Raw genomic sequence first — 144179 nt, forward strand, 5'->3', positions numbered from 1 at the left:
GGTGGATTACTCCTATTGCCTTTCTTGAATACTGGTGTGAGCGTCGTCGAGCGAGCGGTTGTATATGAATGTTAATTATGGAGCTAATGCATCAGCAAACACTGAAAGGAACCTCTCAGTAGAGATGGGCAAACTCGTTCATCCTTGAGAACTAGTTCACTGGTGATCGCTCTTTTTTGGGAACCGTTCATTTTTACTCGTTCACCGTTCATTTGTGCATGCATGGTATATGGTTCTTATGAAAAATTAAAAATTAGTAGCATAGGTGACTGAAGATGGAAGGCGCCAAGAGGGGGCCCCCGCCTCACCTCTGGAGTACAGAGTTTTTATTCATTACGGATTTCTCACACACTTGTAGAAGTAATTTTCGTGATTCTGCAAAACCTCTCCTCTAGCCAATTGTAGCGTTATGTGGCTGATCGCAGTGAAGTAATATAAGGTGGCGCACGAAAAACCGGCCCCGAGTACAGACTGCTTGCCATATACGCACGATTTGTTGCCCGCTACGAGCAGAATAGATAAACAAATAATAATTAGGCAGTTAAGAAATAACAACTAAGTTAATGCAAATAACAACTTCCAAAGATTCAAAATGGTTCAAATGGCTCTAAGCACTATGGGACTTAACATCTGAGGTCATCAGCCCCCTAGACTTAGAACTACTTAAACCTAACTAACCTAGGGACATCACACACATCCATGCCCGAGGCAGGATTCGAACCTGTGACCGTAGCAGCAGCACGGTTCCGGACTGAAGCGCCTAGAACCGCTCGCTCATATCAGCCGGCAACTTCGAAAGAATAGGTGACGATTGGTGGGCGACAATGAGCAGTCTAGTACTCGGGGCTGATTTTTCGTGCGCCACCTTGTACCACTGAAATAATATTGTAGAAGTTATCATATTCTCTTACAAAATGTGGTTCGAGACACTTGACTATGGAGCGCGGGCTTCATTCTGTTGTAAGTCGGTCTGCCTTCCATAACAATGAACATGCTGTTTTACTTTGGATCAAAAAAGACGGAAAAAGACCACCCGTGTGTGCCGTGCCGACTTCCTTTGCATGTGTGTAAAAAACAAAAAAACAAAAAAAAACTTGTCTTGTTATGTCTTCTGCTGTTTATCGAAACAGTGAAGTGAGCTGATGATATGCCCTTTTGTTACCCGAAAAGATGTATGTAATTTACATAATTATAAAATACATTTTAGTTACCGTTCTTGGACCCTGAATAGAATACTAAAAGAACAGAAGTGCAGAGTTCAAGAAAGGTTGAAACAGATCTAGAATTGGCGTGCGCAACGAACGAAACGAACAACTCGATACTGAACTAACTAGGAGCAGTCGGCAATGGAACTGCGACGAGTGGCCACGCGAAGAAGGACGAGTCCAGCCGAGAGAGATTTAGATCGAGACCGAGACAGACGGGAACGGGACCGAGGCTGGAACGAGACCGAGGCTGGAACGAGACCGGCCGACATGCCGTTGCGGGAACGAGACCGACCTTTTCCCGTTCCCAGGAACTATAAGTAGAGAGCCGCGACCGAAGTGAACTATGAAAGACCGTTCCTCGGAATTCGTTCCTCGCTCCTTCCGTCTGTCTTGGTGAACCGTGCCTTTGGATCCGTTAGTTTGCGCACGACCAATCTCTACCTCACAGGTGTATAATCTGGACCGGAATATTTGCTTTTACTATGTGATTTAAGTTGTTTTACTACTCTGGGGATATCTATTTCTAAGTTATGATGGCGGCTGTTCGTGATTAGAATTTTGCAATATTTTCTTCGTCTTCTTTGGCGAAGGAGTTTAAGAAGGTTGTGTTTAGTAACTGGTTTAGCAGCATTGTCATCGACAGTATTTCCCCGCAGAAAAGGCATTGTTTGTGCCTTGCAGGTAGCATACTTTACATACGACCGATCTCTTTGGACTTCCTGCCAGGTTTCAAACAATGTTTCGCTGTGGAAATTGTAATAAGTATCTCGCTTTGAAGTCCGTGCCAGTTTTCGAGTTTCTCTAAAAGATATTCCTTGTAGACATGCCGGACAGTTCGCATTGATACATCAAGAAATCGGGCAACTCCATTCAAGGTTTAGTCATGGACTCGTCGAAACACGACAGCTCCTTTCTGCCATTCTGTCACGTCTCTTCATCGGGCCATCTTGCTGCGCTGTTTCAATACAAGCGTCTGGTTCGCACAAGTCACATCACCACAACGACCTACGTCAGCATCAGAGAGTGACGTCACCATAGGTTACCGGTTGCACACCATGTACAGCGCTCCAAAGCTACAAGGGTGCTGACTGGTATACAGGGTGGTCCATTGAACGTGACCGGGCCAAATATCTCACGAAATAAGCGCCAAACGAAAAAACTACAAAGAACGAAACTTGTCTAGCTTGAAGGGGGAAATCAGATGGCGCTGTGGTTGGCCCGCTAGATGGCGCTGCCATAGGTCAAACGGATATCAACTGCGTTTTTTTAAACAGGAACCCCAATTTTTTATTACATATTCGTGTAGTACGTAAAGAAAAGGTACGTCTGAACATTTTATTTCGATTGTTCCAATGTGATACATGTACCTTTGTGAACTTACCATTTCTGAGAACGCGTGCTGTTACAGCGTGATTACCTGTAAATACCACATTAATGCAAGAAATGCTCAAAATGATGTCCGTCAACCTCAATGCATTTGGCAATACGTGTAACGACATTCCTCTTACATTCCTCTTAACAGCGAGTAGTTCGCCTTCCCTAATTTTCGCACATGCGTTGACAATGCGCTGACGCATGTCGTTAGACGTTGTCGGTGGATCACGATATCCTTCAACTTTCCCCACAGAAAGAAATACGGGGACGTCAGATCCGGTGAACGTGCGGGCCATGGTATGGTGCTTCGATGACCAATCCACCTGTCATGAAATAAGCTATTCAACAGCGCTTCAACCGCACACGCACATCCATTATGTTGGAAGTAAATCATGTGTGTACATCATCCCGTGAAACATCTTGTAGTAGCATCGGTAGAACATTACGTAAGAAATCAGCATACATTACACCATTTAGATTGCCATCGATAAAATGGGGGCCAATTATTCTTCCTCCCATAATGCCGCACCACACAATAAGCCGCCAAGGTCGCTGATGTTCCATTTGTCGCAGCCATCGTGGATTTTTCGTTGCCCAATAGTGCATATTATGCCGATTTACGTTACCGCTATTGGTGAATGACGCTTCGTCGCTAAGTAGAACGCGTGCAAAAAATCTGTCATCGTCCCGTAATTTCTCTTGTGCCCAGTGGCAGAGCTGTACATGACGTTCAAACTCGTCGCCATGCGATTCCTGGTGCACAGAAATATGGTACGGGTGCAATCGATGTTGATGTAGCATTCTCAACACCGACGTTTTTGACATTCCCGATTTTCGCGCAATTTGTCTGCTACTGATTTGCGGATTAGCCGCGACAACAGCTAAAACACCTACTTGGGCATCATTACTTGTTGCAGGTCGTGGTTGACGTTTCACATGTGGCTGAACACTTCCTGTTCCCTTAAATAGCGTAACCATCCAGCGAACGGTCCCGACACTTGGATGATGTCGTCCAGGATACCGAGCAGCATACATTGCACACGCCCGTTGGGCATTTTGATCACAATAGCCATACATCAACACGATATCGACCATTTCAGCAATTGCTAAACGGTCCATTTTAACACGGGTAATGTATCATGAAGCAAATACCGCTCGCACTGGCGGAATGTTACGTGATACCACGTACTTATACGTTTGTGACTATTACAACGCCATCTATGACAAAGCGAAAAAAGTGGTCCAACTAAAACATTCATATTTCTTTACGTACTACACGAATATGTAATAAAAAATGGAGGTTCCTATTTAAAAAAAACGCTGTTGATATCCGTTTGACCTATGGCAGCGCCATCTAGCGGGCCAACCATAGCGCCATCTGGTTTCCCCCTTCAAGCTAGACGAGTTTCGTTCTTTGTAGTTTTTTTCGTTTGACACTTATTTCGTGAGATATTTGGCCCGGTCACTATCAATGGACCACTCTGTATAACCTGGTAGTCGTTTTGTATTTCGAATATTTGCGCTAAGGTGGTTATATTTCTGATTTTCTTATTCACATCATGTTATTGATCACAGAATTGCACCCACATCGATAACCATGCGCCAGCCACCTTACGCTGTGTGGTGGAGAGTACTCCATGTGCTACTGTCGATTCTTTCCTTGCATGTTCCAGTAGCGAATAGTGCGCTGGACGAACAACTGTTGGTAAACCTCTGAACGAACAAGAATCTCTGATTCGAACTGAATTTTATTTCCGTGAGGAATATGTAGGGAAAAGTAAAGGTGTTGATTGACTATTCTAGGAACGTAGTATGATCCCAGAGCTTTAACATTAAACCACTTGCGACGCATAACGCCCCATTTTAGTGTGCTCTTCTTTGTATTTTCCTTATTTCGTCTATCAATCCCACTTCGTAAGCCTTCCGTAGGCTACTGATGATCAACCCTCAGGTATCAGTCGAATGGGCGTTTAGTAAGCCATCTCCTCAGTTCGCTGATTTCACTCTCTGAGGATTGTTCCAACGAATGACTGGAAAAGAAGGAGCAATAAGATGAAACCTAGAATGTTATCTGACATTGTACCTAGCGTAATCTATAGCTAAAACCTTCACTAGTTCTGAAGTCATCTCTAGAAAAACGCGACTCCGACCCTTGTTCTGTGCCAGTTTCGCTAAAAGTGAGTCATGGCACACCTTTTGGAGAACTTGCGTACTTGCTTTAAGCGTTTTCTCCTGTCTGTACGAATCCTAGTGCTTTCTGGAACTAAAATCGCTACATGTCAACTTCGGTTACCACTTTTAATCTTCCTGATACACAATATGAATGGGCATTATGAACTAGTCTATATAATCTGTTTCGAAATGTTTGTAATTATGAAAAATAAAGCAGCAATGTCATGAAGAGATACTAATTAATCTTCATTTAAGCACGCTACGCTAGTGTTAAATAATATGGCAATTCAGATTACGAACACCAATAAAAGAAAATGGAGAAATCACACAACTATAAAATATGCGTACCGTTAATACCATGTTATAAGCACACTCCGAGACAAAAAAAAAAAAAAAAAAGACCCACCACGAAGCAATTATCCGAATGGGACAGGAATCGGTAGATGTGATGTACATGTATAGACAAACAAATGACTACAATTTCACAAAAATTGGGTAATATATTAAAGAGTAAAAGCTTCACAAATTGAGCTCTTCCCATAATGCTCCAAACGTTCTCATTCGGGGAGAGGTTCGGCGATCTTGCTGGCCGAGGTAGGGTTTGGCTAACACTAAGGCCCGTTTCACACTGGGACACTGGTGACGGTCGCCAGTGATGGTCACCGGTGACTGGTGAACACTCTCAGATCACGTGTCCGACAACGCAGGTATTGCCAACTGATCAATTAGTGAAATGGACTCGCACATATTTCGCTGGCTTTTTATGGTCCGAAAAATAAGGTATTAAATTTGAAAAAAAGAACATCCAACTTAACAATTTTGTTTTTCTTATCCATGCTCTTCTCATTGAAATCAGGCACAAACTTCGATGCAATTTCTTGCCACGCATTCGTTTTTACCACTTTGTTGCTACAATCACCGCTTTTCACATCCCAAATAGCAGGACGGCTTTCTACATCACTTACAAAATCTTCCGTGTTAGTCAAATCTAAACTCACGGCTACAGTGTGTACAGTATAATGTACAATGAATATTTTGAGTCACTGTCTCAGAAATTACTGCCTTTCACTTGGCAAATCTGCAGCGCTGTGTCTGTGATCAGTGTCCCAGTGGGAACACTCCAATTCAAACTAATGCATGTTCGGCGGTGACTGCTGTGAACGCAGTACTTCATGAACAACTGCTGTACCCATACCATCTACAGCGCGTTGAGGCCCTAAGGCCACAGGATCATCATGGCAGACGGCGGCTCTGTCAATGGTTCCTGCAGAAGAGTGCCGCTTGTTCACATCCCAGATTTTATTTACTGATGAGGCAGGGTTCAAAAGAGATGGTGTTGTGAATTTCCATAACCAGGATGTATGGTCAGATGTAAATACCCATGCTATTGAGGAAAGAGGGCATCAACACCGATTCTCAATCGACGTGTGGGCCGGCATACTTGGCTATAGATTAATACGGCCATAAGTGATACCACAATGGTTAACTAACTAGGACGCTTTATGCAGACTTTCTCGCTGATGTATTGGCAACCTTGCTGGAGGCTATGCTATTGCAGCAACGAATACCAATGCTGTTCATGTATGATGGCGAACCAGCACACTTTCGTCAAGATGTGCGCGAATATCTCACGCAGACATTTTAGAATCGCTGGATTGGTAGGATGGAGGGGGGGGGGGGAGGGAGGAGGAGGGGGCGGCACAGCTTGGCCTGCCCGTTCCCCAGACCTTAGACCCCTAGACTTTTGGTTATGTTGACGCATTAAGGAATTGATCTACGCCACGCCAGTCAAGACGCCGGAGGGCAGAGAGCTGTACTGTAATGAAGACGCCTCGATGAACACCTCCAGTTAAAACGTTATTATTGCAGAAAGTATGCATTTACGGACCCATGCTTATTGGACTTATCTCAGAAAGAAAGTATGTATTTCCAGACCCACGTTTGCTGAACTTATTTTGCTTGTTTCGGTGAGTACTGCCACCTCTCAAAGTATTCGACACACTCCGCTGCAGAGTGAAAATCTCATTCTGGAAACATCCCCCAGGCTGTGGCTAAGCCATGTCTCCGCAATATCCTTTCTTTCAGGAGTGCTAGTTCTGCAAGGTTCGCACGAGAGCTTCTGTAAAGTTTGGAAGGTAGGAGACGAGGTACTGGCAGAAGTAAAGCTGTGAGGAGGGGCCGTGAGTCGTGCTTCGGTAGCTCAGTTGGTAGAGCACTTGCCCGCGAAAGGCAAAGGTCCCGAGTCAGAGTCTCGGTCCGGCACACAGTTTTAATCTGCCAGGAAGTTTCATATCAGCGCACACTCCGCTGCAGAGTGAAAATCTGATATTCGACACTTGTTTTTGAACATCCTGTAAGATGGTAGAACAGAGATTAGAAACCCCGTCTTAAGGGGCCCCGGAAAGGCTCAAAATCATGAAAAGTTCAATTTTTACTTTTTTGCGTTTTCTGAATCTGCAGACTATTACCTTTCAATAGATATATAATTTATTCAATTCCGAAGACTACAACTATTTTTAAATTTTTTTTGAAATGTGTTCTAAATGGGCGTGACCCACTGTGGCGCTGTTAAACTGCTGTCAAATGGTGTTATTATTAACGTCCGTGTTCATCAGGTACATTTTAGTGATGTGAGATAAAGTATGTGTTGTGGCTAACCTGTGATGGTTCAATATATATCGCTGGTGTGATTGTCGATTGTTTCATGTTTATTTACTCTGTCGTTATCTCGAAAATATTCGTAATTAATTTTGTTTCTTGAGTCTCTGTTTTGTTGAAGTATAATAATGAGTAAAAGTAAAGTTATTAGAAATCCTCTGAAGGCTTTAAGAAAAGGAGAAATGCTGGAAAGTCAAAGGTATGTGTTATTACTGTAAACAATAAAGACGATACCCAAGTGAGTGAACCTAACCTCTCAAGTACACCTGCCCATAGCAGTCAAAGTGGGAAAGAAAATACTTCACAGAAGAAGCTTGGTTCAATGAGTGAAAACTATGAATGTTTTATGGGCGAATCGGATGTGAATGAAATATTTGATATGTCGGTTCTCAAAGGAATTTTTTCAAACTGTGTAAGATGTATTCATTGTAGTGAAGTTGGTCTGCAACTCTCCATAATAAACCACGTAGGACTTACTAGTGAAATACAACTGAAATGTGATAAGTGTTCATACATGACCACCTTTTGGAACAGTGTTGCAGTAACTGCAACTGAAGAAAATGGTAGCAAAATCTACGAACACAACATTAGATTTGTTTATTCCTTGCGTTCAGTTGGTAAGGGTGCTGCTGCAGGTGCAATTTTCTGTGGCATCATTAATCTTCCAAATCCCCCAACCAAGTTTACGACCTATAATAAATTAATAGGGTCTAAAGTAGAAGATGTCTGTATAGAATCTATGAAGAACGCTGTGGAAGAGGCAGTAATGGAAAATAATGGTAACAGAGATTTGACTGCAGCGTTCGATGGTACCTGGCATAAACGGGGACACACATCTCTTCATGGTGTAGTATCTGCCACCAGTATGTATACATGGAAAGTTTTAGATGTAGCAGTAATATCAAAGTATTGTAGATGTCCACAAAAATATGAAGGTACACATGAAAATAATTGCAAAGCTAACTGTAGTGGCAGTTGTGGAGGAATGGAAGTGGCTGGTGTTGCCAGTATATTCCAGCGTTCTGAGGCGTGTGATAAAGTGCGATATGTTAATTACCTTGGTGACGGTGATTCTAAAAGTTTCAAACATGTTCAAGGACTGAAGCCCTATGGTGATGATGTTGTAGTGCAGAAATTTGAGTGTATTGGACACGTACAGAAGCGAATGGGAACAAGACTTCGGCGACTGAAAGCTTCGTACAAAAAACAAAAACTCAGTGATGGAAAACGGTTGGATTGGAAGGGATGGTTAACTGACAGTGTAATTGACAAAATACAGAACTATTATGGAATGGCTATTAGGCAAAATACACAAAGTGTCGACGAAATGAAGAGGGCTGTTTGGGCTCTTTTTTTTCATACTTCTTCAACCGATGAAAATCCCCAACATAGCTCCCAAAGAAGAAGACAGTTGGTGTAAATATAACAAAGGATTGCTAACTGGTGAAGTGTACACTCATAAGCATAGTCTGCCTCATGCAATAATGGAGGTGATAAAACCTATTTTCAGAGACTTAGCAGCACCTGAACTGTTGAAAAAGTGTATTCACAGAAAAACTCAAAACCCCAATGAAAGTGTAAATAGTGTTATATGGTCGAGAATCCCCAAGACTGTATTTGTTGGAATAGAAACACTTCACTTTGGTGTGTATGATGCTGTTGCGACTTTCAATGATGGCAACATTGTAAGGTGCAAGGTATTTAGAAATATGGGAATGAAGATAGGTTCTAACATGGTACGAGCGATGCTTGCTTTAGACAAGGAACGCCTTCGGGCTGCAGACAGGGCTGTAAAGAGTCTAGAAATACAAGCAAGAGTAAACAGGAGGAGGAACAAGAGGAAGCTGGAGGAGGAGTTTGCAGAGGATGAAGATAATCCATCCTATGGACCTGGAATGCACTAAAAAGTTAATCCAATCTTTGTCGCTCGATTCCCAAAACTTTTATTTTCTCATACTAATTACATGTTTTCTAAGGATCTTCCAAACATATTTGTTTCAAACTTTCAGTAAATGTTACACAGTACCTTCTGCATAATTTAACACAGCCTTTTTCCAAAAAACTGTATATTTTTGAATATATAAATAAAAAATTGCAAAAAAATGTTGTGAATTTTCATTATAATTGAAAAAAAAAATCATCTTTAATAACTGAACTAAAATTTTGTAAAATCCCTGTGTTAAGTTGTAGCCCATATTGCAATAAATAATCTGTAAAAAGTTCAACTTCCTACCTCAAATACTTTGTGAGGAAAGATGTAATTTATAAGTGTTATTTTAACATTGCAAGTATAGGGCGTTCCGGAGCCCCTTAAACTGCTAAACGTTTTCAGGAACAGGCGTGGACTGTGACTATAATGTATTAGTTATCAACTGGCAGAAAGGTAGAAACTGAGGAGATGGGACCTGGATAAATTGAAAAAAGCCAGAGGTTATTGAGAGTTGAATGTGAGCGTTAGGGAACGATTGATTGAAACAGGTTAAATGAATACTACAGAACGCGAATGGTTAGCTTTGAGAGATGAAATAGTTAAAGCAGCAATCGATGAAATATGTGAAACGGCAAAGATCAGTAGAATACTTGGGTAACATCCGACATATTGAATTTGATTGACAAAAGGATAAAATAGAAAAATGAAGCATGCAGAAAGGAATACAGATGTTTAACAAATGAGACTGAAAGGAAGTGTAAAATGGCAAAGCATGAATGGCTAGAAGAGAAATGTAAAACTATAAAAAACGTGACTATGGGAGAAGTAGATGCCGCATACAGGAAAATTAAACTCGTGGAGAAAAGAAAAGTAGCAGTAAGAAAAGTCAGTACTAAGCAAAGAAGAGAAGGTTGAAGGGTCGAAGGAATACACATCAGGGCTACGTAAAGAAGACGTACTTGAAGATAAAGTTATGAAAAGTAGGAAATAGATGAAGATGAGATGCAAATATGATACTGTGAGTAGCACTTGACAGAGCTCTAAAGACCTACATTGAAACGCTCCTACAGTAGACGATACTGCCTCAGGATCATTACGTTCGTTGGGAAAATCAACCATGAAAAAACAATTCTATCTGGTATGCAAGATATGTGAGATAGGTGAAATTCCATCAGAGTTCAACAAAAATATAATAATCCCTATATCAAAGGAGGCTGGTGATGTCATTTGTGAATATTACCAAAGCGTCAGTTCAATAAGCCATGGATGTATAATTCTGACACCGATTATTTACAAAAGAATGGAAAGTAGAAGACGGCCGTGGGCAAAATCGTTTTGGGTTTCGGAAAAGCAATGTTGACTTACGACTTGCCTTAGATGATACACTGAAGAAAGGCAAACCAATGTTCAAATAGTTCAAATGGCTCTGAGCACTATGCGACTTAACTTCTGTGGTCATCAGTCGCCTAGAACCTAGAACTAATTAAACCTAACTAACCTAAGGACATCACACACATCCATACCCGAGGCAGGATTCGAACCTGCGACCGTAGCCAAACCAATGTTGATATCATTTGGAGATATATAGAAAGTTTTTGAAAATGGTGACTGTAACACACATTTGAAACTCTGAAGGTAAAATGGATGAAATCAGGGAGCGAAATGTTATGTACAACTCCTACAAATACCAGACTCCAGTTATAAAATTAGAAGAACATCAAAGGAAAGCTATAAGTGGAAGTGAGACAGGAATGTAGCCTATTCCCGATTTTACCAAATATGTACATTGAGTAAGAATTAAAGAAATATGCGTTAACTGGGCATTGGGCATAGACTGGTTCAAGATTATGTGTATTATGCTAGTAGAGATTGGTTGGTTGGTTGATTTGGGGGGGGGGGGGGGAGGAGGCCAAATTGCGAGGTCATTGGTCTCATCGGATTAGGGAAAGATGGGGAAGGAAGTCGGCCGTGCCCTTTCAAAGGAACCATCCCGGCATTTGCCTGAAGCGATTTAGGGAAATCACGGAAAACCTAAATCAGGATGGCCGGACGCGGGATTGAACCGTCTCCTCCCGAATGCGAGTCCAGTGTGCTAGTAGAGATATAAGAAAAAGAGAGTGTACTGTGTAGGCTTATGGGTACGAAACAATCAAATTTTGCTTGGTGAGAACAAAGACGGAAAAACTGTAACTTTAAAGTTGTTTGAGAGTATCTGTAATTTAATGGATATCGAGGTCTTAACAAGAGGTCTAAATGTGTCTTAGCACCTAAACTGCAAATTAATATAATAAAAAATCTCGTAGCTAATACGATTCTGGATTTGGGCATAGCAAGGTTACCAAAAGTCGAACGAAACAAGATCACGAAGGGAGAAAGAAAAAAAAACACTTTCTTTGTAGAAAAAGCAATGTAGGGCCCGGTAGAAACAAAAAGAGTAGCATTGTACGAAACACATAATGCCTTAACTGTCAAAGCTGTTCGAAGTCATTGTGGGCATAGATGGCTACGAAAGAGAGTACGAGAATTCTTTAGCAATAACAACTTTGTGAAACTGAAGTACCCTACAAACAGATTTATCGCACTGACTTGAAAGACCTTAAAACTTCGGAGAAGCAAGAAATTTAAGCAGAGCAAGCCGGTCACTGTAACATCGTCTTCATAGAAGAAGAGGTGGTAAATAACTTTGAGGCTCGAAGGACTATCACTAACAATCCAATATTATATATTACAGATTTTTCGTGTATACGAAAAATCATAAGCCTGACCGTCTGGAGTGTGCACCGCTGTGCGTAAATTAGCTGAGATACGCACTCCAGAGCGAACTCACTACTGTTGTGCCTCTTGTGCGACGCCAGTAAATTTCCATCGTAATTATTATTCTTAAAAATATTAATTAACCAGTAGAACTACCGACCGTTCCCTGGACGGTACCAGATAGATTAAACAGGTGCAATAATTAAATATAACTCCACTGTACTAATTTTTTTTACTTATTTTGTTTCATGATAGGAATAACATTGCAGAGAGAAAAACCAAGGTATGTATAAATTACAAATAGTTAACCGGAGGAATTGTACCAGCAACATTTAAGAATATCGTCTATAAGGTAGGAAAGAACTCCACCTTATAGCTCGCATGTGTATATCCAAAGCATGGGCAAATGGGAAATGAAGGTTGAGCATTTTTCGCAGTAGACAAGAAACTCAAATCCACCGAGATAGGAGTTGAAGCTGCATGTGAGACGGTTTGGGCAAGACTCAGTATCAGGGGTGGGCATAAAATACACTCCTGGAAATGGAAAAAAGAACACATTGACACCGGTGTGTCAGACCCACCATACTTGCTCCGGACACTGCGAGAGGGCTGTACAAGCAATGATCACACGCACGGCACAGCGGACACACCAGGAACCGCGGTGTTGGCCGTCGAATGGCGCTAGCTGCGCAGCATTTGTGCACCGCCGCCGTCAGTGTCAGCCAGTTTGCCGCGGCATACGGAGCTCCATCGCAGTCTTTAACACTGGTAGCATGCCGCGACAGCGTGGACGTGAACCGTATGTGCAGTTGACGGACTTTGAGCGAGGGCGTATAGTGGGCATGCGGGAGGCCGGGTGGACGTACCGCCGAATTGCTCAACACGTGGGGCGTGAGGTCTCCACAGTACATCGATGTTGTCGCCAGTGGTCGGCGGAAGGTGCACGTGCCCGTCGACCTGGGACCGGACCGCAGCGACGCACGGATGCACGCCAAGACCGTAGGATCCTACGCAGTGCCGTAGGGGACCGCACCGCCACTTCCCAGCAAATTAGGGACACTGTTGCTCCTGGGGTATCGGCGAGGACCATTCGCAACCGTCTCCATGAAGCTGGGCTACGGTCCCGCACACCGTTAGGCCGTCTTCCGCTCACGCCCCAACATCGTGCAGCCCGCCTCCAGTGGTGTCGCGACAGGCGTGAATGGAGGGACGAATGGAGACGTGTCGTCTTCAGCGATGAGAGTCGCTTCTGCCTTGGTGCCAATGGTGGTCGTATGCGTGTTTGGCGCCGTGCAGGTGAGCGCCACAATCAGGACTGCATACGACCGAGGCACACAGGGCCAACACCCGGCATCATGGTGTGGGGAGCGATCTCCTACACTGGCCGTACACCACTGGTGATCGTCGAGGGGACACTGAATAGTGCACGGTACATCCAAACCGTCATCGAACCCATCGTTCTACCATTCCTAGACCGGCAAGGGAACTTGCTGTTCCAACAGGACAATGCACGTCCGCATGTATCCCGTGCCACCCAACGTGCTCTAGAAGGTGTAAGTCAACTACCCTGGCCAGCAAGATCTCCGGATCTGTCCCCCATTGAGCATGTTTGGGACTGGATGAAGCGTCGTCTCACGCGGTCTGCACGTCCAGCACGAACGCTGGTCCAACTGAGGCGCCAGGTGGAAATGGCATGGCAAGCCGTTCCACAGGACTACATCCAGCATCTCTACGATCGTCTCCATGGGAGAATAGCAGCCTGCATTGCAGCGAAAGGTGGATATACACTGTACTAGTGCCGACATTGTGCATGCTCTGTTGCCTGTGTCTATGTGCCTGTGGTTCTGTCAGTGTGATCATGTGATGTATCTGACCGCAGGAATGTGTCAATAAAGTTTCCCCTTCCTGGGACAATGAATTCACGGTGTTCTTATTTCAATTTCCAGGAGTGTAATTCGATCTTTCGGTCGCCCACCAGACTAATCTCCTGATGTAACCGAAAACTTTAGAGAAACCTCAGTTCACTTGTACGTTATTTCCCCAATCACATTGTAATGATCGGTGGAGACTTTAATCATCCAACAGTTAAATGAGAAAACTACTTAACAGAACCTTAAGAAACTCTGGTCGTATAAAAAGGCTGTTAGTGGCATCAAAGTTAGTGTCTAGTCCCAAGTGAATGTGACAGGAACTGAAATTGAGGGCGGCAAAGCAAAAGCTGAAATGCTTAACTCTGTTTTCAAATGTTTCTTTACAAAGGAAAACCCTGAAGAATTGCCCCAATTTAATTCTCGTACCACTGAAAAGATGAATGAAATAAGTATAAGGGTCAGTGCTGTTGAGAAGCAGCTGAAATCGTTAAAATTAAACAAAGGTCCAGGATCCGATGGAATCCCTATCAGATACTATAATGAATTTGCAGCTGAGTCAGCCCCTCTTGTAACTAAATGTAATCTATAGTAAATCCCTCGACCAAGAAAACGTGCCCAGTTCTTAGAAGAAGGTACAGGTCACACCTGTCTAGAAGAAGGGTAATAGAAGTGATGAACAATTTTAAGTACCGTCCAATACCCTTGACATCGATTTGTTGTAGAATCTTAGAACATATTCTGAGCACAAACATAATAAAAAACGTAGTATCCTGTCATTATAATACAAATGAATCGCTTTTGGAATCGGCCAACTCACTTGAATACCTGGGTGTAACACTTCGTAGTGACATGAAATAGAATGATCTCATAGGTTCGTTCGATCGTGGGTGAAGCAGGCGGCAAACTTGCGTTTATTGGTAGAATAAAGGGGAAGTGCAATCAATCTACAAAGGGTGTCCAAATCTTTCCATTTCCGGTCTCGTCACTTCCCCAATGATGACGACAACACAAACACCCAGTTCCCGGACGGAGAAAATCCCCGACCCGGCCGGGAATCGAACCCGGGACCCCGGGATCCAGAGGCAGCAACGCTAGCCACTAGGCGACGAGCTGCGGACGTACCAGATAGGATTAACAGGGGACAGTGAACGTTTGCAGAGAAGGACAGCACGAATGGTACGGGTTTGTTTGGTACTAGGGAGGGTGTCAGAGAGATGCTGAAGAAACTGAACTGAAAGACTCTCGAAGATAGTTGAGAAAGTCTGTTAACAAAGTTAAATGATTACTCTAGGAATATACTACAAACCCCTACCTATCGCTCACATAGGGATCGTGAGGATAAGATTTAATTACTGGACAATCGTTCTTCTCGCGCTCCATACGTGAATGGAGCGGGGAAGAAGCCATAATAACTTGTATAATGGGACGTACACTCTGTCATGCACCTCATAGCGGTTTGCAGAGTATAGATGTGGATGTAGACGCATGACTGCGCTAGGTAACGCCTCGATCGGAAGTAGCATCCGTACCTTACCATACCCAGTCACAAACTTGAAACATTTTTTTAAGCAATAGAGATTTGGATTTACAATGTTTAGACATTTGAAATGTGGATACGAATATTGTAAACGGCACAATAAGTTGTAATGCTAGCGTAGAATACATCGTGTACTGATAGGGAAAAGTTCTCGCAATTAATTGTGAGATTAAAATCCAATTTTATTTCACATTTATAAGTTTAAAAACGATTTATAAAATGGAACCAGTTATGAAGGTTGTGCCGACTAATGAAAATAGTGTAGATACAAAATGTCGCCGCAGTGGGTGCGACGACAAATGATAGTGACACCGAAAATGTCTATCTCATCGGCGACAGACGGGAATATTAACAAATTCAATTTATGCTGATGACAATAACGTCTTTCCTAATGACGCTACCACGCTCTCGGTAGAAGAGACTAATTCCCAAATCTCACCGAGAAGCATTTTCTTGCTTGAAGCTAGTGGAAACGCGCTACAGCGAAATCAGTAAACTTCAGTTCCTCCTTGTTACGAGAACTTGTTTCAAATGTGACGGAACAAGATACGGTAGGTACACAAGAGGCTAATGCGTCATCATTGCATTCAATGTCCGCCCCGATAGCTGAATAGCGCCGGCACGATAGCTCAGCGTGTTCGGTCAGAGAGCTGGTTGGCCTCTGTAATAAAACAAACTGGGTGGAAGGATCAACAAACGAACTTTAGCGGAAGTCATGTGAAAAAGAAGGGTCAGCGTGACGGACTGCCGTCCTAAGGGACCCTGGTTCGATTCCCGGCTGGGTCGGGTATTTTCTCCGCTCAGGGTCTGGGTATTGTGTTGTCTTCATCATCATTTCTTATCCATCCGGCGAGCAGGTCGCCCAATGTGACGTCGAATGTAATAAGACCTGTACCAAGGCGGCCGGACCTGGCCCATAAGGGGCCTCCTGGCCAATGACGCCAAACGCTCATTTCATTTCCATTGCATTCAATATAGGACAAGTGTAAAGACCTCACTGACATAATGAAGTATTTATTTAGTAATTTTTCTACACAGCAAATCGAAAAACGTGATGAAAAATTTCGTGATTTTAAAAATGAACAAAAGCAAATATTTGATGGTTTTAAGAATGACCTATCACAGAGGTTAGAAAATTTAAATCAAAATATTCGCACTGACCTTTCTAATGATTTGTGGGGTACACACACATCGATGTTTTATTGTGGGCAACAGGTGCAGCTGAGATGCCATGTGAGCAACTTGAACGGGCTTCCATGGACAAATATTGGTCCACAGGCGTCCACGACAGACTACGCCGAGAGGTAACCCATCATCATCCAGCAGTAAATATGGATGACTGAGAGAGTGTTTCGAAAATTACTTAAACAAAAACAGGTATTAGGCAAACACAGTTTCCCAAGTGGAAGGATTTAAATTACTGAAAAGTCGCCTTCCCGCCCATATCAGGGAAAAGCTGATCACTACACATGAAAATAATATAGAGTATTTCTCAGCCGAACTCGACTCGATTGACCTAACATATGAAGAGGGGCCATCGCAACCACAGAACATTAATACACAGTGTGCACCTCCGCCAAATAGTCTATAGCAGAATGGCAACGGTGGCAATAACCAACACGGTTGGCATCCGTATGCCCCTTGCAGCAACAATGATACAAGAAATAATCGTGGTAACGGGGGGAAACCAAAATACAAACGAGATTTCAAAGGAAATCACAAACAGAATTACAACTGACCGGCTTATAGCGAACTGTGGGGCTTTGGCCACCAAGTTCACAGCGTACCTCCAGCAGGTGGCAATAACCAATATAGTAGTTGGCAAATACACCATCCGGCAGTCCTCCACTCAGCAATTACAATCAACAGAATAACAAAAAAGTATCGAGTGGGAGTCAAGCTCAAGGAGAATTTAATTCCAGGGCAATACAGGACACGAATTGGCGAGGTCAAATCCACAAAGTGTGGATAGCTGAAGTTACTCACAATTAAGAAGCTAACTCCCCGGCCAATCAGGAAAACTAGAATAGGTCGCGCGCCATAAGCCCCCATTCGCAGACCAATAAAAGGGGTGGAGGCATGCAATTTATTCCAAATTACTTTCTTAGTCATGACTAAGGGGTAGATATGGAAGAAGAACCGTGTCGGAGAAGTATAAACAACTTAACATCGATAACGAGGAGTCAGTGAAAGCAGTAATTAATCCACAGATTATAAGTACCTATGGTACCTGAAGCGAGTGCGTCGACAAATGTAATATCACAAGGTCTGTTTAACGAGCTGCAAAGACGATGTTACATACCAATTTTTCCGGGGCAGAATTGTCGTATTCTGATGGCAGAGGGAAGCAAGTGAAAAGGAGTTAAACTTTAGGCATTAATACCTATTACCATCAACAATTTTTCTCTAAAGTGTATTTTTCTGGTAGTGGAAAAACTTGTAGTAAACTGTCTTATTAGAATGGATACCTTTAGACAATACGAAGTACAGATCGACATAGGGATTTCTTTACAATCAACGAACAGAGGTTATCTCTAAATTTAATTAAAATAGGCACAGCTGAAAATACATCCAAAGCGAGGACTGATATAAGAGAGCAATTGTCATATCCAAAACTGCTTATTCTTGACATGCAAATGGGGGAGCAGCTGTCTGGAGGAGACATGAATCCAGACTGTCCAAACGAGGATAAGTGCATGTGCTTGTTTGTCAGAAGATCAATAGGAGGAGTTACAAGAAGTAAAGTATTTAGAAAGCGCCATGGGGTAATAAAGGGTTATGGGTGTAAAATGGACGTTTACTTCACACAAGACATTCTGTTTTTCTTCATATCCAATGTAGGGTGGCTATAATTTCGCGACTTACAAGAACTCATCTACATACTTTGCCGTGAGGTACAAACACAATTAGGTATCATGTGATAGGTTGTACATCGTATATATGAATATATAAAGGAGACTGACATTCTCACGTACGTCTTGTAAATAACTGTTAACGCTTATTGCGTGAAAGGTGACGGAGTGTCTTTATTATAAAAACGGCGTAATGAATGATTGACTATACTCGTAGAGGTTGGAATGCCAGTGGGGATGAAACGGCAGGCAGAACTCAAACTCTGGCTGGAAGGCCCGCAAAAGGTGTTGGTCCTGCTTAAACATAGGAAGTAGCTAGACGGACGTCATGGCACCTGAGCTCTGGAGCACAATAGGATGACGGCCGCCTGCTATTGTAGTAGGGGCCGGAAGGATAAGCGGATAATACTTCCGAAGGCGGAAAATCTTGGACGCAGGTGAGAGGAACGAAGAAGCGGCACCTCGAAAACCACGCAGGCTGGGTTATTTCCAAGGATTTTTACTCAGAAGCTTACCATTGTACGAGTCGCAAACTTTCCGCGTTGGACGACAAAAGACTAAAATATGGTTGGTCGGCATTCGGAAGAATCTGTAGAGAGGGAGAATATTCTTTGGTTCCTGGAATATGATTCATTCTCGGAATTACGAGGGTGGGGAGCCAAGCCTTGCTGGGAAGCCAGCGCTGGAGAGACGTGGTCTTCCGTTGTGAGCGCCCGTGTGTGACGGTCGCTCGATATCAGCTTTTTTGGTACAGATGGACTTGCAGTCTTTGCTCTCTGGAGAGTTTATAGTTAGAACAGTTAGGCACTGTACTGTTGCGAACCTACACGATTCTGGACTTCACCTCCGGGCTGGAAGTCGTCGTTGAGTACGCAGCGTTCAGTAACTGAGAGCACTTTTTCTGCCTATACTTAAACGTTGAGACGTTATCTGAACTCCGTCCATGTAGCTGGGAGTTCGCCTTTCTCGTCTATAGAACACAGAGGGGAGTAGACAGTATTAGAGTATATTAGTCAGAGGACCGCCTTGTGCCGTCCTAGTGTTTGAAAGGGTTTTTATTTTTGTGGCTAGAGTTCTTCCATCGACGCAGACGTGTACAAGAACCATTACTTCGACACACCGGACGCAGTGCATACGGTGATATCGCAAATTGCTTCGGCCTATTAGGGTTATAAAAGCTAAAAAGCTGTGATCACGTTAGTTTATTTCCACTGAGGTTCCACACCACCGTAGATCATCTTTGAAAGTAGTATCTTCTAGTGTTTGGTAAGTAGCTGATGTCAGTCATTTTGCGTTACTGATATTAGATAGCGCAGTCATAATAAGGGGCAGAGTTGGGCAATTGATTAGTAATTTTACTTAGGAAACGTAAACTTTGTAATACCAAGGTTTTGTTTTTAATTTACAATAAATATATAAGCAGGAACAACGTTTATCATTTAGCAGAATTAGTTGCCTTCATCGTGCATTTATGCTTAGATTGGAATTTAAAGAATTAAGAGATCCTAAGGTCTGCTTCAGGAGGTAGTCAGACAGGGCAAAATCTTCATTTTAGCGTTTATTATTCTCTGATGCGCACGTTCATTTTAAACCCGCCTGGAGGAGCATCTTGGACCAATTCCATAGGCAAAAGGGAAGCCGTGAGGAAAGAAACTGAAAGGATGATAAAGTGGATGATCGTACAACTCTCCTGTTACCCACAATGTAGCCCTATTTTAGCTTTCGCCAAGCCCGAAGTATAAACAAAACCGTTGTTCCTGTCAGGACACGCCCTGACAACCTTAAAGCACAGTTACTGAAATATCACAACGTTAAACACCTCACTATAATTGATTTAAAAGCGCCATATTGCCAAATAGCATTACATGAAGGTACTAGGAAATGTGTGGGGGCAGGAGCCATGAATTTTGTGTTTTGCCGTTTGATTCTAACGTGAGTGCAGGTGTTTTTATTTCTGCTTTGGGCAAAGTTTTGGGACCAGAACTTCTCAATAGTCACTCCCACATGGGAAGAACATGTGAGGCTTTTGGCACAGGTGTTACACCGATTTGCAGGATATGAGATCACAGCTAATTTAACAAAGTCGGAGTTTGGAAAAGAAAAGGTCAAATTCCTGGGTAACATTATCTTGCCACAGGGTATACAACCCGATCCAGGAAAGCTTCATGTGATTTAACATTTCCCACCGCCAAAGACTAAAAAACAACTGAAGGCGTACTTGGGTTTGGTTTCATTTTTTAGGAAAGTCATTCTGGATCAGTTACTGAAGAGTGATGCATTGCTGAATCTGTTGAAAAAAACAATCGATTGATATGGACCGATCAATTTCACGCAGACTTCGACAAAATAAAGGAAGCTTTACTACGTGCAGACATATTACAACACCCTGATACGTCACAGGATTTTTGCTTGAGTACTGATGCATCTTCACAGAGACTAGGAGCGTGCTTATTTCAGATCACTGAAGATGACAGGGAACTAACAGCTAAGATTATCAGTTTTGCTAGTCGAACACTTTCAGAATCTGAGCGGTTATATTCCGTGACAGAGCTCGAGGCTCTCGGGGCTATATGGGCATTTAAGAAATTTGATTGCTACTTATGGGGCAAGCACACCATAGTCCACTGCAGCCATCAAGCACTTTCTTTTCTGTTGACATGCAAATTATTACATCGAAGGTTAGCCAGTTGCATGTAGTCGCAGGAATTCAGTTTTGAAATCGTATACATCAAGGTTAAACAAGACATAAACACAGGCGTCTTGCCAAGGTTACCTCAAGGGCTCGATGAATTCTGAGAATTCACGGAACATAATTTTGAAATTAGGGTTCTACTTACGCAGAAGAACCATATTATGTAAAGATGTGTAAGATTTGGAGCAACTAAAAGAGGAAGACCCGCGACGGAGAAAAGTAACGTCGAAACCGTCAGAAAACAAATTTTAGAATTTGAAGAAATTTTGTTCTATATACAAGGAAGCCCTGTCTCATCGGAGTACACCGAATCAAGAAGAGTGGTGTGCGTATGTTTACCGGAAAGTTGCGTAGATGATTTCATTTTGTACACCCACAATGTGCGGGGTCACTATGAAGTTTCCAAATGCTTCAACGACAAAAATACGTACTGATATTTTCCCAACTTGCAGAGAAGATTTCTTCACGTAATTCGGAAGTGTATTACTAGCCAAAAGACAAAGAACTCAAACAAGCCCAAGTTGATTGAACTACATCCTACAGTGCCCACAAGATCTTTAGAATTAGTGTCCTTGGATGTTGCTGGGCACTATCCGCAAGGGACAGGAGTGTCAAATATGTTATTGCCTTTATGATGTTTTCACTAAATTTGTTAAGTCGTATGCAGTGCAGTCTGTGACCGCAGGTTCTATTATTAGAAGGACTACGGAAGATTATCTTCCAGGAGTGTGGAAGCCGCAGATATTGTTAATTGGCAATACGTCGTACTTTTTGGGAAATAGATGGAAGGTATTTACTAACATAAACAAGATAAAATGTGTATTAGTAACGAGATTTCACATCGAGGCCTGCCCAATAGGAAGGATATTCAAAGAATTTAACAGGTTTATATGCACCTATACACCCCAGACGCACACGAAATGGTTTGAGTTTGTCTCGCCACTACAACAAATCGTTATCAACTTACCACACACTTCAACTGGCTTTACACCTATCGAATTGATGTTTAAAAACAGAGAAGTCGACGACCGGGTAAAGCCATTGCTTAGATACCCAAGGGAGAGATGTCATTTGAAGAAAAAGTACACCAGGCTTTGATTAATCTGGAGGAAAAGACAACACTGGAAAAAGTCGTACGACAAAAGATTAGGGTGCACTGTACAATTTCATCTACAACAACTTAAAGTAGGACATGAGGTATTACGAATGCGCTGTAACTCTACTAAATATAGGAAGAACAATCGTAAATGGCAGCTTTTGTGCACTGGGCCATTTGTAGTTACTAAAATCCCACATCCAGGTGCGTATAAATTAGCCTTCCTTAATGGTGGAAAGGGCACGTACATCTCCCAAATGCAATGTGGTAATGCACTTCAGATGTAAACACATGAAGTAGCATTACGAGAGGAAGTGGACGCGCAGGCGCAGTAGAAGCTAAACAAATGGCTCAGCAACCTCAGCGCATACGCAGAAACAGTTCAGTCTGGCACGTCGTTCAGCACGCCGGCTGCAACGTAAACATGGCATCTAGAAGCCAAATAAGCTATATTCTGGAGGTCTTAATATAAGTTAATTACTATTAAAATGAAGGAATCTACACTATAAGGATAAAACTAGTACAGTAAGAAGGTTTAAAATAAAATAAAATTTGCAGAGCAAGACAATGACTAACTACAGAAATGCCGGCCGCGGTGGCCGTGCGGTTCTAGGCGCTACAGTCCGGAACCGTGGGACTGCTACGGTCGCAGGTTCGAATCCTGCTTCGGGCATGGATGTGTGTGATGTCCTTAGGTTAGTTAGGTTTAAGTAGTTCTAAGTTCTAGGGGACTGATGACCTAAGATGTTAAGTCCCATAGTGCTCAGAGCCATTTGAACTACCGAAATATCTACACACTAGACTACTATTTACAGCATATACAGGTTTACACGGTAGTTATACACAAAATGAATAAAACACTATAAGGAAAGAATCTATACACAACTGAACAAAGAATTATTGTAGGAGTTTGGTCACATTCAGAACAAACTACGAAAGGTAATGAGGTTGTGCCCATCTACAACAACACTTATTAATTGCTGGTGAAATCGCAGTATGAATATGGAAGGACTGAAAAAGGTAAGTCGAAACGACGGACATGCTCTGAATGTCTGCTCTCTTATAACAAAGGATTGGTTTTAAGAATTAAAAAGGAGTTGATGAATTTACACATCCACGTACTTAAAGTAAAAAGATTTGTGTGTGAGGAGAAAAACGATACGTTAGTTATCCACGGAGTGACTACGTTCTAGTTTATAAGTTATTACTAAGTTTCTTTTCCAGAGAACGATGCGAGGACACGCCCTTGTAAGGGTAGGAAGGAGAATTTAGGTAGTTGGTACAAAGAAAACGGGCCACGCCGCAATATGAGTAATTATATGTATATAAGCATGTGTATGAATGTGACAGTGTGAATGAGTGTGTGTATATGAAGAGATTACAGTATACTGAATACTGTTAAATGAAGTTTACGTTTAGTACTACCAAGGTAATAATGAGCGTATGGCATTGGTGGCCGCCGCTCCACAAGTTCTTTAACACCACTACGGCGACTTGCGAGTGAATGAGGACGAAATGATGATGAAAGACACACAACAAGTCATCTCGAGGCAGAGAAAATCCCTGACCCCGCCGGGAATCGAACCCGGGACCTCGTGCGCGGGTAGCGAGAACGCTACCGCAAGACCACGAGCCGCGGACACAACCAAGGTAAAAAAGGGGTTAGACCACACATTAAAAAGAGCAAGCCACTGATACGAGCGCTTGATATGAGTATTCACGATGCATTTACACGGAATCACGACTTTTCTGAACATTCTTCTACAATATTTTCTCGGCACAGTCTTCGTAGTGACATATTGAAGTATATTATATACACAAGAGTGTTATCCTGAAGATATGGATATAAGTTAGGTACACTGAATTACATTCACTACAGGTACTTTCAAAAAAGTGTGATTGATAACTTATAAGACACTGCACTGTCAGAATTCTGTAATTAGGTCAGCATACACTAAGTAAGTAGTTTCACGAAGATATAAAGTGTACGCAAAGAGTTTACTCAATTATTTTATGGTGTGTAGACGATGAATTTCAGCAGCATATAAAAAATGCTTCTTTCCATTCCCTGTCATCATTCCTCGTCGACCAGTAGACACATTTCTGGTAGAATGAAGAGAGGCTGGGTCAAACGTAGCTACGTTTGCTTGTGTTGGTTAACGGGCAATGAAAATTTCTTCTCTTTCACTATCAATCTGGATTTACAGAAGTGTGAGTCAGACAAAATGTGAGGACAGTGGTTTATTCATAGCATTACACTGTGTATATGTATATTGACCTTTCAACCGTGAAATTGAAGAAAACAAGATTTTAATTGTTATACTATGTACGGTAATACTATGACATGATCTCAAGGATTAAGAGAGTTACCTGCTCATGAGAAATCTGTACGACACAAGCAGCCATTGAATGCTCATGTCAAGTACTGCGTATTTAAAATGTCATAAGATGCTGTTATGTGCATCCTAAGAGAGAAAATGAAATCTTAAAGGGCATACAGTGGTACGAAATGTTTTTTTTTCTGCACAAGTTATAAATTTTATAATGATTTTAGATATGAATACGTATAAATTGTATCATATGTGTACCTTGCGTGTCAGCGAAATGCAGATGTAGGCTTATGTATCTTTAGGTTAAATCAAATGGTATTGAACTGTTATGCTTATTTTGTGTATGTTACGTGAAACCATATAAGTATTGACAAATCAGACGTCAAGAGGAGTTATTCAATTATCAAACGCTTGGCGTGTGCTGTAAAAAAGTTATACTTGCGTGTGTTATAGTGAGCGAAAGTACGGGTGCTTACAATGAGCCACGTTTTCGATTTGCTTGTAGCGGCGAGGGACGATAGACTTCGCTACAAAGGACCATATAAACTGAGAACGTTTACGGACTTACGTGAAATTTGGTGAGATCTCGACGTGATGCTGAATGTACGGGCTGGCCTTGGACCCTGAAGCATGTGACGCACGACGCGGTTCCAGATCCACAGGTCGGAAATGACGGGCCTTTCCGTTGCAGCATCGGAAACTCTCAATCACGCAGTCGCCTACACAAACAATCCTACGGAACAGGTATGTGGATATTTTGACGACATGAAATTCGTCGTTATGTGAACTGTGAAAACAAATCGTACCGTCCTGCCATGTTGCACCAACTTACTTACGAGATGCGCGCGCAACAAACATTGCTTAACGTGTGTGAGTGTGACCCTGCAAGGGGCTTGTTGCGGTTACTCCGCAATAATAGAGTCGCGGACTCTTAACTTTGAACGTGCCCTTTGTCGCTGTGTGGACCTGGAAAATTAAACTTTCAGAATATGTAAATAAAAATGTAAAAGAGAGAGCTGGCACGTCTAGAGTACACATTAACATAAGATTGGCCATCAATAAAGGTATTTTAAACCCCAGTCAGGCCAAAGATACTGGAAATAAATTTTGATGTGTTATGATCGTATGTAGAAAGAGCACCGCTACTGTATACTGTCGTCCAGTAATCGTGTACCCCGCCAGTATAAAGTAGGGGGCAGTTGTATTGGAACTTACGTTGATTTACCTGTATGGGTATACATTTTACTTTTTCTATTTTTATCCATTAATTCGTCCAAGTTGTTTGCGGCAAAGATTAAAACGCGGTATGCTCACAGCAATCAATCCTGTGGACTTGCGAGAAAAGATGAACAACATCAATTTTATTATGTTTGTAAAAAATACTATCAGATGTTTCATCGATCTTGTACTGATTTCCCTTTCCCGTCGATGATAGCGAGAGGACGTAGATTTCTGTTTAGTTCACTAATAATGTGAAATACATTAATTCTTACAGTACGAAGTCAACTTCACTTACTAGTTTCCTATTTCACCTGATCCATTTATCTGTGTTACCGTTGACTGTAATACTTCGGAGAAGCAAGGAATTTAAGCAGAGCAAACTGGAAGCTATAACATTGTCTTCAAAGAAGAAAAAGAGGTAAATAACTTTAAGGCTTGAAGAACTAACAACTAATAATCCAATATTACATTTTATAGATTTTTCGTGTATACGGAAAGTCACAAGCCTGACTAGAGTGTGCATCACTGTGCATAAATTAGCTGAGACACACGGCCTCAAGCGAATTCACTACTGTTGCGTCTCTTGTGCGGTGCCAGCAAATTTCCATAGTAAATATTATTCTTAAAATTATTAATTGATCAGTAGACCAGGTAACGTTCTCCACACATTCACCAAACCCAAATTTTTGCACACGGTATAGTGTGATTCATCACTCATTTGCAGCCATCCAGTGTCCAGTGGAATCGCTCTTTGCGCAGCGTCAAGCGTCGCTAATCACTGATTACAGAAATGTGTTGCTTATGCGACCATCGTACCTCATTTCTTTTAACTCCCAAAGCACAGTCACTGTGCCAGCTGGACAGGTGGTACACTTTCGGTATCACGAGTGAGTCCTTCTGCTTATTTCATGCCCTCTTCTACAACCCCCTTCGTAACGCAGTCAGTTATCGTAGGTAGTAAGCTCTCGCCGATAGCCGTGTGTTTTATATGGAAAGAGTCGTGGTTAGTTATACGGGGTGCTCAAAAAGTCCCTCCGCAGTGCCGTATGATTGTTAGACGCGTGTACCGTATGATTGTTCGCCTGCGTGGGTTACTTCCCTTCAAGTGGACTCTCCCAACATTCCACTGTTTCTTTTGTCTCAGCCAGCGTCAGTAGTATCGTTGGTGTGTGTCGTTACGTGTTGACGTGAACGTTTAAGTTTAGTTCCTTTGTTCGTTTGTTTCGTTTTTGTCACTGTTAAAATGCTAACCATTGAAGAACGTGTGTTTTTAGTCGAACAAGTCTTCAAAGCTGGCGGTAAATACGCAGTTTCAGTTCGTCAAACATTTAATTCAGTTTTCCCGGAGACAACACTCCCACATCGCGATACTGTGCGAGATTTGATTAACATATTTTGAAGTACGGGTTCAGTGACAGATGCACCTAGAAGTGGTCGTCCAAGCTTTTTGTCTGAGGATAAACTACTCCGATATTTCCGATAAAATGTCCATGAGTCCTAACAAGTCAGTAAGAAAACTCGCCCAGGAAATAGTGTCGGAACGGCCCGCACAGCTGGAAGGAAAAAATTAGAACTTTTGCCATACAAAGTGACAGTCGTGCAAGAACTGACAAATACTTATCACGGCAAGAGACTGCATTACTGTAAATGGATCAAAAATTTGTTCAACAAAATGGAAGGGATATTCTTAATGAAACGTTTTTCACTGATGAGGCGTGGTTTCATTTATCCGGGTACATGAACTCGCAAAATTCTCGTATGTGGAGTACTTCAAATCCATAGTGTATTCATGAGATACCACTTCATTCTGTGAAAATAGGAGTTTGGATTGCAATTTCTAGATGTCGGATTGTGGGTCCCATATTTTTCAACGAAACAATAAACGCACAACGACACTGCAGTGATATTCTGTACCCAATCATAGGAGAACTTGTGTTAAGTGAAATACTGATCGATTATTTTCAACAAGATGGTGCAACCGCGCATACAACTCGCGTTTCAATGTCACTGCTTGCTGATGTTTTTGGTGATCGCATATTTTCACAGGGACTTTGGCCTCCACAATCGCCTGACTTAACAGTACCTTACTTGTTCTTCTGGGGTGCAGCGAAAGCAACTGTCTATAAAAACCGTCCAAAATGTATCGATGAATTGAGAACTGCAATATCCACTTTCACTGCTTCTGTTACAGAATAAATGTTACAGCTTGTGTTTAGAAACATGATTAGACGAATTGAATCGTGTATTCAACAACAGGGGGACACAACAACAGGGGGACACTTCCAGTATTTAATGTGAAACTTTCTAAGTAAAAATGAATATTCAATAAATTAATAACTTGTATTTCACTGAGTTTCATTTCGGTATATTCACTGCGGCATACTGCATGCGAGGCTAACAATCATACGGCACTGCGGAGAGACTTTTTGAACACCCGTATAATTTGCGGATTTTTGTGGGCTGTCGTTCTTTACCGCAACGGCGTTGAGAGGTATGGAGAAGAATTCATTCATTTCGTCACCTGAGACCTAAAAAGCAGTTTCTGATTTTGCCTTTCCGACACTCAAGCTACGCCGCAGAGTCGCGGGTGTCGAATCGCTGCGTACAAGAGCACGAATGTGCCTGATTTTGGCACTACGAACGCATTGCTTTACCCTCATTCGTAGCTTCCTGTATTCTGTGTAACGCTCGAATTTCCAACCTGCCTTGAGACGTCTTTGGGCGGCATCCCTATAGTTCATCATTTGACGTAATTTTGCTGTCAACCATGGAGCAGGAGGTTTCCTTGCACATATTGCACGTGTTTCTCGTAGAAAGCAGAAACTTTATTGGCAAGTACATCGATTTTGCCATCTACTGTATTCTCTCCGCTTCTCTGATGCAATGAGGTTTCCGTACAACCAGCTGTAGAGCGTGACGATTACAATATGTTTAATGTTTCTACAAGTTATGTAAGTCGATTTGAGCTTGGGGGTCCGTTCAGAGTAGCCCAGGAATATCACGTCGTTCGTTGAGGGGCCTTTAGCCGAAGTTTGACCTATATCTCTTACTTTGTCAATCTTTTTCGTTGCCTTTTCGTCTATAAAAGTGTGACTATGCCCCTTACGGTTTGTAGGTTGTAATGGAAGATGTTCGTGTTATTACTACTAAATAATCTTCTTAGGTTTACTGCGGAGGGATTGTCTTTCAACAAGTCTATGTTCATGTCTCCCATTACTATGACATATTGGTACTGACATTGAACTGAATGTCATTCCGACTGAAAGGAAGTCACTGAGATGATTGTTGGTTGCTTGTAGACGACACCAGTTGAGCACTTACGGCTCTGTACACTTATTTCAGTGACATGAATTCAGCTTGTCTTTCTTCAGTAGGGTTTGCACTTAAGACATTTGGTTTGAGATCAGTTCGCATATACCCGCCGACACACCCACTGGGCCCGTTTGGCCGGTCTGCTCTAAGAAATGTGTGTCCTGGAAGATGAGCAGATGCAGAGGATATAGTTACCTGTAACTGGTTTTAGTCGCTTTTAGTACAAGACGATTAAGTGGTAGTTAAGTTGCTGGAAGACGAAGCTTAGCTAGTTTCATATTCGATAAATCATTTTGCACGATAAATCGTAACGCTGCGGGACAAATGTTACAGTCACACTGTATATATATCCACTACATTTTACACATTACAACAATATAAATTCTTCTACGGAATAGAAGGAGTTGTAAAGCAGAAATTTTTTCAGTTTGTTTTCAAATTTTACTTTCCTGTCTGTCAGGCATCTTATATCACTGAGTAAATGATTAACATTTTAGTTGCAGCATTGTGCACCCCTTTTTGTGCTAAAGATAACCTTCAAGTGGAGTAATGAGTGTCATTTTTCCTTTTGGTATTGTAATTGTGCACATCATTGTTCCTTTTGAATTGTAGTTGATTACTTACAACCAAATTCATGAACAAATATATATATACTGTGAAGCAGCAATCAGAATGCCCAACTCTTTAAATATATGTCTACAAGATAACCGTGGGTGAGCACTGCATATTATTCTTATAACGCCTTTTTGAGCAATGAACACTTTCTTTCTTAAAGATGAGTTACCACAGTATATCATTCCATATGAAATTATTGAATGAAAACTCTCCTCAAGTTTTGCAATGATTCTAAGCGCAAATGTGGCTGAACTAAGTTGTTTTAAGAGCTACGAAATCTGCTTATTTTATTGTTAAGTCTCGTCGTCATGGACACCTAAGAATTTTTCAGTCCACCCTCTTCGAAACTTTCTGGCAGATTAAAACTGTGTGCTTGACCGAGACTCGAACTCGGAACCTTTGTGCTCTGCCAAACCACAACTCACGACCCGTCCTCACAGTTTTACTTCCACCAGCACCTCCTTTTCTACCTTCACAACGTCACAGAAGCTATTCTGCGAACCTTGCTAGGTTTGCAGGAGAGCTTCCGTGAACCTAACCACCGGATTCTGTGGGACACATTTCACCGGCACTCGCCCACATCAGTGAGTTCTTGATTGATTGACGTCAGCTGCTTACAGGAGGACCTTCAGTCGACACGGATGCCCAGCACGAAAGACTTTCATCGCCTTTACCAATAGCAGCAATCATCTATACGGTCACATACAGACATCCCGAAATTGGCTGGAACACAGTGTGGCGAGCATTATACACTCCTTTTCTACCTACGGCGGTGCGTTCGTTGTGGTACGTGGCTATGAACAGGAAATTCCCTGTGCGTCGGCGGCTGCATTCCTTTCATCTTGTGTCCGAGGTGTTCAATCGTTGATTCGGATGCGCGCCGCCTGACCTGTGGCGCGACCGGCGACTGCTATCTGCTCATGCAGCGCATATTGGCATTACTCTAGTGCCAACTGCCAGAGTCTGTCTTCCCTCATGACGTATTGCGCCCCGAGAGAGTTTATTTTCCACCAACCAGGATGAAGGCCGTATTGCGTGATGCTTACAAACGCACACTCTACTTTTGGTCCCTAATGCTAAGGACACATGCGGCTTTCAGCGGCCATCCGAATTACAGGACCCACTTCGCTAATTATTTAGGATTATTATTTGAGGACCCTCCTCCTCGTTGAGGCATTTCGGGTATGAGACGCTGTTACTGAAGTAGAGTCATGGAGCATACTGAACCCCTTTGGGCAGACTAGAAGGGAAACCATACCAACAGACGAGAAGACGGCTCGGACGCTCGCTACGACAGTTGTAGAATCTTTTGTTAATAAATAGGTAAATAAGTAAATAAAACTGCTTAATCCTCTTATCCCTGATCCTAGAGCACATTGCGTTGGCGTGGCGAAGAAATGGCCAGGCCTCGTTTGTCGATGCCAGCGCTACACATAGTACTGCTAACGCAGCGGTACGTCAGATAAAAAAAAAATAAATAAATAAAATAAAAAAAGTCGGTAGACCACTTGTCTGCAAAAGGCAAAGGTCCCGAGTTCGAATCTTGGTACAGCACACTGTTTTAAGCTGCCAGAAAGTTTCGTATCAGCGCACTCTCCACTGTAGAGTGAAAAATTCATTCTGGATCCACCCCCTTTATTAGTTCTTCACCAGGAGTTACATTTATCATTGGTGTAGTGCTCATTGATGTGAAGAACTGAATATGTAGTGTCTTTCTCAAATTGAGAGTGAGACCTTTATTTGCAGAAAACGATTCAGTGATACTTTGAAGAACGTTTTTTACCATTTATTCTGTTTTTGTAACTATGCTTGGACTGATTACAGTAGTAGTAGACCTGCAGAAAAAAAGAAACCTAATTCTGCTTATTGTGTATTACACGAAGATCATTTACATACATACACTCCTGGAAATGGAAAAAAGAACACATTGACACCGGTGTGTCAGACCCACCATACTTGCTCCGGACACTGCGAGAGGGCTGTACAAGCAATGATCACACGCACGGCACAGCGGACACACCAGGAACCGCGGTGTTGGCCGTCGAATGGCGCTAGCTGCGCAGCATTTGTGCACCGCCGCCGTCAGTGTCAGCCAGTCTGCCGTGGCATACGGAGCTCCTTCGCAGTCTTTAACACTGGTAGCATGCCGCGACAGCGTGGACGTGAACCGTATGTGCAGTTGACGGACTTTGAGCGAGGGCGTATAATGGGCATTGCGGGAGGCCGGGTGGACGTACCGCCGAATTGCTCAACACGTGGGGCGTGAGGTCTCCACAGTACATCGATGTTGTCGCCAGTGGTCGGCGGAAGGTGCACGTGCCCGTCGACCTGGGACCGGACCGCAGCGACGCACGGATGCACGCCAAGACCGTAGGATCCTACGCAGTGCCGTAGGGGACCGCACCGCCACTTCCCAGCAAATTAGGGACACTGTTGCTCCTGGGGTATCGGCGAGGACCATTCGCAACCGTCTCCATGAAGCTGGGCTACGGTCCCGCACACCGTTAGGCCGTCTTCCGCTCACGCCCCAACATCGTGCAGCCCGCCTCCAGTGGTGTCGTGAATGGAGGGACGAATGGAGACGTGTCGTCTTCAGCGATGAGAGTCGCTTCTGCCTTGGTGCCAATGATGGTCGTATGCGTGTTTGGCGCCGTGCAGGTGAGCCCCACAATCAGGACTGCATACGACCGAGGCACACAGGGCCAACACCCGGCATCATGGTGTGGGGAGCGATCTCCTACACTGGCCGTACACCACTGGTGATCGTCGAGGGGACACTGAATAGTGTACGGTACATCCAAACCGTCATCGAACCCATCGTTCTACCATTCCTAGACCGGCAAGGGAACTTGCTGTTCCAACAGGACAATGCACGTCCGCATGTATCCCGTGCCACCCAACGTGCTCTAGAAGGTGTAAGTCAACTACCTTGGCCAGCAAGATCTCCGGATCTGTCCCCCATTGAGCATGTTTGGGACTGGATGAAGCGTCGTCTCACGCGGTCTGCACGTCCAGCACGAACGCTGGTCCAACTGAGGCGCCAGGTGGAAATGGCATGGCAAGCCGTTCCACAGGACTACATCCAGCATCTCTACGATCGTCTCCATGGGAGAATAGCAGCCTGCATTGCTGCGAAAGGTGGATATACACTGTACTAGTGCCGACATTGTGCATGCTCTGTTGCCTGTGTCTATGTGCCTGTGGTTCTGTCAGTGTGATCATGTGATGTATCTGACCCCAGGAATGTGTCAATAAAGTTTCCCTTCCTGGGACAATGAATTCACGGTGTTCTTATTTCAATTTCCAGGAGTGTATTTAAGGAACAATAGTGGTCCTGTGTCGTGGAGAACGACATACGTCATTTCTCCTCCGTCAGAATTACATCCCGGACAATACTGTTTGTATTAGTTCCTCGTAATGGGCAGCTAAAGTTTGGGTGGCAGTGTGCTTCTAACAGCTCTGACGCATTCTGCAGAGCGGCCTGGAGGACGGTGTTTGATAGATTCGGCCCTTTGTTCACACTGGCCCGCACGAGGAGCAGTGGTCTACATTTCCGGGAGGCGGCATTCCTTACGGGTGGCCTAGATTTTGCGCGCTCTAGTAACTATGACTGACGGGAGCTGAAGGAAGGGACATCACAAAGTTAATATTTTCTGATGTTTCAGAGGTATGGGAAATAGCGGAGTTGTATTCTTTGTGAGGAAATATGGCCGGAATAGGGACGACTGTGAGACTTTTAACACTCTATGTTGAATGATGAAATGTAATTGGTGTATTGTACAGTGCAGGGTGGAAAGAGGGATGATTTACAAGGTCGATGCAGCCAGCAGAGAAAAATATATGTGCAAAGTTGTTCCTCGTACTAATTGCTTTGTTGCTGCTTTCTAGATGTGGTACTACGTACACTGTTAAAATTGTAATTGTAACCAATGTATTAATCAGAGGTTTTCATGCTTTGCTTATGGCTTCTACTCTGACATAGGTAAATAAGCTTGTACCAAGGCTTATCTTGACATTGTTTTATAACATTAATGTGATACATTTCGTCGTCGTGCATGTAACTAAAAGTGTACAATGAAGGATGTGCTTTGAATTTTATACCAACAATACCGTAATATTTTCTGACTTTACATTCTTAGACTTCCAAACACAAATCTGTGCACACGTTGCAGAACTGTAAGCAGCTGTGTATACGTGTAATATGTGAACACTTACACCAGAATTGTCTTTCTTTTGGTTGTGGTTCTGTATGTTTTTTGCCGTCTATCGTTACTGTTCTTCTTGTACCTACCATTACTCCATGTATATTACATTTTCAGTCGTGTACGTCAACAACAAAACCATCCATAATTGTACATGGCATGTGACTTTTCTTTCATACAGCTTACGAGGATGATGTATCCTAATCTAATGTAAGTAATCAAGATTCATATCGATCCCCTCATTTCATCGCATATTCATCGGCGCACAGATCACCGAAGTGGTGTCAAATATAAAGACTTGCGCTAGATGTCCGAAGGACCGCAGACAGGATCACCCGCCAAACAATGTCATACAATCATTTCATTTCATAGTGATATGTTATAAGAAATAGCTCCTGCCACCTAGGATGAAGCAGGACAAAGATTTATAAAATTATAAACAGCCGACCAGTTGCAATGGATAAAGAATTCTTTACCTAGGTTTCGACAAATATAAATTTGTCTTTTTCAGAAGGTGGCAATTTTACATTAGTAAGGACTAATGTACCATCGCCGTTATTACGTGGAACCGTTGCTGTTGCGCAGCTATGTTTAAAATACAAAGATTTATATTAGTCTCAGCAGAGAAGTTACGTCGATGCTCACAGCAGAAAGAAACAGATCCTTTTGTAATGAACTCCTCCATTAAATGATATGCTCCATTGTATGTGGGATAATTGGTTTTAAATAAAGTGAAGCAGTTACACGGAATAATTTCATGAAGAGTATGTAAAGACTAAATACTTGAATGAAACCATAATGCCCGAACCGGCCAGCCGGTGTGGCCGTGCGGTTCTAAGCGCTTCAGTTTGGAACCGCGTGACCGCTACGGCCGCAGGTTCGAATCCTGCCTCTGGCATGGATGTGTGTGATGTCCATAGGATAGTTAGGTTTAAGTAGTTCTAAGTTCTAAGGGACTGATGACCTCCGAAGTTAGGTCCCATAGTGCTCAGAGCCATTTGAACCATTTGAATGCCCGAACCTATATAAATATGAAAAAGGTAAATGAAATACTACTTTTGTGTCTGTTTGGTTTTTTTATTAGTCGAAAGAGATTTTGATGTTCCCAGAATCCAGTGCTCAGAGGACTAAAGTAAAAGGAACATTTTGTAAAATTCCCACGTCCATGAAACAGGCGATTCAGTTAGCTGCTAAAAACTCCGTTATAAGACTCAAGTTACAGAATAAATTATAAATAAAAGATAAAATAAATTTCCAATGGGGAGGGGATGCTACAAAATGAAGATCACAGCGACTGGATCTACACTCGTCAGTGATTTACAATAATAATTTTCGATTATTTGAATTTTACATATTAAATATTAGTCCAATAACTAATACAATTTGTACATTTAGTTACATGAACATACGGATACAGATGAGGGCAGGTTCTACTGCTATAGGGTACGCTTCAATGGGTAAACTAAAAAACAAAATAACCTCTGCTGGATACAAAGCGCAAATTGTAAAAACCTTTATTTTTATCTCGAACTTTGCATAAGCAGATTCCGCTCTGTTACATAATTGGAGAAGCTTGATTCTAGTTAAAGTGGCAATCAGCAATAGGTTTAAAATGCACAGTTTAGTTAATGCCAGTAATTTGGAGTTTTTAGTAAATTTAAATAGATTTCATAGTGTATGTATCATATACGTTCTGTTTTCGGACACTTCACTATAAGATTGTTTCAGTAAGTTGGTCAGCCATTGTTGTACGCAATTAGCATTTGAGAAAAGCTTAGCTTCGTCCAAGTTATAGAAGTGTGTGATTTAGAGAAAAATGATTGTTTTCAATTTTTGTGATCTAAAGCATATACTGCATTTAACAGGATTTATATAGTTATACTGTGTCCAGGTTGGATGATGAAGACTTGACAGCTAACTAAATTGAAGTTACACGAGACAACACTACTAAGCTGATTACCCAGGAGAACATTACAGAAATATTGGCGAAATTAAAATCAGTTCTAGGTGTTATTACCACATTATGAAAGAACCAACCTGAATGAACGAAGAAAACGCCCTGTGCGCAAAGAACAAAATCGAATTAAGGAAAAATTCAACACAATAAATTCAACTGAGAAATAGTCAGTGTTATATATTCAAAAACGGAAAACATTGACATATTCGTAGTTGAGCAAACCCGCTTAGCTAGAGTGCAAGCTAGAATTAATGAAAACATCGAAAATCCATCTCACCAACTGTATGGGATTATGGGCAAGATGGAAAAACATCTTGAAGGGAAGCTTGATGAGCAAGTTTCCTCAATTCAAGAAGAAATCTCCAACAGGACCGAACGGCAAAATAATCAAATAATTGAGACAATCTATTGATGACACGATTTCCACTATGGAGCAAACTCAAAACGGAAGTATTGCCTACTGATACTGGGAGAAGAGAAAACAAATTCATAGCGAAGTCGAATCGGCGCTCCAAAATCATCTAAAAGAATTGTAAGCATGCAGTTTCATGGTCGTGGAAAAAGATTAGAAAAACTTGATGTTAGCCACGAAGTTCGTGTAAACAGTCTAAGCGAAGAAATGAAATCCGTGCACGATTTGATTTTGTTCGACATTGGTGTCTCTATTTTCGACGAAAATAGCACATCTAGCATAGTTGGCAGTGCCAGCAGAAATAACAATAGTAATACGTGCACCATCAACAAAGAAGGCTAACTAGGTACAACCCACGTATTATGTGCTGTGGGTGCAATACTATGCTTTCCTGCATATTTCGCGAAGAAAAACGCTCCGACAATGAAAATTTACGACATTTTCCCTGGGACAATGAGAGTGCATCCTAGGTGTCTATTTCTTTGCAGAGGAGAATGCAATAAGCGTTATTTGTGCAGTAACATTCACTTTATGATTATAGTGCCGTACCTTGTAAGTAAATTTATTTGCATCAGCTGAAGGCCGTGGCCAGTTCTGTCCATAGGTATGAGTGCAGATGGTGGGGACCAAACCCAGACGCAAGCATCTTTGCACCTTAAATACTTGTGGCGTTAGTTAGTTAGCTAATTCTTCCATTGATCAATTTCACGATCACCGTTATGATGTGGAACGTGTCAATGCATACATGAATCAAGATTCTTTTCTTTAACCTTTAAATTTGTATTACCTACACCATTCCCTTAAATGGCACAAAAAGCTTATATTATACCTATAGATTTATTGATTCCTATTCAAAAATTCATCTATGGTACAGAAGGAGTTATAAAGAAGACATGATTTCTATTTATTTCTGAAACTATTACTGTTGTCTGTCAGACATTTTATTTCATCTGCTAATTTATCAGCGTATTTTATCCGTTTCTGTGCCAAACATAGATTACGTAGAGGATAGTGTATGTCCTTCTTTCTTCTGGTATTATAATCATGAATGTTACTGTTGTTTTTAAACTGGTCCATGTTGTTGAGAACAAATTTCATTACTGAGTAAATGTACTGTGAACCTGTTGAGAGAATTCCAAAGCTTTTAAACAGATGCCTACAAGATGTGCGACTATGAGCCCCACACATTATTCTAGCCACTTTCTTTTGAGTCGAGTTACTCCAAAATATTATTCCGTATGACATCAGAAAGTGGAAGTATGCAAAGTGTGTTAGCTTACTAATTTCTGTATCCTCGAAATTGGCAATTATTCTGATGGCAAAAGCTGCTGAACCTAGTCGCTTTAGGAGATCCAAAATATGAATATTCCAATTAAGATTCTCATCTATACACCCAAAAACTTAGTATAATCTGCTGTGCTACTGACGTCTATTGATGTGTTACATTTATTGAAGGAACTGTACTTCTCGCAGCAGAAAATTGGGTGAACTGTGCTTTTTCAAAGTACAGAGCAAGCACATTTTCAGAAAACCAATTAATAATTTTTCCAAAGACATTATTTGTATTATTTTCTATTGGAGATTCTTTTACTGGATTAGTAATGATGCTTGTATCATCAATAAGAAGTGCCAGTTTAGCTTTTTGTTTCAGATAAGAAGGGAGGTCATTCACATATATCAAGAACAGAAGGGGACCCACGATCGAATCCTGTGGAACACCTAATCTAATTTCACCCCAGTTAGATGAAGTGGGAAATTCCTTAAATCATTTAAGCCACATAAAGAAACTTTTTGCTTCCTGTTCTAAAGATATAACTAAACCCACTCATATTCTGTTCCATTTCTACGACAGAATTCTAATTTCAGTGTCACAATAATGGCCACTGGGTTCATATCATTGGTCGTCAGCCAGTCCTTCTGCAAGGTGTTTTGACAAAATCCAGCGACATTTTTGAGATAAGGCACAGAGTAATTAACTATTACTTGTGTAAACTAGAAGTTGTACCTCACAAACCATACAGTGTGCTGCCACATTCCACCTCATGGGGCGAAAAGACCTTCCATTACTAAAGAAATAGACCTGATATTACACTGCAGAATAAATAATCACCTAACTGCCCTATCTTTCTGAACAAACTACTGAAACTTGTTGCCATAGATATTTATTGTCTATTCTATATTTAGAGATGAAAGTCCACAATCTGATAGCATTGTATGACGTACTCAGCAAGTACTTATGTCTGTATGCAGTCAGGAAAGTGACGAGTGCATCTCTCATTAAACGCACAGTAGCTGCTGCGAGAGTTGGCAAGCCTGAGGTGTTGCTCTCAGACAGTGGCACACAGGTTATGAGTGACAGGTGGAGAAACTTCCCGAAGAACTTAGGCAATGTTTTCACAAACAGTCTCAGTTTATGCACAAGTACATACCAGGAGAACATACACAGACTGACTACAATATTTGCAACCCTTCGACATAATAGAATATGATTTGCCAAAAACAATACCTTGTGCACAGTGTGAACTGCTGTTTGATAACCTGGAACATGATGAATGGTCTAAACTCTTTTCAAAACTAGCATTAGATAAGCAATATCATATGGATAAAGTCAGACAAACACTAATAAACTTACCTATGAAAGTGAACCAAAATAAATTCTACTTTTATAGAAATTTTACTCAAATCTGTGACTATAAAGTCGATGATTTACTCCTGGTTCATAATCATCCAAAATCTTCCCTACTAGCCAAGAAAAAAAAGGTTGGAATATTTACTCAGCTTTCCCAGTTCTGGTAGAATAAGAACATTGTATCCACATAAGGTATGAAACTTTATTATAAGCAGACTAATACACAAGACACGAGTTGTGCCTGGCATTGCAAACAAGTATTTTTTTTACTGATATGAATTGATGTGATTTATTGATTAGCATAGCTTTGCTTTTCATGACTGCATTAGGAAATAAGGCGTTTTCTATGTACTAGTATCAGAAGAACTTATGGTAGCAGTTACAGAATCCAAATGGCTTTTAGTTACACAATACATTTTCATAAATAATCTGTACAATATGTTAGTATATGGCGGCAAAACAGTTACATTTTTTATAGTTGTGTACATGCAGTGCTGCCCAACTGAAGTTATGGTCTATTTGCCAATGGACTTGTCAGTATAAAAGTCATGACAGTCCAGGTCCACCTTGCAACCATGTAAGAAAACATTTAACTTAGGTCTTTCTATTTATAAATAAACATTATATATGTCAAAAGGTGTGGACACAGGTTTATAGCTAGTTTGGTTTCATTTGGTTCATCGTCCCACTTCAGTCTGAATTTAGTATGACAGAGTTCAATCAGGTAATCATGAAGTTAATTACGCTTTTAACTACACCTGGATCGTTTCTACTGACAATTTCGTGTTGGGGGACTTGATGTTTGCTTTATAAGCATACATTGTGCCCCATGTTGTACAGCCCATACAGGTGCTAATTTGACTGCCAGGATGAAGTGCTTGAAGTTTACCTTATGTTGGACGATCTACTTCACCATGTGATGTTTGTGGATTGAAGACTCACTGGAAGTACACAACTGGTGATGAATCGCACACATGTTCTTCGATGTGATGTATTGAATCACTGGTCATAAAACTTGTAAGACGTTTCCACCATACTGTGGAGGTGGCTAGATTCCAACAATGTGTCTATAAACACTGTGTGTGTTGGGCCTTTAGACACACTAGTGACACTTTATCCAGCCACCATCAAATATCAAGCAGAAAAATCGCTGTGACAGGCAAACGGTTAATCCAGATCGTAATTGTGAAGGTTGAAGTGCTGTGGAAATATGCTGAAATGTATGTGATTCTGACAGCAGTCAAGCTACTGTATAAAATCAATGCCTAAAAAGTAGTATACAGACTAATCTGTTTGATAAAGAAACTGTATAGGCCTGTTGAAACGTTTCCATTCCCTTCCAATGTTTAGCAGTATAATTACACATTTAGTCATATTCTCTATATTTGTTGTTTTACTTTGTTTTGCCTCCTCTTGTGTTTCTTTCTGCGTAAACTACGACAGACAACCAAAGAGGTCGCTGAGACAAAAATATTGTAATGTTGCAATTTAAACTAATATTTTTTGTTCGATTTGTGACATGTACACTATAATGAGGTACCTCACAAACTTAGAGACCCGCATCCTCCAATCCCATATTGCTGCAGTCAAGACATCTCACCTGTCTGATGCCAAAGCTGTACCACAAACCATGTATCCCTATGAAACAATGATGTCGGATTCCATGCTACTATTGTGAGACCTTAACTTTTCCCGGTGAATCGAATGTTCAAATAACTTACGGGTTTGCTGCCAGGTGACGTCGTCGGAAACCGCCGGTATTTCGACAGGAGCACACCCTGGGAATGGCAGGGTGTGCTCCTGTCGAAATATCGGCGGTGTCCGACGACGTCACCCAGCAGCAAACCCGTAAGTTATTTGCTTGCTTTGGATGGTTTCCCAACAGGTACCAGGCGAATGCTAGGGCGAAGATGAAGACATCTAGCCATAAGGTAATTTAGTATAATAACTCCTGACACTGATAAAAGAAATTTGTATATTGTCAAAAAATATTGTACAAAGCAAGAGACGGCAATACTGTTCAATGTAACTCAAACAAAATTCTTACTAAAGCTTGTAGCCACTGTACTCGAAACAGATGTATCTGAATGTAGTTGAAAATCTAGTATGCACTCTAGGACCAGTATGTATTAAATGCACCTTCCTATGCACTTACGTAATTATTTTCATTGTTTTATGTGTCACTTCTGAAAAAGAAAACACGTGTAAACGAACTATACGCTACACAAAAGTATTCTTGTAACAGTGACTTCAGTGACAGTCACAGAGAAACATTTCTATTCATGTCTGGCACTTTTTTCAGCAAACCTATGAAAAATTTGAAACTTACATGTGCTGTAAGTCAAAGATGAAGTAGCAGTGCTATGTTATAGGTGTAAAGATTTGTCTCATGGTGTCTATCCTTTCTCTTAGGTATTAATGTATTCTCTTTGTGTGTACGGCAAATAATAAGTCAAAATCTCACAATTTTCATTGACAAGTATGAGTCATAACGATAATAAAGAACTTTAAAAACTTACCAGTAAGTGTCAAGAAACAAAAACGTAGCTAACGTCATTTAGTGTAACGAATTTACAGACTCTTACCGACAAACTTTGTCAATTCAACTGACATGCTTCATCTCTCTGCCACAGTAATACAAAATAATGTTAACCAATAAATCTAAGAAGTAAACACAGGCAGAAATGATTCCAAACTGAATCATTTCCACCTCTGTTGGCGGCAAGTTTTAGTATCTCAGTTTTGTTCTGTGGTTGCAACGTAGCATGATTCATATCGATACATAATATTGAATAGATGCTATCATCTGCAATGAAGTGGGACAAAGATTTATATTACTCTGCGTTTTTCTTTGTCTCCTCTTTTATAAAGACGGAGACGACATCGGAGAAGTTGCGATCGTTAGCAGAAAGAAACAGACGTTTTTGTAGCGAGCTCCACCATTAAATAATATCCTCCATTACATGGGTCATAATCAGTATTAAGTACTGTTGCTTAATTACCTGGAATAATTCCACGAAGAAGTGTGTAAAGAGCACATACTTGAATCAAACTGTGATACTTGAACATAAATAAATACGAAAAAGGTAAATTAAGTTCGAATTTTGTGCCTCTTGGGTTATTTTTAAGTTCCTTGACTCCTGCCTACAGAGGACCAAAGTAAAAGAAACATTTTCCCTCGCCCATAAAAAAATTGTTAAAAACTTGTATAATAACTAGATTATTAGTTCGTATCGAACAAAAACTATACATGTATTTCCCACTGTAAAATAACGTAAGAGATTTGACAACCAGTAAAATATACGAAGAATAAATGAAGCGCTGAACTCTGTGGCCGCCTCCGTGCCGTCTCTGGACTACTGTCTACTCTCGACCATCCACATATCACTGTAATAACTTGTCATAGTAGTTCGCTCCGCCCACCCCACTCCCCACCTCCCCATCCCCCTTTTTCTGGATGTGGGACATGAAGCTACCATTATGTGGCCACTCTCTGCAGAACCTTGCTGCTGTTTCCTCTCCCCGACCATACAAACCTTCTTCTGGAATATTGGTGCACCTGGAACCATTGAAAACGTAGCATAAATTCGGCGTTCAGCTCGGGAAACCACTCCTCTGTGAAATCTGGTCGTTGATCGAGGTCTCACGTCATGCGTCGCCACTCCCATAATCGCTGCTCGTGATCTTGGTTGCTTTCCACGCGGTTGCGGTTGACTGGTGTGTAGGGGCGCCGAGGCACGACTTTCCTCCTTGTCTGCGTCCGCAGCTCGTGGTCTAGTGGCTAGCGTTGCTGCCTCTGGATTACGGTGTCTCGAGTTCGATTCCCAGCCGGGTTGGGGATTTTTCTCCGCCCGAGGACTGGGTGTTTGTGCTGTCCTCATCATTTCATCATCATTCATGTAAGTGGCAAGACTGAACTCAGTAAAGATTGGGAATTTGTACGGAAGCTAATAACGGACCCACAAACCAAACATCATCGTCCTAACCTCTGTTGACGCCTGAACTACGCGACAATTGGCTGCTCGTCCTCCTCCTCTTGATGCGTGTGTGAATTACCTATCTCGTCGCTTTCAAGAACTATCGCACTATCGGATGTTAACGCCTTTCCACCACGTTGATTGTCCGCAGCTACATGTGCTGTAGGCGGCACTGCGGCCTATTCTTTAGTCTCTGTAGAGTTACTGTTGTGGCCTTGCCTTGTTGCTCCATTATAAAATTGCGAGTTTTACGCTCCTACATTCGGCAAGGTCCCACATGGGGGGACAACGGTGGTTTGACTGCATATGCTCGCAAGCGCACATGTGAACACTGATGAAGGTCCTGATGAATAAATACAGGTTTGGTACCGCAATGAAAAAGGACTTGTGGATGAAGCTTTTGCACTGCTTTCTCTTGATTGATCCCTCTCAAAGGCATTGACGAGTGGACGGTGGTCTGTATAAATAGCGAAGACTCTTGCCTCTAAAACTGTACATTTCTTTTATCTTGAAAAACATCGGAGACTTGACAACCAGTAAAATATATAAAGAATAAACACAAGCGCTGCACTCTTTGGCCGCCACAGTACCGTCTCTGGACAACTGTCGACTCTCGGCCATCCACATATCTCTGCAGTACGTAGCCACAAACTTTAATATGAGACTCAAAGCAAAATAATAAATAATAAATCGACAGTATAACAAATTGCCCACGAGCGGGGGGTGTTATACCACTTATACTGGCCTACCTCTGTAAGGTGTCAGGCAAATCCAACACCTTCCATGAAAACCCTGACATGATCAGCAAATCCGGTAGTATGTCACATAGCTCAGAATAAATCCTGACATTAAATTAACCAAAGTAATACGATCAACGAGTGAGCAAATGGAATACCACAGACTAACACAAGAACGCCTAAATGCATGTCATACCTTCCCACCGTGAAACAGACGCAGTTCCGAGGGAAGAAACGAGAACAGAAGCCGAGAGCAGAACCGTGTTAAGCTAGAAGGCCCTACGATAAGGGACAGACACCCACATTTCTGGCTGACCGCCAGGACCACCCCCCAGCCCATGTTAAAAGATAGAGCCCTCCAGAAGAACAGTATAGATCTTACGATAACACTAAAAGGGCCACACCAGCTGCAAGTTTTAGCGTGAGACTTTTTCGTGTCTCTGTTACGTTGTAAACGTTAAAAACATTGCCCCACCATGAAAAGTATAACGTTTCTCATTGGATAGACAGAATTTTTGTAGGCGGAGCTTAAGATTAACATTGAGACCCTGATTGGTCAGCTTAAAACACAGCCAGGTAGCTTTTTTTAATCCAACTTCGGTAAATTGTAGTAAGGAGAAGGTAGGAGGGAGTTGCTTCCGAGACGGCGAGGTGCATGGAGCTGTGCCGCCCGCCACCCCCTGACGCTGCCTAAACACCAACAAGGTAATGAACGGATGCGATGCCGCATTTTTGAGCGCATAAGGCTTCATGCAGAACTGCAGAAGTCTCATCTGTTACATCCCCTTTTTACGTAATAGTTATATAATTATTGAGAAGCCACATCAGCCACTGTAGTTTACGACAAGTTAGATAAGTAATTAAAGATAATTGAGGGTCACTGTAGACCATTTTGATAGTTTTCTCTTTTATGAAACTTAACTTAAATCTAGATTATAGATGTGATATGGCATAGGTCATCCTTCGATCCATTGTAGAACTTGGAAACCCATTCAGGGAATATTCGACCACATTTTTATTGAACGCAGTTGGTTTTTATCATCCTGTATTAAAATATTTCCTTTTATCAATAGTGCAATTTATAAACAATATTTTGTGAGTAGAATAAAATTTCCAGTGGTAAACTTAGCTGCTTTTTCGACGTTATTTTACCAGCTAACTAAAAATAGGAAAGCCTTGAACCCCTTCCACTAAATTTAGTTAGTATTAAGATTCTTTTACAGGGAATGCAGTGGAGCTGACGCTGAAATCATTAAGTATTTGATTATATCATCGCTAGTCTCACTGAACTCTTCTGATCTCTACATGTCATGTGTGGTCTGGCGTCTCCTTACCAGCAACAGGTCAGAGGTTCAAACTAGTCAATTCCCTAAAAAACACGCTCAGAGCGTCGTTGCGCGAAAGTGGTAGGGAGCCACGACTTAGAACAGACAGACACCAAGCAGAATGTTAGATCTCATCCACAATACAAGCCTATAAACACGTTAATGTAGAGTATTAAGACCATAATTCATTATGCATAGCAATGGCACTGTGTCATTCGCTCTTACACGTTTAAGGACGTCAAATGGACTGTTTAATCTCTTTTAATGCACTTTTATTGTTAAATGAAGTGACAAACATGGCCTGTTATCATCTCTGCCTGAAAGAACTTAACAGTACCCAAATAAGGATTTTCCGCACGCCTGTCCTAAACCTCCTAACGACAAGCTCAATTAAACCGCTTTGAGCTATCCACGTAATTTTCTTCCTGTTACCATCTCTTAGTGCAGTTAATGTCTTCCTGCTCTATCGTCACGTGAGCATGCCACTACTTTCGGCGTTATTTTCTTTCGACTTGTTTACTGTTGACGTTTAGCGATTAGTCGCTAGAAACAAGGTAATCCAACTCACAGGCACAGAAATGAGCGGCTCCTATTAAAGGTGTGAATTATCTTTGTTGAAATGTATCTCCTCAATATACTAGTGAAAGCAACTGCGAAACTTATCAAGGCATCCTGATACACATGTATGTAGAAAGATAGTGTCTTAAGTGCCGACAATTTACACTACATTTGATAGAACATTATCAGTCAAAGTTAATGATGCAAAGTGTCGGAACAATACCTAGGTAACTACGTATAAGGAATACGTATTACGTAGTGCATAAGTTTGTAGCCTCTTTGTTTTAGATGTTGGTATTCCGGCTGCTACGGGTTTATTTATCGATTGTCATTTTTTATTTGTAATTCACTGTTGCGATTTGAGTTTAGATATTGTCATTTGTAAATAGTGGATCCGTGGAAGCTAGAAAATGGAGTGTCACGTGGACAAATCGGAAGATTTCCCACATATTCTTCTGAGTTCAAAAGAGGGGTGACAGCAGAGGAGGTAGCCGGAAACATTTGTGCCTTGTATGGGGATAATGCCATTGGACAGAGCACGGCAAGAAAATGATTTTCTCGTTTTAAGGAAGATCGTTTTGGTAGTAGAGACTCTCCACCTTCAGGAAGACCTTCGGAGTTTCATAAAGATCATTTAAATGCACTAATCCATAATGACCCATGTCAGTGTTCTCGAGAACTGGCAAATGCGATGAACGGTGATCGTTCCTCCATCGTGCGACATTTACAAGCAATGGGAAGGTTCAAAAATGCTCTGAGCCAAAATCACAAAAATCTGCAGATGGCCGTGTGTGCATCTCAGCTTGCTCGTCAACAATTAGCTCGGGAACAACATTGACTATTCCTATCATGTATCGTTACTGGTGACGACAAAAAGTGTCTTTATGCTAACATGAGGAAAAGAAAGGAATGGTTGAGCCCAAACAAAGCAGCAGCTCCCGGTACAAAGACCTGCGCGCATCCACAAAAGATAACGTTATGCATCTGTTGGAGCAGCGACAGTGTGGTGTGCTAAGAATTGCTTCCCCGAGACATAACCGTCAGTGTTGACATTTATTGTCAACAAGTGAGGCGTCTTGCAGACTCAGTCCAAGAACAACGACCAGTAAGACTGCGTGAAGTGATGCTACTGCACGATAACACCCGCCCACTTTCTACTAGACTGACAGAAAATAGCATACAGGAGTTATGTTGGGAAGTCATTCCGCACCCATCTTTTTCACCTGATCTTGCGCCTTCAGATTTTCATCTTTTCCGCTCTCTATCGCACAACCTCCAAGGAACTTCCATTCCGGATGAAAATGCGCTCCAAACATAGCGCAACCAGTTCGTCACCTCAAAAGCACGTGATTTCTACGGTCGCAGAAAAGAAAAGTTGCCCCAGGGTTGGCAGACTGTTATACATTATAAAGAAGAACATGTTACTGGTGACTAAAGTGTCTCTTATGTGTATCTGTTGTGTTTATTGAACTTATGGAAAAATGCTACGTACTTTTGCACTTACCTAATACGTAAATATGTAAGCAAAACTGGTGAAATATGTAAATGAATATGTAATGAAGTACACTAGTGGCCATTAAAATTGCTACACCAAGAAGAAATGCAGATGATAAACGTATATTCATTGGACAAATATATTATACTAGAACTGACATGTGATTACATTTTCACGCAATTTGGGTGCATAGATCCTGAGAAATCAGTACCCAGAACAACCATCTCTGGCCGTAATAACGGCCTTGATACGCCTGGGCATTGAGTCAAACTGAGCTTGGATGGCGTGTACAGGTACAGCTGCCCATGCAGCTTCAACACGATACCACGGTTCATCAAGAGTAGTGACTGGCGTATTGTGACGAGCCAATCGCTCGGCCACCATTGACCAAACGGTTTCAATTGGTGAGAGATCTGGAGAATGTGCTGACCAGGGCAGCAGTCGAACACTTTCTGTATCCAGAAAGGCCCGTACAGGATCTGCAACTTGCGGTCGTGCATTATCCTGCTGAAATGTACGGTTTCGCAGGGATCGAATGAAGGGTAGCGCCACGGGTCGTAACACATCTGAAATGTAACGACCACTGTTCAAAGTGCCGTCAATGCGAACAGGAAGTGACCGGGACGTGTAATCAATGGCACCCTATACCATCACACCAGGTTATACGTCAGTATGGCGATGACGAATGCCCGCTTCCAATGTGCGTTCACCGCGATGTCGCCAAACACGGATGCGACCATCATGATGCTGTAAACAGAACCTGGATTCATCCGAAAAAATGACGTTTTGCCATTTGTGCACCCAGGTTCGTTGTTGAGTACACCATCGCAGGTGCTCCTGTCTGTGATGCAGCGTCAAGGGAAACCGCAGCAATGGTCTCCGAGCTGATAGTCCATGCTGCTGCAAACGTCGTCGAACTGTTCGTGGAGATGGTTGTTGTCTTGCAAACGTCCCCATCTGCTGACCCAGGGATCGAGACGCGGCTGCACGATCCGTTACAGCCATGCGGATGAGATGCCTGTCATCTCGACTGCTAGTGATACGAGGCCGTTGGGATCCAGCACGGCGTTCCGTATTACCCCCCTGAACCCACCGATTCCAAATTCTGCTAACAGTCATTGGATCTCGCTCAACGCGAGCAGCAATGTCGCGATACGATAAACCGCAATTGCGATAGGCTACAATCCGACTTTTATCAAAGTCGGAAACGTGATGGTACGCATTTCTCCTCCTTACACGAGGCATCACAACAACGTTTCACCAGGCAACGACGGTGAACTGGTGTAGCAATTTTAATGGCCAGTAGTGTAAAACTTTGAAATAAAGACCCTTTCAGGGTAATTCATAGACATTTTAGTTTTTCTTATCACTACATATAAAGGAACAGAATATGTAATTACATAAAATGCAGTGTCTAGTCATCAGTAAGCTAAACCTACCTAACACCAGTACTTTGTAAACTGATTTGGAATACAATGCTTAAGACGTTCTTACGTATAAAAACTCACATTAGGTCTACTGCGCTTCAGCACAAGTTTAAATTTTTCTTAATTTTAATCCGTGCAAGCAACTGTGCACAAATCGCATCTGAGCTACCTATTCAAGACCTCGTCTCGGGTCACGAGGTTGGGTTCACTGGAGTGTTGGCAATCCGGCGGAAAGAGGACAGACTGGTGCTCTCGAACTCAAAATAACGGCTCGAACAGCCTTTATCACAGTTCGCCATTATTGCAAATAACTTTTAATATTTAAGCCAGGGCTCTGCAAATTACACCATCCCCACAGACAACTGTCCTCTGGTTACCAAGCCTGTGATGATATCTGACTGCTGTGGAAAACTAGATTGATGTGGTTAATTTGACAATTAATTTCATCTACTTTCTGACTCTTAATCGTGTCGTCCTTTGTGATATATCAAATATTCGTAAATTTGCAGGTATTTTAAATCTATCGTCAGGAAAGTAAAATGTATTTTGTCATGACACGCTCTCTTTGGCAGGAAGTCTGGACAAAGTGGCAGTCATTTCTGCTGCACATCTTGTGGTAGACTAGAGAAAAATCTTTCCTTAGGAAGCCCCACGACACGATCGGACAGGACAGACATGTTATTAAGGGTACAGTATCCATCGACGTACACACAATATTGGCAACAACAGTATTAAAAAAACACAAACATAAAAAATTGTAGACGCCTTTGCTAAAATAAATTTATAGTGCAACTATTTACAGTTAAACAAACAATATCGTAAGAAAATTGTATCCTACGAGACTACCTCGATACGATAACAATATCAGTTTTAAGCTAACTAACGTATTTACAAAACTGGAACTGAGTTCCTCTTGAGTAGACATTTTATTGTAATTTCGATTCTTGTGACGCGAAGATACCTTAAAAAATTTAAGTAATTCAATGCAGTTGTTTGCAACATTCTACACTTGAACTGGAGACTTCTCTCCTCTCACTTTACTACCCTTTGATTCACTAAGCCTTTTTTGGCTGTCATTGATAGCGGTGCACTACTCCGACACTGGTCCTATCCGGCATTTCTGTCATTTCGTGTCCCCACTCTTGCGCTTTTGCTTAGGCTGTGTGTTACGTAAGCGACAGGCAGCGCGCGACAGATTCGGGCGACAAAACAAAATCACAGGTATGTTTACGGAAGTATCATAAATGAGCGACGTCCTTGGCACGGCCTGTCCACAGCTACAACTTCCGACGTTTGAATTGAAACGTGTTTGAATGTTGTCGCAGCAGCACGCGCGACAGTGAGAGCGACAACTACGAATCTTCTCGGCAAGGCAGTGGAGCGGACGCGCCGGCAGCCATCAAACACTTATCATCCGATATTAAGAAAAATTTTTGGTGAAGAAATTTGATTCTTCTACATCTTACAGCTTGATGTCTTCGCTCGATGAAAGCTTGAATGTATTTTCGTTATTCGTCATAGTTACTGTGCTGCACGAAACTAAGTAAATGACTGCAAGAAATTTTTAAGAGTTTGCAGAAGTAAAATCGCATTGCTTAGATTTTGCGTATGGCTCGTTTTAAGCCATACATTACTGTGTATTAAATGCAGCCAATATATCTAAATTGTATTTAAAGTTGAGAGCGGAATGATATCTCTTTTCATTCTCGAAATATTGGTTGTTATATCTGTGGACGGGTCGCGCACGGCGCGCCCGAATCCTTTCCTGCGCATCAGGAATCAAGTGGTCGTAAAAATCGTATTTCATGAACGGTTCAGAATATCAAAACTATGACTTTGGAAAACGAAGCACACAAAAGGCCGTATATTGTCGTACCATTAACAGTCGAAATGTTGTGGTCAAATGTTTGAGTGGAGCACAAATTACATAATGAGTTTCTGTCCGAATTTTCATAGTGAAAATAGTGAGTGAGAAATGGGCAAATGTGGTGTCAAAGTGACCAGCGTGAGATCTAGTTTTTAAAGAAAATATTTAATTGCTTGAAAGTAATGAAGGCAATTAAGAAAAACTTAATTTCTGATTTGAGGGAAAATTGGAATATCTCACGAACAGTTGCTGCTAGTTATGTCAATGATGTGTCAAGAAGTTCATTTCTTCAATGCCTAGCTATCTTACACACAAAAAGATACATTGGTGTGATATTTAACTGTCAAAAAGGCTCTCTTCTTATCAAGTACTAAATTCAGGAATTTTCTGAACATAAGATGCTAGGAAGGCAAATTGGTAAGATAAAAGTTGAAAAAAATGAAAGAAATCAGTCAACTATTTTGTGAAATGATTTGTTTAAAAGATATAAAATAGATCACACAGACATCTGATGTGCCTTTGAAAAATGGTTCAAATGGCTCTGGGCACTATGGGACTTAACATCTGAGGTCATCAGTCCCCTAGATTTTAGAACTACTTAAACCTAACTAACCTAAGGACATCACACACATCCATGCTCGAGGCAGGATTCGAACCTGCGACCGCAGCAGTCGCGCGGTTCCGGACCGAAGTGCCTAGAACCGCTCGGCCACCAAGGCCGGCGATGTGCCTTTGAATGACTTTCGAAATCATGCATGGGGGCTTAATTAATTTTTAATATGCAAATAATTTTAATTTTTAGTCGCTGTCTGTCCGATTACGAGTCTCGTAACCGGTTGGCCCTGACCAGTATTTGTACGCAATCTGACTGCATAGCTTAACAACAAAGAATGAAAGGAAATTTCCGTTAACACAATTAATTCATTAAGTCCCCAGCAACTATAAAACCTAGAAAACAACAAAACACGAGTGTAGCTGTTCTGTGTGTGGAAGTGTGATTCAACGTACACATCAGGCACGGTTCTTCCTCAATAAGACCAGATATTTTAAACACCATTTATACTGAAGTAATTAAAAAAAACAGAAATACTATAATTGCACATAGAAACTAGAAATACATTCTAATACAAGAACACGAGCCAGATGCTTTGTTGACTGAACCTGTGACCAAGAGGCATTTTTGTTTAAGACACTGAAATAAATAAAAAAAAATTTTTTTTACCTTCATATATATTGACGAAAAGCACATTACAGCATCCCTAATCCAACAACATCTGGTGTCTAGCCCATCAAAACAATACTACAAGTTCTGAACAAGCACTCTCCATGGGAACTTCTCAACAACGACTCACCACTGCTACATCTCAACAAGCACTCTCTACCACGAGTTCTCGACAAGAACTGCCAGTGGAGGCGGCTGAATAATACTCTTTGGCGCAATCTCTGGCGCTGTGGCTCAGTGTAGCAACCTTTCAATCACTCTCAGAAAATGTGCTGCATCACATGTTTCTCTACTATGTTTTATTTCTTACTTTTACACAAATAATTTCACAAAATTTTTGATTCTCTTTTCAAAGATTTTGTATGCGTTACCTACGCAGACTATTTAGATTAATTGAAACACTCGGCTTTAATATTAACTGCTGATGAATCACGTTTCCAACAATCATATATTAGTAAAATTTAATGGTTGTTCATTGTGTTTTATTAGGAATTTAGTGTGTGCGATATACTGGAATAGATGTGTAACCACTTAAAGTTCAACTAATTTTGCAAAGCCTTAAAAATATACTTTGAGATGCAGGTTGTGGGATTGTACCCGAGCAAGTTACAGTATAATATAAGCAATAGTCAGGACCCCTATCACTAAGCCTAAGAAGCAACCATCACACCACGGATGCCTCCTGTGTGACGGTATTCATTCGTTCATACTTACGGTAGTCAGTCACTCTTCCACGCTTATTGGCTGCTGAAAGTATCTGATCATACACTCCTGGAAATGGAAAAAAGAACACATTGACACCAGTGTGTCAGACCCACCATACTTGCTCCGGACACTGCGAGAGGGCTGTACAAGCAATGATCACACGCACGGCACAGCGGACACACCAGGAACCGCGGTGTTGGCCGTCGAATGGCGCTAGCTGCGCAGCATTTGTGCACCGCCGCCGTCAGTGTCAGCCAGTTTGCCGTGGCATACGGAGCTCCATCGCAGTCTTTAACACTGGTAGCATGCCGCGACAGCGTGGACGTGAACCGTATGTGCAGTTGACGGACTTTGAGCGAGGGCGTATAGTGGGCATGCGGGAGGCCGGGTGGACGTACCGCCGAATTGCTCAACACGTGGGGCGTGAGATCTCCACAGTACATCGATGTTGTCGCCAGTGGTCGGCGGAAGGTGCACGTGCCCGTCGACCTGGGACCGGACCGCAGCGACGCACGGATGCACGCCAAGACCGTAGAATCCTACGCAGTGCCGTAGGGGACCGCACCGCCACTTCCCAGCAAATTAGGGACGCTGTTGCTCCTGGGGTATCGGCGAGCACCATTCGCAACCGTCTCCATGAAGCTGGGCTACGGTCCCGCACACCGTTAGGCCGTCTTCCGCTCACGCCCCAACATCGTGCAGCCCGCCTCCAGTGGTGTCGCGACAGGCGTGAATGGAGGGACGAATGGAGACGTGTCGTCTTCAGCGATGAGAGTCGCTTCTGCCTTGGTGCCAATGATGGTCGTATGCGTGTTTGGCGCCGTGCAGGTGAGCGCCACAATCAGGACTGCATACGACCGAGGCACACAGGGCCAACACCCGGCATCATGGTGTGGGGAGCGATCTCCTACACTGGCCGTACACCACTGGTGATCGTCGAGGGGACACTGAATAGTGCACGGTACATCCAAACCGTCATCGAACCCATCGTTCTACCATTCCTAGACCGGCAAGGGAACTTGCTGTTCCAACAGGACAATGCACGTCCGCATGTATCCCGTGCCACCCAACGTGCTCTAGAAGGTGTAAGTCAACTACCCTGGCCAGCAAGATCTCCGGATCTGTCCCCCATTGAGCATGTTTGGGACTGGATGAAGCGACGTCTCACGTGGTCTGCACGTCCAGCACGAACGCTGGTCCAACTGAGGCGCCAGGTGGAAATGGCATGGCAAGCCGTTCCACAGGACTACATCCAGCATCTCTACGATCGTCTCCATGGGAGAATAGCAGCCTGCATTGCTGCGAAAGGTGGATATACACGGTACTAGTGCCGACATTGTGCATGCTCTGTTGCCTGTGTCTATGTGCCTGTGGTTCTGTCAGTGTGATCATGTGATGTATCTGACCCCAGGAATGTGTCAATAAAGTTTCCCCTTCCTGGGACAATGAATTCACGGTGTTCTTATTTCAATTTCCAGGAGTGTATAAGAAACATTCGTCTTCAATGCATTGACGAGATAGTCGAACGTCTCTCTGGTTATCAATGTACGAGTATATTCTAAGAATTTGTCTGGTGATCTTCGTAGTTCGTGATATAATTAAGAAATTCACCATTAAGATTCGTCCCTTCGTAAATTGCATGCACAGCACTCCGTTGTCACCTTATTTTTCCTAAGGAAAAGCTAATTTTGTTGCCTTACTCTCGAGCTGCAATATTGTACAGTTTAGGGGCGCCATTTTATAGAAACAAACGGCCGGATCTAATAGCCATCTTGTAGCGGGAGATTGTCGCTCGCACGCAGGACACACGAGCGTATCGCCCGATGCTGCCTCTTGCTGGTGGAGTGTCGCGTATCCAGACGTTCCTCGCTGTCAATCGCTTCTGACGCTTACGTAGGATGCGGCACGGTCGGAGAGGCCGTGAGATGAGTCAGCTACCGAGGCCGTTGACCCTCGAGCAGCGCGGTGGGTCAAGCGCCGTGGTGCCAGCGGCGCCCTTGGCATCTCCGAACCTGCGGGGGAGGCCCGACCTCAGCTGTGTCCGCTGAAACAGGTCCCAAGAGTCTGAACGTACAGTTCCGTATTGATATAGGATTTTGAGGAGTTACTGCTTAGCAGCCGGCTGCTGTCGCTCGAACATTGGATTAGCAAAGCTATTATTTAACTACCTCGAGGTGATACAATTCGGTCACCCTCTCGGTGTGATATGCTGGTGACAAACATTTATGTTGGCTCAGCTACCCAGTATTTCAGTTGCACATTCCTTTAGATGTAACGCCGGCCGGAGTGGCCGTGCGGTTCTGGCCGCTACAGTCTGGAACCGACCGACCGCTACGGTCACAGGTTCGAATCCTGCCTCGGGCACGGATGTGTGTGATGTCCTTAGGTTAGTTAGGTTTAAGTAGTTCTAAGTCTAGGGGACTGATGATCTCAGATGCTAAGTGCTCAGAGTCATTTGAACCATTTTGAACCGACTTTACATCAATTTGCCTTCATTGCATTGCCTTCCTCTACCCGTTTTCAGCCCATGTTCCGAGATATTTGTTGCAGTTACGACGCAAGTGGTTGTACTTAGAGAGGCGAGTACAGTGTTGAAGTGCGTGTGTGTGTATGTGGTTCAAATGACTCTAAGCACTATGGGACTTAACATCTGAGGTCATCAGTCCCGTAGACTTAGAACTACTTAAACTTAAGTAACCTAAAGACATCACACACATCCATGCCCGAGGCAGGATTCGAACCTTTGACCGTAGCAGCAGCGCGGTCCCGGACTGAAGCGCCTAGAACCGCTCGGTCACAACGGCCAGCGTGTGTATGTGTTTGGGTCGTCAATTCAACCCGGGAGTCGACTTGTAACTCGTCTGTCTGGCGGAGTGAGATTTAGACTCATCGTTCGATACATCGAACCAACCCTTCATCGGTAAATACTTTTGGGGAGGGGTTTGCTGATGCGCAGTTTACGTCCAGTAACTCGGCTGTCACTCACAGCGTACACCCTAACGCAACAGTGAAATTTCATACTTGTCAGTATCCCTTCCCCCCGTGGGACCAGATGCCCATATTGCCGGCCACATCTTTCCTCATTGTCAGCCTTTCAACTTCCGTTCATATTGCCAATTGTTTGGGGCTTGTTCCTTACTATCATTTCTACTTAGCTACCCAGATGGGAACTATCAGACCTAAGTTAATTACTACCACTCTTAACAAAAGTAAACAGATGCACAATTACACAAGACAAAATAACAAAGAAAGCCTTTTTACTCTTAGACTATACAGCTAAACAAATAATTCTCTCCTTCTCAATGGTTAAAAAACATCGAACCATGTACCAGTCAATACCACATAAACTCTTAATGACTACACTAGAACACGAAGAACGAAGAAATTTGGGGAGGGTGTAATGGATAAAAGGCTTTAAACACTACTGGAAAAAAATTAGTACACCCTTTCAGAGATTCCTAATTCACCCATAATTTGTAAGGTGGCTATAATTTCGCACCTTAAAAGATCCCATCCACATACTTTGCTGTGATCTACAAACACAATTAGGTATCATGTGATAGATTGTACATCGTATATATGGATATATAACCGAGACTGACATTGTCACGTACACCTTGTAAATAATTGTCAACGCTTATTGCTTGAAAGGTGACGGAGTGTCTTTATTATCATACCAGTAAAGGCTGGAACGACAGTGGAGATGAAACGGCAGGCAGAAATCAAGCTCTGGGTGGAAGGCCTGCACAGGTGTTGGTCCAGCTTTAACACAGGAAGTAGCTAGAAAAAATGGTTCAAATGGCTCTGAGCACTATGGGACTTAACATCTGAGGTCATCAGTCCCCTAGAACTTAGAACTACTTAAACCTAACGAAGCCAAGGACAACACACACATCCATGCCCGAGGCAGGATTCGAACCTGCGACTGTAGCGGTCGCTCGGTTCCAGACTGAAGCGCCTAGAACCGCTCGGTCACACAGGCCGGCAAGTAGCTAGACAGACGTCGTAGGACCTGAGCTCTGGAGCACAATAGGGTGACGCTATTGTAGTAGGGCCGGAAGGATAACCGGATAATACTTCCGAACTTTGCAAATCTTGGACGCAGGTGAGATAAGCGAAGAAGTGACACCTCGGAAACCACGCAGGCTGTGTTATTTCCAAAGATTTTAACTCAGAAGCGTACCATTGTGCGAGTATAGGTTTTTCCTCGCAAACTTTCCGCGCTGGACGACAAAAGACTAAAATATGGTTGGTGGGCGTTCGGAAGAATCTGTAGACAGGGAGAATATTTCGTGGTTTCGGGAATATGATTCGTTTTCTGAATTACGATGGTGGGGAGCCGAGCCTGCTGGGAGGCCAGCAGTGGAGAGAAGAGGTCTTCCATTGTGAGCGCCCGTGTGTGACGGTCGCTCGATATCAGCTTTATCAGCTTTGTTGGTACCGACGGACTTGTTGTCTTTGCTCTCAGAAGAGTTTATAGTTAGAACAGTTACGCACTGTACTGTTGCGAACCTATACGATTCTGGACTTCACCTCCGGGTTGGAAGTCGCCGTTGAGTACACAGCGTTCAGTAATTGAGAGCACTTCGTCTGCCTATACCTAAGTTGAGACGTTATCTGAACTGGGAGTTTGCGTTTCTCGTCTGTAGAACACAGGGAGGAGAAGACAGTATTAGAGTATATTAATCAGAGGACCGCCTTCCTCCGTCCTAGTGTTTGAAAGAGTTTGTTTGTGCCTGGAGTTCTTCCATCGTCGCAGACGAGTACGAGAACCATCACTTCGGCGCACCGGCGTAGTACATACGGTGATATCGCAGATTGCTTCGGCTTATTAGGGCTATAAAAGCTAAACAGCTGTGATCACGTTAGTTTATTTCCACTGAGGTTCCACACCACCGTAGATCATCTTTGAAAATAGTATCTTCTAGTGTTTGGTATGTAGCTGATGTCAGTCATTTCGCGTTATTGATATTAGATCGCGGAGTCATAGTAAGGAGCAGAGTTGAGCAATTGATCAGTAATTTTACTTCAGAAATGTAAACTTTGTAATATAAAGTTTTTTTAAATCTACAATTAATACGCATTACCATCTACAATTTTGTAGTAAACTGTAGACAATACGAAGTACAGATCGACATAGGGATTTCTTTACAATCAACGAACAGCGGTTATCACTAAATTTAATTAATATCAGCACAGCTAAAAATACATCCAAAGCGAGGACTGATATCAGAGAGCAATTGTCATATCCAAAACTGCTTATTCTTGACATGCAAATGGGGGAGCAGCTGTCTGAAGGAGACTTGAATCCAGACTGTCCAAACGAGGGTAAGTGAATCTGCTTGTTTGTCAGAGGATCAGCAGGAGGAGTTACGAGAAGTAAAGTATTTAGAATGCGCCATGTGGTAATAAAGGGTTATGAGTATAACATGGACGTTTACTTCACACAAGACATTCTGTTTCTCTTCATATCCAATGTAGGGTGGCTATAATTTCGCGACTTACAAGAACTCATCCACATACTTTGCCGTGAGCTACAAACACAATTAGGTATCATGTGATAGGTTATACACCGTATATACACTCCTGGAAATGGAAAAAAGAACACATTGACACCGGTGTGTCAGACCCACCATACTTGCTCCGGACACTGCGAGAGGGCTGTACAAGCAATGATCACACGCACGGCACAGTGGACACACCAGGAACCGCGGTGCTGGCCGTCGAATGGCGCTAGCTGCGCAGCATTTGTGCACCGCCGCCGTCAGTGTCAGCCAGTTTGCCGTGGCATACGGAGCTCCATCGCAGTCTTTAACACTGGTAGCATGCCGCGACAGCGTGGACGTGAACCGTATGTGCAGTTGACGGACTTTGAGCGAGGGCGTATAGTGGGCATGCGGGAGGCCGGGTGGACGTACCGCCGAATTGCTCAACACGTGGGGCGTGAGGTCTCCACAGTACATCGATGTTGTCGCCAGTGGTCGGCGGAAGGTGCACGTGCCCGTCGACCTGGGACCGGACCGCAGCGACGCACGGATGCACGCCAAGACCGTAGGATCCTACGCAGTGCCGTAGGGGACCGCACCGCCACTTCCCAGCAAATTAGGGACACTGTTGCTCCTGGGGTATCGGCGAGGACCATTCGCAACCGTCTCCATGAAGCTGGGCTACGGTCCCGCACACCGTTAGGCCGTCTTCCGCTCACGCCCCAACATCGTGCAGCCCGCCTCCAGTGGTGTCGCGACAGGCGTGAATGGAGGGACGAATGGAGACGTGTCGTCTTCAGCGATGAGAGTCGCTTCTGCCTTGGTGCCAATGATGGTCGTATGCGTGTTTGGCGCCGTGCAGGTGAGCGCCACAATCAGGACTGCATACGACCGAGGCACACAGGGCCAACACCCGGCATCATGGTGTGGGGAGCGATCTCCTACACTGGCCGTACACCACTGGTGATCGTCGAGGGGACACTGAATAGTGCACGGTACATCCAAACCGTCATCGAACCCATCGTTCTACCATTCCTAGACCGGCAAGGGAACTTGCTGTTCCAACAGGACAATGCACGTCCGCATGTATCCCGTGCCACCCAACGTGCTCTAGAAGGTGTAAGTCAACTACCCTGGCCAGCAAGATCTCCGGATCTGTCCCCCATTGAGCATGTTTGGGACTGGATGAAGCGACGTCTCACGTGGTCTGCACGTCCAGCACGAACGCTGGTCCAACTGAGGCGCCAGGTGGAAATGGCATGGCAAGCCGTTCCACAGGACTACATCCAGCATCTCTACGATCGTCTCCATGGGAGAATAGCAGCCTGCATTGCTGCGAAAGGTGGATATACACGGTACTAGTGCCGACATTGTGCATGCTCTGTTGCCTGTGTCTATGTGCCTGTGGTTCTGTCAGTGTGATCATGTGATGTATCTGACCCCAGGAATGTGTCAATAAAGTTTCCCCTTCCTGGGACAATGAATTCACGGTGTTCTTATTTCAATTTCCAGGAGTGTATAAGAAACATTCGTCTTCAATGCATTGACGAGATAGTCGAACGTCTCTCTGGTTATCAATGTACGAGTATATTCTAAGAATTTGTCTGGTGATCTTCGTAGTTCGTGATATAATTAAGAAATTCACCATTAAGATTCGTCCCTTCGTAAATTGCATGCACAGCACTCCGTTGTCGCCTTATTTTTCCTAAGGAAAAGCTAATTTTGTTGCCTTACTCTCGAGCTGCAATATTGTACAGTTTAGGGGCGCCATTTTATAGAAACAAACGGCCGGATCTAATAGCCATCTTGTAGCGGGAGATTGTCGCTCGCACGCAGGACACACGAGCGTATCGCCCGATGCTGCCTCTTGCTGGTGGAGTGTCGCGTATCCAGACGTTCCTCGCTGTCAATCGCTTCTGACGCTTACGTAGGATGCGGCACGGTCGGAGAGGCCGTGAGATGAGTCAGCTACCGAGGCCGTTGACCCTCGAGCAGCGCGGTGGGTCAAGCGCCGTGGTGCCAGCGGCGCCCTTGGCATCTCCGAACCTGCGGGGGAGGCCCGACCTCAGCTGTGTCCGCTGAAACAGGTCCCAAGAGTCTGAACGTACAGTTCCGTATTGATATAGGATTTTGAGGAGTTACTGCTTAGCAGCCGGCTGCTGTCGCTCGAACATTGGATTAGCAAAGCTATTATTTAACTACCTCGAGGTGATACAATTCGGTCACCCTCTCGGTGTGATATGCTGGTGACAAACATTTATGTTGGCTCAGCTACCCAGTATTTCAGTTGCACATTCCTTTAGATGTAACGCCGGCCGGAGTGGCCGTGCGGTTCTGGCCGCTACAGTCTGGAACCGACCGACCGCTACGGTCACAGGTTCGAATCCTGCCTCGGGCACGGATGTGTGTGATGTCCTTAGGTTAGTTAGGTTTAAGTAGTTCTAAGTCTAGGGGACTGATGATCTCAGATGCTAAGTGCTCAGAGTCATTTGAACCATTTTGAACCGACTTTACATCAATTTGCCTTCATTGCATTGCCTTCCTCTACCCGTTTTCAGCCCATGTTCCGAGATATTTGTTGCAGTTACGACGCAAGTGGTTGTACTTAGAGAGGCGAGTACAGTGTTGAAGTGCGTGTGTGTGTATGTGGTTCAAATGACTCTAAGCACTATGGGACTTAACATCTGAGGTCATCAGTCCCGTAGACTTAGAACTACTTAAACTTAAGTAACCTAAAGACATCACACACATCCATGCCCGAGGCAGGATTCGAACCTTTGACCGTAGCAGCAGCGCGGTCCCGGACTGAAGCGCCTAGAACCGCTCGGTCACAACGGCCAGCGTGTGTATGTGTTTGGGTCGTCAATTCAACCCGGGAGTCGACTTGTAACTCGTCTGTCTGGCGGAGTGAGATTTAGACTCATCGTTCGATACATCGAACCAACCCTTCATCGGTAAATACTTTTGGGGAGGGGTTTGCTGATGCGCAGTTTACGTCCAGTAACTCGGCTGTCACTCACAGCGTACACCCTAACGCAACAGTGAAATTTCATACTTGTCAGTATCCCTTCCCCCCGTGGGACCAGATGCCCATATTGCCGGCCACATCTTTCCTCATTGTCAGCCTTTCAACTTCCGTTCATATTGCCAATTGTTTGGGGCTTGTTCCTTACTATCATTTCTACTTAGCTACCCAGATGGGAACTATCAGACCTAAGTTAATTACTACCACTCTTAACAAAAGTAAACAGATGCACAATTACACAAGACAAAATAACAAAGAAAGCCTTTTTACTCTTAGACTATACAGCTAAACAAATAATTCTCTCCTTCTCAATGGTTAAAAAACATCGAACCATGTACCAGTCAATACCACATAAACTCTTAATGACTACACTAGAACACGAAGAACGAAGAAATTTGGGGAGGGTGTAATGGATAAAAGGCTTTAAACACTACTGGAAAAAAATTAGTACACCCTTTCAGAGATTCCTAATTCACCCATAATTTGTAAGGTGGCTATAATTTCGCACCTTAAAAGATCCCATCCACATACTTTGCTGTGATCTACAAACACAATTAGGTATCATGTGATAGATTGTACATCGTATATATGGATATATAACCGAGACTGACATTGTCACGTACACCTTGTAAATAATTGTCAACGCTTATTGCTTGAAAGGTGACGGAGTGTCTTTATTATCATACCAGTAAAGGCTGGAACGACAGTGGAGATGAAACGGCAGGCAGAAATCAAGCTCTGGGTGGAAGGCCTGCACAGGTGTTGGTCCAGCTTTAACACAGGAAGTAGCTAGAAAAAATGGTTCAAATGGCTCTGAGCACTATGGGACTTAACATCTGAGGTCATCAGTCCCCTAGAACTTAGAACTACTTAAACCTAACGAAGCCAAGGACAACACACACATCCATGCCCGAGGCAGGATTCGAACCTGCGACTGTAGCGGTCGCTCGGTTCCAGACTGAAGCGCCTAGAACCGCTCGGTCACACAGGCCGGCAAGTAGCTAGACAGACGTCGTAGGACCTGAGCTCTGGAGCACAATAGGGTGACGCTATTGTAGTAGGGCCGGAAGGATAACCGGATAATACTTCCGAACTTTGCAAATCTTGGACGCAGGTGAGATAAGCGAAGAAGTGACACCTCGGAAACCACGCAGGCTGTGTTATTTCCAAAGATTTTAACTCAGAAGCGTACCATTGTGCGAGTATAGGTTTTTCCTCGCAAACTTTCCGCGCTGGACGACAAAAGACTAAAATATGGTTGGTGGGCGTTCGGAAGAATCTGTAGACAGGGAGAATATTTCGTGGTTTCGGGAATATGATTCGTTTTCTGAATTACGATGGTGGGGAGCCGAGCCTGCTGGGAGGCCAGCAGTGGAGAGAAGAGGTCTTCCATTGTGAGCGCCCGTGTGTGACGGTCGCTCGATATCAGCTTTATCAGCTTTGTTGGTACCGACGGACTTGTTGTCTTTGCTCTCAGAAGAGTTTATAGTTAGAACAGTTACGCACTGTACTGTTGCGAACCTATACGATTCTGGACTTCACCTCCGGGTTGGAAGTCGCCGTTGAGTACACAGCGTTCAGTAATTGAGAGCACTTCGTCTGCCTATACCTAAGTTGAGACGTTATCTGAACTGGGAGTTTGCGTTTCTCGTCTGTAGAACACAGGGAGGAGAAGACAGTATTAGAGTATATTAATCAGAGGACCGCCTTCCTCCGTCCTAGTGTTTGAAAGAGTTTGTTTGTGCCTGGAGTTCTTCCATCGTCGCAGACGAGTACGAGAACCATCACTTCGGCGCACCGGCGTAGTACATACGGTGATATCGCAGATTGCTTCGGCTTATTAGGGCTATAAAAGCTAAACAGCTGTGATCACGTTAGTTTATTTCCACTGAGGTTCCACACCACCGTAGATCATCTTTGAAAATAGTATCTTCTAGTGTTTGGTATGTAGCTGATGTCAGTCATTTCGCGTTATTGATATTAGATCGCGGAGTCATAGTAAGGAGCAGAGTTGAGCAATTGATCAGTAATTTTACTTCAGAAATGTAAACTTTGTAATATAAAGTTTTTTTAAATCTACAATTAATACGCATTACCATCTACAATTTTGTAGTAAACTGTAGACAATACGAAGTACAGATCGACATAGGGATTTCTTTACAATCAACGAACAGCGGTTATCACTAAATTTAATTAATATCAGCACAGCTAAAAATACATCCAAAGCGAGGACTGATATCAGAGAGCAATTGTCATATCCAAAACTGCTTATTCTTGACATGCAAATGGGGGAGCAGCTGTCTGAAGGAGACTTGAATCCAGACTGTCCAAACGAGGGTAAGTGAATCTGCTTGTTTGTCAGAGGATCAGCAGGAGGAGTTACGAGAAGTAAAGTATTTAGAATGCGCCATGTGGTAATAAAGGGTTATGAGTATAACATGGACGTTTACTTCACACAAGACATTCTGTTTCTCTTCATATCCAATGTAGGGTGGCTATAATTTCGCGACTTACAAGAACTCATCCACATACTTTGCCGTGAGCTACAAACACAATTAGGTATCATGTGATAGGTTATACACCGTATATACACTCCTGGAAATGGAAAAAAGAACACATTGACACCGGTGTGTCAGACCCACCATACTTGCTCCGGACACTGCGAGAGGGCTGTACAAGCAATGATCACACGCACGGCACAGTGGACACACCAGGAACCGCGGTGCTGGCCGTCGAATGGCGCTAGCTGCGCAGCATTTGTGCACCGCCGCCGTCAGTGTCAGCCAGTTTGCCGTGGCATACGGAGCTCCATCGCAGTCTTTAACACTGGTAGCATGCCGCGACAGCGTGGACGTGAACCGTATGTGCAGTTGACGGACTTTGAGCGAGGGCGTATAGTGGGCATGCGGGAGGCCGGGTGGACGTACCGCCGAATTGCTCAACACGTGGGGCGTGAGGTCTCCACAGTACATCGATGTTGTCGCCAGTGGTCGGCGGAAGGTGCACGTGCCCGTCGACCTGGGACCGGACCGCAGCGACGCACGGATGCACGCCAAGACCGTAGGATCCTACGCAGTGCCGTAGGGGACCGCACCGCCACTTCCCAGCAAATTAGGGACACTGTTGCTCCTGGGGTATCGGCGAGGACCATTCGCAACCGTCTCCATGAAGCTGGGCTACGGTCCCGCACACCGTTAGGCCGTCTTCCGCTCACGCCCCAACATCGTGCAGCCCGCCTCCAGTGGTGTCGCGACAGGCGTGAATGGAGGGACGAATGGAGACGTGTCGTCTTCAGCGATGAGAGTCGCTTCTGCCTTGGTGCCAATGATGGTCGTATGCGTGTTTGGCGCCGTGCAGGTGAGCGCCACAATCAGGACTGCATACGACCGAGGCACACAGGGCCAACACCCGGCATCATGGTGTGGGGAGCGATCTCCTACACTGGCCGTACACCACTGGTGATCGTCGAGGGGACACTGAATAGTGCACGGTACATCCAAACCGTTATCGAACCCATCGTTCTACCATTCCTAGACCGGCAAGGGAACTTGCTGTTCCAACAGGACAATGCACGTCCGCATGTATCCCGTGCCACCCAACGTGCTCTAGAAGGTGTAAGTCAACTACCCTGGCCAGCAAGATCTCCGGATCTGTCCCCCATTGAGCATGTTTGGGACTGGATGAAGCGTCGTCTCACGCGGTCTGCACGTCCAGCACGAACGCTGGTCCAACTGAGGCGCCAGGTGGAAATGGCATGGCAAGCCGTTCCACAGGACTACATCCAGCATCTCTACGATCGTCTCCATGGGAGAATAGCAGCCTGCATTGCTGCGAAAGGTGAATATACACTGTACTAGTGCCGACATTGTGCATGCTCTGTTGCCTGTGTCTATGTGCCTGTGGTTCTGTCAGTGTGATCATGTGATGTATCTGACCCCAGGAATGTGTCAATAAAGTTTCCCCTTCCTGGGACAATGAATTCACGGTGTTCTTATTTCAATTTCCAGGAGTGTACGAACATATAAAGGAGGCTGACATTGTCACGTACGTCTTTTAAATAACTGTTAAACGCTTATTGCGTGAAGGGTGACGGAGTGTCTTTACAATAAAAACGGCATAATGAATGATTGTCTATACTCGTAGAGGTTGGAATGCCAGTGGAGATGAAACGGCAGGCATAACTCAAGCTCTGGGTGGAAGGCCCGCACAGGTGCTGGTCCTGCTTCAACATAGGAAATAGCTAGACGGACGTCATGGCACCTGAGCTCTGGAGCACAATAGGAGGACGGCCGCCGAGGTTCCACACCACCGTAGATCATCTTTGAAAGTAGTGTCTGGTACGTAGATGATGTCAGTCATTTCGCGTTATTGATATTAGATTGCGCAGTCGTAATAAGGGGCAGAGTTGGACAACTGATCAGTAGTTTTACTTCAGAAATGTAAACTTTGTAATATAAAGTTTTTTTTTAAATCTACAATAAATATATAAGCAGGAACAACGTTTATCATTTAGTAGGATTAGTTGCCTTCATCATTCATTTATGTTTAGATTGTAATTTATAGAATTAAGAGATCCTAAGATCTGCTTCAGGGGTTAGTCAGACAGGGCCAAATCTTCATTTTAGCGTTTATTATTTTCCGTTGCGCACATTTATTTTACACTCGCCTGCAGTATCATCTTGGATTGTTCAACATTGTATACGGATCACATTGAATGATTACATTGATCTTACAGATCAATAGCACTAGCGGTTCTGAGGTACCAGGTATTAACAGATGCTGAAACGCCCATATTAGTACCTGGTGTAGCCTGCACAGGTGGCAAAGCAGGCACTGACTCGGGCATCCAGTTGATCATCAGATTGCGAATACTGTGTTGGGATACGTTATGACACGCCTGCTCAATATGTTCACGCATTTCTGTTAGAGCTGTTGGTTAAGGAGACGCACGAGTCACTTCTCGTCCCATCATATCCCACACATGCTCGATTGGAGACAAGTACGGAGATTGTGCTGGCCAGAAATCCCGCTGCACGTCTTGCAGAGCACGTTGACTTTCACAGGCAGTGTGTGGGCGAGCATTATCCTGTTGGAACAAGACCTCACCTTCCTGTCGCAATAATGGCAAAAGAACGAGATAACAACATTCTGCACGTACTGAGCTCTGGTTAGCGCCCCCTCCAGAAGCACCGAAGGCGAACGAGAGTTGTACTTTATCACTCCCCAGACTAGAAGATCTGGGGCAGTTCCAATGAGTCTTGGACGAATGCAGCCTACGAGAAAGCGCTCATCAGATCTACGTCATTCTGCGCAAACAACCATCAATTCCGTGGAGGCAGAATCTGCTTTCATCGCTGAAGACTACGGCGGGCCATTCCATATACCAAGTGATCCTTTGATCACCAGCGAGCCGTGCGCGTCGATACTGTGGCGTGAGTGGAAGATGGACTATAGTGTGCGTGCCCATGGCCCCATTGCTAATAATCAGTTCGCAACAGTTCGTGTTGACACGCCTGGGCTCACAAGCTGTCTTATCTGTGCTCTGGGGGCTGCTTGAGCTTCCACAGCCATCCTTACGATCGTGCTGGGCGTCTGTGCTGCGTGGAAGTCCAGAACCTCATCTGCGGGCGTGAGAATGTTCACTGACCACTGATACCAGCGTCGTTACGCAACTGACACAGCACATCCAATTTGTCTGGCATTCGTCCTAAAGGACCATCTCGCCTCTCGGAAGACCACAGTTTGCCCTCCTTTCAAACTCGTTCAGTTAGCTGTAGCAAGGATGAGTGCAGCTCTGTGGTATGGTTGCCTGCTTGCTTCACACGTTTGCACCACACTGAGCCTTCTGGTTTTGAGCATTCCGTATTAAAGGGTAGACAGAAATAGCGCTCTGGTACCTATGCCACTAGGCTATTTGATGGCGGACGACGTTGAAACCATTACCGCTACATCTACTATCCCCCAGGTGGCATATGGTGTCATCTGATCAAAGGTTACGTCGTCTCTCATGGGGTATTATATATATATAAATTTACGGCAGTGTGTTTGATATGTTCTGCATTCCTTCTCCATGTTCGTTTCAGGATCCACTACCACATATGAGTGGCTTCCTAGGACTTTTTTTCGCTTTGAAAAGTCTGTAATATAGCACATAAGACTTAGGTATCTTTTTCTCTACCACATCTGATTGTAGGTCATAGTGAACTAAATCTCCTTCCTTTATTGAAGGCGTTTTTGCAGTGTGATCGTGCCGTTCCTTTCTGAAAACTTCCTTTCTCCTAATCCTTCTCAGTGCAATAGCTAATTTTTCTTCTAATTCAGCGTCCAGTGGAGGAGGGGGTTCTGCTGCTGTCCTAATAAGCATTGATACTGGCTCACCCAACATCTATTCTGCCGGCGAGTAGCCAGTAGTATTGCGTATCAGTTTATTTATTATGTCTTCAAACTGGGGTACCTATTCAACCCGTCTCGTGCTTTTATCTAGGCTGTGAATTCCAGCGAGTTTGCCTACCTCATGAAAACGCTGCTCAAATTGTTTCATTCATTTAATGCAAACTGTTACATAGGCACAGTTGTTAGTATAGCGCCAAAGTTTTTCCTGTTTTCTGCGTCTAACAACCCTACCACAACAAAGGTCAAAAATTAATTATGATTGTAGTGTTGCTCACGCTGCTAAATATTGCATTTTCGGGCAACAACAAAGTTATATTACTTGGCAGATGTCATTAGAGCACAGTTAATAAAGTCATTTCTTGAAATAATGGATAAACTAGGCACTCATCTTTTCGTCTTTCCCACGCTGATCTCGTTGTGAACTCATGGCTCAATCGTCGAAAATCTAGGTAGTGATGATTCCAAGCTCGGATGCAAAGAGGCCTAGGTGTTATTCTGCGATATTCAAAAATTTTATAGATGTGTTTCATAAACCATTCTTGAAGAATAAACTTTTGCAAGTTAGGACAATGGTGATGTAAAAAAGTAATCAGCCTTCCGAATTTAAGTTACACTTCTTTCTTGTTACTTTTGTTGCAATATCACGTAACTCGTTCCAAAACATCACTTCACAATATAAAACATACTTGAAAATATCTTCCTCACTGTTAAAGTTCACATTTCATAAACTGACTACAATTTGCGTCTTTTTAACACGAAGAACAAAGCTTGACTCCCTAATAACCGCTTACGCGCCCAAAAATCAGAGTTACAAGTACGTCAAAGATCATAGTGACAAAAGAAAGAATACACATAAGAAAAATATCATTGCAATATATACATATTGATGTATTACCTCTACAGTAATGAAATCCAATCTGAATGTTGTCACAGAAATATGTTAACTATTTTACAGAAACACAGTAGAATATTGCTCGTATCGAGAGGTTTTGGTGAGGTGCAGCAATGGTTACGTAATTCAAGTACCATTACATGCTTTTATATTTGTATATTGTTCAACTCTTCACCTTTTAAGCTGAGGTCCACCACATTCTCAAAGATGGCATTTACTGTACGATTCCTCACATTCCTACATTTATACGTTTCTGTTTATCTTATTGATATTGCTTAAGTTCCTCAGATGTTCAGCAGTTACATTGATAATTCTTTCTTTTAATTGGTTTATGTATCACTCTCCATTTTTGTACCTCCTGAAGCAGTCTTGCCACGTACTAATTTTATTTTATTTTATTGGTTTTGTTTATTAATATAATCTGTTATGTAGTCTGGCTGTTCCAGTTTTGTGTTAAAGTTTTTTTCTGTTTATGCCCTTTATATTTATTTACTGTTCAACATTTTACATTGTATTACCACCACACTCCCAAAAAATGGTATTTATTGTACGTTTCTGCTTCACTCTTGATGTGTAATTTCTTTTCCAATGTCGTTTACAAACATTGTAACTCTTTTGACGAGACTAGTCAGAAAATCACTGAAGATGGCCTTGTAAGCCGAAAACCGGTTAACACTATAAGAGTAATACTGTAGAACAAAAGCAAACTAGCGCTTTTCATTTATTATAATGTTCCTCTACCACGAACCGACGGAAGTTTTAGTTGAATGTCATTTATCTTCCAGTAAAGTCATTAGAAGATCAAAACCAATTGCAAAAAGATTTAGATAAGATATCAGTATTGCGTGAAAATCGGCAACTGACACAAAATAATGAGCAGTGTGAGGTCATCCACATGAGTGCAACAGGAACTCGTTAAACTTCAGTTAGACGATGACTCAATCAAATCTGAAGGCCGTAAATTCGACTAAAGACCTAGAAACTACAATCACGAACAACTTAAACTAGAAAAAACACATAGAAAATATTGTGTGGAAGGGGAACAAAACGCTGTATTTTATTGGCAGAACGCTTAGAAGATGCAACAGATCTACTACACTATGCTTGTCCGTCCTCTTTTGGAGTACTGTAGCATGGTGTTGGATCCTTACCAGATAGGACTAACGGGGTACATCCAGAAAGTTCAAAGACAGGCAGCACGTTGATACTATAGAGAAATAGGAGAGAGGGCATCACGGACATGACACAGGATTCAGGGTAGAAATCATTAAAGCAAAGCCGTTTTTCGTTGCGGCGGGATCTTCTCAAGATATTTCAGTCACCATCTTTCTTCTCCGTTGCGACAATTTTTTGTTGACGCCGACCTGCAGAGGGAGAAACGATCATCATAATTAAATAAGGGAAATCAGAGCCCGCACGGAAATGAAATGAGCGTATTGCATTGTTGGCTGGGAGGCCCCATCTGGGGAAGTTCGGCAGCCTACTGCAAGTCTTATTTCAGTCGACGCCACACTGGGCGACTTAAGTGCAGGTGACGATGAAATGATGAGGACAATACAACACCCAGTCCACGAGCGGAGAAAATCTCCAAACCCGGCCGGGAATCGAACCCGAGCCCGCTTACACGAGAGGCAAACAGGTTACCACCCAGCTAAGAAGGCGGACGCACTGAAAGATATAGATGTTCGTTTTTTCCGAGTGCTGTCCGAGAGCGGAACAATACAGAATCAGCGTGAAGGTGGTTCGATATACTCAGTGCCAGGCAGTTAATGGTGATTTGCCGAGTAGCCATTTAGATTCAGATGCTGTTCTTCTGATTGTGTATTTAGCTGTTTAACTCTGCATTTTGTGCCTCGAATCGCTCAGTTAATTCTGCCCTTATTAGTTGATCCAACAAAGACCCATTGAAGATGGTTCGATGAACCCTCTGCCAGGCACTTAAATGTGATTTGCAGAGCATCCATATAGATGTAGATTATATCACTTCCAACAACAGCTGCTTGCGGAGCTGTACACGTCTTTCGCGAATCTGTGTCGAGATGTGTCGAAGGCCGAGTGTCGCACCGCAGACCGGCAGCATACAGCGATCCGTCGCCCGTGACAAAGGTGGAGGTGGCGGCTGCATCACGTACATCACCGGTAGATGGGTTGTTTTTGGGGAAGGAGACCAGACAGCGAGGTCATCGGTCTCATCGGATTAGGGAAGGATGGGGAAGGAAGTCGGCCGTGCCCTTTGAAAGGAACCATCCCGGCATTTCCCTGGAGCGATTCAGGGAAATCACGGAAAACCTAAATCAGGATGACCGGACGTGGGATTGAACCGTCGTCCTCCCGACTGCGAGTCCAGTGTCTACCCACTGCGCCACCTCGCTCGGTGTATCACCGGTAGAAGCATGGAGGAAGGATAAGGGGAGATGGCGCTGCAGACTTACGCTGTACGTTGTTTTGAAGCCAGTGGGTGGGGCCTACCGCCATCTTGGATCTCCCAAAACATTAGCAGACGAGTGTTTACAATTGCTTCTTGTTCGTTATTTCTGTCGTGTGCGCGTGATATTTGTTTTATGTAGTAAATGTTACACTGTTTTATTGAACAACGTAGCGTAAGGAACGTAACTTCAAACGTTTTTCTGGTCTTAAATGCGTACTCGCCGGCCGAAGTGGCCGTGCGGTTAAAGGCGCTGCAGTCTGGAACCGCAAGACCGCTACTGTCGCAGGTTCGAATCCTGCCTCGGGCATGGATGTTTGTGATGTCCTTAGGTCAGTTAGGTTTAACTAGTTCTAAGTTCTAGGGGACTAATGACCTCAGCAGTTGAGTTCCATAGTGCTCAGAGCCATTTGAACCATTTTGAAATGCGTATTCGATACAGTAATACGACACTAAAATATGACGCTTCTGGTCTCAGTACTGTAATTCCTTTTTGTTTATACACTTCGAATAACCGAGAAGTATGTGCTACGAAAAGCGTGCTTTCGTAATCCATTTCTATTCACTTACATTTTGTTTGTGTCGATAACAGACAAAGCCAGAACTCCAAAAGCAATGATTGATAGTTTAGAGGCACCGATTTGTATTCGTTGCATTTTCAAGTCAAATGCAAATTTTAAATGTTCAAGTTTGCAAGAAACCTACCCTATTTCCTTTGGTGTCCCATAGATGTATGCAGGGGTGATATAAACAACCCAGCTGTCATGTCAAACCGGCCGGAGTGGCCGTGCTGTTCTAGGCGCTTCAGTCTGGAACTGCGTGACCGCTACGGTCGCAGGTTCGAATCCTGCCTCGGGCATGGATGTGTGTGATATCCTTAGGTTAGTTAGGTTTAAGTAGTTCTAGGTTCTAGGGGACTGATGACCACAGATGTTAAGTCCCATAGTGCTCAGAGCCATTTGAACCATTTTTGTCATGACAACAAAGTGAAAGATTCGTTAAATTACCAAGAAAAAGAACTGAATTGTAGTTTACACAACTGCTTTGTTTTTAAATTGTACCTACCAAGTGACATTCAGTGTGGCAAATAACAGCAATTTACAGGGTAACGCGACAACACATTGATTAATGTAATGATCTAAATAGCCTGGACTTAGATAGGGAACTTAGCTTTAACAAATATGTGATCCTATAAGTACTTATAATTTAACCACTACAACAGGTGTTCCACACATTTTACTGAAGACTTAATTAACTACTTATAGTTAAGTTACTTTTATATAAAATTAACGCATTTTAAAACATTAGTCCCCATTTGTAGGATATTTCTTGCCAGGACTTTTCAGTTACTTGGGAATAACCAAACAATGAAAACCAAGTGTATTGCTCACCTCCAGAGAGCTCTTCGCGTTGGATTGATAGGAAATCTAAAGTCAAATCACAGAAATAAAACCATACTCTAAAACTTTACAGTGAATCAGAATTTCAAGTATATATAAGAAAATAGCGCTTAAATAATTCCGCCTGCCGGTGTAGCCGAGCGGTTCTAGGCGCTTCAGTCTGAAACCGCGCGACCGCTACGGTCGCAGGTTCGAATCCTGCCTCGGACATGGATGTGTGTGATGTCCTTAGGTTAATTAGGTTTAAGTAGTTCTAATTTCTAGGGGACTGATGACCTCAGATGTTAAGTTCCAAAGTGCTCAGAGCCATTTGAACCATTTAAATAGGTCCACTTACGAATGAAATGTGATTTGTTTAAACTTTAGACCACAATCGGAACGATTAGTACACCCGTAAGCGACACAAGCCGGCATTTTTTATCAAAACACCTCACGACTGTGGCTGACATCGAAATAAGTGTCCAAGGAATGGAAAAGCAACTGAAATTACTCAACAGAGGAAAGTCCACTAGACCTGACTTGATACCAATTCGATTGTACACAAAGTACGCGAAAGAACTTACCCCCCTTCTAACAGCCGTGTACCGCAAGTCTCTAGCGTAACGGAAGGTTCCAAATGATTGGAAAAGAGCACAGGTAGTCCCAATCTTCAAGAAGGGCCGTCGAGCAGATGCGCAAAACTATAGACCTATATCTCTGACGTCGATCTGTTGTAGAATTTTAGAACATGTTTTTTGGTCGCGTATTATGTCATTTCTGGAAACCCAGAATCTACTCTGTAGGAATCAACATGGATTCCGGAAACAACGATCCTGTGAGACCCAACTCTCTTTATTTGCTCATGAGACCCAGAAAATATTAGATACAGGCTCCCAGGTATATGCCTTTTCCTTTACTTCCGGAAGGCGTTCCATACAGTTTCGCACTGTCGCCTGATAAACAAAGTAAGAGCCTGCGGACTATCAGACCAGCTGTGTGGGTTGGATTGAAGAGTTTTTAGCAAACAGAACACTGCATGTTGTTCTCAATGGAGAGACATCTACAGACGTTAAAGTAACCTCTGGCGTGCCACAGGGGAGTGTTATGGGACCATTCCTTTTCACAATATATATAAATGACCTAGTAGATAGTGTCGGAAGTTCCATGCAGCTTTTCGCGGATGATGCTGTAGTATACAGAGAAGTTGCAGCATTAGAAAATTGTAGCGAAATGCAGGAAGATCTGCAGCGGATAGGCACTTGGTGCAGGGAGTGGCAACTGACCCTTAACATAGACGAATGTAATGTATTGCGAATACATAGAAAGAAGGACCCTTTATTGTATGATTATATGATAGCGGAACAAACACTGGTAGCAGTTACTTTTGTAAAATATCTGGGAGTATACGTACAGAACGATTTGAAATGGAATGATCATATAAAATTAATTGTTGGTAAGGCGGGTTCCAGGTTGAGATTCATTGGGAGAGTCCTTAGAAAATGTAGTCCATCAACAAAGGAGGTGGCTTACAAAACTCTCGTTCGACCTATACTTGAGTATTGCTCATCAGTGTGGGATCCGTACCAGATCGGGTTGACGGAGGAGATAGAGAAGATCCAAAGAAGAGCGGCGCGTTTAGTCACAGGGTTATTTGGTAAGCGTGATAGCATTACGGAGATGTTTAGCAAACTCAAGTGGCAGACTCTGCAAGAGAGGCGCTCTGCATCGCGGTGTAGGTTGCTGTCCAGGTTTCTAGAGGGTGCGTTTCTGGATGAGGTATCGAATATATTGCTTCCCCCTACTTATACCTCCCGAGGAGATGACGAATGTAAAATTAGAGAGATTCGAGCGCGCACGGAGGTTTTCCGGCAGTCGTTCTTCCCGCGAACCATACGCGACTGGAACAGGAAAGGAAGTTAATGACAGTGGCACGTAAAGTGCCCTCCGCCACACACAGTTGGGTGGCTTGCGGAGTACAAATTTAGATGTAAATGTAGATGTAGACTACACGGAATCAAACCACCAGATGCGAATGTGTTGGGATAGCTAACATGGCGGATCTTCACTTGGGTCGGCTTCAAGTTTGTGGCGTCAAGACAACTCCTCTTATTTTTACCTCCATGGGTAGAAGCGTCGCAAGCAGCGCAGTCGTCGTTGGAAACGGCGACGTCATCGGAGGCGGCACCGTGGGCTGCAGAGGTGGCAGGGGTGGTCATCTCGCCGCCGCTCTGCCTTTTGGCGTCGTACGCATGTTCCGCTCTGGGCGCGCTCACGCGGCCGAAACCACAAACCACAGAATAAGTAGAGGGGCCTTCCCTGTGGCGAAGAGGCGAGGCCGTGTGCTCGGAGCCCCCACACCTTGGGAGCCTACCGCGTCTGGCGCAGCATCAGTCTCGCTGCTGTTTTCCCTGTGTCTGCTTGTTTACTTACTACCTCTTCTCACCTTTCTGTTGGGTTTTATTTAAATTTGTTAGTTTTCCATTCCAGCCTGTTCATTTTAGAGTTGCCGATGGCAGAAGGTGGAACTAAACTTCGTTTACGCACAGAGGGGACCGGCAATACTCGACAGTACAGAATGGTGCATGTGGCTCGGCATTGTACAGTCGCGCTGTAGTCATAGTGCATTCTTAGCATCCGCTGAAATGGACAGTCATCGCGCAAATATAAGTATTCGAAGAGGACGCTCACATACAAAAGTGTCGATAATAACTTAGGCCTGTTGGCTGGAGAAGAAAAACGGAAAGGTTTGCTTCGTTTTAAAAACATAAAAATAGAGCATTTCTGGTTGAGATGAAGGACCGTTGTCTTAGAACAAAGAGAAAACGAGAAAGTGCGAGGAAAGCTGTAACTTACTGTGATTTGAACCCCAATTCCAGTTACTGAATTGTACAGCGACAGTTTTATTTTAATTTCGTACACTTCTTTGTAGAAACTGTATTAGTACAAAATGTATTACACATTCACTTATGTTATTAAATACTGCCAACGGTTTTTTTTTTCATTTCTTACGCTTCTCTGTACAAGAACGTATTAAAAGCGAGAGTTCAGTTGTCTTCTACGCTCCTAGCAGCATTGTCCGACCACAAAAGAAGTGTTATTTTGCTACTGATCATTTCTATTTTTCTGTAGAAGAATTGTTAATAGAAGGTTTGTTTGTTTTATTTGCTGCACGTATATCAAGTACAGTTCATGAACCATGTTACATTTTGATCCAGCGCAGTTATATTCCTCGCGCGTCATTCCAAACAACCGATAGCAGAAGATGTCAACAGTTCGCCACATGCTCATTTGAAACTGCAGTTATAAAGTGAACAGATTACACGTAAATGAGCAATATAGGTAAAGTTGTAAACAAAATAATTAGGTAAAATTGTTTCTTGAAACCAGGCAGCATAGACTGGTAAAACATGCAGTCAGCATCATGAACTGACAACTCCCTGTGTCGTTTCATTTCATTAAGTTTTTCTTTATTTCCATCTGAAGTTTTTATCGCCAGCATATGAAGAAGAGGAACACGGGGCAGCTCCGCACTCCGCATTGCAGGTGGCAATAGCTGGGAGTATGGCATGTGGATACCAACCTCGTCGCGGACAGTGTCCAATAACTCTCACGTATTTTCTCGAGAATGGAAAGGCATATGACTCTCCTTCCACAGGAGGCGTACTGTGGCGGAACTAACATCAGACTTTAATCCTGGGCAGAGTACAAGTTTGTCTAAAGACACGGTGCTCCGAACACTCCTAACGATGGGCCTCTGCAGCCGACGAGTGCCGTCAACGTTAACGCCACGACATCGGCAACTACGACTGAAATGGACACGTGTCCATCGGCAATAGACGATGCTCGCTCTATTATGCTCTGGGAAACGTCCACATGGGCATCCATGGGTCCAGTGGAAAACGTGCACTGGTTGCAGACCATGTACACTCCTTCATGATGACCATATTTCCGAACGGCAGTGGCATTTTTCAACAACATAATGTGCTATATGTCACAAGGCCACAAGTGGGGCCACAAGTGAGGAACACATTGTGGACCCGTTCGAACATATCTGAGATGTGATTGAACGTGGCGTCAGACCTCATCGGTCCCATCCCCACAATTTACGGAATTAGGTCAGCCGTACGCGCAGAAGTGGTGGAACTACCTCCAGTGACCTACCGAGGCTTCATTGCTTTCATGCCACGACGCGTCGCCGCTGTTACCCGTGCCAATGGTGGACATACCGGATATTAGGCAGGTGGTCACAAAATTCTGACTGGTCAGTGTATGTGGATATGGTGTTTTATGTTCTCATATATGTCAGTTATGACAAACCTTTTATAATATCGTGTTTCATATCCACTTGACATCTTGGCGTGAGGTCCAACTTAAAATGAACACGTTTCATAACAAGAAGATATTTTCTGAACTGCAAATGATAGCAATGTATGTCTGTTTTATACAGGGTGGTCCATTGATAGTGACCGGGCCAAATATCTCACGAAATAAGCATCAAACGAAAAAGTACAAAGAACGAAGCTCGTCTAGCTTTAAGGGGGAAACCAGATGGCGCTATGGTTGGCCCGCTAGATGGCGCTGCCATAGGTCAAACGGATATAAAATGCGTTTTCTTTAAATAGGAACCCCCATTTTTATTACATTTTGGTGTAGTACGTAAAGAAATATGAATGTTTAGGTTGGACCACTTTTTTCGCTTTGTGACAGATGGCGCTATAATAGTCACAAACGTATAAGTGCGTGGTATCAAGTAACATTCCGCCAGTGTGGACGGTAATAGCTTCGTGATACATTACCCGTGTTAAAATGGACCGTTTACCATTTGTGGAAAAAGTCGATATTGTGTTGTCGTATGGCTATTGTGATCAAAATGCCCAACGGGCGTGTGCTATGTATGCTGCTCGGTATCCTCGACGACATCATCCAAGTGTCCAGACCATTCGCCGGATAGTTACGTCATTTAAGGAAACAGGAAGTGTTCAGCCACATGTGAAACTTCAACCACGACTCGCAACAAATGATGATGCCCAAGTAGGTGTTTTAGCTGCTGTCTCGGCTAATCCGCACATCAGTAGCAGACAAATTGTGCGAGAATCGGGAATCTCAAAAACGTCGGTGTTGAGAATGCTAAATCAACATCGATTGCACCCGTACCATATTTATATGCACCAGGAATTGCATGGCGACGACTTTGAACGTCGTGTACAGTTCTGCCACTGGCCACAAGAGAAATTACGGGACGATGACAGATTTTTTGTACACAGTCTGTTTAGCGACGAAGCGTCATTCACCAACAGCGGTAACGTAAACCGGCATAACATGCACTATTGGGGAACGGGAAATCCACGATGGCTGCGGCAAATGGAACATCAGCGACCTCGGCGGGTTAATGTATGGTGCGGCATTATGGGAGGAAGGATAATTGGCCCCCATTTTATCAAAAATGGTTCAAATGGCTCTGAGCACTATGAGACTTAACTTCTAAGGTCATCAGTTTCCTAGAACTTAGAACTACGTAAACCTAACTAACCTAAGGACATCACATATATCCATGCCCGAGGCAGGATTCTAACCTGCGACTGTAGCGCCTAGAACCGCTCGGCCACTCCGGCTGGCCCCATTTTATCGATGGCAATATAAATGGTGCAATGTATGCTGATTTTCTACGTAATGTTCTTCCGATGTTACTACGAGATGTTTCACTGCATGACAGAATGGCGATGTACTTGCAGCATGACGGATGTCCGGCACATAGCTCGCGTGCGGTTGAAGCGGTATTGAATAGCATACTTCATGACAGGTGGATTGGTCGTCGAAGCACCATACCATGGCCCCCACGATCACCGGATCTGACGTCCCCGGATTTCTTTCTGTGGGGAAAGTTGAAGGATATTCGCTATCGTGATCCACTGACAACGTCTGACAACATGCGTCAGCGCATTGTCAATGCATGTGCGAACATTACGGAAGGCGAACTACTCGTTGTTGAGAGGAATGTCGTTACGCGTATTGCCAAATGCATTGAGGTTGACGGACATCATTTTGACCACTTATTGCATTAATGTGGTATTTACAGGTAATCACACTGTAACAGCATGCGTTCTCAAAAGCGATAAGTTCATAAAGGTACATGTATCATATTGAAAAAATGTTCTAACGTACCTACGTTGTGTATTTTAATTTAAAAAATGTACCTGTTACCAACTGATCGTCTAAAATTGTGAGCCATATGTTTGTGACTATTACAGCGCCATCTATCACAAAGCGAAAAAAGTGGTCCAACTAAAACATTCATATTTCTTTACGTACTACACGAATATGCAATAAAAATGGGGGTTCCTATTTAAAAAAAACATAGTTGATATCCGTTTGACCTATGGCAGGGCCATCTAACAGACCAACCATAGCGCCATCTGGTTTCCCCCTTCAAGCTAGACAAGTTTCGTCCTTTGTAGTTTTTTCGTTTGACGCTTATTTCGTAAGTTATTTGGCCCGGTCACGATCAATGGACCACCCTGTATAATGAAATATTTATGTGATCTTGACTTTGGAATGTTTTTAACATAATTCTGTACTATCAGGATAGGCCTATCTTCTCAATTTGTCGGAGACATATGAATTATGTGCAAAACGAGATACGTTGGTTTTTTAATTCTCTTGACAAATGTGAGATATTACACTTAAAAAAAAATGACATTTCCTGTCTTCAATTGAGCGCGTAGCCGGCTAGCGGATGCGTTCGGTACCACGGGCGTGATAACCTCGCATCAGCTGACGCGAGGACAGCCGCGGCCGCCCGCAGCTGTTTGGCACAGTTCCAAACAGGTCAGCGATCGGCGTGCGCCACACAGCTAGGCGGCCTGTGTGGGGGGATGCAGTACCAGGCGGCTCTCTTCCTCCGGCTGAACGGCATTCAAGAAAGGAAGCTTACACATACATACGACGGTCTAATACAGTCACGGCACTGTCTGGTGCGAAAATTGTTACCATTTGACAGCTGGAGCAACACCAGCGCTCCAAGCGGTGAGAAAGCATATAGTCGCATGTGCCATACGGATAATGTATGTTTTTCATTATTTTCTACTTTACTAACGAAATAGTTGTTATATTTTTGCTTTCCATTCGGCAGTAAATTACCAAGAGACATGAATTGTCGTGAAGAATTGAAACGTCCCCTTAGAAAAATTAATGAATTACTGTGCTGATAAACCCATTACGTTATTTGATTTTCAAACAGCTGAGCAAAATTGAACGTACTCAGACATTTCTCTCTTTACTTATTCAGGTCAACACTAAACTCACACACAATATTTTTAGCGCAACGCAATCTGCCTTTCAACAATCCCTACAAAAGAATGGCCCGGACTAACGATAACCTATAACTTTCATGAATCAATTACCTCGCAAAAATCTTCGTTACTCGAACTACTGGAATACAGCGAGCGCCAATACTGCCAGCTAAATAAAATATTCTAACTACTGAAGGCACTAACTACTGATAGGCACAGTTAGCAAATGAAAGATTTTGATAGAGAACAAACAATGTATATACTTTTAATATTGTTCAAAAGTCATCATATATATCACAGTTCATGATATCCAGTATTACAAATTTACTCTTTCTGATGGACACACGTCCAGATCGTCCACTCTCAAAATTCTGCCATCTCTCTCCCCATATCCACCACTGCTGGCGGCTCACCTTCAACTGCCCAACACTACAATAGCGACTATTCCAACAATGCCAACCACCCGCAGACTGCACACAGCACAGTCAGTGATTTTCATACAGAGCGCTACGTGGCGTTACGAACATAAAAACCTAAACAGCCTACTTACAGAATGTATAAAAACAACCGAATCACATTGATTCCATGACAAGAGCTACAACTTGTTTATGAGGGAATACTTTCGGATATGTGTATATTTGCTGCTTGTTCTGCTGAAAGCAAGGAATATAAACAGTAGGGTTGCAATCCATACCGATATATCGGGACCGTCACCGTTATGGACCTTCTTGTCTCGATATCCCGACAACACCCAATTTTGTCCCGATTTTGCAAAATACTGTTATGTGTTTGGTTCAAGTAGTGAAGTAACGCCATCTGTTAGTGCAACATGTATGTGCAGCCTCAGTTAGTATCAGTTATGTCAACAAGTTTACGTTGACAAGGTCGCTCACAGATGGCGTTGCATGTTACGTATCCTGTATTCACGATGCAAGCGTATTCTAGATCTGGTACCATCACTCGAGAAAACAGTAGACTTCCCCACTAGTACGGGGCTGGAGCCAGCCGTTGTGGCCGAGCGGTTCTAGGCGCTTCAGTCCGCAACCGCGCTGCTGCTACGCTCGCAGGTTCGGATCCTGCCTCGGGCATGGATGTGTGTGATGTACGAGGGCAGTTCAATAAGTAATGCAACACATTTTTTTTCTCGGCCAATTTTGGTTGAAAAAACCAGAAATTTCTTGTGGAATATTTTCAAACATTCCCGCTTCGTCTCGTATAGTTTCATTGACTTCCGACAGGTGGCAGCGCTGTACGGAGCTGTTAAAATGGCGTCTGTAACGGATGTGCGTTGCAAACAACGGGCAGTGATCGAGTTTCTTTTGGCGGAAAACCAGGGCATCTCAGATATTCATAGGCGCTTGCAGAATGTCTACGGTGATCTGGCAGTGGACAAAAGCACGGTGAGTCGTTGGGCAAAGCGTGTGTCATCATCGCCGCAAGGTCAAGCAAGACTGTCTGATCTCCCGCGTGCGGGCCGGCCGTGCACAGCTGTGACTCCTGCAATGGCGGAGCGTGCGAACACACTCGTTCGAGATGATCGATGGATCACCATCAAACAACTCAGTGCTCAACTTGACATCTCTGTTGGTAGTGCTGTCACAATCGTTCACCAGTTGGGATATTCAAAGGTTTGTTCCCGCTGGGTCCCTCGTTGTCTAACCGAACACCATAAAGAGCAAAGGAGAACCATCTGTGCGGAATTGCTTGCTCGTCATGTGGCTGAGGGTGACAATTTCTTGTCAAAGATTGTTACAGGCGATGAAACATGGGTTCATCACTTCGAACCTGAAACAAAACGGCAATCAATGGAGTGGCGCCACAGCCACTCCCCTACCAAGAAAAAGTTTAAAGCCATACCCTCAGCCGGTAAAATCATGGTTACAGTCTTCTGGGACGCTGAAGGGGTTATTCTGTTCGATGTCCTTCCCCATGGTCAAACGATCAACTCTGAAGTGTATTGTGCTACTCTTCAGAAATTGAAGAAACGACTTCAGCGTGTTCGTAGGCACAAAAATCTGAACGAACTTCTCCTTCTTCATGACAACGCAAGACCTCACACAAGTCTTCACACCCGAGAGGAGCTCACAAAACTTCAGTGGACTGTTCTTCCTCATGCACCCTACAGCCCCGATCTCGCACCGTCGGATTTCCATATGTCTGGCCCAATGAAGGACGCAATCCGTGGGAGGCACTACGCAGATGATGATGAAGTTATTGATGCAGTACGATGTTGGCTCCGACATTGACCAGTGGAATGGTACCGTGCAGGCATACAGGCCCTCATTTCAAGGTGGCGTAAGGCCGTAGCATTGAATGGAGATTACGTTGAAAAATAGTGTTGTGTAGCTAAAAGATTGGAGAATAACCTGGTGTATTTCAATGCTGAATAAAACAACCCCTGTTTCAGAAAAAAAATGTGTTGCATTACTTATTGAACTGCCCTCGTACTTAGGTTTAAGTAGTTCTAAGTTCTAGGGGACTGATCACCTCAGATGCTCAGAGCCATTTGAACCATTTTGAACGGGGCTGGAACTATTTAAGCAGCGCCATGCGGAAGAATTGGGCAGTTTTAATTTGAATAGCGATCTGATAAGACGATTATTTCTAAACGTAATACCAACAACGAGTGCAAGTTAGGCGTAGTAATGTTTAAAGTGTTTACTGCGCGTATATAGCAGGTAAAGTGTATAGTGACGTGTACTTCGATGACTAAAGCGTTATTATCGATTTTTTTTCCGTCTAATAAAATTATCATAGCTATGAAAATGTCTAAGAATGGAAGGAGAAAGTGTCACTATTCGGATGATTAGCCAAAAGAGTGGACTTTTGTCCAGAAAGAACGTATGGCTCAGGAAACGTGTGATATTTGTAGCTGTTTCATTTCGGTAAGTCACGGAGGTAAGGCAGATGTGAGGCATCACATTTCTAAGAAGACTTATAAAAGTAGATTCGTGGTAGCTTCGTCATCAAAGCCTACTTCTACACCCATGATTAAGGAATATACCAGAAGAATTGCTCGTTGCCGCTGTAGAACTAACGACAGCTTATAAAGTTGTGAACCATCATTAGTCCTTCAGTTCTCTTCACTGTAACGTAAAACTGAATGCCGCGGTGTATCCTGACTCAAAAGTCGAAGCAAAGCAATCTACAGCGAGGACCACAGCCGCAGGATTGTTATAAATATTTTCGCACCACACTCTATGTCCGAATGCATGTCATTAATTTCCTTTCAGCTACAGAATGAAATGTTATGAATCCACTGACGTAATAATATTTTGGCAAGATTTCTTGATATTCCTACCAAAGATGCCCAGGAATTACATCCGCAGCGCGTTATTGAAGCAAAGGAAGTAAAGCAGAGACTTCCTCGGAAATCTGATCCAGAATGTTGTGAAAACTGTACGGATGCAACGTTTCTTTACTATATAATGACTGGATGTGGACGGAAACGGGTTTGCAAGAAAGCTTTCCTGCATATACATGGAGTGACGAATTCGCGCGTGTTGGAAGAGAAACTGGTTTGCAAGAAACATGCAGTGACGAATTCACGCGTGTTCTGAATCTGTATGTCGATGTATTAGTAAGTCATACTTTTCAATTAAGAAAAAGACATGAGCCCGTCATTCCAGGATTAATGGACAGCATTTCAATGGCCTACCCAACACACCAAGTACCTATTTCCAGAATGAAGATGGAAGATGTGAAGAAAGTTATTGAATGTATGCTCGCTGCAAAGAGATCATTCTATGAAGATATGCTTTCTTGGCCAGTGATGGACTAAAATTATAGCTAATGCACAGTTATTCATTATTGCTGTTAAAATAGTTCAGTTCGTTCTATTTTATCAGACAATGCTAATGTATTACGAAGTGTTCATACAATTAAATCCTAAAAAAGCAAAAAAATATGTTTGTAAATTGCTGAAATGAAATTAGTCAAAAAACTTTGAAATCATTTATATATCGAAATGATGTACTCTAAGTTAATTATTTCTATCTTAATAAGAGCAGAATGAAGTCACTTTCAGCTCTGAAAAATTCCAGTAATGTAGCAGTAATACACATGGCAGTATTCAATTTTTTGTTTTTTTCTGAAAAGTGTGAAAAAAATGACTTATTTGGTTTCAACAACTGACGATTCAATTAGTAATATAGATATGCGAACAATATACTGAAACCTTTTCTAGAGAACTGACTGCTAACGAAAACACCTGCTGTTATCTCTTGCAGGACAATGAAAACTACACATTGGTATTTTTGTTGATCCGATAGTTCCTGTTCTGTTTACTTGGTGACACTGAATAACTTTACTGAATGATTTCTGGAACTCCAGAAACGCAGCCCTCTGGATCTCACGAACGAACAAAGTAATGTGGGTTTCACACTATGTGCACTTAATGGAGCAGTTCGGTTTCCAGAAGAGTCGTCATATACAAGTACATGTTGTCGTACTTCTACCTGAAATCGACGTGAGTTGAGTAAGTCTGCAGCTTTGATGCCATTCTTGTTAAGATGTGTGTGAAACCTTACGGGACCTAACTGCTAAGGTCATCAGTCCCTAAGCTTACACACTACTTAACCTAAATTATCCTAAGAACAAACACACACACTCATGCCTGAGGGAGGACTCGAACCTCCGCCGGGACCAGCCGCACAGTCCATGACTGCAGCGCCCTAGAACGCTTGACTAATCCCACGCTGATGCCATTCTTGCTGCTCTTCGTATGGATTGGAGAGGTGTGCACCTTTTCCCAAGAACATCCTGATGCCAACAGAGCAGTGATCCCCACCTTTCAAAGATCATTACTACTGAGTGCAATCGATCTTTAATTAATACCCCAGCCTCCCTTCCCACGTCCGCCACCTGTTGACCCACCCCTCCCCACACTGTCACCAACTTTAGCACCTAACTTAACTGTAGAATGAAAGCCTTTCCCTGGAACACTTATTTTTAAGATGAAGAAAATAGAATGATATTTAGTTTATGCGCGCGCGCTCGTGTGTGTGTGTATGTGTGTGTGTGTGTGTGCTAGAGTCAAAAATTTGGAAATTTTTGGTAAGTTCTTACGGGACCAAACTGCCGACGTCATCTGTCAGTAAGTTTACATACTACTTAACCTAATTTACGCTAAGGACAACACGCACACACCCATACCCGAAAGAGCACTCGAACCTCCGACGGGGGGGAGCCGTGACAAGGCACCTGAGACCACGCGGCTACCCCGCGCGGCGAGAGTGAATGACGAAGGAATTCGTGGTTCGTCGCAAGTGCTACCCACAACTTCTTCTCAGATAAGAAAGCTAACTATCCACAGTGTGGGTAGACACTTGTTACAAAACATACTTCCCTGCATTATTCCTCTCCATTGCGACACTTGCTTAACCTGCACACTGCAACCCCGTTTAGAATCAAACAGGTTCAGATGTGTGCTTTATACTTACTGTTCGTAAATCATTTGATAGCTGCAGTCCTTACTTACGAAATGGCAGAAATTGGGCGATTTCAGGCTGTTAACGCGTTGTGTCTAACCACTCTAACAACAACAACAACAATAATAATAATAATAATAATAATACTATGTGCAACACTATAGCAGTTCTTAGTTACTGCTGTGTCGTGCTGTCAATTAATTCATTGATCTTGTAAGCAGGCTGTTTAGGTTTTCTTATTGGTAACGCCACGTAGCGCTCTGTATGAAAATCACTGGCTGTGCTGTGTGCAGTCTGTGGCTGGTTTGCATTGTTGTTGGCTGTTGTTGTGTTGGGCAGCTGGATGTTAACAGCGCGTAGCGTTGCGCAGTTGGAGGTGAGCCGCCAGCAGTGGTGGATGTGGGGAAGTGAGATGGCGGATTTTTGAGAGCATCAGAAACAGTACATTTGTAAGAATGGATGTCATGAACTGCTATATATATTATGACTATTAAGGTAAATACATTGTTTGTTCTCTATTAAAATCTTTCATTTGCTAACTATGCCTATCAGTAGTTAGTGCCTTCCGTAGTTTGAATCTTTTATTTAGCTGGCAGTAGTGGCGCTCGCTGTATTGCAGTAGTTCGAGTAACGAAGATTTTTGTGAGGTAAGTGATTTGTGAAACGTATAGGTTAATGTTAGTCAGGGCCATTCTTTTGTAGGGATTACTGAAAGTCAGATTGCGTTGCGCCAAAAATATTGTGTGTCAGTTTAAACACAGTCATGTATAATTTTTCTAAGGGGACGTTTCAATCTGTCTCGAAGCCAGTAATGAAGCAATTTCTAGACTACTGCAATTACTATCTACGACTTGGAGAAGATATTTTGTTGAGATACTTAGCATTTGTTGGGTATACGTCTCACTTTTATCATCAGCGACGTATGGGACAAAGCACAAAGTATGTATGTAGTTGGTGGATAAGTGAGGATCCTGTGACCTCCGCCATATTAATGCTACTAATTGAGAAAAAGTAATTATTGATAACTTGTACAACCAGTATTAGAGTCTTACAGAACTGTGATAACAGTAATGATCTTTTGAAAATAATTTAGTTTCCTGACTGAAACAGAATGGAATCGTCTGGTTTTTACTCCTCAGAAAATTTCATATTACCCCTAAGGGGATAGCTACTCCAGGCTGGGAACCGCTGTAGCAGAGGGATCAGCTTTCTAAATACTCTGTATACGAATAGATTCTCATGGGCATTCCGCCAGATTCTATGGCCTTAGTTGTTTTTCTATTACACGCTCATTTATATGTATATCCGTCATTTTCTCCTCGATGCATGGCCGATCGTTGGAAGTGGCCCTATTCGAAACACAAAATTTATTATTTCGGATATCTTTTATCATCTTCCTCTTCTGTGTCCTCTTGCCGTCGATTTCGTTGGACAAAAAAATGGTTCAAATGGCTCTGAGCACTATGGGACTCAACAGCTGAGGTCATTAGTCCCCTAGAACTTAGAACTAGTTAAACCTAACTAACCTAAGGACATCACAAACATCCGTGCCCGAGGCAGGATTCGAACCTGCGACCGTAGCGGTCTTGCGGTTCCAGACTGCAGCGCCTTTAACCGCACGGCCACTTCGGCCGGCGATTTCGTTGGACACTTCTTGCAAACCTGTCCTTACGCTTGTTTTCACTACGTTAAGTAATGTACTGTGCTGCACTCTCTGCTTCCGTAGTAGCTTCGTAAAACAGTTACCGAACCATTCCGAGCCCCTCCCAACTCTCTACATCATCTGTGGAGTCACGTTATTCTAACACGACCCACAATCCACGACCCTACAACCCTGTATCCCGTTTAAAACACATACGTCTCATAATCTATAAATGACAGATTGATACATCCCTCTATAAACATGGCAAGATCAGGAAATTTACGTGAGATATTTTACAAGTATGTTCGATTTCTAGGTTGGGCACGCCTTTCGTGCTCATATTAACCCAGCTTATCTCACATTCTGACTGCATTTACCCCATAACTTCGTGTAAGGTTGTATGAGCTGTCACCCCACGCAAATATTAGTACAAAACATCAAGTCCCACAGAACCTTATTGGTAGAATCAATGTAAAAAAGTGTTATGTGATAACATGATTCTGTAAATGTAATGGCTTGTTCCATGGCTACAGCCCTCTCCTGACGGTGATCGTTATTTGACCTGAGTGTGTCACTAAAAATACTGTTGCTGAAGTTGAGCCTTAGTACTGACAAGGGGACCCTCCATTCTGTAAATCACGGATTTTGATGCGATTCAAATATGTTGTACAGGCACTTTCCCTGAGTACCTGGCTATCCGGTTTTTTAGCGACGGGCCTTGGCTTTTGAGAAAAACGATTTTCCAAGTCAGTGTAGCGCAGCGGTAAAGGTTCACAGCTACCGCGCTGGAGGTACCGCTGTTCAAATGGCTCTGAGCACAATGGGACTTAACTTCTGAGGTCATCAGTCCCCTAGAACTTAGAACTAATTAAACCTAACTAACCTAGGGACATCACACACATCCATGCCCGAGGCAGGATTCGAACCTGCGGTCGTATCGGTCGCGCGGTACCAGACTGTAGCGCCTAGAACAGCTCGGCCACTCCGGCCGGCGGAGGTACCGTGTCCGAATCCTGATCGTGTACTTTTTTTCTTTCAAAATCGACCGTATTTTTGAATTTTATTTCAAAGAATATCAACAAACAGTGTAAGGTGTGCGAAATTATAAAGATATATTCAGTTATTAATTGTTTCAAATATTCATTCCGTTTGTGGTTTGCAGTTGGAGTTCCAAATGTTGGTACAACGGTCGCTTCTTGTATTACCTGAAATCGATCTCCGCCCATTATCGTCCCCTCTCCAGTGAATACCATTAGCCGTAACGGGAACCCCGGGTCCTAGTTGCTGCCAATGAGGATGCGAGTTGCATTCCTTTACGTTCGCGTGTAACCACAGCGTCAGTTGCTCGCAAAGCTCTCTAGTGCCGTGTGGTAGAAAAATTCTGTCAAATGGAAGAACCAAGTGTTGTGCCGTGTGTTAGAAAAATTCTGTCAAATGGAAGAACCAAGTGTTTCTGCAGTAGTGCAGCCAGAAGAAGATCTACAAGTAGAGGAGTTGAACGAAGAATCCAAAGGCGAAATCACAAATGCCATTAAATACGCCGAAAATATACTCCGCGATTTGAATTTCGTAACGAATACAGCACCTAGCGTGATCTCTGCCAATACCGTTGTAATTGGCGATGAGATATGTATCGCCGAAAGACAGATCATTATTGATGATGAATTGATGGATTTCAACGAAGAAGATGAATCGGGAGAATGCGATGTGAACCACAAACGGAATGAATATTTGAAAAACTTAATAACTGAATATATCTTTATAATTTCGCACACCTTACACTGTTTGTTGATATTCTTTGAAATAAAATTGAAAAATCCTGACGATTTTAAAAAAAGAAAGCATACGAACAGGATTCGAACACGGTACCTCCAGCGTGGCAGCCGTGAACCTACACTAACTTGGTCGAAATATACGTAATGTTACAGGTATACAAAGCACGCAATGAACTTCAAAATCGTTTTTCTCAAAAGCCAAGGCCCGCCGCTAAAAAACCGGATAGCAGGTACTCAGAGTAAGTAACTGTACAACATATTTGAAGGGCATCAAAATCCGTGATTTACAGTATGGAGGGTCCCCTTGTGAGTGTTAAATTGTATAGGTACGTATTATTCATTTTCTGAAAACGCAGCACGCTTTACGACCTCCGCTTGAAGCCAGGAGCTAAGCACTCCCGGCGCAGATGAATGTTGTGCATAGAAGGAAAGCCAGGTGAGTGCGAGCATGCCATTGGCTGCCGCGACCTCGGGGCAGCGCTGTGATTGGCGCTCGGCAACTGACGTGCCTCCGGAGGACCTTGCGTAGCGGGTATTGCGTCATGCTGCCTCGGCCTCTACTTACGTCGACATTGATCTGCTTTCTGCTAGTTCACACTCGCCGTGGCCAGTTTCACTGTCTTTCGATGTTGATAGGTAGTTATCTGGTGTTTGTACTGATTGGAAAGTTGAACAAATGGCCTTCTTGGCTATAGGCTTAATAGAATCGAAAACATAAAAATCGTAACTAATCGGAGATTCTAAAGATATTGTATTTTAAAACAAAATTTTTTCTCTGATCATTTATAGCACTGTCTCACTGAGGAAAATCTTCCTCGAAATAGTAAATGCATGGATGTTGCAAACTTAATGAGTTGCAATACAATACATTTACGTTCTGCGTTGGTTCAAGACACAACGATAGTATGTAGTTGATACTGGAAACTTTCTATAAAATATGGTCTGAATGTGAGGAAACTGAATATATTGATTCCAAAAACTTTCTCCTCGGGTAAGTGTACTTCAGATATCGTGCTCAATTGCTTGCTCAAGAACGCAAGGTAAAATATGCCTTGAAACAAAACTGACTTACCACTTGCTCAGCATGTTGTTTTTTGTGCCTAGAGTAGCGACGTTCTCTAAAGATCATAAAAGCAATGCAGTAACTAAAACAATACGATCACAAAAAATGCAAGATACCAATGACATCACAACATGCCAATAAGTAGTCATTGTCAAGAGCTATGCTGGTGTACCAATAATTGCGTAACATTCGAGTTTGCATAAGGCAATAGCAATAGTTGTATTATGTAACAAAATTATATACTTTTCACAACATTATCATAAGCCTTGGTAAGAAAATTGTTTAATAAATGCTAAAATGCAAAAAGGAGAAAAAGCATTATGGATTAGTTCAATCAGTAAATTCTCATTCATGTTTTCCATTTCTCCCTAGTGTCATCATAAAAACTTGTCAGTCACCGGTGCATCCTATATGTAACTGTGTCCCATAAATCTGGAATATATGCATCATTTCAATACATATATCAGACCTGAAGGCAAAAAGGAAAGGATAATGCTCACATATGCCATACGCAGCAAAATCAACAGCAACAAAAAAAATCACAAAACATAGAACATAAATATGCCAGAATGTATGCCATGTCACTTGTACCTGAACAAACTATATATATATATATATATATATATATATATATATATATATATATATATATATATATATATCACCTTTCTTTCGCTACATACAAGCTAATAAATATATATCCATACAAAGACAAAGTCAACTTCAACAATAACATGGTCCCTAACATATGCCCCAACCATTACCTACTCATTCCTCATCAAAAATCATAATTCCTAACCATTGCATCTAGCTATCATATTATCATCATTATCATATCATCATCATTATCCCATAATCGTTATCATCAATAATCACTAATACCTTCAACACATTTATCTCTCTACTTATCATCATCACAATAACCTCATATCGCACAATATCCTCATATCTCGTAAATAATGAACAGTAAATGCTCCCTGCTCTGTTTCATTAATTAATCTTTACACGAGAAGCACTCGACGGTACACTTCATAAATAACATCACTGAGCGAACACACCTTCATTACTGTACAACTTTTCATGAAAAGAAAATCTCAACAAAAATACATATTATACACTGAAAGTTTCCTTCAGGTAAAACAATCTTACCTGTGAAACCCGTAATTAATCCTTGAACTGGTGGAAAATCCTTCGTATACTTGTAATTCGTCAATACCAACACCATTTGGACAACACAACTATAATCTCAATAATCTTTGTATCTCACCAGGACTAATAATAAATCTTCTCATGACTGCTAGTGCTGTATGTAAAAACAATGGTGTTCAAAACTGTATACTTGTTTCGTCAATATATGTTTCACTTAAAAAATTTCATATTAGAAAATGTTTACTGAGAGTACAATTCCTATTCTTATATTTTTTACGCTCGGTTGTTTAACGTCATGCTTAGGACGATCAGTAAGATGTTTTTAACCGTGTCAAATTTCGTTCAGTTTTGTCGTCAGTGTAACACATCCTTAATCATAGCTCACAAGTCACTAAAATTACTTTCTACGTATTTACATTAGAATAGTAGATGGAATTCAGATTGTCACTTCTTTTCGTAATTCTTTTACTCAAATGCTCAGTATAATAGTGCGCGAACTGTTCACTGTTTTATGTGTAAGGGCATTTATGTACAAGGAAAAAATCACCGAAGAAAACCAATCTCGATTTTTAGCAGGAGAAATGAACTCGAAACCTATATACCAAATAAACTGCACGTAAAATCTGTACTACAGTGTTGTAATTGCACACAATAGGTTTTCACGAATCACAAAAAATGTCACACGAAAAATCACACACAAAAATGACAATGAAAATTACGATAGCTGAAACACAAATGTTAGTACATGTATAGGTAGCACTGATTTGCTTTCGAGAACTTGTGTTGCAATCTAACTACGTAATCACAGAAAAACCAGATGACTATCGTAGGCGAAAGGGGTCGACATGTGTAAGCTTCCCATAAAATATTGTCTCTATGTGACAAAATTGAATATATTGATTTCAAAAACTTTCTCCTCAAGTAACGTGTACTTTAGAGTGTTCAATTGCTGAGCTGGTTGACCCTGTGTTGCATATGTGAACAGTGTTGTGAAATAGGAACTTCAAACTTCAAGAAATTCAAAATTTGAAATAAAGAAAATGAATCCAATTAAATGCCAAAGGAAATTAATTGTGTGCTCATTGAAAACTGTGTAACTAAAACTTAGTAACGAAGTACATTAAGAATGTTACGTGACATGCAGTGCAATGTTAGACTAGAAATGTCCAAAAAAAAGTAATTACTGCTCTGCTCGTAAAAAAATAAATGTTGGAAATTATCAACACTGTTCACTGAAAGTTATTTTACTAGTTAGCACAACACTCGACTACACACTGTTTGCTCAAGAATGCAAGGTGAGATCTGCCCTGAAATAAAAGGAGATGCAGCAGTTAAAGATAATTAATCTACTCCAATTTCTTTTGTCAGAAACGATCTGTTGCTGTGTGTGGCGTAAGTAACACACACACGACAGAATTCAGATCGTTCTTAAGAAATCAAATCTTCTTATGTTGCACTGTCTTTTCCTCAATAATCAGACTCCAACAATTACAAAATTCTCTTTTTGTAAAAATTACAAATTTACCTTTAAAATTCCTTCAGAATCTTCTCTATCAATATAAAGAACAAGAAAGTGTTATAAATGAGTTTTTATCTCCATAATGAAGTATTCCAAATAGTTTCTCCCGGATTCACAAATAACAAATCTCTTTCTCTCAAAAACTCTACTGCTCCTACGATGCCTCAAATAAGGGTGCGCCAACGCTGCGCAACTGACTGTCTAGCAAGTCAACTGCAGATAAAACTAAACACGGAGTTCAAGGATCTTATACAGTACTCATGCTGAGTGCTCATTCGTCTTCGTCCCAGTACAGTACAGGCGAATTATTTGCAATAGCAGAAAACATATGAGAACCTTACAACACGATACATATTAAGACGTCGAAGTTGTTTATTCAATAGTCATTATGGGTAAATTAAATTAAGTTTTACATTTTAAGAGAGTTTCTCTCTACAAACTTTGCAGAGTTTTTTATTGTCCCGTTTGCATCATGTGTAGTTCTTTTATTGACTTTTGGTTTAATGGCCATGCAGCCAATCATAATGTATGAATATTGGTAACAACTGTCAGTTTGACTATATATCCAACATTTAAATTCATTTACAGAAAAAGAAGCATAATTTTATAAAAATTTGTACGCTATATTTATCTTTGTGCAATATTTAAATTAATCTCAGTTACAAGAAAGGGAATATTATTTTCAACTGAAAATCACTTATACACTCACTTTATGTTTTCGATTTGCTTTCTGACTTATTGGGTAATTGTAATCCATCCTTCAGCAATGGACTTTTCGTTTCGGCTTTGTTCCCTCCGACTAGCGGCTCCCGCGACTAGTCTCGTATTACTGGTCTCTCCTGGAAAAATAATGTTTACCGTGGCTGTTCACGTGGACATTCCTAATTCCTTGAGAGCTGTGTACGTATGTTTACACACTCTAACGTCTGTTGTTGCCCAAAGAGTGGTAAGGCAATGGGGGCCATTGTACCCAATAGCACTCACCTGGTTTAAAGTGCGATCTGTCCTGTCTGTCTTTTCGAGACATCCTAATATTATATGATTCATATCTTCTTCTTCCCCATGAGTACAAAGAAAAACGACCGAGTGGGATGTTGCAGTGGTTATACGAGTACAGCATTATGTTTCTTGTGGATCCTTTAAATAAGTTCAAAAGATTGCTAGAATGATTATTATGAACAAGTCATGACCGATTTCCTTCCCTATTCTTGTCCTGTCTTGACTGATTGTGCAGTATGAAGAAATTCATCACTGAATAATTTTTTCTCGCACCAAATAATATACACTGATGAGCCAAAACGTTATGACCACCTGCTTAATAGTTTGTTTGTCCATCTTTGGAGCGAAATTCATCACTCTGTGTATCAGGGATCAGACAGATTGTCGGTAGGTTTGTGGAGCTATGTGGCATTAGTTGTCTACGCACAGCTCATGTAATTTACGTGAGCAACCGGCCGCTGATTTACCAACGCGGCGATGGCGCCCGATAGTGACCCAGATGAGATCCATAGGATTTACAACAGGCGAATTTGGTCACCGAGACATCAACGTGAGTTCTCTGTAATGCTCCTCAAACCATTGAAGCATGGTTCTGACTCCGAGACACGGACAATTATACTGTTGATACATGACATCGCCGTCGGGGAAGATATCAAGCACGAAGGGATGCAGGTGGTTCGCAGCTGTCGATTGCTACCATAGGTCCCATGCAAGCGCAGGAGAATATCTCCCGGAGCGTAATACTGCTTCCACCAATCTGTGTCCATGGCGCGCTGCCCGTTGCGAGTTGCCGTTCACTTCGATTACGGCGTTTGTGGAGACGACCATCGACTTAGTGTAGCAAAATTATGATTCACCCGAAGATCCGACCCGTTTTCATTCATCGACGGTCAAATCCCGATGGACTCGTGCCCACTACAATCGTAATTGACGATGTTGTTGGGTCAACATGTAAATACCTAGAGGTGGTCTACAGCAGAACTCCATGTTCGACGATGTACAATGAACGTTGTGCTCCAAACACTCCTTCGGCAGAGATGCCACAGATCATCATCTATCCTACTTTGCAGAGCAGAGTAGACAAGCCTCCGAGCCAGACGTTCTGTAAAGAGTCGTACAACCATTTAGCACCTAGTGTAAGTAGGCTGTTTAGGTTTTAAGTTGGTAACGCCACGTAGCGCTCTGTATGAAAATCACTGGCTGCGCTGTGTGCAGTCTGTGGCTGGTTGGCATTGTTGGAATATTCGCTATTGTAGTGTGGGGCAGTTGGATGTGAACAGTGCGTAGCGTTGCGCAGTTGGAGCTGAGCCGCTAGCAGTGGTGGATGTGGAGAGAGAGATGGCAGAATTTTGAGAGCGGACGATCTGGACGTGTGTCCATCAGAAAGAGTAAATTTGTAATACTGTATATCATGAACTGATGACTTTTGAATATTACTAAGGAAATACATTGTTTGTTCTCTATCAAAATCTTTCATTTGCTAACTATGCCTATCAGTAGTTAGAATCTTTTATTTAGCTGGCAGTATTGGCACTCGTTGTATTTAGTTCGAGTAACGAAGATTTTTGTGAGGTAAGTGATTCATGAAAGGTATAGGTTATTGTTAGTCAGGGCCATTCTTTTATAGGGATTATTGAAAGTCAGATGGCGTTGCTCTAAAATTATTGTGTGTGAGTTTAGTGTTGATCAGTATAAGTAAAGAGCGAAATGTCTGAGTGCGTTCAGTTCTACTCAGCAGTTTGAAAATCAAATAACGCAAGGGGTTAACCAGTACAGTAATTTATAAATTTTTCTAAGGGGATGTTTCACTAGTGGCAGTTTCACTGTGCTTCTACCTCTTTCCGTAGATGCTCACGACAGTAGCACTTGAACATTCGACCAACGTCGCCGTTTTCGAGACACTCGTTCGCAGGCTTTGCGTAATAATAATCTGCCCTTTGTCAGAGTCGCCTAGTTCACTGGATTTCTCCATTTGCAGCCCATTCCTTCGCTAGGGTGATCCCCCATCTGCGCCTGCTCCGCTTACATAGTTTTGTTACCACATCAAGTGCCTGCAACGCCACCAGGCGACATACAACGTAGCGGTGGGCAGTGGACGTAATGTTTTGGCTTATAGGTTTATTGCTTACTTAGCTTCGCTTCTATAATACTTGTGTATCTGCTTTCATAGACGCCATCCTTCAAACGAGTAATTCCCGAGAAAAACGTCACCCACGTATAATTTCTTGTGTGCGAAATCGCGAAAAAATCTTTAAAAGGTGTTTAGTAGTTTCATACGGTCACAGAAAATCTTTGGTATGACGTCATAAGCGAGTGACTGCGTGTGAGATCGCTCTCTAAGTTTTTATATATTTTTATGTTTCAGATACATATTTTAACGGTTTTTGTGATAATAGTTACTATATAAGTGACGTATTAGTGGATTCTTCATTCACCTCTGCCTTTCTTGTGTTGTGACTTGATATTTGTGAGTGTTTCGTATCGAGCAGCTTAACCTCTTGCCTATGTTTACATTTCGCGCTGACCAGTTGCAGCTGTAGCGGCGCATCGAAAGCTAAGTGCTAATTAATTGTTTGTGTATAGTGGTTTATTTAGGAACTTTAGTAGTCTTCAACCGGTGTTCTTGGTGTTTTCTGGTGAAATAATTCAGAAGAACCTTTTGGGAACTGTTTTCAGCTGCGTTACTGTGTCACTAGACGTTTGATTCTCTTTCTGTATTAGTCTTTTGTTATATTCACATTTGTTGTTTATTAATACTGTTAATAATAGTAGTTACTTCCCTTGCAAAATTTGTGATTATTGTAGTCAGGTTTTTAACATCTTATTGTAGTAGCGGAACTTAAAAAAAGTAAAATTTTACCATGAGTGAGAAGTGTGGGCTTTGCCGTAGGTTCGTGAGTAGTGGATTACGGTGTGAGACTTGTTCGAAGTATTTTCACTGGGGGGAATGCAGTGGGGAAGCCAGTGGGCATTCTGGTGAGATCTTCTCCTGGAACTGCAGGTTGATAGAGGAGCAGGAGCGTAAGATCTGTGCCCTTCAGGTGCAGTTGAAAAACGCACAGGAGCAGCTAGATAGGATGAGGAGGGAGAAGGGGGTTCGGGAATGGGAGCTGGCTGTTGGCAAGAGATCTGCTAGGAGAAGAAGATTTTCAGATAGTTTTACTATTGGTGTTTACAATAGATATGACCAACTGTCAGAGTCTAGTGGAGAGGAATCTCTAGTAGCTGTAGATGTAGGAAGTATGCAGCAGACCTCAGTAGTTACTGTGCCTAGAACAGTTGCAAAGTCGAAGAGAAAGAAGGTTCTGCTGTTAGGTAGTTCTCATGGCAGAGGTGTAGGCCAGCAGTTGCAGGAAGTGCTTGGGAGTGAGTACCAGGTCACCAGCATTGTGAAGCCTAATGCAGGGTTGGCTCAGGTGACTGTTAACATAGGGGGGTTATGTAGGGATTGTGGGTGGGGCTGCTAATAGTATTGATAGGGATGGGGAGTATAACATAGATGGTGACCTGGAAAAGATAGCCACTCAGACTGGCAACACGAATGTGCATTTCGTGGAACTGTTTCAGCGTCACGATCGGCCTCATCTTAATACAGCCGTCAGGCGTAATAACATGCGACTTGGGGGTGCGCTGATGACAGAAAGCATGAGTCACATTTCAGTGGTGTCAGTGGAGTCTATCAGCAGGACGGGTTTCATTAGACATGACCTGCACCTCAACAGGTATGGGAAGGGGAGGTTGGCAAAGCTTATAGGTGACAGCATAGGTGGGGTTGGTGGGATCACTCATGGGAAAATTCCTGCAGTAATGGGTGTTAGAACCGGCCTTTTTTTAGATTGAAGTCAGCTGATAGGTATTCCTGCCTAAGGGAAGTCTCTCTAACAACGGAATCACTTTTGACAAAGCTTAGGTATCCGATTAATGAGGAAATTGGTATATTTCATCAAAATATACAAGGTATTAGAGATAAAGTTAGTGAACTGCTTATAGATGTTGACTCCGAAATTATTGGTATATCTGAACACTTCTTAAATAAGGAGATAATTCAGAGGCTTCCTTTACCAGGATACAGGTTGGCTGGCAGCTTTTCGAGGAGCTCTTTGCGGTGTGGGGGAGTAGCCATGTATGTGAAAAACGACATCCCATTTGAGTCAATTGATGTTTCAAAGTACTGCACTGAAAAGGTGTTTGAATGTTGTGCAGGTGTGGTTAAATTTAACGGAGCTAAACTTCTAACTGTTATTATTTATAGATCCCCAGACTCCGATTTCACAACATTTTTGCTAAAGCTAGAGGAGGTTCTTGGTTCACTTTATAGGAAATACAAAAAGTTAGTTATATGTGGTGACTTCAATATTAATTGTATAAGTGATTGTGCAAGGAAGAGGATGCTGGTAGACCTCTTTGATTCATATAGTCTTATGCAAACCGTATTCTTTCCAACGAGAGTGCAAGGGAACAGTAGAACAACCATAGACAACATTTTTGTTCACTCCTCATTACTAGAAGGGCATTCTGTTAGCAAAAAGGTGAATGGCCTTTCAGATCATGATGCACAAATTTTAACTTTAAAAGATTTTTGTGCTGCAACACGTGTTATTTTAGTCATCAGCTGTTCAGGAAAGCTGATCCAGTTGCTGTAGAGACCTTCGTAAACCTTATCAAGGAACAAGAGTGGCAAGATGTTTATAGCGCTGATACAGTAGACGATAAATATAATGCTTTTCTCAAGACTTTTCTCATGCTCTTTGAAAGTTGCTTTCCGTTAGAACGTTTAAAACAGGGTACTAGCACAAACAGGCAGCCTGGGTGGCTGACTAGAGGGATAAGAATATCTTGTAGAACAAAGTGGCAATTATATCAAAACGTTAAAAACAGTCAAAATCTAAATGCAGCAGCCCATTACAAACAGTATTGTAAGGTGCTTTAAAATATTAGGAAGGCAAGAAGTATGTGGTATGCAGATAGAATAGCTAAGTCTCGGTATAAAATTAAAACCATATGGTCAGTCGTAAAGGAAGTTGCTGGTCTGCAGAGACAGGTCGAGGATACAGAATCAGTGCGTAGTGGGAATGTCCGAGTTACTGATAAGTCGCATATATGTACAGTATTTAATAATCACTTTCTGAATATAGCAGGTGAACAAAATAGAAACGTAGTCCCAACAGGGAATCATATAGCGCTCTTAGAAAAAAGTGTTCCGAGACTGTTACCTGAAATGCTCCTCCATGATACTGACAAGAGGGAGATTGAGTTAATAATTAAATCACTAAAGACCAAGAACTCTCATGGATATGACGGGGTATCTAGCAGAATACTGAAGTACTGTCCTATGTATGTTAGCCCAGTACTCAGCCATATCTGTAACTTTTCCTGTAGGAGTGGTCGGTTTCCTGACCGATTAAAGTACTCGGTAGTGAAGCCACTGTATAAAAAGGGAGACATTGATAATGTTGACAATTTTAGACCTATTTCTATGCCATCGGTGTTTGCTAAAGTTATCGAGAAGGTTGTATATACAAGGTTACTGGAGCATTTAAATTCACATAATTTGCTGTCAAATGTTCAGTTTAGTTTTAGAAATGGTTTAACAACTGAAAATGCTATATTCTCTTTTCTCTGTGAGGTTTTGGACGGATTAAATAAAAGGTTGCGAACGCTAGGTGTTTTCTTTGATTTAACGAAGGCTTTTGACTGTGTTGACCACAAAATGTTACTGCACAAGTTGGACCATTATGGAGTAAGGGGAGTAGCTTACAATTGGTTCGCCTCTTACTTTAAGAACAGAAAGCAGAAGGTAATTCTCCGCAATATTGAGAGTGGTAGTGGTGTTCAGTCCCAATGGGGCACTGTTAAGTGGGGCGTTCCCCAAGGGTCGGTGCTGGGGCAACTGCTGTTCCTTACTTATATAAATGATATGCCTTCTAGTATTACAGGTGATTCAAAAATATTTCTGTTTGCTGATGACACCAGCTTGATAGTGAAGGATCTTGTGTGTAATATTGAAACAGTAACAAATAATGTAGTGCATGAAATAAGTTCGTGGCTTGTGGAAAATAATTTGATGCTAAATCACAGTAAGACTCAGTTTTTACAGTTTCTAACTCACAATTCAACAAGAACCGATATTTTGATCAGACAGAATGGGCATATTATAAGCGAGACGGAACAGTTCAAGTTCCTAGGCGTTCGGATAGATAGCAAGCTGTTGTGGAAAGCCCATGTCCAGGATCTTGTTCAGAAACTAAATGTGCTGCTTTATTTACCATTAGAACAGTATCTGAAAGAAGTGACACTTCAACACGAAAAGTAGTCTACTTCGCATATTTTGATACGCTTATGTCGTATGGTATTATTTTTTGGGGTAATTCTTCTGATTCAAGAAGGGTGTTTTTGGCTCAAAAACGGGCTGTTCGAGCTATATGTGGTGTAAGTTCGAGAACCTCTTGTCGACCCTTATTCAAAAATCTGGGAATTCTGACATTGCCCTCACAGTATATATTTTCTTTAATGTGGTTTTTTGTTAGCAATATTAGCCTATTCCCAAGAGTTAGCAGCTTTCACTCAGTTAATACTAGGCAGAAATCAAATCTGCATGTAGAATGCACTTCCTTGACTCTTGTGCAGAGGGGAGTGCAGTATTCTGCTGCATCCATTTTCAATAAGCTACCACAAGAACTCAAAAATCTTAGCAGTAGCCCAAACTCTTTTAAGTCTAAACTGAAGAGTTTCCTCATGACTCACTCCTTCTATTCTGTCGAGGAGCTCCTGGAAGAGCTAAAAAATTAAGCAAATTCCAGTGTTACATTGTTGATTTTCTTCATTTAAACTTAAGACTTGTCACCTGAATATGTTTTTTTTATATTTCATTTTATCTGTTTCTAATATCATGTTATAATTTCATGTATTGACTCGTTCCATGACCATGGAGACTTCTCCTTAATTTGGTCCCACGGAACAATAAATAAATAAATAAAAAATAAAATAAAATAATATGATATGCAATCGTATACTGTGCTACCACGAACGATTCGTTGTATGTGTATGTGAACGTAGGTTGTGGAAACATCATAGTCAATGCAAGCCATTAACGCTCTTAAAATGTCAGGTACTGAGCAGCGCAACCTGTTGTTGCGCAGAACGATAGGCCATATCGTTGTGTTAAGTATATGCCTTGAAATGTTTCTTTTTATGGATGGTCGACGTATTTTTCGCTCTTAATGTTGTTTCAGGCCAAGTGATGGTCTTCTTGTTTGTCAACCTGTCGAAATGATAAGGTAGTTTGAAGACTGGCGGAAAACAAGGTTTGACGATTGTCAAGAAAGTGCTGATAACAGCCACAAAGGAAAGTGGCAGACCTCGGCGACATGACAGATAACTAAACCTGGTAAACAATTCTCTGAGGCTGGGAAATAATTATGGTAACAAGAGGTCACCTGGTGGATAACACAAACATGTCTCACGATGATGAATGCTGAGGAAAGTCAGTTCCTGCAAAGCGTCACGGAAAGACATCGCAAAAGAACCTACAAATAGTAGATCTAAGTCCTCATCTTGAAGGTTAGTTAGAATCAATATTCTGAAGTAGAAGAAACGAATATTTAACGTGCTAAACGGCCAGAAAATTCTCTGGATATTAACCTTTTACGGATCCGTTGCAGTAATTCAGGGAGATGACAAATGTTATGACAGTGTAGATGAATTGAAAATGCGTGTCGTGCATATAAGGCGACATATACTTTTGCCACAGTTGCATAAACTTATCCACTCCATAATAGGTTGTGTGTTTTGGATAGGTAGGTAGCTGTACAGGAAGATTTACTTGTTCATCTACAGGCGTTAGATGACGCAATAGTATTTTTTAGCAGTAGCTATCTCTGCCTCTCTCTTTTTCTCTCTAATTCTTTTAATTTTTTAGGTGTAGTATATCTTTATGTTCAAGAATTAGTATATCCAAGTGGCCATAAATTTACACATAGCCTTATTGAAAAGTCGAACTATGAATATTCTGCGTTATTTATGTATCTTGTTGACCAATTTTTGACTTATAGGTCCATCAACACGTAATAACCGACTGTCGTTACTAAAAAAGGTTGCATATTGGTGAACAACTTCGGAAAACTCGTTAATGACAAAAGTTGTAGGAACTGCGCACCTTCCGTGCATCTACAAAGTTGATGTTTTTTCCAAAGATGTTAGCGTCTTCGAAATTACGCTTTTCTAAGACTTCTGATAATTTTTTTGACAGGTGGAAATCTGCTGTTAAATATGGTATTGATCCTGTTTGCCTGAGATACCGTTGGCTATTTTTGTAACCGAAACTAGAAGCTACACGTACTGTGAGATGCCTTGCTAGCGGCAGGCGTAGTTAATAACAAATATTGTCGGTTGAAGTTGACAGACAACAACTATTTTAAAATAATCAAAGTTTAAAAAGTGGACGTTCCATACATTATACGAATGCTTTCTATCTACTAAACTATACAATCATTTCGACAATTTCAGAGTCATAAATCGATGTTTTCGTGAAGACTGTTACAATAATTTGTACACGAAAAAGCTCTGATTCAGTTTTACCGAATTTCAAATAGCTTCTCTTCGTAGACTGTCTAAAGTAGAGTCTTTAGATCCAGCAAGTTCAAAACCCTTAATCTAAGAGTAGAAACCAGTGCAGTAGCATTCGTGTCTTTTCGACATTTTACTGTTCTTAATGTCAGACAAAGACTGTACGATATCGAAATCAGATATAAGTTTACTGCAAACAGTGAGTCAAGTAAACTCTTAGGCGCAAACCTTTCACGCGTTTTTTGTAGTGTCCAGTTCCTCCTGTGTCCGTTTGCACTATCCGGGCAAAAGTATCCGGACATCTATTAGTGTACATTAATACGCGGTGTGTCCACAGTTCGCCTTTCTGACGGCTTGAACTCAAGAGTGGACACACTCTATTAAGTGTCTGAATGTCTGTGGGGGAATGGCAGCCCGTTCTGCCACTAGAGCCGAAACCAGATTAGGTGGTGAATTTGGAGGCTGGGGTCCGGAGCGAGGTTGACGTTCCAACTTACCCTAAAGCCGTTCCGTCGGGCTCGGGTCGGAACTCAGTGCAGACCAGATTGTTACTGCCCGTAAACCTTTGCCTCATAGACGCTGATTAATGAAAGGGTGCGTTGTCATGCTAATACGATCAGTCATTGTCTTCAGGGCTTCTGTTACACGCAGTACACAAAGTTGTAAAATGTTTTCATATCTTTCCGCATTTGGCATTACATTAAGCGCAATAAGGGAACCATAATGGGAGGGAATCTCCGTGGAACACAGTCACTGTAAAGAAACTTCTAAGGAAACAGAGATTGCTGCGTGATAGATGTAAAACAAAGCGTAGGACCATAGATAGAGAGATGCTAAATGAAATGCTTTTGGCTGTCAAGAGAGGAATGCGTGACGCCTTCAATGGCTACCGTAGCAGAATATTGTCAAGTGATCTTTCACAGAACCCAAAGAAATTCTGGTCGAATGTGAAGACTGTTAATGGAACATAAGTTAGTGTCCAGTCCCTAGTGAATGAGACAAGAACTGAAATTGAGTGGAGTAAAGCAAAAGCTGAAATGCTTAAGTGTGTTTTCAAATGTTCCTTTACATAGGAAAACCCGGGAGAATTGCCCCAATTTAATTCTTGTACCACTGAAAAGATGGAAATGCCGTGTGGCTAGGGCCTGGTCCAAGTCTTTCGAGTTGACGCCGCTTCGGCGACTTGCATGTCGATGGGGATGAAATGATGGAAAAATTGGAAATTTGTGGTAAGGTGTTATGAGACCAACTACTTAGGCCATCGGTCCCTAAACCTACACACTACTTAGCCTAACTTAAACTAGCTTGCACTATGGACAACACACACACACACACACACACACACACACACACACACACACACACACACACACCCATGCCCGAGAGAGGACTCGAACCTCTGACGGGGGCAGCCGCACGGACCGTGGCAAGGCGCCCTAGACAGCGCGGCTACGCCGCGCGGAGGTGAAGTGTGATGATAAGGAAAACACAACACCCAGTCCCAAAGCGGAGAAAATCCCCGACCCAGCCGGGAATCGAACCCGGGCCGTTACGTATGACATTCCGTCGCACTGACCACTCAGCTACCAGAGGCGGACACTGAAAAGATGAATGAAATAAATATTAGTGTCACTGGTGTTGATAAACAGCTGAAATCGTTAAAATTGGACAATATTTCCAATGCCCTATAGAATGCTTGTCAGATTCGATACTGAACTTGCGGCTGAGTTAGCCCCTCTTCTAACTGTAAACTGTCGTAGATCCCTTGAACAAAAAACCGTGCCCAGTTCTTGAAAAAAAGCATAGGTCACACGTGTCTATAAGAATGTTAGTAGAAGCGATCCACAAAACTACCGTCCAATATCATTGACATCGATTTGTTATAGAATCTTAGGACATATTCTGAGCGCAAACGTCATGAGGTATCTTGAACAGAATGACCCTCTCAGTGCCAGCCAGCATGGCTTCCGGAACATCGATCGTGTGAAACCCAACTCACCGAGCGGTTCTAGGCTCTACAGTATGGAACCGCGCGACCGCTACGGTCGCAGGTTCGAATCCTGCCTCGGGCATTGATGTGTGTGATGTCCTTAGGTTAGTTAGGTTTAAGTAGTTCTTAGTTCTCGAGGACTGATGACCTCAGAAGTTAAGTCCCATAGTGCTCAGAGCCGTTTGAACCAATTTTTTGAAACCCAACTCACACTTTTCTCATGTGACATACTGAAAGCTTTGGATTAAGATAAGTAGATAGGTGTAGTATTTATTGATTTCCGAAAAGCATTTGACTCAGCACCACATCTACGCATAATGTCAAAAGTACGCTCATATGGGGTATCAAGAGTAATTTGTGGCAGGATTGAGAACTTTTTGGTAGGAAGGACGTAGCATGTTATCTTGGAAGGAGAGTCACTATCAGATGTAGAAGGAACTTCAAGTATGCTGCAGGGAAATGTGTTGGGACCCTTGCTGTACATGTTGTATATTAATGACCTTGCACACAATATTAATAACAACTTCCAACATTTTGCAGATGATGCAGTTTTCTATAATGAAGTACTATCTGAAAGAAGCGGCATAAATATTCTGTCAGATCCTGACAAGCTTTCAAAGTAGTGCAAAGATTGCCAACTTGATTTAAATGTTCAGAAATGTAAAATTGTGCACTTCACATAAAGTAAGAGCGTAGTAGTAGTAGTATCCTATGACTGAAGTATCAGAGAGTCAGTGTTGGATTCGGACAATTCATACAAATACCAGGGTGTAACATTTTGTAGGGATATGAACTGGAATGATTACATAGGCTCAATCGTGGTTAAAGCAGGTAGAGCGCTTTGGTTCATTGGTAGAATACTAGGGAAGTGCAAACAACGTATAAATCACTCGTGCGACCGGCTCTAGAATATTGCAAAAGACTAGCTGGGAATATTGGACGTGTACAGAGAAGGGCAACACTAGTGGTGGAAGTGTTGTTTGATCCATGGGAGAGTGTCACAGAGATACTGACGAAACTGAGCTGGAAGACTCTTGAAGATAGACGTATACTATCCCGAGAATGTCTGTTAAAAAAGTTTCAAGAACCGTCTTTAAATGACGACTCTAGGAAAATATTACAATCCGCTACGCATCGCTCACATAGGAACGTTGAGGATATTGCACCCACAGAGCTATCCAAACAACCATTTTTCCCGCGCTGCATATGTGAATGGAGCGGGAATAAACCGTAATAACTGGCACAGTGGGACGTAGCCTCTGCCATGCATCTCACAGGGGTTTGCAGAGTACAGATGTAGATGTAAGATGCTACAACTGAGCTTTGCTGTCCCAAACGACACTTCCAAGACGTGGTACTGCAACAGTGGAGTAGCTGGTTCAAGGTCGCAGAATCCCGATATGTTCTCACAAGGACCTCCAGATGTGCATCTTAACAAAGACGCAGCCTAAAGCCAACTTGCATTTCAGTTACTGAAACTGAAACGCTATCACAAGCGATGTCCAAGATAGGTGATAAAAAGCAGGGTGTTCCTCTGACGTACGTTTTGCCGCTGACATGGATGTCCTGGTGCACACTTCGTGACGTTTATGCAGTCCACAGTCCACTTGGCCAGTGAGGCGTACAACTTGAAGGCGTGGTTCCAAGTGTGCCACCTCTCCGCTGACGTTAATCGTGCGTCACAGCAGCTCCACTTCCTATCAGGATCGTGACCGTGCGACAGCGGGATAACCCTTCTCCCTCAGATGAACGCTTAAACAGACGCCCAAAGTCCGTTAGCTGACTCATCTGCAGGCCACGAACAACCGAATGAACATTCGTTCTCTTTGTACAGAGTGCCCAAGAAGAATGGTCAATATTCCGGGATATGACACGAACGATCATTCGAAGCAAAAATGTGTAAGCAAACATGGAGTCTAAAACGCATATCTCAAGAGCTGTCAGCATTTCTTCGTCTTCGATACTTTGAAACAAATCTCTTCTACTGCAGCCCCTTTGCTTTCCATATTTTGGGAGGAGGTATTATGGACCAGAACCAGGAAAAATTGATTAGTAAACATGTGCTCTAAAATGCGTATCTTAAGAGCTATGGGCACCTGTTCACTAGAAGAGATGTGTTTCACATTAACGAAGATGAACAAGTGCTTGTAGCTCTGAAGGTACGCACTTTGAAGCCCATATTTACTAAACATCTTTTCTCTTTTGGAGCACACTATCACCGCACAAAATCTAGAAAGCAAATAGCTTACAGTGGAAGAAATTTGTTTCACAGTATCGAAGATGAAGTGCTTATAGTTTTTAAATTATGCATTTTAGAGCCCACGTTTACAAGATATTTTTGCTTCGAATGACCGTTCCTGTCATATCTCGGAATATTGAGCATTCCGCGTAGGGCACCATGTGTTACAATTGTACAATTCAGGGTCGACCCCATTGTTACAGCGAGATTGATGTCAGCAGTGAAATCACCTAGTAACATAAACGTAATATACAAATTCTAATTTCACCTTAGCAAACTTTTAGTCCTGAGAACCAAAGACATAGTTAACACGTAATACAATGAATCCTTATCTCTGTTGTAAACTTCACAAATCTGAAATGTCCGATAAGCGATGACATCATGTGCGTTGAAATTATCTAGCCCGTCTACTTTATCGACTTTTGGTCCACGTACAAGAGCAACGGTGACCCAGCCGTTACCGTGTTCATTCGTATCCTTGTTAGCGAGAGTGAAGTTCAAAACTCCACCGCAAGACACCGATGGCCCATGCAAGATGACTTGGGCGCCTACGTAATCATTGGTAGTAACAGAAATGTTGTCAATTGCTTTAAAAACTGTAAGACGCGAACGCCTACTCCTAAAATAATGCGGCATAACTAATCTGTCTCTGTCTCGATGCTGCTGCATGTGCGGCTGCTCGACGACTGACGCTGTCTTTCAAGATTCATTACTTATGTAGCTGCCAGTTATCAAACCACAACTTCCGGGCTGCGGCGCAGTGGCAGCGAAAGCGGAAGGGCGTTGACCGGAAGTTTTGAATTTAGTGTTACGGCCGTCTTGTTAAAACTGGAGACGGCCTGGCACTGAGCAGTGCTTTTTGTTCTTCTTTAGGAGCTACCTGATGTTTATTAGATTGAATTATAGGAGAACAGCTCCTATGTTCAAGTTCACTTTATCATTTAACACAGGATAAAATTTACTTATGTGAAACAAGATGCAGTACTCGTTTGGATAAACAACTTTACAAAAGGGTTCAAATGGCTCTGAGCACAATGAGACTTAACTTCTTAGGTCATTAGTCCCCTAGTGCCTTGCACGGTCACAAGCCAATGAAAGACCGTCTCATACTGCTATTCTGTGCCCATGCAAGAGGCGATTTGAAAATTAAACCGCTGCTTATTTACCATTCAGAAACTCCACGAGTCTTGAAGAAATGTAAAGTCCAGAGAAGCACGTTAAATTAATGTGACGGTTCAACAACAAGGCATTGGTGATACCTGATCTTTTTCATGATTGCATCGATGAAGTGCTTGGTCCTCGGTGAAAAAATATTTGCTTGAGATGAATCTGCCACTCTATGTCTTGCTCATTATGGACAACGAACGCTTCTTCCCATTCTCCAGGCCTATAAGGTCCCCTCCTTGAAGAATTTCAGTTCACCAAAATCCAATTTCTGCCTCCCAAACCACTCCGTTACTCCAGCCTATGGACCAACAGATTATTTCTAATTTTAAGAAGCTCTACACTAAAGCACTCTTCGAGCATTGCTTTGAGTTGGCCGAAACCACCAATCTCACTCTTAGAGAGTTTTGGAAATATCACATCAACGTCGTTGTCTGCGTCAAGTTGATCGAAAAGGCGTGGGAAGAAGTTACCAAGATAACTCTCACTTCTGCTTGGATAAAGCTTTGGCCGGAGTGCGTTGTCGAATGTGACTCTGAGGCATTTGAGTCAGTACCTGTGGAGCCTGTAGTCGACGAGATTGTGCCTTTGGCCGAGAGCGTGGGACTAGAAGTGGATAACAATGATATCGATGAACTTGCGGAAGGTCACAGCCGAGAAATGGCCACCGAAAAGCTTATGGAGTTGCAGTGTGTTTCACAGAATGAAGTTGTGGAGAGGAGTTCTTCGGAGGAGGAGGAGGAGGAGGAGGAGACGGTAACAGCAAAGCAGCAAACTTCTGGTGCAATAAGAGAAATGCTGAAAGCATGGGAACAGGTTGCATCATACATTAAAATCACCACCTCAATAAAGCAGTGGCTACTTAAACCTAACTAACCTAAGGACATCACACACATCCATGCCCGAGGCAGGATTCGAACCTGCGACCGTAGCGGTCGCGCGCTTCCAGACTGTAGCGCCTAGAAGCGCTCGCCCACCCATACCAGCAAACAACTTTACACCCATTTTTCATCCGTTAAGGAGCAACTGAAGACGTGCGTATCGTTTGCTATTAGAATTCAAAGAGAAAAGTTTCTGAATAGAAATTAGTAAATTTTTCGTTCCCGATTTCTCCCTGCGCGCTTCTACGATCTTGTTCGCCACTGGAAGTGATCCTCCGCAACAACCGTTCTCCCTGTGAAAAGTGGAGATAAAAACGTGACTGCAGACTGTAGTGAATGGAGTAGTTCGTGCCGGCTGCTGTTGCCGAGCGGTTCTAGGCGCTTCAGTCCCGAACCGCGCTGCTGCTACGGTCGCAGGTTCGAATCCTGCCTCGGGCATGGATGTGTGTGATGTCCTTAGGTTAGTTAGGTTTAAGCAGTTCGAAGTCTAGGAGACTGATGACCTCAGATGTTAAGTCCCATAGTGCTTAGAGCCATTTGAACCATTTGAGTAGTTCGTTGTTAACGTCTATCATCTGTGATAACGAAGTCAGAGGCTGTACACAGACAACTACATATCTTGAAAATGTCGCATCTTACGAAAAAAAATTCCAGGTGAAAAGTTAATATTAACTAAGGGGACGCCTGTCTGTGGTACAACTCGCCACCTTCTTACCACCCCTCCTGCGTCGGCGGGGTACACTTTGTATTTTCAAATGGGATCCCCTCATTTTTGTGGCATATTCAGACTCGACACCAAAAAATACATACTGTTTTCTCAAATCATTGTTTTCCATTATTGTTAGATAACTCTGTAACCGACAAATATGAAATGTGTCTGCTTTCGCAATTGAGAAACGACGTATCTGATTCTACATTTCATTTACAATGTACATGCAAACTTGTGTTTTGACGGTTGATACTGTTGTTCAAACGTTACTTGAGTCTTACAAATGTAATTGTACAGTACAAATAATATGACATTTTGAATAATAACCGCTTGGCTGCTCTTGTAAATAATTTATTTAATATGAAACTTCCTGGCAGATTAAAACTGTGTGCCGCACCAAGACTCGAACTCTTTACCTTTCCCTTTTAATGACCGGTTTTGTAGCCTAGAAGCCACATCATCAGGTTAAATATGGTGAACCATGATATTAAAGTTGCAAAACAGAAGAGCAGCCAAGCAGTTACAGTGGAACGTCGCATAGCGAGCATTATTCGTTCCAGAATCATTTTCGTAGTGCGAAACGCTCGTTAAGGAAAACAATTTATCTAATATAAAATAATGTAAAATATGATAATGCGTTCCATGTAGAGAAAGTGCTAAAAGTTTTATCTTATTCATGCCATTTATTAAAAGAAAATTATACATACAGTATAATGTATTATTCGCGATACATAACTAATTCTTTTCCACTAGGAAGCTATCTACCGTCATTTATTCCTCCCGACGCTTCAACACTTGGGCGAAAATGCGACAGCATTATCGTCAAATAAATCTGTAGCACGCGTAGCCACTACTTTATTGGGGTGGTGATTTTTAATGTGTGATGCAACCTGTTCCCATGCTTTCAGCATTTCTCTTATTGCGTCAGAAGTTTGCTGCTTTGCTGTTACCGTCTCCTCCTCTTCCTCCTCCTCCTCTTCCTCCTCCTCCTCCTCCGAAGAACTCCTCTCCACAACTTCATTCTGTGAAACACACTGCAACTCAGTAAGCTTTTCGGTGGTCATTTCTCGGCTGTGACCTTCCGCAAGTTCATCGATATCATTGTTATCCACTTCTAGTCCCATGCTCTCGGCCAAAGGCACAATCTAGTCGACTACAGGCTCCACAGGTACTGACTCAAATGCCTCAGAGTCACATTCGACAACGCACTCCGGCCAAAGCTTCTTCCAAGCAGAAGTGAGAGTTATCTTGGTAACTTCTTCCCACGCCTTTTCGATCATCTTGACGCAGACAACGACGTTGATATGACATTTCCAAAACTCTCTGAGAGTGAGATTGTTGGTTTCGGCCAACTATAAGCAATGTTCGAAGAGTGCTTTAGCTTCTTAAAATTAGAAAAACCTGCTGGTCCATAGGCTGGAGTAACGAAGTGGTTTGGTAGGCAGAAATTGGGTCTTGATGAATTGAAATTCTTCAAGGAGGGCATCTTGTAGGCCAGGAGAATGGGCAGAAGCGTTGTCCATAATAAGCAAGACATAGAGTGGCAGATTCATCTCAAGCAAATAATTTTTCACCGAGAGACCAAGCACTTCATCGATGCAATCATGAAATAGATCAGGTATCACCAATGCCTTGTTGTTGAACCGTCACATTAATTTAACGTGCTTCTCTGGACTTTACATTTCTTCAGGACTAGTGGAGTTTCTGAATGGTGAATAAGTAGCGGTTTAATTTTTAAATTCTCTTGCATGGGCACAGAATAGCAGTGTCAGACGGTCTTTCATTGGCTTGTGACCGGGCAAGGTATTCTCCTCTGCTGTTATGAAGGTACGCTTCGGCATCTTTTTACGGAATGGATCCTTCTCATCACAATTAAAAACCTATTGCGGCAGACAACCCTCAGAACCTACAACATCTTGAAGTTGCCGATGAAGATCTCTGCTGCCTTTGTGGCGGAGGTGGCTGCTTCACCGTGCCTCACAACGCTGTGGATGCCGGTTCTTCTCTTAAACTTTTCGAATCGCTCATAGAGTCCCTTAAACATTTCTTCGGCCGCTGATGATCCTGGTGGCTTCCTAGCGAAGTCGGTTAAAATCATTCTTGCCTTCTCACAAATGATGTTCTCCGTAATAGTGTCGCCTTGCAATTGCTTTTCATTTATCTATTTAAGGAGCAACCTTTCGACATCGTCCAGAATTCGAAGCTGTTGTTTAGATACTCTTGTCATTCCCATTGAAGCATCTGTCTCCTTAATCTTGTCCTTTTCTTTTTTTTTAGGATAGTCCAAATAGTTGATATAGACCGATTGTATGTGCGTGCTAAATGGGCAACGATCACACCACTTTCGTGTTCTTCTGTGATTTTACATTTTATTTCTAACGTCATTTTCTTTCTTTTATGGTGATCTTCTTGGGGTCTAATTTTCGGGGACATTTCTACAAAAGTCATTAAAATTTGCACACAAGAAAAACACTGTGTGGACACAAGTTCAGAAACATGATTTGTCACAAGCTGCAACAAGATATGGTAGCAGAAAGACCGCTAAACCCAGACTGCAGTACTTACTAAAGACATGGTTCATATGCCGCTGCCGACAATGAAAGGTGTTCATCTTGTTGAACATTTCCCCCGCCGCGCGCGAACCGTAAATCATCGTCACTCGTTTGCGAAACATCGCTCGTTAAGCGAGTCATTTATTAACAATTCGTTTTGCTCGTTTTGCGAATGTGCGTAATGGGAGGTGGTCGTTGAGCGAGGTTCTGCTGTATTATGGCCGTGTTATCCCTCATGCAAGATATTGTGTAACAAATAATACGGCTAGACAAATTAGCTATTTGTATGGTAGTGTAGTTTTCTGTTCCCTACGGCGTTGACGGTGGTGAGTCCTCAGACCACCGGAATGTTTGATTTCGGTGGCCGCCATAGAACCTTTCCATCAGGGCGACTGATTTCTGTGTGTGTTTCCACCCAACTGTCGTAACTTTGCGTTGGCCGCTACGCGGCTACCTGCGGAACACAAAATTAATAAGGTAAACTTGTACTGTAATAAGGTAAAATGTTCATGAAGTGATAGAGAAAGGTACACTTGGTATCTATAATCACTGAAATCAGTCACGCCAATGATGAGAGGCAAGAGGGTTCACCGACATCAAACATCCCGATGGCAACAGAAAACTTTTACATCCTCGTCGTTATTCTTGGATCACGCTAAACGTAGTTTCTAACCAGTCATTGAAACGGCTAACCATATTACACTGTACAATCAAATCTGGAGGACTAAAGTACGTTTAGAACTTAAATTTCAACTGTTAGAACACAAAAGTTTACATTTGCATTGTAAATGAAATGAAGAATCAAATGTGTCGATTCTTATTTGCAAAAATAGGCACATTTCATATTTGTCAGTTAAACCATCTACCACGAATGGAAAACAATGAATAAACCGTACGTATTTTTTGGCATAGAATCTGAATATGCAATAAAAATGGGAGTCTCTCATTTGAAAATACAAAGTTGATCCCGCCCACGCAGTAGGGGTGTTTAGGGAATGGCCAACTGTAGCACAGACAGATCTCTCGTTAACTAATACTAGTTTTCACTGAGAGCATTTTTTTCGATCCAGGCGTCGTTTTCGAGATATTTAGTTGCCTCAAGTTCACATAAACACCCAGTGTATATTTTTTTTAGTCAACTGTTTAGTCAATAATTAACTTCAACGCTTGATTTGATTTATTGATCTCCTTTTTCATCTTTTCTTTTCGTTCTCTTTTCTGAGTGCCAATTCTAGCAATGAAGGGAACATTTACTTTTCGAAAAGTGGGAAAATCAAAGCGCATTATCTTTGCCAATCTGGCTGCGGTCATTCTTTCCTGCGACTTACGTTTAAGGGTATAAATATTAGTAATACTGAAAATAAACACAAGTGTCAGCTCATTTCGGAAGTTTCCCAAGGTGTTTTTTGATCTTGCCGTCTCTGTGCGACGGGAACTAATTCTCGGGTCCACAAGACTGCGAAAATATACGATACAGCTAAAAGAAAGGAAGAGTCATATGGCTGGATGAGCCATAAGGGGAAGGTTTTTCGCGCACAAACCCTTTTCTCGCGGAGTATGAGTACCACAAGCGTATCTGTGAAGAGCTAGGTGGATGTAACGGTGTTTGTACAGGGTGTCTCAAAAATGACCGGTATATTTGAAACGGCAATAAAAACTAAACGAGCAGCGATAAAAATACACCGTTTGTTGCAATATGCTTGGGACAACAGTACATTTTCAGGCAGACAAACTTTCGAAATTACAGTAGTTACAATTTTCAACAACAGATGGCGCTGCGGTCTGGGAAACTCTATAGTACGATATTTTCCACATATCCACCATGCGTAGCAATAATATGGCGTAGTCTCTGAATGAAATTACCCGAAACCTTTGACAACGTGTCTGGCGGAATGGCTTCACATGCAGATGAGATGTACTGCTTCAGCTGTTCAATTGTTTCTGGATTCTGGCGGTACACCTGGTCTTTCAAGTGTCCCCACAGAAATAAGTCACAGGGGTTCATGTCTGGCGAATAGGGAGGCCAATCCACGCCGCCTCCTGTATGTTTCGGATAGCCCAAAGCAATCACACGATCATCGAAATATTCATTCAGGAAATTAAAGACGTCGGCCGTGCGATGTGGCCGGGCACCATCTTGCATAAACCACGAGGTGTTCGCAGTGTCGTCTAAGGCAGTTTGTACTGCCACAAATTCACGAAGAATGTCCAGATAGCGTGATGCAGTAATCGTTTCGGATCTGAAAAATGGGCCAATGATTCCTTTGGAAGAAATGGCGGCCCAGACCAGTACTTTTTGAGGATGCAGGGACGATGGGACTGGAACATGGGGCTTTTCGGTTCCCCATATGCGCCAGTTCTGTTTATTGACGAAGCCGTCCAGGTAAAAATAAGCTTCATCAGTAAACCAAATTCTGCCCACATGCATATCGCCGTCATCAATCCTGTGCACTATATCGTTAGCGAATGTCTCTCGTGCAGCAATGGTAGCGGCCCTGAGGGGTTGCCGCGTTCGAATTTTGTATGGATAGAGGTGTAAACTCTGGCACATGAGACGATACGTGGACGTTGGCGTCATTTGGACCGCAGCTGCAACACGGCGAACGGAAACCCGAGGCCGGTGTTGGATCACCTGCTGCACTAGCTGCGCGTTGCCCTCTGTGGTTGCCGTATGCTGTCGCCCTACCTTTCCAGCACGTTCATCCGTCACGTTCGCAGTCCGTTGAAATTTTTCAAACAGATCCTTTATTGTATCGCTTTTCGGTCCTTTGGTTACATTAAACCTCCGTTGAAAACTTCGTCTTGTTGCAACAACACTGTGTTATAGGCGGTGGAATTCCAACACCAGAAAAATCCTCTGTTCTAAGGAATAAACCATGTTGTCTACAGCACACTTGCACGTTGTGAACAGCACACCCTTACAGCAGAAAGATGACGTACAGAATGGCGCACCCACAGACTGCGTTGTCTTCTATATCTTTCACATCACTTGCAGCGCCATCTGTTGTTGAAAATTGTAACTACTGTAATTTCGAAAGTTTGTCTGCCTGAAAATGTACTGTTGTCCCAAGCATATTGCAACAAACGGTGTATTTCTATCGCTGCTCGTTTAGTTTTTATTGCCGTTTCAAATATACCGGTCATTTTTGAAACACCCTGTATATTGCGGTATTATGTTTATGTTGTATGATGATCAGAGACGGGAGAGGGCAAAAACCCAGTGTCGGGACGTAGACTACTGCTCTCGAGTTTCACCAAGGGGGCCCCCGAGCTTAGTGTCCCTATCCGATGGACGCATCGCCACCAACCGTGTCACGTGACTACACTTCGTGACGTACTGCGAATTTCATCCAGGATTGGTACAGAGTTTGATGATCAGGGACTTAACCCAAGCACCTCCAAACCTATTGATGACCAAATGCCGATAATGAAAATATCATCCAAACCTGGCTTCGAACTGGTTACCTCCGAGTCTAGCGTCACCATACAAACGTGAGTTGTGGACCTTTTCTTTAATTTCAGTTTATTGGTTTTCGGTTTGTGACCATTCAGCCTTCTGGATAATGGGAAGACGACACGACAGTGTACTGGAGACGATTTTCTTGTAAGTTACGACGATACGAACGTAAGGACAAGACAACACACAGTCCCTGAGTGGAGAGAATCTCCGACCCAGCCGGGAATCGAACCCAGCCCCTTCGGTATGCAATCAGCCGCATCGGCTACGGATGCCGTTGTCACGGTGGACGTCGACGCACAAACCTACCAATAGAGGAAGGGTCGGCTGATGTATGTACTACGCTATCTGTCAAATACAAGTCACGAAACGTTCTTCCAAAACCGAAACTGGAAATAGCCTGAAGTGTGGTCGAGTGCCAACAGCATCAGTGTTTTAACAGCCTCGTTCCTGGCGACGAGCATTGGATCTTCGATAACGTAGGTGTTGTGTATTCTTACTTCGCCACGCTGGCACAGATTGTTGGGTGCACTGAAGCAGGTCAAGGTTCTTGAGTCAGGACCGCTACCTTCTGCCAATGCCAGGCAACCTGTTCTTGACCCGGCAGCAAGACGGAGCTCTGGCTCTCAGTGAAGCACTGTGTAAATATGCTGCAGCAACTTTTCGTTTTTGCACCAGAGAAAGGGAAGAGAGAGATGGAGGGCAATCTCATAATGATGTAATAACATTGCGAGATGAAACGTTCCTCTCTCTTTCCATGAATTTATAGTGTACGAAAATACTCTGGCAGTGAAATATTAAGGGAAGCTTACCCAGTATGTTACGGTAAAGAAAATTACTGACTGTTGCACACTTCTGTGGCGATCGAGAGAAACTTCCACAGACGGCAAACGCAAGCAAAAAATATGAGAAATAAATCAACTATTACTGATTGTTAGTTAGCGTATGGCTAATACAGACATATCATAAAATTAAATTACATAATATATTTACAAAACATTTACAACTGAATATCCAGTCCTTCAATCCAGCGCACTGCATCTGGAATTGCTAGCAGGAAGTCCTCTTCAGCACCGTGATAGGCTCGAATCCTGCATTCACTGACAATGTGATGAACAGTCTGGTAGGGAGCCCCGCAGTCACAGGCTGGATTAGGCAGCTTCTTCCAGTTAAAGAGAGCATTCCTGCATCGGATGTGGCCGGTGCGGATTCTGTTGAGGGTAGGCCAGGTCTTGCGTGGTAGGTCGAATCCACTTGGAAGTTCAGCACTTGAGAAAATGTTATGCAGGCGCACATCTGTCACTGCTTCCCACCGACCGTTCCATTCTTCACGGGGTCTGAAATCCTTAGCAACCATGTCAGCAGCATCACGCAGAGTTGGATGGCATGATTTCAGTCTCTTATGATTTAAAAGTGGCAGGTCGCTATGCACAACAGGTAGTTTAGAATTCATGGAGATCTTGTGGAATTCCATCATAAGGGCAGTACATCTGTGTAGATCAGGAGGCATTATACCGGTTAACAGTGGAAGCCAATAAACTGGAGTACATCTGATTGCGCCAGATATTATGTGCATTGTCATATTCAGCTGGGTGCCAATAAGCCTTGTATGATGACTGTTCATCCAGACAGGTGCACAATACTCAGCACTTGAGTAAACCAAGCCCAGAGCTGAAGATCGCCGGATGGTTGCTGAAGATCCCCAGGTAGTTCATCGCTTATGGAGGATGTTGTTTCGAGTCCTCAAGTTTTGAGCTAAGTTAATAAGATGTTGTTTGAAGCATAGTGTACGGTCCAGGATGACACGAAGATATTTTGAGTTAGAATTATGACGAAGAATTCTGCCTCTGAAACTTACTTCCAGTTTTACGTTCGCCAACCGATTGTTTAAATGGAAGCAATACATTTCTGTTTTACTCACACTGGGGTTGGAGTCTCCAGATTTTGAAGAAATTATTTAATACAGACAGGTCATTGGTTAGAATCTCATCTCTTGTCTCATTTCCTGGTGTTGTACAGCTAGAGCCGGGTCAACGGCATAGCAAAATTTTCTGGACGAAGAGTCAAGTAGATCAGATAGATATAGACTGAGCAGTAATGGTGAGAGAACTCATCTTTGGGGTAATCCGTTGTTTAGCTGCTTCTCCTTACTTATGTTGCTTCCAGTGATTACCTGGATCACTTAGCATGCTATTAATCAGTCGAACCACTGTTCTGCAGGGTATGATGCACAGAAATTTGTAGATAAGACCTTCCCTCCATACAGTGTCGAAGGCGGCAGTTAGATCAACGAACGCCACAGATGTTTTCCGCTTCGTTTGGTATCCTGACTCTATGAAGGATGTGAGAGACAATACTTCATCGCAGCAGCTACACCCTGGTCTGGAGCCTGCCTGATCACCTGGAACATTCTATAGGATAGCGCTACTTATTCTGTTATATACTAGCCTTTCAAAAAGCTTGTAGCAGCAGCTAAGTAGAGCAATGGAGTGACAGCTTTCTCCATGTTGCTAGGTTTGCCAGGTTACAGAACAGATATTATCTTCACCTTTTTAAACTACAGTGAAAGTTGACCAGGCAGCAGGATGTCAGTGAAGAATTCAGCCAGCCATTTCTTAGCTTTTCCTCATATATGGATCAGGAATTCTGGATGGATACCATCGAATCCAGGCGCCTTAAGAGGTCTGAGGTCCTTCAGTCCAGGGTCAATGTCTGAAACTGTGAAGGGATGGGCATACTCAGATGACGGAGACGCCGTCTTTTTCAGGTCACGAAGCTGTCGTCTGATATCTCTTGTATGTTTCTTGTCGGGAGGCACTCTTGCGGTAGTAATGATGTGGGGAGCATTTTGGTCTGGTGTTACTTCAGAATTTTTTTCTGAGTGCTGGGGCACTTCCTCCCAGTCTTCACAGAATACTCGATTTATTCCTGCTCAAGTGGGTAAAGTCCATATTTTCAACTGTTTCTGCCCATTTCTGCCTCCGACACATGTCCAAGCTGGACAATAGTTCCGTAACTATCTCTGGGTTACCACTTTGCTGGAAGTGTTGGTACAGTGTTTCACTTTCATCATTCATCCTGGAACATATTCCTTCTGGTTACTATTACTGATAACAGATGCGAATTAAGCAACCGTTTACGTCACCGCCCAATAATATCAAGGGGAAGAAGACCATCAGGACACTGAAACGAGTGCCGACGTTATTGTTCGATGGTAATTGACCGATCAGAATTACATTATTCTTATGTAAGGTGCGAGGTGCTGGGGTGGAGAAGAGTTTGTACCTCTTTAATTCTGACGAATTTTGCATGAGAACTAGACCTACCATCTAATTAATTATGCACACAATGGCAACGAAAGGAAATGATGGTGGATCCTGCTAGTTGGTAAAATAAGTAGTGCACACTCACAATAATTTAATAAAAATCGTAATCTACCCACAGAAAAAAAAGGAGAACCTCATCATAATAAACAAGAGGAAATGGGATTCTGTATATATCTATGAAATTATATGCGGATTAAATATTACAATCAGATTTGTTATACATCAGAACATAAAGGCACATGATTATCGACACAAACAGTCGATTAAAGGATAGAGTGTACTGAACTATTCTGAGAGTAAGAGTTGGCTCGAGAACAAGGGGCTTCTACTCTCTGTGATGCAATAGATTGACGATAATGACTGGAGGTCCTAATGAATCAAATATTGCTCTCCCGACTATATTGCAGTATCGTGATTAGTAGTGAGAGCTCAAACAGGATCACATGAAGAAACAAGCAAGGTGGACTTGTAGCAAAGCGAGCGTGCGTGCTGCTGAGGGAATCAGTATAAAAATGATAGGTCCTGCAGTGCCGAAGCCGCAAAATACTGTACCAGATCTGAAATCTACAGCACATCGTCGGTAGGCAGCGTTCTGATGATGTAGGCGACGACATCTGCTGTGCGGCAACTCTGTTCCAAGCCCTGGCCTCAAATGCTGTCAAAAAAGTGCGACTGCCCATCTCCGAAGATCAGATACCGAATTCAATGCGCCCGCGCAACGCAAGAGGAAAGCCAACATTGCTCAGCTCCCTACTATCCTCGAAAACCGCGAATCAGCATTCAGTGCTGATTCCAAAATTCCCCCACACTGTCTCAGAACATCATTCGCGCCAATAGCGACCGTTCCCTCCAGTATCGCGCAGAGCTTTATGACATCAACTAGCCTCAGATTAAGTGACCAATCATGCCTCGGCCGACGTCAGTCGTTCCGAGCCGGCCGCTGTGGCCGAGCGGTTGTAGGCGCTTCAGTCCGGAACCGCGCTGCTCGAATCCTGCCTCGGGCATGGATGTGTGTGATGTCCTTAGGTTAGTTAGGTTTAAGTAGTTCTAAGTCTAGGGGACTGATGACCTCAGATGTTAAGTCCCATAGTGCTTAGAGCCATTTGAACCAGTCATTCCGCCAGGCGCTTAAGCCTATTGATGTACGACCTTCTCAGTATTCGGAGAAGTGTAGCCCCCAACCGGAAACGCAGTGTGCCGCGTCCTCCGATGCTCGCCTCGCACAGGTCACCCAGGGAAGTAAAACAACATGCGTAGGAATCAAGCGAAAATTTTGAGCTCTTAGTACAAATACTCTCATTAAGACAACCTTATTCGGCCTGTTATCACTGTGCAATGACATAAAACATTAATAAAATTGATGAAAATGAGAGGCGACGTGCAAAAGAGGGCATGGAACCTCTCATTACTTCCCAGTCACTTTAGATTACTTTTGGTAGTGGTTGACTCACTTGACACAGGTAGTGTGTCAGTCACTCCAAAAGAATCTGTCTAAGCAGTTTCCAAAATGTCACAACAAATTGGCAGATTAAATTGGAATTTGATGATAAAATGAAAGGTGGAGTTTTTCTTATAACTTTGCCAACATCTTACTCACATTGACGAATAAGTCACATACAACACAGATTAACCCTCAGGGAACCCACTGCCATTCATGGACATACTCGCAAAGTCATACAAATGTTGAACACATGCCAGAAGACCAAGCTCGAAGCTGCAATATAATGTTGACCTATTGGGTGTGCAAGCTTCTCATTATGGAAATGGAAATGAAGTCCCATGCTTCTTTACAGAGCGTAGGGGAACGATGCGGGAGACCCGCACCGCTTTACTAGGCAAGGTCCTAGTGGAGGTGGTTTGCCATTGCCTTCCTCCTACCGTGATGGGGATGAATGATGATGATGATGAAGACGACACAACAACACCCAGTCATCTTGAGGCAGGAAAAATCCCTGACCCCGCCGGGAATCGAACCCGGACCCCCTGCTCGGGAAGCGAGAACGCTACCGCGAGACCACGAGTAGCGGACAAGTTTCTCATTAAGGTAACATTTAAGAATTAGCTACTGGTACCCAACTCAAACACACACATGCTTCTGCATGAAGCCAAAAAGATAAACAATATTTCTGTGCTTCATTGTTGAAACATTTAACCACAATCACGCCGTTTCCCTGAACAGAAAGGGTGATAATTTTTTTAACAGTGATTGACTGATGGTCCATTCACCACTAACCAGAATTGTAACCGCAAATATCCCGCTCACATACACAAAACAAATACTCATGTGTAACTGTGGCATATTATTGCGTATAACATTTTGTAACTATTGGGACATATACAAGAAATTTGTACACGTAGTGACACTTGACAAGCATCAACGTAAGTGAGATAGAGAGATACAGTGTGGGAAAAAAAACCAACAGAAATTTTGTAAGTATACCTGTGTGATCGAAGATTATGCAACATAGTGTGCATCACACACACACACACACACACACACACACACACACACACACACACACAAAACTTGTTCCAAACTGACCTGATGATAGGGAACAAGGATATCTTTAACATAAACATGTATATATATATAAAAGAAGACTGGATTCTATATAACAAAACAATAGACATGTAGTTGACATTGTATTTCCAGTTTCTAGTCTCTGAAATAAAGTTTGGGAAAAAAAAGCATCCTTCACACGCTAACATCACAGAACGAATCACTCAACAGAGACATTGCCGCACTCATCTGTGGAGTGGGGTTGTGGTTCCTGACATGGAGAAAGGGGCCCTTGCTGGGAGGAGTGCGACTAGTCGTGTGGGCCACCAATCAAATGTTTTCGGAACCAGGTGCGGCATCTGAAATTATCTCCAGTCATCCTTCCCTCTCTATAGAGGCGTCGTCAGTCGACAGGAAGCTCGTAGGGTGGTAGGACAGCCTATTGTTGATTTGCAGTACTGTGCGGTACAATGGCAAGCACATGTACAGGCTCTGATTGTCATTGAGGACCTCAAGATTCGGGACAGATCCATAGCACAGGTGCGAAAAGATTTGATCTTATCTAGCTCTGTAGGAGAGCTGACCAATCATGCTTCTGCTATTCAGCTGAGGGCACTGAACTTTCCGTTTGACCAGCTATGGAAAGAACATGCCTAGACCACAGGCAATCCGGCGCCAGACAGTCGCACCCAGCAGGGCATGGTCCACAGGTATTCTCAGAATCATGAGGACAATGCAGTCTGTCGGTGCCAGCAATCTTCGTTCCGGGCGCGGCGACACTCAGATGTCTCTCAGGTCGTTTCGCCTGCATACAATAGGGTAGTGAAAACTCGACCGACGTCAGTCGTTCCGCCAGGCGCTTAAGCCTATTGATGTACGACCCTCTAAGTATTCGGAGAATTGCAGCCCCCAACAGAAAATGCAGTGTGCCGCGTCCTCCGATGCAAAAAACAAAAAGAAATGATTGGCAATTCGATCTCAGGGTGGCACGACTTAGAGGTATTCAGATAAGGAACGAAATAACAAGTAACGTGTACTGTCGTACTAGACTCGAACAATTCGCCAGCAAACCTTTCTTTACTGGCTGTAAACAGAAAGACACAAATATTCATGCACAGTAACAGTTGTTATCGGAGGAATCTGTGTGGTGCGCTTTTCTAAGTAAACTCGACTTACACATTTCAATTAAATATCATTTAATTAACTAAATACAGAGGTACGTAGAAGCAGATGCTTCAACTATGTGATAACCAATAGCGAAAAGCATCAGAGTCTGGCCAGAGTATATGAAGTGCACAACCATCGCTTGTTTCGTTAGCGATACTATACATTATTCCTTTCCGCTTGGCTCTTTAGCAAATGTCTCTGACCAAACGATGTCATTATGGCATTACAAAATGTATTCCTTTATATAGAAAAAACAGAAAACATTATTGTACTATGAATTACAGGATTAATATATTTCTATAAATACGGTTCTGAAATCACTTTGAGGGCAAGGCATAAATGTCTTTATAAATAACGATCATATATAACGCTTTGGAGAGAGCAGGTTCTTAAAGATAGCTACATGTTACCCATAGTATGACTTTACCCTCGGTTATTTAAGATACAAAGTCCTAAAAGTACTTAGTGCTACTGGATGTAAGTCTTCTACTAACAGTTCCTCTCGGGCTACAGTATAAATGTATTGCTTAGTCTCGGACATTGATAAGATCGTAAACAGCGAAGGTAGGACGGAGCTGGCAGCGTGTTTCGTGTGTAGAGTTTAGGCCATGGTAACCTTCACCGGCAGAAACCAGTCTGCAGCAGCTGCCACGAAATTTAAACGGAACACAGAGGTGAGAGATACAACGTTCGCGCCAAATGCCAAGCAATCAAGTCGTTTTAACAACTGATTTCTTGTATGCGTAATACAGAAAAGATTGCTACGACTTTTTCCCCGTTTTCAAGGAAAGTTGTCGAACAGAGGCATATACCTACATCTAAAATACGGTAGAATCACAGTCCATTACGGTAGAACCACAGTCCATACCTGACAACTTTTAAAAACAGAAATCCAGAAGATCCCAAAGCGGAAAAATTTAACGCTTGCATACGTGGCAAGGTGTTCAAACATAGCGAGAAAAGACTACACGGAAAGAGATTACACATAACGATAACACATATAAGATCACTATTTTTCGAACTCTGAATTTGGTACTTACACAAGTTACTTGCTGATGAGCGTTAATTTTTTGTCACTTATCATTGGGAACAGTTTACACACTACACAAAAGTGAGCTTTTCTGTTCTTGATCTTGCAAGCCATAATATGAACGACACTGTCAAAACTACTAAACTGAACATTTATTTACACTTACTTACAAAATTTTCTGAAGTTTACAAAACATTAGCTATGTTCCATCACATGTTGCAGAAGAGAGATGAAGATGAGTAGCTTTCTTCGCTCTCTTCAGATATTCTGAAGGAAAACTGTTCATGTAACATGGACCGCTGATTCTTGTTTTCAAAACAGAAATGGATCGCAGAGTTTCACTCGACATGGAGGACCTAAACTGATTGCGATTCTTCTTCACCAAGCTGAACACACGCTTACACTCAGCATTACTGTGCAGTAGAGTCAAAACAGAAAGCATTATCCTGGATAATCTATTGTACTTAGGAACACCATCAGCTCCACGAATGCTCATCAAGCGAGCCAATTTGGTATCATGTGTCAAGTTCCCACTCTCAACAGTAGCAGAGTCACCAACCTGCAAAATGAATCAATTTTCATACTGCTATCATTTTCATATTGGAGACATGTTTAACGGATTTAATATGATTTATTAATTCAGTTCTTCCTCCGTAAGCAATGTTTATATCACACGAACACATGGAACAGAACGCGAATGTTTCATCTTTCCGTGATCGCATAATACATGGATATTCAGCAGAACATGGATCCCTCAAAGACTGATGATATCGTTTCTTAATTGAACTCATTACGAAAACACTAAATCGCACAAAAATTTGCCACACAATTGCACGTATACCAGAACATACAGCAAACACCGCACAAAACCGAGCATAAACAAACCTTTCCCGCTAACATGCAGTCGAAGCGCAAAGAGAATGCAGCAATAAACTGTGAGATGCGATTGTCGATAGAACGTTCGATCGACTTTCGCCCGCAGTGTTCCAAACACATGGAGTTAATTACAGAGGCGCAGCCATATTCTGGCTTGGGATTGTCGATAATATTGTCGGTCGACTTTCTGTCGAATTTCAAACACTCACATCTCAGAATAGCAGCTATTATCGAAAGTCAAAACTGAAATGCGATATGAATACAGTGAAGAAGGCCAGCAGTTGAAAATCCGAAAAAAATGATGTTCATTCGGAAAACCGGAAGACTACCCCGAAATTCGGAAATCTTCCGGGAAAAACGGAAAACTTGGCAGGTATGACAGTCTAACGTGACAGTCGCGACACTCCGCCTTGTTTTTGTTATCCTCCCAGCGATGACAGCGCCCCAACTGGCCAGCAAGCGACACTTCTAAATACGATATCGGATGAGTGCGAATACTAAAGTTTGTATAATGCGCGGTTTCGTATCTCCCAGCGTCCTTAGGACACTAAAGAATCACAAATTTCGTGTAATTTTTTACTTATTGCCGATTTTTATGACATTGCATATACTCCCTATAATAAGAATTATGTTACATTCGCTTTTAAAGCAAACGTAATTACATTTATAAAAACTTATATGTATCAGAAAGTCGAGTGAACTGTAAAAGGCGAATCACTGGACTCTATAAACACTTTTAAGTATCGAGGAAAGCACTTACGATAATAACAACAGACAACAACAGAAATATATGTTTCTCATGCATGAAACGTGTTTATATTCTCTTGCTTTCAGGGGATTAAGCTGCAGATATAGACATATTCGAAAGTATTTCTTCATGAATGAGTTTCAGGTTATGTCACTGAATCAGCGTGATTCAGGTTGTATTTACTTGTATTTCACGATAATTCGTGTCTATTGGTAGCTTACTAACTCATGGAACGCATAAATATAACAACTGTTCAGTTAATTAAGTAGAATATAATTAAAAACAAACCTTATCCTTATGATGCATGTGACTGCCTGCTTTATAACCACTTACAGCGCTAGTGTCGCTCCAGCTGTCAAACGGTAACAACTTTCCTACCAGAGAGTGTCGTGATTGTATTTATTAGACTTTGGTAGAAACTCGCTAATCCGACCTCGGATGGTCCAACTCCCCGTTTAAACCGGCGGTATATAGGATGAGTTAGCTAACGTTGACGTGGCGCTCTACGAGTATTGTGACGTCACTTTCTGCTACCTCTCGTTGAGAAGCCATTTCGTCACGTGAAACACAATATAAATTCTGCGATACTTAGACGTGCCACGTAAAGTAGAACCAATAGGAACCTAGAACGCTCCCTATGTCAAACCAGAAAGTAAGACGCCATACTGTATTTGTCGCGTTCAGCAGAAGCCCATATTCGATGGGTTTTATGTTATACGTTACAGCCTACGAATATATGCTTTTTCTAAACACCAACACGTTGAATGTCTCGAGAATGAATTTTTATCGATACGACTTGTTGTAATAAAATAATGGGGAAGTCATACTGGTGGATGAATGTTCATATTTAGTTATTTTCGCGTTATTAACTCGCGTGTTATGAGAGTAGCCGTTTTGAATATTATTTGTTATAATTAAATGTCAATAATATTTAGGCGATCAAAGTAAAGAAAACGAGGCTGAAATAGGAGAGTTCCAGCATAGCTAGTAAGTTAAAGCACCACGATATGGGGCCGTATCCCGTTCTATCCGCTTTTTTTTCCCCTTCGCGTTTTGTAAAAGGTTGTGGGAGTCCATATGAAATAAATAGAAATTATTTCTGTAATATTTGACGATATTTTGTAAATATAAGTGCGCTGTCTGTCAGGAGTGAGTTTTATAAGTGATGTCTTGCCTGAGTGGTCATGCGCCTTTAATTTTTGTCTTATCGCACATTCACGGATGTTAAAGTTTTTGTTTACGTATACCACAGACAGAAAACCGTGACCTGAATACGGTCAGGAAAGAAAATTTTCGTTTTAATAGAGCTAACGTAGGAATCCTTCGCTCGTCCGTTTTAAGAGCAACTCTATGGTTTGCGAGCCAAATAAAGCCGACAACCGCCGCTAGAGAACGCTGAGAGCGCAAAATCACGTCAGCCAACTAGTGCCGTGTGCCGACGAGGCTTTCTCTCGTGTCGTGGGATACGCCGTCTGCTTGCACGTTAACGTAGCTGCCTCGTTGGCGTATGCCGATGGCATCCCGTTTCCGGTGTTTGTTCACGTACACAAACCGCTGCTACAGTCAGATTGTCAGTGTCTCCTCGTCTGGATCAGTATACAACTGACCGCTGTTAGGTGCGATAGTTCGATCAGTTTTAGTATGAAGTAACTTGTTTCTGACTCGATCAATCAGAGTTACTGTCCCCACGTTTGTTTTATAAATTAGTGACAGTGTTCAAACTAAATTACGGCATCCAGCAAACGTAAACATGTGACGCTCTGTTTACAATCGGACGTTGGGCCCAGTGATGTAAATAGTGGAGCAGTACAGCAAGTACAGCTCATTTTGTCTGTATAACGGGAGCAGAATTAACTGACGACCGAATAATTGACATTGTAACTCAAACTACCGATGAGAACGAGAAAAATGATGATGACAACGAAGACAATGAACCCACGGCTCGAATATCACATAGAGATGCTAACAATACGTTTGATATAGCCCTTCATTACATCGAACAAAGGTCTAACCTCTACCCCAGTAGACATTTTGTGGATTAGGAAATGGCGGAACATCTTGGCAAAATCAAGGTTGTCATCCGCTAAGCAAAAGAACATTACAGACTTCTCTCATTCTTCTTGAGAATAGAACATTTTTACTATGTGATTTCTCGTTTTTTAAACAGGGGCGAGTCGTCGTGTGTAAATGCAATACTGCAGTAGGACGTAAGGCATGTACAGGTGTTAAACTTCCACTCACAATAAGAATATCTTGCCGTATGAGACAGAAGTACTTTACAGTACAGGCACTACTGTAAATTACACTTTGGTGTAAGACTTTTTAGTTTGTAAACGTTCTTTTGGTTTTGTTACTGTTTTAACAAGGATCAGTATTTCAGACAGCATTTTCAGTTGAAAATTAAAGTTGTGCTGTTTGTACTGTGATGTTGCGGGTCATTAAAAGTGATCCTCTTGGATTATGGTCTTGGTCAACACAACCATTTTATTGAGTGCGCAGTTCCGTTGCTTTCATCTCAGGGCATCTACAACCCATTCTGTAAGTAGCTGCCATCGGTTGGTGACACTGACCGCGGTCTACCACTACGAGACAGATGGTCAATGTTTAATATTCGAATCGAGTTGCTGTAATGTACTCCAATTTGGAGCACAGCTTTCAGTTCTGGCAACTCAGTTTGCGTAAAGAGGCAATACGTTGTCAGATTTCTAGACGCATTTTGGCAGACTACTGCGTACAATAGTCGCATTTTTGTCACACACGACTCGGGCCACGGAGCTCTTTGCTGAACTGTGCTGATAATGCAGGTCTCCACGATACGGGTGGATCATGGTAGAATAAAAAGTGCCCTCTGCTAACACTCTAAACTGATTCGAAAAGTGTATATGTAGTCTACGCAATATGCTTAATATTGTGGCTAAATAGCGATCGATTACACTTGATATGAAAATTAAAATACCTGCAGCCGTCACTTTTGCATTAAATTTATTTACGTAATTATTTTCGGTATCCCATCACATCATCTTCAGGTGCCTTTGCCAAAGTAAATTGTGAGGAATTCAGTCTCGTGTGCTGTAGTAACAGAAGCCAATATTATGTAATTGGTGTCTGTAGATCATTGGTTTACACGACACTACGCCTTCCTTCATCAAGCGACGACTGTCCTTCAAACCGATAGTGTCGTGTAAACCAGAGATCTACAGCACCGGTTATATAATATTGGCTCTTGTTATGACTGTACAATAGATTTTATTCCTCTCAATTTACGTTGGCCAAGGACCTGAAGATTATGTAATGGAACACCGAAACTGGTAAGCGTAAATAAATGAAATGCAAAAGTGACGGCTGCAGGCGTTTTAATTTTCATTTCATACGGAACAGCCCGAGTAACCATCCATTAAAAAGATGCACATACAAATTGCATTACGCTTGTCATGCCTAGCTACTACTACGCGACGCATTAGTATAATTTATGACATGGAATAGCAGTACTCAAATTTCTAGTACCTGCTGAGCGCACATATTGTCACTGAAGGCACTGGACATGTTATTTGTGTATACTTAAAATTCTGTGAAACTGTGTCATTCAAATCATTGCTATAAAATATGACACGAATGCCTATCAAAAATTCTGAAAAAAGGGAGAGTTACATCATTCTCTGGCCCATCCATCCTGGTTTAAATTTAAGCTTTTAAAATTGCTTACAGGCCGTTAATTTGTAAGCACTTATATTTGTTTTTAGGGGTAAGGAGTGCGGTGTTGTAGTTAAATAGCATCGACATGTCTTGTGTCATGGACACCCATGAAACATAAATAAGAATGACAGACACATATTAACGGCTATATTAACACGAATTCTAAGTTTTTGATTATCTCTAATATTTTCACAGAACATGGTTCAAATTTTTTAGCTTATCGTAGAGCGGCACGTTCAATAATAATGGCAACAGCCGCGAAGTACTAGTTTCCACAAAACTCTGTTCGTGTGGACCTTGGTTTCATTCTCCATTGAAGCTGACCTTATTTCTGTTCTCCTTTTATTATGTCCCTCGAAGCTTACGTTGAGCCTGCGTGCTTCTCTACTTAAGTCTTGCCATAAAACGTTGATCTGCCTCACAGTGACTAAATTACTCTCTGAGTCACTATCATTCTTCTGGTCGCCACATGTTTGTGATGTCCAATTTTATCCTCTAATAAAGAACAATTTACCTAGCCTTAAACTTGTTCCATCACTTCCTGCTTTCATAATAGCTCAATCAGTTAAGACATTATATCGCAAGGAGTCAGTCATTGTTCTTTGGAACATTTTTGACGTCTGATAGATCACACTCCTATCCAAAGACATAGTCATCCTCCACTGCAAAATTCACCACAACGACTACTTTTAGTTTGTAAGAAAGGTGAAGGTTGGTGGGGAAACGCTTGGCTTCGGGCGAATTCCAAACAGAAACCCAATCGAACGGTATTGATCTGGAGTGTCTTACTCTAAGTCAGGCCGCGGTATACGACGAGCGAGGTGGAGGGTTGCGTGCTGCTGGCTGGCATTCTGCAGGTCTGTCTAGTCATCCAGATTAACGTTTCCTTCAGTACCGGGATCGTTTCTTTGAAATGATCAGGGCCGATTTCATGTCGCTTCCTTCTTCAATCCAAATTTGTGCTTCATCTCTGATGACCTCGTCGTCGACGGGACGTTAAACCCTTATCTTCCTTCTTTCATTTATACTGCGATTTATCTCGGAAACGTTTAAGTATCTTTGGTCTGCAGCCGACGGGAAGCATGTCCTGCGGGTAGAAAGTAATGTTTCGTCAACGTGTAACGATCGAAACCATTACGGCGTTTACTTCTGAAATGCCTAAATTCTACTGAAAACGTTGCGGAGACGTTAACAGAAATGAAACCTCAAAATATGGATCTGGGGATTAAAATGGTTAGAGTGTGATAAGGAAGTCAGTGTGACGACCCGCAATTATGAAAACGTATTGAAGATGACAAAGAGCGTATAAGAAACACTGAAAAATATAGATGAGAGGCTGAAAAAAAACTTACTAGTGTTAATATATTGTTTTCTTATTGGTCTGTTGAGAGTATGACAACAGGATTCGATCGAGGTCCATAAATTCGGAATTATTTTATCGATGAAATAAGCTTTCGTAGACAGTTATTCCTACCAATATTTGGGTCCGTGTTTGTTCGAGAGATGACTGGAAGAAAATGGTTGTAATAAAGTGACGGGAATGAAATGTATTACATCATGAATACCTTAGTCTAACGCTTTCAAACCGATGCATCTGTATTTCCATAGCTGTTGAATATGATAAGAATTTCATTTTTTGCGAGCTTATTTTCAGTATTCTCAGCACAGGAAAAGCCCATTTCCACATAATATGAAGAATGGTGTTCGTGAGTACATGAGGGCTGCTGGATGTGTCTGCAAGAACTTTTCAGGTGCAGATGGCAACATAACACGCCAGATGCAGTGCACTTACTGCTTATCGTCATTTTCAGCACTTTAGAAAGTCGAATAACTGGCATTACACTGACGGATCGCACTGACAGTTGATAGCAAAACGACTGGTTAAACGATGGACAAAGGACAACATTGTGGCAAAAATAGGCACGGATCCTTCCAGAAGAGCTAAACCACGAAAAGATGGTGAATTGTTCGACTGGCTCCGACGAAGCGATAAATGACAGTAACTAAAATCCGAGCAGAGGTTGGAAGCACAGTGTCGTCACGAACGGCTGGGAACAGATTACTGGAAGCTTGATAGAGGTCACGAGTCTTCAAGCGTCGTTTACAGCCAACACTATGCCGTAGACAATAGTGACCCTCATGCGTTGTATCAGAGGCCGTTGGGATATTGAGTGGCGTTGTGTGATGTTCAGCGAAGACTAACGCTTCTATTTATGACGATTAGTCGATGCCAACGAGTCCATAAACTTCTTGGGGAAAGGTCACAGGAAGGAAATCGAGCGAGGTGGCGCAGTGGTTAGCAAACTGGACTCGCATTCGGGAGGACAACGGTTCGAACTCACGTTCGGCCATACTGATTTAGGTTTTCCATGATTTCGCTATATTTCTTCAGGCAAATGCCGGGATGATTCCTTTGAAAGGGTACGGCCTATTTCCTTCCCCTTCCTTCCCTAATCCGAGCTTGTGCTCCGTCTCTAATGACGTCGGTGTCGACGGGACGTTAAACCCTGATCTCCTCCACGTCCTCCTATAGGAAGAAACGACTCCTGTGGCTCACCCATCTCCAACTCCTGTAATAACGGTGTACGGAGTTATTGGATTGACTACAGGACTGATGCGGAAATTGTTGATATGAGGACGAGTGCTCGACACTACGTGGTAAGTATGCAGGGTAATGCAATTCATATCAAAACGCACTGACGTATGTGGAGATCACTGACTGCCCTGTATAGTTCCCTGATACGTGGACAGGAAAAAAGTTGTTTTATTTTATGACCATTTCGGTGTTATTTTTCTCCCAGTTTTGGTGATATTATTAGCTAATTTCATATGAAGTTTTGCCAAATTCTGTGCTATTTTTTGCCAATTGTGGTGCTATTTTTTACTAATGCGGTGTTTTTTGCCAATTTCACTCTTATTTCTCAATTTAGGTGTTATTTCTTTCTCTTTTTATTGTTTTTTTTCAGTTTTGGTGCTTTTCTGCCAGTTTTGACGTCTTTTTTGTCCAATTTGGTAATATTTTTGGCTAATTTCTGTGCTATTTTTTGCCAAATTCTGTGCTTTTTTGCCAATTACGGTGCTTTTTTTTGTCAGACTTTGTATTATTTTTTCCCAGGTTCAGTGTTACTCCTTGCCAGGTTCAGCGATACAGTTTTTGGCAGAACTGGTGACTCCTTTTTTTGAGATTCGGTAATACTGGTTTTTGCCAGATCTGGTGCTACCTTTTTTTGTCAGATTTGGTGTTACCTTTTTTGCCACATTCGACGATACATTTTTTGCCAGTTCCATGTTACCTTTTTTGCCAGATTCGGCGTTACCTTTTATTGCCAGTTCCATGTTAGCTTTTTTGCCAGTTTTGATGTTACCGTTTTTAGAAGATTGTGTGTTTTTTTCCAATTTCGATGTTTTTTTGCAATTTTGGTATTATTCTTTTCCAATTTTTTATTTTACCTATACATGTATTATTGTAGCGTTACTTTTTTTTGAATTTTGGTGGTATTATTTTTCAGTTTAGGTACTGTTTCTTGCCAATTTCTGTGCTGTTTTCACGTCATGATAGTTACGTGGGAAATGAACTGTCAATAAAGATTAGACTAAACTCGAATGTCAACCTTGAGAAAATGAAAAATCAAACTACAATTTCAAAATTCAATAACTTCAGTTACGAGTATTGGTAAAGTGTCGTCCTCAGATTTATAAAAATGTTTATGTGGTAAAGTGGCAAACTTGGCGATATTTCGTATAAACTACCGAATTCCTGTTATTTTGCTAAAAACCACCAATTTCGCCTTACTTTTTGCGTTATCGTTTTCGCGAAATTTTCCTGTTCCTACTACATGTCATGCACAGAGTATGACTGGGAAGCGAAGGAAAGGTGTACTCTTTCAAACCAGCCTCCAGCCAGCAATCTTCATAGACTGATATAGCATGTGTTTCAGGCATGGCAAGAAATACGACATCCTGAGGCTGTTCGCTTCCGTGGCACAACGAATACAAGTGCGTATTCGTGCCCGCGAAGCTCACACCTCTTACTGATGTTGATCAGTGCCTAATGGAACAAAAATTTAATCATTAGACCCACTTACGTGATAATCTTCTAAATAAATAAAAGTCAATTGACGCATGTATGAAAGATCATCACTTGAGAACGGCTCTACCGATTTGGCCGATATTTTTTGTTGTGTTTGTTATTGCCAGGACAAGGTTTGTATGAAAGAAAATTTTTCGAAAATTCACGGCAAAAGTCGGAAATCAGAATGGTATTTTTGAACGAAAATCTCAATGAAACAAATGAGACAATCGGTTTAACAGTTCTGCCGTTGAGTATTTTCATAAGAACAACGAATTCCGCATTGAATATTGATATTGTGCGAGAAAGAATACAAGTGACAGCGATATTTCAGTGTATTATTGGTGGTGAACATACACTACTGGCCATTAAAATTGCTACAACAAGAAGAAATGCAGATGATAAACGGGTATTCATGGGACAAATATATTATACTAGAACTGACATGTGATAACATTTTCACGCAATTTGGGTGCATAGATCCTGAGAAATCAGTACCCAGAACAACCACCTCTGGCCGTAATAACGACCTTGAAACGCCTGGGCATTGGGTCAAACAGAGCTTGGATGGCGTGTACAGGTACAGCTGCCCATGCAGCTTCAACACGATACCACAGTTCATCAAGAGTAGTGACTGGCGTATTGTGACGAGCCAGTTGCTCGGCCACCATTGAACAGACGTTTTCGGTTGGTGAGAGATCTCGAGAATTTGCTGGCCAGGGCAGCAGTCGAACATTTTCTGCATCCAGAAAAGCCCGTACAGGACCTGCAACATGCGGTCGTGCATTATCCTGCTGAAATGTAGGCTTTCGCAGGTATCGAATGAATGGTAGAGCCACGGGTCGTAACATATCTGAAATGTAACGTCCACTGTTCAAAGTGCCGTCAATGCGAACAAGAGGTGACCGAGACGTGTAACCAATGGCACCCCATACCATCACGCCGGATGACGAATACACGCTTCCAATGTGCGTTCACCGCGATGTTGCCAAACACGGATGCGACCATCGTGATGCTGTAAACAGAACCTGGATTCATCCGAAAAAATGATGTTTTACCATTCGTGCGCCCAGGTTCGTAGTTGAGTACACCATCGCAGGCGCTCGTCTGTGATGCAGCGTCGAGGGTAACCGCAGCCATGGTCTCCGCTGATAGACCGCGGTGCTGCAAACGTCGTCGAACTGTTCGTGCAGATGGTTGTTGTCTTGCAAACGTCCCCATCTGTTGACTCAGGGATCGAGACGTGGCTGCACGATCCGTTACAGCCATGAGTATAAGATGCCTGTCATCTCGACTGCTATTGACACGAGGCCGTTGGGATCCAGCACAGCGTTCCGTATTACCCTCCTGAACCCACCGATTCCATATTCTGCTAACAGTCATTGGATCTCGACCAACGCGAGTAGCAATGTCGCGATACGATAAACCGCAATCGCGATAGGCTACAATCCGACCTTTATCAAAGTCGGAAACGTGATGGTACGCATTTCCTATCCTTACACGAAGCATCACAACAACGTTTCACCAGGCAGCGCCGGTCAATTGCGGTTTGTGTATGAGAAATCGGCTAGAAACTTTCCTCATGTCAGCACGTTGTTGGTGTCGCCACTGGCGCCAACCTTGTGTGAATGCTCTGAAAAGCAAATGATCACATTTGCATATCACAGCATCTTGTTCCTGTCGGTTAAATTTCGCGTCTGTAGCACGTCATCTTCGTGGTGTAGCAATTTTAATGGCCAGTAGTGTATCTCTGGTGTGTTGCAAAGACTGAATTGGTGTTAATTCGTTGGAATTTGGGTGTGTTGCGAACATTCAATTGATTTCAATTCGTGGTTTATTTCTTTGGGAAAAATGCTACCAGTGAGGCGTTGAAATATGGTCGGCGTTCGAGCAGCGCAAGATACGTAATCGTCATGTCAATGAGCCTGACGAAGAGCGTAGACAGCGTTTTGAGGCAAATCGAATAAGAATTTCATAAGCCCGACCCATTATGACTCCGGAACAACAGATAAGTGGAGTTCGTCTCGCTCAGTTGGGGCTTACATCTACATACAGGGTGTCTCAAAAATGACCGGTATATTTGAAACGGCAATAAAAACTAAACGAGCAGCGATAGAAATACACCGTTTGTTGCAATATGCTTGGGACAACAGTACATTTTCAGGCAGACAAACTTTCGAAATTACAGTAGTTACAATTTTCAACAACAGATGGCGCTGCAAGTGATGTGAAAGATATAGAAGACAACGCAGTCCGTGGGTGCGCCATGCTGTACGTCGTCTTTCTGCTGTAAGCGTGTGCTGTTCACAACGTGCAAGTGTGCTGTAGACAACATGGTTTATTCCTTAGAACAGAGGATTTTTCTGGTGTTGGAATTCCACCGCCTAGAACACAGTGTTGTTGCAACAAGACGAAGTTTTCAACGGAGGTTTAATAACCAAAGGACCGAAAAGCGATACAATAAAGGATCTGTTTGAAAAATTTCAACGGACTGGGAACGTGACGGATGAACGTGCAGGAAAGGTAGGGCGACCACATACAGCAACCACAGAGGGCAACGCGCAGCTAGTGCAGCAGGTGATCCAACAGCGGCCTCGGGTTTCCGTTCGCCGTGTTGCAGCTGCGGTCCAAATGACGCCAACGTCCACGTATCGTCTCATGCGCGAGAGTTTACACCTCTATCCATACAAAATTCAAACGCGGCAACCCGTCAGCGCCGCTACCATTGCTGCACGAGAGACATTCGCTAACGATATAGTGCACAGGATTGATGACGGCGATATGCATGTGGGCAGCATTTGGTTTACTGATGAAGCTTATTTTTACCTGGACGGCTTCGTCAATAAACAGAACTGGCGCATATGGGGAACCGAAAAGCCCCATGTTGCAGTCCCATCGTCCCTGCATCCTCAAAAAGTACTGGTCTGGGCCGCCATTTCTTCCAAAGGAATCATTGGCCCATTTTTCAGATCCGAAACGATTACTGCATCACGCTATCTGGAAATTCTTCGTGAATTTGTGGCAGTACAAACTGCCTTAGACGACACTGCGAACACCTCGTGGTTTATGCAAGATGGTGCCCGGCCACATCGCACGGCCGACGTCTTTAATTTCCTGAATGAATATTTCGATGATCGTGTGATTGCTTTGGGCTATCCGAAACATACAGGAGGCGGCGTGGATTGGCCTCCCTATTCGCCAGACATGAACCCCTGTGACTTCTTTCTGTGGGGACACTTGAAAGACCAGGTGTACCACCAGAATCCAGAAACAATTGAACAGCTGACGCAGTACATCTCATCTGCATGTGAAGCCATTCCGCCAGACACGTTGTCAAAGGTTTCGGGTAATTTCATTCAGAGACTACGCCATATTATTGCTACGCATGGTGGATATGTGGAAAATATCGTACTATAGAGTTCCCCAGACCGCAGCGCCATCTGTTGTTGAAAATTGTAACTACTGTAATTTCGAAAGTTTGTCTGCCTGAAAATGTACTGTTGTCCCAAGTATATTGCAACAAACGGTGTATTTCTATCGCTGCTCGTTTAGTTTTTATTGCCGTTCCAAATATACCGGTCACTTTTGAAACACCCTGTACATACTCCGTAATCCACCATACGGTGCGTGGCGGAGGGTACCTCGTACCACACCTAGCATCTTCTCTCCCTGTTCCACTCCCAAACAGAACGAGGGAAAAATGACTGCCTATATGCCTCTGTAAGAGCCCTTATCTCTCTTATCTTATCTTTATGGTCTTTCCGCGAAATGTAAGTTGGCGGCAGTAAAATTGTACTGCAGTCATCCTCAAATGCTGGTTCTCTAAATCTCCTCAGTAGCGATTCACGAAAAGAACGCCTCCTTTCCTCTAGAGACTCCCACCCGAGTTCCTGAAGCATTTCCGTAACACTCGCATGATGATGAAACCTAACAGTAATAAATCTAGCAGCCCGCCTCTGAATTGCTTCTACGTCCTCCCTCAATCCGACCTGATAGGGATCCCAAACGCTCGATCAGTACTCAAGAACAGGTCGCACCAGAGTTCTATAAGCGGTCTCCTTTACAGATGAACCACATCTTCCCAATTACGCACTAATTATTACAACCGATTTATACATTTATTTTTGACTTCTATTTCCAATCAAGGTTCCCTTTGAAATAATAATTAAGGTCAGAGAGGGGGGAGGAGGAGGAGATGGACAGCGAAGGGTGGAGCAAACGGACATAAAGAAGGGGAAAAGGTTATGGACAGAGAGATGAGGGAGGAGATGAATAGGGGGAGTGTGGGAAAAGAGATGTACAGGGGGTAGGGGGAAGGTGATGAACAGAGAAAGGAGGGAGAAAGAGGAGATGGCCAGTTGGAGGGGGGGGGGGGGGGCGGGGGAGCAAAGGGATAGAGAAAAGGGGAAGATTAGGATGTATATCAAAGTCCCATACATATTTGGCAACTGCCAAGCATTGCCGGGTTCGCTAGCAATGTGATAAATATCGGACAGGTGCTTCATGGTGTAACACCTACCAATTCCGACAGCGTATGTGTAACCTGTAATATAACGAGTCAGTTGGTCAGCGGTGATGTTCACTGTGTAACCGTTGCCAACCCCGAACCTTGACGGTCGCATCCGGCGACGCCTCTCGGCAGTCCACTTTGAGAAACACCGCATGCAGCAGTATTTTGGAACATATATTGTGTTCGAACATTGTGAATTACCTCGAAAAGAACGAGCTGTTGACACACAGTCAACACGGATTTAGGATACATCGTTCTTGTGAAACACAACTAGCTGTTTACACACACGAAGTGTTGGGTGATATTGACGAGGGATTTCAGATTGAGTCCGTATTTCTAAATTTCCAAAAGGCTTTTGACACTGCACCAAGCAAGCGGCTTGTAGTGATAGTGCGTGCTTATGCAGTATCGTCTCAGTTATGTGACTGGTTTCGTGATTTCCCGCCAGAGAAGTCACAGTTCATAGTAACTGACGGAAAGTCATCGAGTAAAACAGAAGTGATTTCTGGCGGTCCCCGAAGTAGTGATATAGGCCCTCTACTGTTCCTTATCTGTATCCTACAATCTGAGCAGCCGTCTAACCTGTTGTTTGGAGATTATGCTGTCGTTTATCGTCGAGTAATGTCATCAGAAGATTAAAACCAATTGCAAATCGATTTAGAAAAGATATGAATGGTGCAGAAATTGGCAGTTTACCCTAAATAATGAAAAGTGTGAGCTCATCCACGTGAGTGCTAAACGAAATCCGTTAAACTTTATCAGCCTAATCTAAAGACCGTAAATTCAACTAAATACTTAGGAATTACAATTACGAACAAATTAAATTGTAAAGAACACATAGAAAATGTTGTGGGGAAGGCAAACCAAATACTGCGTTTTATTGGCAGAACACTTAGAAAATGGAACAGATCTGCTAAAGATATTGCCTAAACAACGCTTGTCTGTCCTCTTTCGGAGTAGTGCTGTGCCGTTTCGAATCCTTACGAGACAGGATTAACGGGATACATCGAGAAAGTTCAAAGAAGAGAAGCCGTGCATTAACGCGAAATAGACGAGAGAATGTCACGGACATGATACAGGATTTGGGATGGACACCATTAAGGCAAAGGCTTTTTCCGTTGCGGCGGATTCTTCTCACGAAATTTCAATCACCAACTTTCTCCTCCGAATGCGAAAATATTTTGTTGACGCCGACCTATATAGGGAGAAACGACCATCATAATAAAATAAGAGAAATCAGAGTTCGCACGGAAAGATATAGCTGCTCGTTTTTTCGGCGCGCTATTCGAGAGTGGAATCATAGAGAATTATTGTGTGATATGCAGAGTATCCATGTAGATATAGATGTAGACGTAGAAAAAATTTGCTTCTCTGCTAATGTAATTAATTACTGCCCTTAGGCTTACAGTTAACCCCCAAATGCAATAATAAGCCCAAATCTTTTTATATTTGAAGTCTATTAAGTGAAACTTAGTGCCAGCCAATGTTGCTTCATAGTCGTCACCTACATAACTAACTTATCTTCGATTATTCTCCACTGCGAAATCATTACATTGAGTATTTACTTTCATGAATTGTACTTTGCCGGCCTCTATGGCCGAGCGGTTCTAGGCGCTACAATCTGGAACCGCGATACCGCTACGGTAGCAGGGTCGAATCATGCCTAGGGCATGGATGTGTGTGATGTCCTTGGGTTAGTTAGGTTTAAGTAGTTCTAAGTTCAACGGGACTGATGACCTCAGATGTTAAGTCCCATAGCACTCAGAGCCATTTGAATTATACTTTGTATACACATCATTCATATCTGGAGGATTTCTGGTCGTGTTTCCATGGCGGCCTGTAAACAGAACACTGTGAGGTGTATGTCATTCTGTGCTTAAAAATCATGTGACCAGTATTCGAAACATTACGTAATTTTTTAATGTTGTCTTACGATAGTTTTGTAAAAATTGTAGTCACAATGTGCCATTTTGTAAGATACCGATGTATTCTTGGCATGACTAGTACTAACCTAATTTCGAAAAATGTTGTACACTCATCAAGCACTTGAAGAGCGGCCCCAAGAGTTCTAAACACATCATACACTGAAATAAAAATCACGATTTGTGACAAGGTTGTTTGTTTTTTACTGTACGAAAGCAATACAACCACAGAAACAACACTGACACAATGGATTAAATTATATTTGCCAAGCCAGACACTAAGAACAGTGTATTAATTTAAAATACGAAACTTGAGCTAGCAAAAGTGATCTGCAATATCAGATTTAGCAAAGAATGTTTTACTCATAATGTAACTGCGATCTACATTAGCATCACGAAAAAATGTCATTCACAAGCAGACAAAATAGTTGGGTCAAAAATTTGAGAAGACCTGGCTGCAGGTGGCAATAAAGCTACAGCACGAACAGAAAGAAGAACTTATTAGATACTTTTACCACCTGCATACTATATTATTTAACGTGCTCCATCCGTCTGAAATAAATTATATTAACGAATTTGTTATAGTCTTGTGCAAAAAAGGTAGAACTATTTAGTTCAAAAGCATTCAAAAAAACTTGAATCCCTTCGAAAGAAATGCTACAGTACCCATAATAATGTAACTACTGAAACATAGAACAAACCTTATTGAACAAAGATCTTAACCACAATATCAGACCAAAATTTAACAACCATAACTTGAAAAACCTCGTAATAAGTACTAAGAAAGCTGCACATATGGTCAGCCTGAACCATAATGAACAGGTTGCCTTAGTGCATAATATTAATGAAATTATCCTGCAAGAAGAGAAAAAAGTAAAACAATTTTCCAACACACCATGATCCAACCACTAAATTCCAGAAAAATTAAAGAACGTGTTTAACCAACGTAACTTCCTCCTATCTGATAAACAAATAAAAAGTTTCCAGAATGAGATTTTCACTCTGCAGCGGAGTGTGCGCTGATATGAAACTTCCTGGCAGGTTAAAACTGTGTACCCGACCGAGACGCGAACTCGGGACCTTTGCCTTTCGCGGGCAAGTGCTCTACCAACTGAGCTACCGAAGCACGACTCACGCCTGGTACTCACAGCTTTACTTCTGCCAGTACCTCGTCTCCTACCTTCCAAACTTTACAGTTCTGCAAGTTTCGCAGGAGAGCTTCTGTAAAGTTTGGAAGGTAGGAGACGAGGTACTGGCAGGAGTAAAGCTGTGAGTACCGGGCGTGAGTCGTGCTTCGGTAGCTCAGTTGGTAGAGCACTTGCCCGCGAAAGGCAAAGGTCCCGAGTTCGAGTCTCGGTCGGGTACACAGTTTTAATCTGCCAGGAAGTTTCATATCAGCGCACACTCCGCTGCAGAGTGAAAATCTCATTCTGGAAACATCCCCCAGGCTGTGGCTAAGCCATGTCTCCGCAATATCCTTTCTTTCAGGAGTGCTAGTTCTGCAAGTTTCGCAGGAGAGCTTCTGTAAAGTTTGGAAGGTAGGAGACGAGGTACTGGCAGAAGTAAAGCTGTGAGTACCGGGCGTGAGTCGTGCTTCGGTAGCTCAGTTGATAGAGCACTTGCCCGCGAAAGGCAAAGGTCCCGAGTTCGAGTCTCGGTCGGGTACACAGTTTTAATCTGCCAGGAAGTTTCATATCAGCGCACACTCCGCTGCAGAGTGAAAATCTCATTCTGGAAACATCCCCCAGGCTGTGGCTAAGCCATGTCTCCGCAATATCCTTTCTTTCAGGAGTGCTAGTTCTGCAAGTTTCGCAGGAGAGCTGTAAAGTTTGGAAGGTAGGAGACGAGGTACTGGCAGAAGTAAAGCTGTGAGTACCGGGCGTGAGTCGTGCTTCGGTAGCTCAGTTGGTAGAGCACTTGCCCGCGAAAGGCAAAGGTCCCGAGTTCGAGTCTCGGTCGGGTACACAGTTTTAATCTGCCAGGAAGTTTCAAATAAAAAGTTGCACGTTAATGAGCCCCACTGCCCTCAAGCTCAGCCCACAACCAGAAATCCATAAACCACCTCCCCAGCTAGACCCAGTATTAAATCCAAGAAGACACCAGCATCCAAACTTTCCCAACTCTTAAATAATATTCTCACCAAATTTTGCCTTTTTGGAGCTACATATTAAATGAAAAAAACACGTGATCTAACAATTCTCATTAAAGATATAAAATCCCCAGAGAAACTAAATTTTCCTAGTTTGACATTGATAACTATTCACAAATATACCTATCGAAGAGACATTTGAAATTATAAGAAGAAACTCAAAAAACTAAGCACACCAGTGAGTTCAGTGTTGCTAGTTTACTTGAACTAGTATTGTCCCACTATTACTTCCAGTTTAATGATAAAATCTGCCAATAGAGCAGCAAGCCTCCTGGCTGACGTATTCATCAGTCACTTAGAAAACAAATTTTTCGAAGGAAGAAATAAACTTGCTGGAAAAAATGGTTTATTACAGAATATATGTGGATGATGCTCTACTACTAGTTTATGGCACAAATGAAGAAATTCTTGCGTTATTCAGTTCACTCCATAATAAATGGTTCAAATGGCTCTGAGCGCTATGGGACTTAACTTCTGAGGTTATCAGTCCCCTAGAACTTGTTGTTGTTGTTGTGGTCTTCAGTCCTGAGAATGGTTTGATGCAGCTCTCCATGCTACCCTATCCTGTGCAAGCTTCTTCATCTCCCAGTACTTACTGCAACCCACATCCTTCTGAATCTGCTTAGAGTATTCGTCTCTTGGTCTCCCTCTACGGTTTTTACTCTCCACGCTGCCCTCCAATGCTAAATTTGTGATCCCTTGATGCCTCAGAACATGTCCTACTAACCGGTCTCTTCTTTTTGTCAAGTTGTGCCACATACTCCTCTTCTCCCCAATTCTATTCAATACTTCATCATTAGTTATGTGATATACCCATATAATCTTCAGCATTCTTCTGTAGCACATTTCGAAAGCTTCTATTCTCTTCTTGTCCAAACTATTTATCGTCCATGTTTCGCTTACATACATGGCTACACTCCATACAAATACTTTCAGAAACGACTTCCTGGCACTTAAATCTATACTCGATGTTAACAAATTTCTCTTCTTCAGAAACGCTTTCCTTGCCATTGCCAGTCTACATTTTATATCTTCTCTACTTCGACCATCATCAGTTATTTTGCTCCCCAAATAGCAAAACTCCTCTACTACTTTAAGTGTCTCATTTCCTAATCTAATTCCCTCAGCATCGCCAGACTTAATTCGACCACATTCCATTATCCTCGTTTTGCTTTTGTTGATGTTCATCTTATATCCTCCTTTCAAGACACTGTCCATTCCGTTCAACTGTTCTTCCAAGTCCTTTGCTGTCTCTAGAACTTAGAACTACTTAAACCTAACTAACCTAAGGACATCACACACATCTATGCCCGAAGCAGGATTCGAACCTGCGATTGTAGCGGTCGCGCGGTTCCAGACTGTAGCACCTAGAACCGCTCGGTCACGGCGGCCGGCCTCCATAATAAGATAAAGTCCACAATAGATCATGAAACGATCATGCCCATAAATTTATTAGACGTCACAACTGTTAATGAACCATAAGAACATAGTTTTTAATTTACAGGACAGGACACTGCCATCACAACAGATGAATCATCACACCATCCATTCACACACTGGTATGCTGCATTTAGGTCCATGTTGAACAGGGTATATGAATTACCTTTAAAACTCAAAGTACTAGTACAAGAAATAGAGACCACCAAAGTAACTGCTATAAATTATGGGTATTCAGTAAAATCACTGACAAACTATTCCACAAAACGCAGGTCAACATCATTAACAGAAGCATTACAGGAAAAGCGAGTGATACAAAACAATTCTTCACAAGTGGGTTGACATCAGGATGCTATACGGTAGTGGCTTAAAAAATATCATTACGGTCGCACATTTCGTTATAAAACAAGCTACAGCACTTGTAGCATCGTTCCACGTTCCACAGTCGCAACGCCCCCCTGGTGCATGCTGAATCGCAAGGTCGGTGGTGCTGAGCCAACAGGCAGCAAGCGGCCAGTTGGCTGCCTGTTGGCGGTTGGGCCCGAATGTTGGCGCGTGCACCATCCGATCACAGTGAGCCGCCGATGAACACTGAAAGACAACAACAACAATCGACAGACAATGAAGACAACACACGGAATGACAAGTCTGGAGAGTGAACCAAATCGAAAACCTAGACGTGGAAATATCAGTAGCCAAACAACAATGAGTAAACAAACTATACGAGTATACACTTGGAACATGACTAAGATCAGGCCCGAGCACTGATAGCTTTATAAGCTGGCATGATGGAGAGCCGACTGCTCATAGCATCTAAGAGGCGACAGCAGTGCTCGCAAATTTTAGGAATTCTAGGTCTATGAGTTCTGGTGGGCTTTCAAGCTCGTTGGGATGGAATACCAGAGTTAATACTACGCACAAATTGCAATGATATTTTCACATAGGACCTGCCTATGACGAAAGTAATAGAAGAAAACAAAACAGTTACTCCAATCACCCCACTGTAACTCCCGATGCGAACCACTGGGTCTGGATGCTGATGTCAGTCTCAGAGGTGCTTCTGACACCAAAATGTGAGGCCTGGGGTGGTTGACCTCTACAGTGGCAGGGTTGAGCTGAGGCAGTGAGTTGACATTGGGATGTTGGCCGGTTGTGGCTCAAGAAAACATCATTACCAGCCACACACTGTGCAAAAAAAAAAACAAGTTGCAGTACCTGTAGCATGATTATGTAGTAGCAGCTTCTCTTTGCACATCCTGACAGCTTTAGGTTAGTGAGGCTGAGGCAATAAGTGACCAACAGCTGGTTGGTGGCTGGGGCAGAATGCTTACGCAGGACTCCCACAGCATCATACGCACCATCCTGTTGTGACTCCCCAGCTCAGGGAAGGGTGCACCTGCAGACACAGAAGCCCGCGATGACTGTTGAAGAAGAAGACAGCCCCCAGCGGTGGTGTCCGCCATTTTGAGCAGAGGCCTAAGCATCAGTTCGTCTGCACAAGTACTGGTGGATGAGTGGCTGCAACACCACAATCTCGAATGGCTGCTCTCCAGGCCAGAAGTCGAGCTGTGGCTGAAGTGGTCCAGAAGGTGGTCTGCCAACAGGAAGACACCAAGTCCATGGGAGTGGAGTTAGGGTCAGAAGTCGGCTTGTCGGTGGTGGAGCCCAAGTCCTGTAGTGGCAGCTTACAAAACCCCGTCGCCCCGTCGCCTGGCGTCCCCTCGTGGTAGGCGCTGGCTAAGAATGATGGATATTTATACAGATTACAACTATGTGCACCAAAATAATGTGGTGGCCAGAAGAAGTGGCAAATGGCCTGCCATTGCTGTGGTCAGCCCATCCTTCTGCTGCATTGTGGGTGCTGCGAGTGGTGGCCTCTGGTCTGAAATATGAAAACCAGCTCATGGCGCTGCTGTATCTGAGGCAACGGTGTTTTGACCGCTTAGCGCCTACAGGCGTCCGCACCCCGTTAGCGATAGCTGCGGCAGTGCTGCTATAGTTGAGTCAGCGTAAGTTGATCTCTGTTGCAGTGGGCTGGCCACCAAACTCCCCAGACATGAACGTTATTGAGTATATCTGGGATGCCTTGCAACGTGCTCTTCAGAAGAGATCTCCAGCCCCTCGGGCTCTTACGGATTTATGACACCCCTATAGGATTCATGGTGTCAGTTCCCTCCAGCACTACTTCAGACATTAGTCGAGTCCATGCCACGTCATGTTAGGGCACTTCTGCGAGGGCCCTACACTATATTAGGCAAGTGTACCAGTTTATTTGGCTCTTCAGTGTATATATATATATCATGTTTTATATACATGCTGGATCTTGTGAACTCCGCAACCATTAAGAATTTTTGGTGAATAAAAAACCATTTCAAGATGGGCATGACAGCCAGAAATATGTTATGACATTGTAATAAACCATTTTAAAAGTATTCGTGGAGGGTTGCGAAGCCGACCGGTGTGACCGAGCGGTTCCAGTCTGGAGCCGCGCTACTGCTACGGTCGCACGTTCGAATCCTGCCTCGGTCATGGATGTGTGTGATGCCCTTAGGTTAGTTAGGTTTAAGTACACTCCTGGAAATTGAAATAAGAACA

The sequence above is a fragment of the Schistocerca serialis genome, chromosome 6, assembly GCF_023864345.2.
Source record: "Schistocerca serialis cubense isolate TAMUIC-IGC-003099 chromosome 6, iqSchSeri2.2, whole genome shotgun sequence".
Taxonomy (NCBI): Eukaryota; Metazoa; Arthropoda; class Insecta; order Orthoptera; family Acrididae; genus Schistocerca; species Schistocerca serialis.